The sequence below is a fragment of the Meles meles genome, chromosome 7 (genome assembly GCF_922984935.1).
Source record: "Meles meles chromosome 7, mMelMel3.1 paternal haplotype, whole genome shotgun sequence".
In the NCBI taxonomy this organism is placed as follows: Eukaryota; Metazoa; Chordata; class Mammalia; order Carnivora; family Mustelidae; genus Meles; species Meles meles.
Genome location: NC_060072.1, coordinates 88,821,787 through 88,939,780, shown reverse-complemented (window position 1 = coordinate 88,939,780; position 117,994 = coordinate 88,821,787). Strand labels below are relative to the sequence as shown.

At 44.2% G+C, this 117,994-nt stretch overlaps 1 protein-coding gene across 1 annotated transcript; it reads right to left on the bottom strand.

Moving 5' to 3' along the window:
* Window positions 1-12,639: 12,639 nt before the first annotated feature.
* SLC4A8 (solute carrier family 4 member 8) lies at window positions 12,640-90,812 on the bottom strand. The gene is made up of 25 exons (XM_046012942.1): window positions 90,631-90,812; window positions 77,758-77,839; window positions 67,369-67,515; window positions 66,846-66,981; window positions 65,189-65,349; window positions 62,092-62,280; window positions 61,131-61,222; window positions 59,982-60,139; window positions 58,993-59,080; window positions 57,716-57,862; window positions 56,801-56,901; window positions 49,925-50,099; window positions 49,194-49,327; window positions 48,204-48,449; window positions 43,518-43,623; window positions 42,776-42,937; window positions 39,498-39,611; window positions 36,381-36,542; window positions 35,229-35,480; window positions 31,783-31,851; window positions 29,898-30,071; window positions 26,994-27,131; window positions 22,074-22,165; window positions 19,945-20,040; window positions 12,640-18,004 (listed from the first exon to the last, which is right to left on the bottom strand). The coding sequence occupies exons 1-25, from the start codon at window positions 90,673-90,675 to the stop codon at window positions 17,992-17,994; spliced, it is 3,279 nt and encodes a 1,092-aa protein (XP_045868898.1). The 5' UTR covers window positions 90,676-90,812; the 3' UTR covers window positions 12,640-17,991.
* Between the last annotated feature and the right edge of the window lie 27,182 nt (window positions 90,813-117,994).

Genomic DNA, 117,994 nt, shown 5'->3' with positions numbered 1-117,994 from the left:
ACTACCCCTCGATGCAGTTCGCAGCTCCCAGCTCCCTGATGCCCGGTGCACTGTGTGTCTCGGGGAGAGCAGCAGATAGCACTTGCTCTGCCCCCGAAACCCCTTCCAGATCAAGTTCTCACGTGCCCACCAGCTTAGCCCTCCATGCCAGGCTCACGTCATCCTTGGCCTCTCTCTAACTGGTCCCTTTGCGTCTGTCCTTAGGGAACCCCTCTCTTTTCGGCATATACTTCCCTATATTCTTTTCTGCACTATTATTTTATTAGAATTATTATATAATTTGAATTATTATATAATTATATATTATATAATTAGAATTATTATTTTCTACTTAATGCTTCGGCACTTTCTTCCACGGAAGCCGGGCTTTCCCCAGATACCCTGATTCCCAGCTCAGGTAATCACTGAGCCAGGGACAGTGTGAAGCTAGGGCAGAGATGAGGGGGGACACAGGGATTCAGCAGCGGCTCACAAGGTCCCAGAGTCACATTTTAGTGGGTGAGGAGAGGTGAGGAACTCTAAGACACATGCCAAGGGATGATGGACCAAGGGGGTGACAGGAGGTATTGCAGGCACTTGGGAAACCCAGAGCCACTGTTAGCCTGTAGGGTATCTTTGTGCAAATCTGAAAAAGGTGTTCTTACTCCCGCCCAAACACAGCGGTGTTAGGGCGCAGTTGTGTTCATTAGTGTGGCGAGTGGAGTTCCAACTCGCATTCCCCCTTTCAGTGGGCACCTTCCAGAGCCACAGAGTGGCCCTGGGGAGTCCCAGGGCGGGAGAGGTAGCCCCATTTCTGTTCTCCTCCCCAGGAGAGACCAGCAGACCCTATGAAGAGGGGGCTGGTAAAGTTGTCCACCCCCAGCACCCCATTCCAAGAGGCAGGGCAGACACAGCAGTGGAATTTAAGCTGCCGTTGCTTTCAGAGTCTGGTGGCCCTCAGACCAGTGCCCTGCAAGGGTTCTACCAGGAAAAGAAGACCTTGGGGCCACGTCCCAGAACTAGCAAGAATGAGGAAAGTGTAGGGCTCCAGCCTAATGCTGGGGTCCCATGGCTGCTGGGAGCCAAGAATAAGGGAGCCAGGGGCGCCTGGGTGGCTCAGTAGGTTAAAGCCTCTGCCTTCAGCTCAGGTCATGATCCCAGGGTCATGGGATCGAGCCCGGCGTTGGGCTCTCTGCTCAGCGGGGAGCCTGCTTCCTCCTCTCTCTGCCTGCCTCTCTGCCTAGTTGTGATTTCTCTCTGTCAAATAAATAAAAAAATATTAAAAAAAAAAAGAATAAGGGAGCCAGCTGGCAGATCTCCATGTCATTACTTTTGGTCTCCTCCTTCCCCCGCTCAACCCACCCTCCTTAGGGACCCAAGTCCCACACCCCCAGCTCCTCAGATTCTCTCACTCTACAGCATTTCTGGCTCTCTCGACTCAGCATCGGCTCCGCTCGCACCTGGTCAGTGCTTGTGGATTAAACGCACAGACCTGTTCTCTCTGTGGATGGCATTGCATGATATTTACATACTGCAAAATCCACTATAAATACAGATCACGTACGTCCTGTTGTAGTAGAGTAATTTCAAATGTATTATAAAGCAATAGGGACAGAGATGACCTTAAACTCGTTGAAATGCAGCATCTTCTCTTTCCAGAGAAGGACACTGATACCGAAGTAGGGAAGTGTCTTAGCCAGGGTCATGCAGCTAGTGAGTGACAGAGCTTGGACGGAGAGCTGGGGTGACAGCAAGACGGGGAGTGGAGTCCGAGCCTGGCACGCAGGGAGAAGGCTCACTCAGAAACACAAGAGACGGCGCTGAGTGTGAAATAGTAGAAAATGCATGTTGGTTTCTGCCCCCAGTTCTTGGCACAAAGCTCTTAAAACCTTATTATTTCCAGAACCAGAGAAGCAACTGACACACATCTCCTAGATCCCTTGGAATTCCCCAGGTGATTGGAGCATGTTTTGTTTCTAATGAGGTGACTCTGGTGGGTCGTGGAGGGCTCCTGGATGGGGGTTGGTCACCGGAGACACCGAGCCGTGATTAGAAGCTGGGATCTTTCAGCCCCACCCCCACCCTTTAGAAGGGGGAGCGGGGCTGGAAATGGAGTTAATAATTGATCGTGGCTAAGTGATGAAGCCTCCATAAAAACCCCCAAAGTACAGGTTCATAGGGCTTCCAGGCTGTGAACACATTCACCTCCTGGGAGGGGGGCACACCTCAAATCTGTGGGGATATTAGCTGCACATGGCTAATGGACAGGCTCTTCCAGACCTTACCCTGTACAGCTCTTCATCTGGACGTTCCTTTGTATCCTTCAAAATATCCTTCAAAATAAATTGGCGATAGTAAGTAAACTGCTTTCCTGGTTCTAGGAGCTACTCTAGCAAATTATCAACCTGAAAGAGTGGGTCATAGGAACCTCTGGTTTGTAGCCGAGTTGGACAGAAGTTGTGGGTAACCTGGGGACCCACTACTTGACCAGTAGCATCTAAGGTGTGTGTTGGGAACTGGGGCGGGGGTGGGGGGAGCAGTCCTGTGGGACTAAGCCCTTAACCACTGTGTCTGTGCTAACTCCAGGAATTCAGAATTGTTGTTGTGGAAAACCCACGCATCTAGTGTCGGGAGCATTGTGACTTTGAATAGAAAAACAGAAGAGGGGCGCCTGGGTGGCTCAGTGGATTAAGCCGCTGCCTTCGGCTCAGGTCATGATCTCAGGGTCCTGGGATCGAGCCCCGCATCGGGCTCTCTGCTCTGCGGGGAGCCTGTTTCCTCCTCTCTCTCTGCCTGCCTCTCTGCCTACTTGTGATCTCTCTCTCTGTCAAATAAATAAATAAAATCTTAAAAAAAAAAAAAAAACAGAAGAGTTTTCCCTATTCACCAACATGCTTGGCTTGGTACTGGCCAGAAAGTACCCTCTCTTCTCTGTCATATGAATCTCAAGAGAGAAGGGGGAAGCTGCCCTCCAATAAAATGGTAGGTGGAGTGGGAGGGTGTTCCCTGAAACATAAAGACATCCCTCAGAATCTGGGCACAGATTTTCTAAATTTCAAAATATTTCTTGAGCTTGCCGTTGACCTGCACCTGCACTGTGCTCAAACTGCGGGTAAAACGCTGACTGCTATCAGCTTCTTCCCCCTGGAGAAAAGTCGTGCTTTTTGGTAAAGGTTCTGTTCAAGTCCTGGGGGCTGATGCAGGATCTGGGATACCCCTACTTGTTTTGGAGGAAGTGATCAGGCCGGTGGTATCACTCAGCCAGAGATCCTGCAGTCCTGCCCAGGGAGGCTCAACCATCTCAACTGGACCAAAACCAAGAGGTCCTAAACCATGACAGCAAATGGGCACGCGTGCCCCCTGCTGGGGGCATATCAGTTGGTACACTTGGGGAAAGCAGTTGTATCAAGAGTTAAAAATTGCAAGTGTGCCTTGGGGGGCTCAGTGGATTAAGCCTCTGCCTTCAGCTCAGGTTGTGATCTTGGGGTCCTGGGATCGAGCCCCGTGATTGAGCCCCGCATTGGGCTCTCTGCTCAGCGGGGACTGTCTCTCTCTCTCTGCCTACTTGTGATCTCTCTCTGTCAAATAAACAAATACATAATTTTAAAAATATTTTATTTATTTATTTGACAGAGAGATCACAAGTAGGCAGAGAGAGAGGGGGAGAGCCCAATGCGGGGTTTGATCCCAGGACACGGAGACCACCACTCGAGCCAAAAGCAGAGGCCTAACCCACTGAGCCACCCAGGCGCCCCAAATAAATAAAATCTTAAAAAAAGAAGAGTCTTACAAATCGCTATACCCTTTAAGCTAATAATTTCCTCTGTCAAATCTATTTTAAACAAATAATGTGACATACAGAAAAAATTAAGCAAAAGATGTATGTCACAGCTTTGATATTAGGTAAAAAATTAACAACGTATTTGTCCAGCAGTAGGGAATTGGTTACATAATCATAAACATATCTGTGGTAGGGGATTATCCAGATTATCCAGTCACCAACGATGTATGCAGTGACTTTCTCATGACGTGATAGTGGTAAAAACAAAACAAACAAAAAACAGGTTCAAATTGTACATACAGCATGATTTTAGTAGTATGAAAAGAACTATGTTCAGAAAAGACTGTAAGTAGATATAACAATGTTAGCAATGGTTCCCTTCAGTGGCAGAATTATGGATTTATTGAGTTTTCATCTTTTCGTCCTCCTTCATTTTATTTGTCTTTTCATACTATTGCACTTGGTTGTAGTGAGCAGAATCATCAGATGGCCCCTGGGATTCCTGTCCCCGGTATCCACACTTTTGTACAATCCCCTGTCCTTGAGTGTGGGTAGAAGCCATGAGATTAGGGGCAAGTGATTCTGACCAACAAACCATGGCAAAGGTGAGGGGATGTTGCTCTGTGATTATGTGACATTACACAACGAAGTTTAAGAATTACTCAGATGTATTTAAAGTTGACTAATCAGTTGGCTTTAAGGTAATCATCAGAAGGGAAGTTACTCTGGGTGGGCCTGACCTAATCAGGTGATCCCTTTCAAAGCAGGTCTAGAGGGACGAATGAGCTGCTTTCCTGCAGGCCTTGAAGGTCATGTTGTAAAGTGCCTGTGGAGATGAGTAGCCTCTAGGAGCTGAGGGCCACCATGAACAGCAAGGGACTCGATTCTCCCAACCATTTGAATGATCTTGAAGGAAGAGGATGTTGGGGGAGGAGCTGAGCCTCAGATGAGACAGAAACCTTGACCAACACTCCAGTTACAGCCTGTGGAGGCCCTGAGCCGAGGACCAGATGGCCGTGCCCAGTCTCCTGATCCACGGAAACTGAGTTAGGAAACGTCATTTGGGTCACTAAAGTTGTAGTAACTCGTTACACGGCAATGGTAAGTGAATACATTTATACTCCTATGTGACTTTATCATTTTCTGTACCTTCTAAATATTCGGTGCTAGCGTTGTCAAATGGGGCTTTCTGCAACGATGGAAATGCTATCCTCTGTGTTGTCTAGTGACTTGTTGCTGGCTGCATATGGCTAGGGAGCACCTGAGAAGTGGGCGGTGTGACTGAGGGACTGAATTTTTAAATTTTTAATTTTAATTACGTTTAAATAGCCGCACATGGCTAATGGACAGCATCCTTGACAATAACAGTTCTGTGATTTCCTTTCGTGGTATATTTTTAAGATCTGACCCATGAAACAAACTGCAGGTAAATGTCCACTCTGAAAAGACAGGGTGTGAATTGTACGGACCTGGGCAGGAGGCAGCAAGGACAGCATTAATGTGTCCTAGAGCCCTGAATGTTCTCATCTCTAAAAAAGAAAATAAGAATAATTGCTCACAGGAAGCTTTGAGGATCAAATAAGACGCCATCTACAAAAAGACTGCTGTGAAGAAGGACGCTGGGCCGATCAGTTCCCTCCAGTGCAGGACAAGCCGAGTGGAAGAAGAGCTGCTCTCTGGGGAACTCGAACTCTTTCTGACCCAGATGGCCCAAGCAGAGGAGAAAGGAAGGACAGGCTCTGTTCCTGTCATGGATCCCCAGGGGCTGTTCTTGTGTGCATCTGCTCATTCCAGCCCAGACACACCTGGGCTTCCCACCCTAAGGCACTGGCAGAAATCCTTCTTTCTGGATTCACTCTTCTGGCTGAGTGTAAGGGAATTGGGGCCCCTTCCTAAATGGAATCACGCCACTCCGAGGTAGCTCATGGCCCTGGGAACCTGGAGTCCGGGTAGTAAGAATGCCTTCCTATGAATATGCCCAGCCTCCCTGGGTGGGGGGCAAGCAAGGAACAGAATACAGAGTATAAAAAAGCATGTTTAGTGTTATGAAATAATTTCATATCGGGATAACAAGCGTCAGTTTAAAAGGCTTAAGAAAGGCTCCTCCAGAGGTTGTGGGTGATAGATCAATGAAGCAGAAAGAGAAAGTGCTTCAGAGTCATATCTGACACCTAATAGCTGGGCGATCTTGGGGAAGTTACTAAGCATCTTGGAGCTTCGGTTTCTTTATCTATAAAATAGGAATAACTATCCCTACTATACAGTGCACCCGAAGGTATGTTTCACTTGAAACTGCCTACAGCCCAACAGCATCCATCTACCTCACCCGGCTCTGATTCTCCAGCGAGGCCAAGAGCAGGAGGTAGAGGGGAGGGGAGCTGGAGGCAGGAGAGGGCCCTGCTGGGCTTGCACTGTAAGGGTCCACGGGAGCAGGAACCAAGTGAGACCTGGAGCTGGGGGTTGAAGAGGATGAGGCCCCATGGTGTTCTCAGAGACATGACAGCCCTTGGCATGTTTGCCCCGTGTGAGAGGAGCCATGGGTGGGGAGAATGAGGTTGGCGGTGGGGGGAGGGGTGGTGCTGGAGGAGAAGGGGGTGGGCAGGACGAGACCAGAACCAGGTAACTGGACGTGCTGGACCAGTGTGGTCAGAACAATGCACAGTGATGTGATTTTGAGGGGCGCCTGGGTGGCTCAGTTGCTAAGCATCTGCCTTCAGTTCAGGTCATGATCCCAGTGTCCCGGGATCAAATCCCAGGTTAGGCTCCCTGCTCGGCAGGAAGCCTGCTTCTCCCTCTCCTACTCCCCATGCTTGTGTTCCCTCTCTGGCTGTCTCTCTCTCTCTCTCTCTGCCAAATAAATAAATAAAATCTTGAATAAAAAAATGATGTGGATTTTAGCATGAATGTGTTTTGGGCTCAGAAGGACCTGGGTCAGAAGCCCAGTTCTGCCATCTACAGGCTATGCGTCATCAGGTAAATCACTTAACTTTCTTAACCTCAGTCTCCAGACCTGTAAAAAAGGAATAACAATGGTTTTCTCAAAGAGCTGTTGTGAGAGCTCAATGAACTGTACATTTAAAGGACTTGGCCCAGCGTTTGACATATGCTAAGCACTCAAGGTATCCTTTCTTACGTGAGGGATACTTCGTGAGCCCTGATGACAGCTCTACCCATCCCTGCTCCTGGAGCAACCCCCATGCATGGCCTCTGCTGCCTGCACGACCTTGATATTGGACATCCCTGGTCGGACCAGGGTCAGGAATTGGTAGTAGAGGGCAACGTGTTCCATCCTCTTCTTTGGAGGACGTGGGCTTCCCGGCAGTTGCCACCTTGTAACAAACTCTCTTCTTCTGGCACACTGGAAGAGCCCAGGCAATCAGCCAGCTTTGGGAATCCATCGACAGAGGGTGCCTTGATGCCAGGAGAAAAGGCTCCTTAGCCCAGCTCACGATGGACAGCTCAGCATTGCTTCCTAGAGGGCCCTGGTGGGCCAAGGCCATCAGCACGTCGGGGGGGGGGTGGCCCGGTGCAGCATGGATGGGCACAGCACGTCGGCGGCAGGTGACGGAGGCAGCAGCGGTGGCAGGGTCTCCCTCACCAGTAGGCATGGCACAGAGAGCTGGAACCAGGGCGTGGGATACAGAGGTTAACACTGAGGTCACCATGTTCACAAGCAGACAGAAGTGGATTCTGGGGTCTTTTAAGAGAGTCTGGAGGTCCTATTATAGCAGGTGGGGGGCAGGGGACAGTCAGGAAAGTGTCCTCTTATGTCATTCTGGAACCCGATATTTTTAAACCCAGACCTAAGTAACCTGGGACCCACCTAACCCAAAGATGCAGCGGGGACTCCCAGTGCTGAGGCCCGATCCTCATGCTCGGCCTCAGAAGCAGACAACTGCCTCCCACTCACTCTCTTCCCTGCACCGTTCCCTCCGTGTACTCAACTCCGACATCTGTTCCCCACCCACTCCTTCGTCACCACCCTCCCATCGCTCAGCCTCCTCCCAGGTAACGTCGTCTGTCTGCAGCTCGCGCCCTGTCCCCGTGGCAGCATCGCAGGTCCTCGTGTCCACCCTCCCACACCTGCAGCTCTCCTGCACATGGCCCACCTTGCACCCAGCACTGGGCAGCACCCCCCACCCCTCGCCACAGCTCCTGGGGCAGCGAGTTTCAGTCTTGGACAGCTTTCCCTCTAAGTCCTATCACTGAGCCCAAATCGGCCTCCTTGGAAGAGAGGTTGTCCTGCTCGTGTCCTCTGAAGCTCAGTGAGGCACGTCCTCTTTGTGCCACACGACAGCTTTTCTCTCAGACATGTGACGTTAGAGAGGTGTTCACTCAGCCTGTGTCCCCCTGCCCCAAGTCAGTGACTTTTGTTCCTTCAGTTCATCTCCCTGGTCTGCCCTTCCTCTGTCACCACTGCCCTGGCCCTGGTCCGGAGCCTCAGCGCCTCAGGCCTGGAGCCCTTCCTTGCTGCCGCAGGACGAAGTCCTCCGCACCACAGCACACGTGCATTTCCCTCTTGATAGGAAGCCTATAGGAACCCCTCACTCCTTACCCCGGGTATTTAAGGTCTTCTTGCCTGTGTCTCCAATTTTCCGTACAATTGCTTCCGTACACAAAACCCTTCACTGAAGCAGACCAGCCAAATTCACCGTTTGCCAAACATTCCATCAGTACTCCTGCCTCTGGGATCCGGGCTACACCCTCTTCTCTCCCTCTTCCAATACTGGGCCGTCTTTGGAGGCCCCCCTGGCTTCCGAGGCTCTACAAAGTTGCCTCCCTTGTCCCACAGAACCCACAGTCCTTACCACTGTGCTTTGCATGTTCTGCCTTGTATTCTAGACAGGGCCAGTCGCAGGTCCTCGGAGAACTTTTATTCCCACACAGCCTTCCTAGGACAATGATGAGATAAGTCCAGCTGCCAGTCTCCCCGAGCCTCTTCCCCACGTCTTCCAATGTCCCTCTCAAGGGCATGCTTTGGGCATCTCTGTTTTCTAGCAGCGTCTGAAGAGGGCACGGTCCTCTCCTTGGGACCGGGTACACGGAAACCACAGCTTTGCCTGCGCCAAATGCGGCCAGAGGGCTGCAGGGAACTCCAGCCAGATGATCTGACCACCAGCAGTTGTTTACTCCAGTTCCTGGCAGAGTTGATCAATTCTGACCCTTCACATCTTCACAACGAACCCTGAAAACTTTCCTGGGATTGCCCAGGAGTGGTTACAACTGCCCTTGGTCATTCATTTTAAAAAAACTTGTGTCCCTGGCGACATTGAGGCACTCTTGCTGGAACACTGAGTTCATCTTCTCAACTACTATTTACAAGTGATGTAACTGTCATGTTATCTAATTTCCTATTTCTCGAATGCTTTAATTTTTCAGTAAGCCTGCCCACTTTTCTGTACTCGTGAAGGTGTGTGTTTTAGATGCAGAGCCCATGGACAGGAGCCTTCTGCATCTGGCAGACTGGAAACAGGGCACAAGGCTCAAAATCAGCGCTAGAATCATAGAGCCCGAAGTTACTAGAAAACTTCTGATTTTGCCTGGATAGTCGAGACCTGAGCATTTTCTCTGTATCCACTGCATCTATTAAGGAAATCCGGTCATTATAATTCATTCTGTAAGTTCTGAGGGTGGGGGAGAGGCATTGGAGACTGTGGTAATAATAAAGACACGGCCATTACCCTTAGGGGCTTGGGAACATCCTGGTCACTCTTGCCTCTCTTCTCTGGACCTAGGGAGTTTGCACCCAAACAAGACTGATCAAGCACTTTGATCACTGAGCAAATACCCCCAAACCCCAGATGCAAGGCTCAGGTGGGAGCTGGACTGGAGAACATGGCTTAGGCCAGGAAGCCCAAGTGAAACCTCTTTCTTCCTAGGAGTTAATACCTATAACCACCCCAGACAAAGGTTACAGTGCTGGGACTCCTTTACCTTTGGCCCCAGGACCCCATTCTACTACCAAGCTGCCCAGCCAAGGCCTGGAGGAGCAAGTAGGAAGAGGGCCTACTGCCTCCCCCTGCTTGGGAATTCATTCGGCCCTCCCCACTGGCCCTATGAAGTGGGTGGCACGGTGGCTGCCATTCTGCAGTGAAGAAACTGAGGCACAGATGAAGCAAATTGCCCAAGGTCACACAGCTCTCAAGGCGGAGCTGGGACTTGAACCCAGGCAGGCTTGTTCCTGGTTTAGCTGTGTGGACGCTCCTGCTTGCTAAGAGCCTCAGTCACACTCCCTTAGCCTCCTGCCAGCAGCTCTGTGCCTCCGTCCATCCATGAGGAGCAGACCAGTAAGACCGTGAGCACTGTGCTCAGCTAGGGACGTTTGGGGCAATGGGGAAGAAGGGAGTGGGGCACTAGCTTGCACTTTTTTTCTTGCAAATGTGTGCCTGTGTGTTCTTGTTATGAAACACAACCACAGGGTAAAAGGGGTGAATTTGTGGCCAGGTCTGTAACCTAGGGATCAGCCTTAGTGATGTCCAACATGTCAATTACTGTGTCTCCATGGCCCTTGTCTCCTTCTAAAAGGGACTGACAAGTCACAGTCTCCGCTGAAGGAACACCCTTGACTACCATACCTTTTCGTGCTTGCATTTCACGGCCTTCCGGTTGACCCAGGTGTGGCTCCAGACCAAGAGGCCCCTGATCGATAAGCCGGTCAGGGACCTACAATGTGGCCGGCCAAAGGACCAATCATGTTCTTGATCTTGGGAATCCGATTTTGGAACCAGAGAGGCAGTGAGGGAGAATGAATGTGGAGGTGGCTAATGCTGTGGCAGGTCAGGCACAGAGACCCTAACGTGGCCGAAGGGCTACGGCGTGGCCTTTACACGGTCAAGGCTGAGGAGCAGCCGGCCGGAAGTGGCTCAGACACTGAGGAGCAGAGTCAGGCCATGGGGACGCAGCGTTTCAGTGGGTACTCCACCCTGCCTGTGTGTAAGAACCGTCCGAAGACAATGTAACAGATATTAGTGTCTGCACTTGATCGCAGAGATTCGATTTAGTTGGTGTAGAGTGGAGACCAGGCACCAGCAGGTTCAAAATCTCCCCTGAATGAAGAGACGGGTGGAGAACCACTGACCTTTGGCGAGGTTCCGGCTGCTGCTGCGCCCGGTTCCTACTGCGCTCGGGGCCGCTGGTTCGGCTGCTCCTGCGTCTGCAGCCCACACCTGGGATATTTAATCACTTCTAGCTCCTGCCTTATTCCCTGCTAGCAGAATCCTAGCTCTGTACAAGAATTAGAGCACCAGTACAGTCAGGGAAGATGGACCCACCCCCTGGAACAAAACCTCATTGATCCAAGCCGAACAAGGTCATCCCACCCCTGTTTCCCCATGTTACAGATGGGAAGGTGGCTCAGTTCTCCACTGACATGGCCGGGGTGGGGGTGGGAGGTTCTCTGGGAATAATTTTCCCCTTTAAAAGAGAGAGAAACTGGAGAAATACCCTTCTCTCTTCCTGCATTTGGCTGATGTGATGCCTAGAGCTTCTGGAGCCACCTCGTGACAGCTAGGAGGGGAAAGCCCAGGGAGCTGCAGAGATTGTGACCACCAGAGTCCTGGAGTCCTGATGTGATGATGGCTGCCAAACTTACTGCTCCAGGAACCCCTCCCTCCAGATGCCTTGTTGCTTAACTGTGTGCTCACTGCATGCCAGGTGCCATTCTAAGTACTTTCCACCTATTATTTAATGGTATCCTTCAGAGCCCCAAGGCCAGTCCTCTGGACATAAGAGTGCTCAGTGCTCCCCCACATCAGAACCAGCCTGTGCCCGCATGAACAGCCTTCCTATCCACTACCACCAACTAAATACAACCTAAGCATGTTTTTCTGAGACAAAGCGGCAGTTCATGTCTATGATCAGGATATTTGAAAAAATAGCCCAAAGATAATAAAAGTCCTCAGAGCTAGCGAGTTCTAGGTCTACAGCCCAGCTGGGCCTGCTTCTCCTTTTTTTTTTTTTTTTTAAGATTTTATTTATTTGACAGACAGAGATCACAAGTAGGCAGAGAGGCAGGCAGAGAGAGAGAGAGGAGGAAGCAGGCTCCCCACCAAGCAGAGAGCCCAATGTGGGGCTCGATCCCAGGACCCCGAGATCATGACCTGAGCCGAAGGCAGAGGCTTAACCCACTGAGCCACCCAGGGGCCCCCCTGGTTCTCCTTGATAAAATATTCACACTGCGGTCCATGTTCAGGGTGTTTTTGGGTGATGCCTTTCTAGGAACTCCATGAGGCTTGCTGACTGCCTCTCCCTGTGCCCCTGCCTTCCCCCATTCACTGGCCTCTTCACTCTTACTCCATTCCCTCTCTCTTCCCCTTTTCTCCAACCTTCCAAGAGATGGATTTGGGAAGAAGATAAATAGGCACCCCCCCCAACCCCGCCAAACCCAAGATACTCCTGGCTGAGCAATTTTTAAAATCTAGATTTTTTTTTTTAAGGGAGGAGTAACTTTTTTAAAAGTTTATTTTTAAGTAATCTCTACATCCAGCATGGGGCTTGAACTCATGACCCTGAGATGAAGAGTCACATGCTCTCCCAACTGAGCCAGCCAGGGGCCCCTGAAATTTGGGCTTCTAGGCAGTAGAGAGTCCTTCAGTGTTAGCAATGGCTCTCAATAGTCTGGTTGTATCTCCAAAATGGGCTCTTTTCCTGCTGTCCTGCACCCCCACCCAGACAGACGTCTATGCAGTCCCTCTCTTTGGCAAGGACTGTGCAGTACAGCACACGTGCCCCTCTCAGGGCAAGCGCAGCGGACAGCCCACTCCTCCTCCCAACTGTCTTCATGACTCCTCTTCACTCTTCTTCCACGTTCTGAAACTGAACCGCATCGGCTCGGCCCCTTGGTTCAGGCTCAAAAAATACCACAGGTGTGAACAGTTTACACAGACTTTATTTGTCCCCCTTGAGCACAGGAAGGTCTGGGCAGGCAGAAGCGCCGCAGTCACCTCCCCTGGTTCACAGACGCGGACCGTGAGACTCGGTGGCAAGGGAGAGGGTCCCGTTCCTACCACAGATTGCTATGGGATTCTCACAACACGTTTGTTTTTGGTTCTATTTACACCATGAAGTGTGGAGAGGGTACATTTCTTACACTAAAAATATATATTTGGAATCTCTAAAACAAAAATATCTCTATCTCTACATGAGACCTACTAGAAAGAAGAACATAGAAAACCAGGGAAATGTACCAGCACCTCAAGCTGCCCCCTTCTGTGGGAAGGTGCTCTGCTCTCCACCTGATGCCTTTAGCTTCGGGCAGCCATAGCTCACCAATCACACAGACGGACACAGATCCACGTGAGGGAGGCTTATCATCTTGGAGGATTGAATATGGGAGGAAGGAGTGGGGAGGTGGGTTTTGGCCTCTTTTGCAAAAGGAGTAATTGCACATTTTCAGTTTGGTACTTCTGTCTCCTACATTGTTGTGTGTGTGAGAACCTGCCCGCTGGCATCAGTCGTGAACCTGCTAAGAGAAGCCCAAGATCTGCTGATGTCTGTGGGGCATAGAAGAGTGCCCCGAGGGGCCGGGGGGGTCTGTCTCTCTCAGGAAATATCAATGCCATCAGCTAGAAGAAAAAGTTCTGTGTTCTCCAATGCTGAAAGTGGGTTAGGCTTAAGAAAAATGCTATCTTTTCAGAAGATCAGAAACCATTCCATTCCCTTTGAGCACAGAACGTCCTAAAGGAATTATGCCTGTGGATGAATCACTCTGCTTTCTGACTTTTCCTGTTGAAGAGATCCACATAGCTCCTTTCCCTTTCTCATGCTTCACGCGGGGATATGGTTCCTTCACACCTCTTTTGGTTATGAAAATTAGCCTCCTTTCCAGTAAAGAAGTGTTAACTGAGTCAACTGCCCATTCTCTACGATTAAAGTACGTGAACAAGGGCATCAAATCAAAAGAATCAAAAAGAACAGGTTTGATAGAAAAAGCACTTTGCTTTGCTTTTGGGGTGTCTTTTCCTGTTGACCCTGAAATATGGATGAGCTTGGGGCTTGAGAATCCTTAGTCCCTCACAGCAAGTCAGGAATATCCCCAAAAAGTCCCCTTCCCAAGGAGCCCCAGAACCGTCCAGCCTCCTCACCCCTCTCACCACCTCTGACTGGTGGTGATTTTGAGGACCCCTGACCAAGAACAGTCAGCTCTCTGAGGAGAACGTGAAAGGCCAGGCAGAAAGAAGAAAGACTGCCGGAGGAAGCTGCGTCAGTAAAAGGGGTGGAACTTGGAGGAGGTCTCATTTGGCCTGTCGGGGCCCGCAGGAAGGATTTTTACGTCATGCAGGTCTGACAGCTGCAACCCAAAGAAAGTCAGGAAGGCTGAGAACATTCAATGCAGGGTTCCTGAATGTCCTGCCAGGATGTGGCTTGGAAACCTGAGAAGTCTGAGGAAAATGCAGTGACAAATAGAAAGATTGCTTGAAAGTCCTAGGAGGAGGTGCAAATACTGTTGCAGAAGAAGACATTTACAGAAGCTGATACAGTGGCAGAGAGAACAGAGTGGATGGGACTTCTGATGTCAATTAAAAGGAAAGCCAGGGGTCCCAGGGTCACACCTTCTCCTATGCCTCAGGAAACGGAGAGACTCAGGACATGGACAGTGAAGTCGATAGAGAAGATGCAGGGAGAACTGCTGATTCCTCCACTAAGAAGGAAGTTAAGAGATAATGAGTAAGTCAAAAATTAAGTAAAAGTGGGAATTATTTTCTTTAGATGACCAGAAAGCACAGATTCCTAAAATCGGAGACCTCTTGAAGGTCACAGTTATCATAGCCTGAGATGTCAGCCCTGCCTGAGACTTTTGAGCATTTACCAGATTTTTATCAAACATTTCGAATTAGTTTAAAAGCCAGTTGCATCCCAAACAAAGAGAAAGAGCCACTATTCATGCCATCTTTTGGAATAAATGGTTCCTTACCTCTCTATTCCAAAGGCGAATTTTTATAACTAAGGAAGTGGGGACAGGAGCCGTATGTGTAAAGACCAGATCTCCTGATGGATGATCCCATTATCAGAAGTTGGAAATCACATATCATCACAAAGGGTTAGTCTGGGTTTTATGCAACCAAACAGATTTGGCAAGTTCATGGCATATCGCTGGTCTTCCCCTTCTCTCTGGACCAACCCTTCCCCTCAAAGTCATGAGCTAGAAGTAACCCAACCACCCCACAATGCCCACTCTTATCACTAGAACCAAGATTTCACCTACCATCACTTTCTTAACCCCCTGGCCTCCTTCCCTTCCTACCTTGACACAACCAGCCCGTCAGGGCATTCCTCAATGCATTCCTGAAATCTCCCTTGTTGTACAAAAGGTGGACTGCCCCTCTGACCCACACTACCTGCGTTCTACCCCTAAGTCAGGTTCTTCTTAACATTGAGTTTAAACACCTTTTCCTACAGACTAATCTGCCTATATTTTTCGTCAAGCTCTTCTATCAGAGAACTCTGAGAAACCCTAGTTCGGAGAACAATGGTATTTTTTTTATGTCCGCCCAGCTTAGGTACACAAAACTATTTAATAGCAGCAAGGACATCTATGGACACACTTGCATTTGTCGATGATCATCCATGCACACACACACACACACACACACACACACACACATATTCACCTCCACTCCCAGTTCTCTTCTCCAAACACTGCCGGGCTTGCTTCTGCCATCATGCCACCAGCCATGAGCGAGGAAGCGTTCGGGTAGAACTGGGGTTGAGCATTTGGTGGGAGTTGGGAAAAGAGAGACAAGAAGAGTAGGGAATGGTTTCCACCACTGAGATGCAGCAGAAATGAGGCTGGCTATTGTAATGGCCTTAACGGATTGGCACAGGCTTCCAAAGTAAATAACATTCCTAAGGCGCAGGAACCTGGAGGGTCTGGTTCTGGAAGGACCAGATGTACACACGTGGTCCAGTGATTGGCTGCACACAGTTAACAAAGACAGGTTTTCTGTTCTCGAGAGGCCTAGCTTATATAAGGCATCAGGAGACACCGATCATTAGGAGAGAGATTTTTCTGAGTGATATTGTCACCTAACTTGTTGTATGATAGGCTTTTCCGCACCACATTCCTCACAGCTGTGCTGAGGCTCAGGGAACAGGAGAAGCAGTCACCAACCTGCTTCCACAGGGGTGGCCAGAAATGATAGGAGGGGCAGGTTGGAGGAGGAAAGCAGGAGTGCTCTCAGGGAACAAGGAAGATGAAGAAAGAGGCAAGCTCAAGGAAGCAGCTAAAGAGAGACAGGGCAAGTCAGCAGGAAAGTTATTCCCACTGACAAGTTGCCTTTTGATTTTTCTACATTAGGGAGGTAAATGGGTACAATCATTACATTTCGCCCGAAGTGATAAAATATGAAGCTTTGGCTCGCAGAGATTTTAATGCCCATATAGTTCAAAGATGCGTGCCTGTTCCTGTCTGCACCATAAAGGGAAGCCAAGGCTATCCCTAAAACAGCCTTGTGAGCAGAAATCAGGCAAGCCAGGAACAATACCCACAATTCCAGGGGATGTGGTTTTAATGTTTGAAAGCAGCATGGCGCCCAGCCCACAGGCAGCAGCTGCGTTGTGCATACCTGCCTGTTTACAGCCGGCATCCGTTCTGAGTGGTTGGCGTCCATCCTGTGCCAGCTGTTCAGTAGTCAGACAGTCATCTGCCTATTGAAATAGGCGTGGTTCTGGGGGATGGGGCAATGTTAAAGAAATGCAGGATTCCTTCAATTTCAAAAGACTTCAGAGTAAGACTAGACTACACTGATGTATTTTTAAGAGTCGAAGGAATGCAAAATTCCACAAAGTTTTGTCACCAACTCTTCACCTACCAAAGGAGAGCAACCCGTAGGAACATACCACTGTACAAAGATTTTCCAGGATGGAAAACTGATGTGATCGAATTCCCTGGGTACCGACACGCTGACTTGTTCTGCGCACAAAAGAAAGGAAGACCTCGACGCACTGGAGACCAAACCCTTGATATTCATCACATTAGAGAAGAGAAAAAACTATAAATATAGTTTTCAACTAAATACCAAAATTAATTTCACCACTTACGGTTCATTTCCCAGTGTGGCTTTTTACATCTGAGAGCCAAAACACTTGTCAACCAAAAGAAATTCACAATGATGAAGAAACCACCTGGTTGAAGGTGGTTTGGGTCCATTGAGTTGAGGATGGTTCGCTACTAAGGCAGCTAAGGAGACATTATGTAAGCATTTGGATCTCTCCTGGAGTGGAATCAGAATGTATCCTTAAGAGACAGCAGCAAAGTATGGATGTTTCCACAACATGTCCAATGAAAACACCGTATCTCCCTTTCCACTCACAAACAACTATTATTGAACCTTTCTCAGATGTCTAGAAAGCAGACACTAGGACAAATCTTCAGGCTAGGAAGCCCTTCCTGGTGTCTAAACCAACTCCTTCTGGAACAACTGAAGCTCATTCTCTTAGTCCATCCTCAATGAAACCAAAAGAAGCTGCTTGTCCTGACTTATCATTACTGATCTTCCCCCGAGCTTTCTCCTGAGCTAAACAACTCCAGTGTCCCTCGTGGCCCTGTCATCACCCACGGTTCTTGCCGGTTACACAGGCTGCTGCTAGGAAGCAACACAGACATGTCTGGGGCAGAAGCATCTTCTGGCCGTGGTGGTGGGCCCTGCCGATGCCCAGGTCACTGACCCTCCTAGTGGTGGAAATCCCCGACAGCCTCTGGGGGCTGACCAGCCTCCCCCAGAGGAGGCATCAAATGAAGGCCCAGGACTGCCTCGGAGCCTGCAGATTCTACGGGACTGGAGAGCCTTCCCTTTTCTCTCTGCTCTCCTCTGACTCCCCGGCCCCAACCTTCAGGAAGAGGGAACTCATCGAAGGAATCCTCAGGGGCAGGGTGGATCCATATGGCTCTGCAGGCCAGCAGAGAGTTTCAGAGAAAATGTCTGGAAGATGGGAAGCTGGGTCTTCACGGGTGGCAGTTCTGAAGAGAAAGAGAAAGGAAGAAGAGAAGTACCAGCAGGAGGTGGTCTTCTGCTTCCCCGTTCACATCTGGTGATGGGCTGCTGGTATGGGGACGGCTGGCTGCCCTCCAACGCACAGCACAGGTAACTGAATGCTTCAGCATGGCTTTGACGTGATGGCGGACAGGGCCAGACTTGGTCTTGCTTCTTCTCTGAGAGACTCACCATCTTCTCTGTAACCAGAACTTCCCTGAGGCACCTCACAGCCCAAATCTTCCTTCCCAGCAAAGACTTTTAGTTGAAGAGACTGAATAAAAGTGTTACAATGAGACAAAAAGGGAACACATGATTCATTCCTGCTTTTAACACAATACTTTGAAGATGTCACCACAATTTGGATCTGGCTATATTTTAAGTTCATTTACAAGTAGACTAGTTCTCGACTAAAAATAACCACGTGCGTTATACATTTCGACAGCTGCCTGGATTTTCCTCTGAGGGAAACAAGATTCTATATTTCACTCACATTCAGCACAGATTTATTTTAACCCATTCGATGAAGAAACAGCCTACCACTACCACCCACTGGTGACTTTTCAAAGTACTTCAGCTCCTCCTCAGAACACTCTTTTGAGTGAGGCAGTCAGTCGTTATTATCCCCATTTTAATGCTGAATAAACTGAGTCCCAGAAACAATGGCCTGCCAGTCTATACAAGGAATGAATGGCTAGACCAAGTACCCTAATTCTTAGCCTACTGCTTTTTTTTTCCTTAACTAGAAAAGTTGCCTTTAGTATAGACCTAAGATTTTGCTTTTAGTTTTCTGACTTCTTAAATTAAAGTGGTGTTTGAACTAAATTATTCAAGTAATTTGGGTGCATAGTCTACATCCATGAAGGCAAAGATGCCTCAAGTCCTTCCATTTTCTTCAATAACCTGATGAAAATTGATCTATCTATTGGCAAATGATATACAGAATTTTGTTTCTCAAATAAGAAAACTGTGATAGGGGCACCTGGGTGGCTCAGTGGGTTAAAGCCACTGCCTTCAGCTCAGGTCATGATCCCAGAGTCCTGGGATCGAGCCCCACATCAGACTCTCTGCTATGCAGGGAGCCTGCTCCTCCTCTCTCTCTGCCTGCCTCTCTGCCTACTTGTGATCTCTGTCTGTCAAATAAATAAGTAAAATCTTTAAAAAAAAAAAAAAAAGAAAACTGTGATAATATTTCAAAACCTTTTCTTTGCAATAATTATGGAACGTGTTAAATGTCTGTATCAAGGGGCACCTGGGTGGCTCAGTGGGTTAAAGCCTCTGCCTTCGGCTCAGGTCATGATCCCAGCGTCCTGGGATCGAGCCCCGCATCGGGCTCTCTGCTCAGTGGAGAGCCTGCTTCCCTTCCTCTATCTCTCTGCCTGCCTCTCTGCCTACTTGTGATCTCTGTCAAATAAATAAATAAAATCTTAAAAAAAAAATAAAAACAATATTTTAAAAAAAATGTCTGTATCAATACTATTGACACTCCTTGTACATTTATTTATTTATTTTTTTAATCATTTTTATTTTATTTAATGGCACCCAGGGGGTTCCCACCTGCCCACTGAGGGACACAAGGCACACACACACTCTTTGTATATTTTAGCCATTTTCCAGTTTGCACAGTTCCAGCAACCAGGGAGATTTTGAAATGGGAACTTTTAATGTTTTTTCTTTTCTTTTCTTCTTTCTTTCTTTTTTTTTTTTTTTTTTTGAAAGAGAGAGTACATGAACGAGCTGGGGGACGGGGTAGAGGGAGAGGGAGAGAGAGAATCCTAAACAATCCTAAACAGGTTCTCCCGGCCGTGTGGAGCTGACCTCACCACCCTGAGCTTATAACCTGAGCTGAAATCTAGAGTCGGAAGGTTAGCTTTAACCGACTGAACCACCCAGGAGCCCCTGAAATGGGAACTTTTAGAAAGAGGGTTAAGGTGACTAAATAGATAAAGCAAATTTACATTCCCCAGATAATCCCATCCTGACTTTGGGGCTGTGTAAATGGGCAGCTCCAGACAGCCCATCTGTTCAAATTGTTAGAAAACCTGTTTTCCTTTTCTTAGGCTTCTAGCAAGTCTCATGGGGTTAGCAGCAGTCCCCGAAGTGATATTTTTTAGACAATTCAATTTTGCAACTACAATATATTTCACTGTCAACATGATTGCTATTTTTAAAAGGCAGAAATAAATAAAAATCAGCAATTATAGTCTTCTTTACCTCTTTTCCTTTGTATTGCCAGAGTTCATACTGAGAGCTTTCCAGACTGTGGTTTTCGGCATCTCATCAGATATATTAATCTCAGAGGGGTCACATCTGAAATCAATGCTCAGGACAGTAAATGAAGGACATACAAATACAAGACACATCTCCGTCTGTAACGATCACCAGGCCACCGGATGGGAGAGAGTCAGTCTGAGGGACCTCAGCTGACAGCTCTCGGCAGTGCCAGGAGCCAGGTGGTTGGTTGGAGTGTAGCGAGGTGAGGTGGCCCATGAGGGGCAGCTGAGGATGGGGCTGGGATGCTAAGTGCGGGCAGCTCTACCCCCATAATTGTGCCCCTTCAAAGGCCCCTCTTCGAGTGCTGGTGACAGCTTAGGGAGCTACCACCTACTGAGTGTTCCCCAGTGCTAGGCTCACCATGTGCCAGGCATGGTGCTCATAAGCATTCTTCATATGCCAAATAGTTTCCATTTGTAGTTTACAAAGAATGCTTACAATCTATTATCTTAACTACCAAATCAGAGGTTATTCACATCCTCATTTTGAAAGGGCAGAACCCAAGGCTCCCAGAGCTAAGTGATCACCAAGGTCAGACGTCAGTAAGTAGAGAGTCAAGGTCTTGAATCCAGTCCTTGGTTGGTCTCCTAGCACCCCAGAGGACTGGGAAATTTTCTACCAGCCAGACAGTCTCATTTTAAAAGGCCGGAAAAGGAGGCAGCATCCCAGTAGAAAGAGAACATTGCTCCCACTTTGCAGCCAGAGAATTCAAAGTCTGCGACTACTTCCTTGACAACTTGTAGACAGCTTATTAAGATCCAAAGATTCCATTTCTTTGGGGTTAATCACACACAAAAAGTCAAACTCATAGGAACAGAGGCTGGGGGGGTGGGGGAGAAGGGGAGATGGGGATCAAAGGTTACAAACTTGTAGTCCTAAGATGAATAAGTTCTCAAGATGTATAGACAGCATGACCACAGCTAACAGTAATGTATTGTACACTTTAAGTCTGCTAAGAAAGTAGATCTCAAGTGTTCTCACCACCAAAAAAAGAACAGTAGCTACAGGAGGTAACGAATATGGTATTAGTTTGACTGTAGCCATCATCTCACAATGTGTACCTATATTCAAAACATCACATTGTGCACCTTAAGTATATATTTTTATTTATCAAAATAAATAAATCTAATTTTTTAAAATACCAAAGATGTCCTTCATTTCCCCCTCAGTATAAACCACTACCGATTCAATGATTTGGCAATAATTATCCAGGATCTAGATGATCCAGACCCCTTCTCTCTTCCTTTTCTCCCCCCTCTCAGCCTCTGGGCTTCTTTCAATTTATGTGTACTTCTTCCACAGTGGAAACAAAATGCCGGGACCAAAGCTACAAATGGACCAATTCAGCGTCCTGTGATCTGTGGTGAGCAGTAACTTTGCTGGAGAAGGCGGCCATGATCAGTGGCAGAAGTAAGGAATTTGGGGAACCCAAGTTCAGTTCTCCCTTGGCTCCTAGGACCTCAGATGCCATGAATCAAACTGGAGGGGCTGCCTCGTCCCTTCCCCAAAGTCTGGCCCAAGCATGCGAATTCCACGCCCCCAAGCTGAGGACCCTCTGGAAACAAAGGCCATATCCTAGTCATCTCTGGAAAATGGCAGAGAAAGGAGAGGGAGCGCTGACCTGAAGAATACAAAGACAAGGGCCTGACTCTTAAACTTCCTACTTAACAGCATTGTGACCTTGGGCAAATTACTTAAAACCCTCCAAGCTTCAGTTTCCCTCATTGTACAAACATGGATAATCAGACTTATATCAGAGAGTTATTGTAAACATTAAAGGAGACTACTTAAATCAAGCTTCTAATACCTTCCTAGCACAGAGAAGGCGCTCTGTACACAGGCTGCCTTACCTCCATTCTTGTGATTCCTGGCACCTGGTGCGGTGCCTGGCTCATAGCAGGTGCTCAGGAAACCAGGGAAGGTACAGGTGTTTTCCCAGATTGGAGCCGGAAGGCTGAATGTTAGCTCTTCATGCCAGCAGCTGTGTTTGTGACCACCCCCCACCACAACGCCACATGTTTACAGAATAACCGAAACTAATCTCCCTGGTGTGCGGGGAGTTTTTTTACCTGAAGCTGCTGTTCTTTCCAGGACTACTTAGTAACTTCCTGCTCTCCAAGGGGAACTTGTCTCCCCCCATTTCTAACATTTTCTCAGCCTCCTGCAAGAGAAGACATTATTCTATCTTAGGCCATGTAAAACTGTGAGTCTACACCACCCATATTTGTCTCCCCACAATTTCTACCTAATTCCTTTCACATTTATTTTGAAAGAGTGCACTTATGTTCTTGCATAGATTTGGCTCATCGCCAAAAAAGAGACAACCAGATCTTTGTATCTATGGAATAGTATTTTTTTTTTTAAAGAAAGAAAATGAATTTGAATAAACCTTTAGAGCCAACTACCAATTTACTAGAAATATGGAGGACAGAAGAACATGTTGTTAAATGACATCAAGGGACACAGTAAAATCCAAATGGTGGAAAATCCTACAGGTCACAGACTTAGTTCCTTCAAGAAAAAGAAAAAAAAAGATACAAAGGGAACCCTGAAGAGATTTAAGAAACATATCAACCAGGGTGCCTGGGTGGTTCAGTGGGTTAAAGCCTCTACCTTTGGCTCAGGTCATGATCCCAGAGTCCTGGATCAAGCCCCGCATCAGGCTCTCTCCTGAGCAGAGAGCCTGCTTCCTCCTTTCTCTCTCTGCCTGCCTCTCTGCCTACTTGTGATCTATCAAATAAACAAATAAAAAATCTTAAAAAAAAAAAAAAGAAACATATCAACCATTGTAATATACAGGTCTTACTTGGATCCTGATTCAAACAAACAGATTGTTAAAAATAATAATAATAATAATAAGGCAATCAGGGAAATAAGAATACTGACTATTCTTTCTACTTTTGGATATGTTTGAATATTCCATAGCAAAATGGGTTTTTTTTTGTTTTTGTTTTTAAAGATTTTATTTATTTATTTGACAGAGAAAGACACAGTGAGAGAGGGAACACAAGCAGGGAGAGTGGGAGGAGAAGCAGGCTTCCCACCAAGCAGGGAGCCTGATGCGGGGCTTGATCCCAGGACCCCAGGAGCATGACCTGAGCCGAAGGCAGAAACCTAGCGACTGAGCCACACAGGCACCCCCAAAATGTTTTTTTAAAAAGAAAATCCTATCAAGTTAAAGAAAACAATTACAGAAAAAAAGAGTATGTACAAAGATGTTTAAGGTAGTGTATTAGTAATAAATCCTAAAACAACTATAAATTTTTAAAAAGGAAGAAAGTTTAAATTAATTATGAGAAAATACTATAGAATATTATGCAGTCATTAAAACAATAAATGTGATTTTTTATTATATAGACATACAGAAATTCGAAAGTGTCTTATGAAATCAAGTTGAGGGGGGAAATCAGAAAAAAAATACCTGCCCCTCAAATAAACAATTATTACACTTGTACGAAAACTATGTTAGGGACTTAAAGAGAACATAAAGTAATGAACATAAATATTGGATGCTGATATGAAATTTTGGGGTGAAGTCTTCATTATTTTTCTTTCATTTAGTCTTCAAAATAACTTTATAAAGTAAAAAATGTATTCACAAATACATGTTTACTTCAGAAATTTTGGAAAATAAGGAGTATGTTTACTGCCCATCCCCAAATTAACATCCAAAAGAGATGCTTTGATTCTCCCAAAACTGCTTAATAAACAGCCCAACTACTCATCCAGTTGTTCACTCCAAAAATCTAAGACTCATCCTTGATTCCTCTTTCACCCATGCTCACTCTGCATTAGCAAAACCTGTCAGTTTGCTCTTCAAAGGAAGTCTCCAACCCTCTCCCTTAGCCTCGACCGCCTTCACCTCTTGCCTAAACCATCGCCACAGACTGCTGACTAGTCTCTTGCTACCTCTCTCCCTTCCAGGCTCTCTGGCTTTCTCATGTTCTTTAACCACACCAAGCTCATTCCTGCTTCAAAACCTTGGCGCTTGCTGTGCCCCTAGCCTGGAATGTTCCTACTCCCAGATAGTCTCATGACTTGCCCTCACTTTATCCAGATTTCGGACGAGATGTCTTCTTCCAGTCATCCCTGGATCACCCTAAATAAAGTCCCTCACTCTTTGTGTTCTTCTTCAGACATATCACTACCTAAATTTTATATAAATCAGTAAATAAATGTATGTATGTATATATGTATGTATGTATGTACGTAGATACCCGCATACCTTGGAGACATTACGGGTTTGGTTCCAGATTATCAACAATAAAGCAAGTCAAATGAATTTTTTGGCTTCCCAGTGCATATCAAAGTTCTGTTTATGCTATACTCTAGTCTGTTTAGTGTCTAAAAGAACATTAGATTTAAAAACAATGTACATGCCTTAATTAAAACATTCCTAATTGCTAGAAAATGCTATCACCTGAGCTTTCAATGAATCATAAACTCTAATCACAAATCATCATAACAAATAATAATGAAAAAGCTTGAAATATTGCTAGAGTTGCCAAAGGATGACACAGAGACACAAAGAAAGCCAGTGCCGCTGGGAAAATGGTGCTGACAGATTCACTTGACACAGGGTTGCCACAAATCTTCACTTTGCAAAGAACATAATATTTATGAAGTACCATAAAGGGAAGCACAATAAAATGAGGTATGCTTCTGTGTGCGTCCACACACATGAACATATGTATATATGATTTTTAAATTTTGTTTATAGAGTTTTGGGACACTTGAAAACTTCACATTTTATGTAGTGACTTCTATCAATCTTCTATTTAAAGTTTTCCTCCAATGCTTTTGTGCTTATAATTGTTAAAACTCATTTAATAATAGAAAAAAAGACACATGTGACAGACTTAGAAACCCAGAAATATGCCCAAGCATATATGGTTAACTAATATTTGACAAGGGAGCCAAGACTATTCAGTGGAGAAAGGATAGTCTCAATAAATGTCGCTGGGAAAACTGGATATTCGCAAGCAAAAGAATGAAACTGGAACTCCATCTGACACCATTCATAAAAATCACCTCAAAATGTTATTAGACGTGAATGTAAAACCTGAAACACTAAAACTCTTAGAAGAAAATATAGGGGGAAAGTCCTTTGACATTGTTCTTGGCAATGATTTTGTGGATATGACACCAAATCCACAAGCAACAAAAGCAAAAATAAACAAGTGGGATGGTATAAAACTAAAAAGCTTCTGCACAGCAAAAGAAATGAGAAACAAAACGAAAAGGGAAAATATGGAATGGGAGGAAATATATGTAAACCACATCTCTCGTAAGTAGTTAATATCCAAAATATATAAGGGATCCATATAACTCAATAGAAATCATCATCATCATCATCATCATCATCATCATCATCATCCAATTTTAAAACAGCCATTTTTCCAAAGAAGATATACAAATGGCTGGAAGGTACATGAAAAGGTGTTCAACATCACTAATAATTAGTGAAATTTAAATCAAAACCACAATGAGATAATATCCCACACCTATTGGAGTGGCGATTACCAAAAGGAGAAGAGGTAAGTGCTGACAAGAATGCAGAGAAAGGGGAACCCTGTCGTACTATTGGTGGGAATGCAAATTGGTGCAGCCACTCTGGAAAACAACATGGAGGCCTCAAAAAGTTCAAAAACAGAACTACCGTATGATCCAGCCATTGCACTATACTGGGCATAAATCCAAAGGAAATGAAATTACCATCTCAAAGAGATCTCCACACCCCCGTGCTCACTGCAGCATTAGTTACCATAGCCAAGACACGGAAACAACCTAATCCATCAGAGGATGAATGGACAAAGAAAAGGTAATATATATTGTGTGTTTATATATACACAATTGAATTGAATTGAATTGAGTATCATGTGGCCATAAAAAAGAAGGAAATCTTGCCATTTGCAACAACATGAATGAAACTTGAAGACATTAAGCTAAGAGAAATAAGTCAGACAGACAAAGATAAATACTATATGATCTCACTTATTTGTGGAACCTAAGAAACATCTAAAGTTCTAGAACCGAGAGAACAGATTGGTTGTTGCTGGGGGTGGGGGAAATGGGTGAAGGTGGTCAAAGGATACAAACTTTCAGTTATAAGATAAATAAATTCTGGGGACGTAATGTTCAGCATGATGACTATAGTTAACAATGGTGTATTGTGTACTTGAAAATAGCTGAGAGTAATTTTTAAAATTCTCATCACAAAAAAAATGTGACTATGTGAGATGATGAATTTGTTAACGAATCTTATTGTGATCATTTCACAATATATACAGACAGCGAATCATTATGTCATACACAGTGTTATATAGGTCCATTATATCTCAATAGAGCTGGGAAAAAATAATACAAGATTTTAAAAAATTCAAGATATTAAGGAAAAATGCCATTTAAAATACATTTCAAAGGACACTATTTCAGGCACTAACTGTATTTGGAAACACTTTCCGGCTCATTCATTTCTTGGTCTGGTATTTTCATTTTGTTACACATCCATTCTTGGCACGCATAGACCATTGATTGAGCATCCATTGTATGGACAGCAGATGCCAAGTGCTGAGGGAAATGAGGAAGGACAGAAAGTCCTGTGCAAGTTATCTTTGCATGGTGCCAACCTCGACACCATCTGCAATTAGGTACATAACAAATGATAGGTTTTGTATGGTTGTCAAATTAGGCCTTTTGGGAGAACACGAACCATGAGATCTGATAATAAGAGCAGACTCTATGTTCATATTCTAAGTAGACTGTAGACAAACAAAGGGGGGAAAACCCAATTATTGGGACCAAAAATAAAGGACAGATAGGGACAAGAATCCTTCATCCATTCTCAGCTAAGAACACCTTTGGAGTAATCTTCCCAACTCCTGAATATGACCCTTGGGATTCCTGACATGCTGACTTCTCCTGTGGCCCTTCCTATGTTCTGTAACTTGAGGGTGCCCGAAGTGTACAGTTGGTGCAAGAACCGTGACCTCTTCCTCCTTGGCCTTCTTTTTGGCATCATCCAACTTCTTCTTTTTACTTTCAGGCATGAGATCATCTAACCAGCTCAGCTCTCGTTTAGAGAAACAGAGATCCATCACTTTCCTGACAAAGACCAACGCCAATACCTGAAGAAAAATAAGGAAAGGGAATTAAAGGAGTTCATTTCTTTCCTGGAGTTAAACACCAGGACATTTCAAGGAAAAGCAAATGCATAGTAATCATAATAGTCGCCTATTATGGAGTACCTTCTTTGTATCAGATACTAAGGAGAGGGCTTTCTGTATAGCATTTTATGTAACTATTGTTATAACAGCCCTACAACTTGGAGAGCAACCGATTTAATTCCTTCACTGAAAAGAGACACGGCACATCCTCAGAAGGCCCAGAGTTGCCTTTCCCTGTGGTGGGACCAGCAGGAAGGGCTGCAGGGCAGTCCTGAGGGAAAGAGCTTTTGCCAGAGCCCAGCTATGGCAAGACCAGGCACGCCCAGCCCAAGCACGCCTCACCACGGCAGGAAGGTCTTTGAAGGACCACCAGAATTCCCCCTGATCCTTCGCCTTTACATTTCCCCACAAAATCCTTGCTATATGCCTGCGTCATGAATCGCTAGCATTTTGTGGTTCTGCCCCCTGGACTGGCCTGACACTCTTTTTGTAATTGACAAAACTGAGGTCCAGGGAGAGAAAGTAACTTGCCTAAAATCTGACAGCTAATTTCCTCATCTGTACATAGGATAGGATGCCTCAGCTGCTGCTCCACTTTTTTTTCCCATAAAAGGCCATTTTTGCCAAAGGGGAATTAATAATAACCCAGAATGACCAGCTTGGAGTGACTGGTATTCAGCGGCTATGTCTGGTGGCTGGACAGCAATGAGGGAAATCAGGCTTATGTTTAAACACGCTTCTCCTTCATGTCCACAACTACTCTCTAAATAAATCCAAAATAATAGTGTCCCTTCCAAGGGGTTGTCAGGCATTTGCTGTTAATTTAACCAGTCAACCCCTGAATATAACACCCAAATGCAAAAATCTACATGAACTCTGACAAAACTGAGAGATCTATCAGGAGGTACATGTGTGAGAGAGGAGGGGAGAAGAGCCCCCATCAACCCCCGTTTTCCTCACCCTTGAATATTCTCCCAAAAAGTTCTGAAATAAGCACCAAACATTACCCTCACTGCCTTTTCTCCCTAGAGGTCCACCCTTTGGGTCACTTTCAAACAGCCACATGACACAGGGTGAACCAGAGAGGAGAAGGTAACAGGAGGAGAAGATGAGACTGGGAGGATGTCAGGTGGCAAGAATTTCATCCTCACCCTAGTGGCAGGAAGCAGCTTGTCATCTGCGGTACCACACACAGCTGAGCTTCCCTAGTCCCTTTTCCAAAGTCTCTGCTTCAGTTCAAGAGGAGGTGAGGATGTCCCAGTCACTTCTCAGTGCTGGGCCAACTTCATCCCCTCTCCCAGTGGCTGAAAACAGTGGATTTCCACCACTCCAAGCACTTCTGATTGCAATGAATTCTAAATCGGATCTCTGTTACTCTGAAGTAACACGCAAATTATCGCGAACATGAAGAATGCTCTCCATGTCAGAATCATGAGACACAGATAAGAGAAAGGAAGTTAGGAAGGGAGGGAGGGAGGCAGACTGATAGACTTGAAAGTAAAAGTAAAGAGGCTAAGTCGCCTCACACGTGCACCCACACCTCAAGGTCCGCAAATAAGCTGCTCCTGCAAAAGCCGACCAGAAGACTCACCACTGATAAGGGGTTAATATCTAGAATGATAGAGAACTCCTGAAACTCAACACCAACAACCAAAAACAAACAATCTGATTAAAAAATGGGCAAGGGTTTGAACAGACAGGTCTTAAGATATACAGTCAAGCACATGAAAAGGGGCTCAAGCTCACTAGTCATTAGAGAGATGCAAATCGAAACCACTAGCTTCACACGCTTTAGGATGGCTGATCTCCAGAAAACAACAAACAAAACTAAAAGGCCCAAAGCAGAAAATAAGTGTTGGCAAAGATGTGGACCAATTGGAACCCCATGTACTTATAAGATCGAGCAGCCATTCCTCAAAAAATTCAAAATGGAATCACCATATGATCCAGCAATCCACTTTTAGGTATATACCGCAAAGAACTGAAAGTGGAACATACTTATTTGTACAATTCATGTTTATGGCAGCATTATTCGCAATAGCCAAAAAGTGGGAGCAATCCAAGTGTGTACGAGTGAATGTACAGATAACCAAAAGGTGGTATGTGTGTGTATATATATATATATAAAAAAACACACACAGGAATATTATTCAGCCTTTCATAAGGACATTCTGACACATGTTACAACATAAATGAGCCCCTTGGAGACATTATGCTAATAAGTAAAATAAGCCAGATACAAAAACACAAATACTTCATGGTTCCACTCTCATGAGGCACCTGGAGTAGTCAAATTCATGGAGACCAAAATAGAATAGTGGTTTCCAGGGCTTAGGGGAGGGGCAGTAGGGAGTCATTGTTTAATGGGTATAGAGTTTCAGTTTTGCAAGGTAAAATAGTTCTGGAAATGTATGGTAGCAAGAGTTATACCACAACACAAAGTGTACCCTCACAAAATGGTTAAGATGATAAACTTTCTGTTATGTACATTTCATCACGCTTTTTTTTTTTTTTTTAAGATTTTATTTATTTATTTGACAGAGATCACAAGCAGGCAGATAGAGAGGGGAAAGCAGGCTCCCCACGGAGCAGAGAGCCCGATGCGGGGCTCAATCCCAGGACCCTGAGATCATTACCTGAGCTGAAGGCAGAGGCTTTACCCCGCTGAGCCACCCAGGCACCCCTCATTGCGCTTTTTAAAAATAAACCATAATGCTGGAAACTCACCATCATCGGAAAGACAATGGCAGCTGGAGATGCCTTGATGACCCAGAGCAGGACGAGGCAGGTGAGCTGGATAAGGGTGAAGAGGTGCACCTTGCGCAGGGGCACGTGCCGAAGGTAGATGAAGTCTGGCTGGTGCTTTGCAGGCATCCCGAAGAGCTTCAGACGGTCAAAGAACTGAAAGGAGGGAACTGGCATTTATTTCCAGGAGGTTTCTTTGGGTCAGAAGCCTTGTGAGACCCATTCATGTCTCTTACATCACCTGCTCTAATGAGCAGGCAGTAAGTTACCTACTGTCTCCACTGGACAAAAATGGAAACTGAGTCTCAGAGAAACACAGGTAATTTCCCTAAGGTTGTTATACGACAGAGGCAACATTTAAATCCGTCTTTCTTTTCTTTTCTTTTTTTTTTTAAAGATTTGTTTCTTTATTTGAGGGAGAGAGAGAGAGAGTGAGCACGAGCAGGGGGAGCAACAGGCAGAGGGAGAAAGAGAAGCAGGTTCCCCACCGAGCAGGGAGTCCACTGTGGGGCTGGATCCCAGGACCCCAGGATCATGACCTGAGCTGAAAACAGTCACTTAACTTATTGAACCACCTAGGTGCCCCTCTTTTCTTTTCTTAAGATTTTTTTTTTAAAGTAATCTCTATATCCAACACGGTGCTCGAATTCATAACCCCAAGATCAAGAGTCACATGTTCTATCCACTGAGCCAGCCAGGTGCCCCTAAATCTATCTTTTCTAATTCTAGTTTCAGATTTCTTTCTTCTCTCTCACACTGGCTCCTGAGAGATCTTTCTCGGGGATTGTTGAGAACAAAATAAGCCAGTTCCACCTTTCTGCTTATTATCAAAACCTTATCTCTTGTTCTTTGAAGAGTTTGGAGCTTTTCATTGATTATTTATAGTAAAAAGAGAAAACTTCGTAATATTCTGGATATAAAACATATGACCATCCTTATATTATAAAAAGGAAAACAGGGGCACCTGGGTGGCTCCGTCAGTTAAGTGTCTGCTTTAGGCTCAGGTCATGATCCCAGTGTCCTGGGATCAAACCCCCGAACCAGGATTCCTGCTCAGCAGGAAGTCTGCTTCTCCCTTTCCCTCTGCCTCTCCCCCACTGCTTGTGCTTTCTCTCTCTCATTCCCTCTCTCTCTGAAATAAATAAAATATTAACTAATTAATTAATTTAAAATAAATAAAAAGGAAACCCGAGACCCAGAGGAATTCAATACCTGCCCAAGGTCACATTAAAATTCAGTGGGTAAGAGTGACCCTTGGATATTCATCTGGGTGCCCACATGATCTGTGGCACTCTCCTGATTCTCTGTGTTCAAAGAACTCAGAAGAATGAGTTGACAGATGGGCAAAGGCAGAGCACGACAGGAAGTAGTACCCGCTGACCTGGAGCAGCCCCCACCACAGCCAGTGTCGTCTGCCTTGCTCACACCGTAGCCTGGCGTGACAGCTAGTGTGATCCATGCATGGAAGCCTGCTATCTGCCTGTTACATAGCTAATGAAGGACTGGTACCATGACATCAAGCCAGGCCATCCTGAAAGTCTCTGTCCTCTCATGCTAGCTTGACTGTCCAAATGACTTGCCCAGTGCCCAAAGAAACATGAGCAGACAGTAGGTGACCTACTGTCTCTACTGGACAAAAATGGAAACTAAGTCTCAGAGAAACACAGGTAATTTCCCTAAGGTTAGCATGTGATAGAGGCAACATTTAAATCCAACATTTAAATCCTCAAATAGCTTTAAGTGGCAAGCTTAGGAAAGGGGTTCCCACGAGAACAGGTTCATGCACCCCTGGGAGAGCCCTCCCTCTCTGGTCAGGATGGATGAGCTCGTGGTGCAAAGTCGTTGCCCAGGTCGAACCGTGCAATACCTGAATTCCTTGTAGGGAGGAAACTCCCATGTAGAGGAAAACTCCATAGAGTACTGGCATTGGGATAAACTGAGGACAAAAGGACAGAAAGACCAGAAATTAAATTAGCTATCATAAACTTGTAAATCTCCAAGAAGGAAACTGAGTCCCCCAACCACGGCATAAACACCTCATTAGCTCCTGCTGCCTCTGGCATGATTTAGAAGGAGAAGCAAAATCAGAAGCTGACAATGATCAAATATCCTTTCATTCTGAGATGAAATGACTATACATAAGAGTAATCTGGTCCTAGTTAAATCACAGGCCTCACATTTTACCCTTGTCTGGCTCTTCCTCCTCCATGGGGATGGGCAGACACACACACACACACACACACACACACACACACACACACACACACACACACATCTTTTTACACTAATTACATAATCATCTCAGGGATTTGGTATGTTTTAAAACGGACTAAAAAGTTTCCTTTCTGCTAACCAGAGACTTGAGGGCAGGAATGGGGAGTTATCGGGGAATGATTTGGGGAGAAAAATCAGTATCTTTCTATTGCACTTGAATATGCATACACACCTATCAGATCTCATCTATCAATCCCAGCTATCTTCAGGGCAACTCTATGAGGTAGGGAAATGAGGCCTGCGGAATCAAGGCAAGGGATGTCTTGTAGCTGAAGACTGAACTTGGCTTGCTTTTATTCTGAACCTAAAGAAAATTTCCAAACATAATTCCTCTCAGAACTAGAAAATCCTCATTAGATTTTATGTTGTTTCAACCGTAGAGTGAGCAGACATCTCAGTTTGTTGCTAACCTTGCTTGTAGAACTACTGAATGGTGTCCTGAAAGAAGCCTTCTGAGATAGTTCTAGGAAGACCAGGCAATGCCCACCGCCATGCCTTCGTGGTTAGCTTCCTGGAGGAGCAGCAAACTGTGGGCACCTCCAGACGATGGCTAGACCAGAGGAGGGAGTGGGGCAGGGCTGGGGACAGAGAGTAGAAGTTGGGAGGGGGCGTGAGGAGAGGTGGACTGGGTGGAAAGTAAGGGGCCAGAAGATGGTTCCAAGTCCTCTCCCATTTCTCTCAACTATCGCCCTTAAATAGCACTCACGGAGCAGGCTGGGGTGGCTGAAGAGTCACCAAAAAGAGGGGAAAAGGAGGCAAGGGAGCCTCGTTTCCAGAATGCTCTGGAGTGTTTGGGACTTAGCGATACAGCCAGAGAACTTTCCTTTTCACCCTATTTTTCCAAAAGCAAGTCTTACACCCACAAAACTAAAAAAATTTTTTTCTCACGTTCAAGGCATCTTCTGTCTTTCCAAAAATCCTCTTTAACCCCACATCCCACACCAGCCACTGCCCATTTTCCGTTTAATATAAAAAATTTTAATTTTTCTATATTTTATATATTAATTATTAAATTATTTATTTATTTATTATTGTTGAATTATTTCTATATTATTTATTTATTAAATTATTGATTTGTTGATTAATTAATTTTTATATATTAATTATTATAAATTTTTATAAATTAAATTATAAAAATATAATTAAATTTTCCATTTAATATAAAAAATCTCTTGAAAGAGCTGGCTGCCCGTGCTGTCTTTACTTCTCACCTCCTATTTGCTCCTCACTTCCCTGAAATTCAACTTCAGTCTTATCATTCCACTGAATCTGTTCTTGTTGAGGCATGTTAGGCCTCCATGTTGCCAAATCTAATGGCTTGGTTTAGTCTTTATCATTCTAGACAGACAGATTCTAACCAATCCCTCTTTCTGGAAACATTCCCCTTGCTTGGCTTCCCTGATACCACACCCTCTTGGTTTCCATCCTACCTCTCTGGCAGCTCCTTCTGAGTCTCTGTTGCTATCTCCTCCTCTACCCGACTTCTAAATATTGGAGCTCCTTAGACTCTGCTCCTGCCTCTCGGCCTCTTTCTCTGTTATATCTACACTTCTCCCTGAGTGATTTTATCTACTCCCAGGGCTTTCAACACCACTAAGTGCTGTTGACTCCCACATTTATATTTTTAATCCAGAACCCTCCTCTAGCTTCTTCACGCAGTTGCCTGCTGGGTATCTCACCCAGATCTGACCATAGTCCCACCACCTCTCACAAAAATCACTCCCTCTTTCATGCAGTCTTCTCCATCTTAAATGTCTCTACCCTCCACCCAGATGGTCAAATCAGAAACCTAGCAGGCATTTTGATTTTTCCATTTTTCCACACTCCATCCCACATCTAGTCAACCAACAAGACTTTGGATCTGCTTCCTGCTCAGCAAGGAGTCTGCTTCTTTCTCTCTCTCTCCCTTTCTTCCTCTGCCCCTCCCCACTGTTCATTCTCTCTCTCTCTCTAATAAATTTAAAAAAAATCTTAAAAATAAAAATACTAAATGGATCATGACCCTTGCCTGAAAGTTAACCCTTTAGAGGTAAACTTTACCAGAGTCCATGAGGCCCTGCATGAGCTGCCCCTACCTGCTCTTCACTCTCATTTCACTCAATGCCTTGAGCCACATGGCCCTCATATTTCTTAGAACACATCTCACTCTTTCCCATCTCGGGCCTGGCTAGATTGCTATTCTCACTTCCCCCATGCCACCTCCCTCCATCCATGGCACAGCTGGCTCCATCTCATCTTTTTTTTTTTCTTTTTAAGATTTTATTTGTTTATTTGACAGAGAGATCGCAAGTAGGCAGAGAGGCAGGCAGAGAGGGAGGAAGAAGCAGGATCCCTGCCGAGCAGAGAGCCCAATGCGGGGCTTGATCCCAGGACCCTGAGATCATGACCTGAGCTGAAGGCAGAGGCTTAACCCACTGAGCCACCCAGGTGCCCCTGGCTCCATCTCATCTTAAACACCATCTCCGTAGAAGCCTTCTCGACCACATGAATGAAAACAATACTCCCCTCATTCTCTATAGCACCATGGAACACTATTTCTTTTTATCATTTTCATATTCTATATTTATCATGTTTGTTTTCTTTCTTCCTTTTTTTTGTACACTTCTCTCCCTTCTCCTCTTTTTTTTAAGTGGGCTCCATGCCCAGAGTAGAGCCCAATGAGGGGCCTGAATCCAAGATCCCAAGCTGAGATCAAGAGTTGGAAGCTTAACCAACTGAGCCATCCAAGAACCCCTCTTTTTTTTTAAAGATTTTATTTTTAAGTGATCTCCATACTCACCATGGGGCTTGAAATCACAACCTCGAGATCAAGAGTCTCATGCTCCACTGACAGAGCCAGCTGGGCACCCCTCATGTTTATTTTCTTGACTAACGTCTTTAACTACATCTTATCCATCTTACCTGGCTAGAGTAAGCTCTCCCAGGGCAGGAATTTGTATGTGTATCTCTTTGGCATATCACTGTATTCCCAGGACCTAACAGAATTCCTGACATAAATCAGGCACTAAATATTTATCTAATGTGGGAACGAATGGTTACCTTTAATATGGCCGTCATGAAGACTGAGCAGCCCATCAGCACAAAGATCATAAGGCCTGTCACTCTCTGTTCTCGGATGCCCAAGAACTTGGGTTGTTCTCCAGGAGCAGAGCATTCAGATTCTAGCTTGAGGCTGTTCACATGCGTGATGGACAGGACGGTTGCAGCCACAAACCAAGGCAGGCCCATAATGGAGCAGACACCCAGCATGATGGCCACCATCAGCAGGTCCAGGTGGTAGCCACAGCCTTTCTGTGGGGAAACAGAGTCTCCGTTACCACCCATGGGCTGGTGGTAGTGGGGCATAGAACAGTGAGCTAAGCGTCCCCAGCCCAAAGCATGAAGGGGTGTATAGGTAAGGAAGAAGGTGTCTAGGGATCCCAGATGAGTCTTCCAGACCCTCCTGGTTTGGAGGGAACAGAGAAGAAAAAAACGAAACTTTAGGCTGTCCTATATATGCTATATCCATTTTTTATTCAAGCACACCCCAGATCTCACCCGGAGTCTCATACATTCAAAGACTCATCTCTTCTTGGCAGAGTAACCAGAGACCAAGCCACATCTTGACCATCCTAGTGTCTAGATGATCGACAATAGAGGAGTTGGAGATTAATGGCTTCTTACAAATACCCCCAGATTCTTGACAAATATGGATTTGTCTACTCCACATAACGAGAGAACAGAGATGAAGGCATGGAGCCTTTCACTAGTAAATGTGCTGAAATCAACCCTATATCCTTAGAACCCTTGGGCTCAAGGTTCAGTCTGAAAACCCCAGTAATGCACACCATGGGGGAGACTATCTGACTCCAGGAAACAGCACCTCAAGCCCTGAACTGAACCTCCGAAGGATAAGCCTGTATAGGGACTATAAGGAACTGTGCCCACACCCTTCCCCACAGATTTGCGAAGACAGTGATAGAGTCCAATCTCCCTTCGCATCTTTCCATCATTCTCTACTCTGGTTTCATATCCAAACCAATCTTTGTCACTAGTGGAGGGATTGGAAGGCCCTGAAAACCCTTTATGAGCTCCTTCCATGACTGTTTTTATCCAGGTTCTATAGTTCCTGGTCTAAATGGGCTGATCCTAAAATAAAGAAAAAAAAGTAACAGACTTCTATTTGTCCTTCTAGGTCAGAACTTCTATTACCTTGAGCTTGTGTTCCTTCCTGTTAATGATGACAGCTGTGATCTGTTGGTCCATGAATATTAAGATAGTGCAGAGAAGAGCCGGGATAATTGCAGCTATCACAGTCCACCAGGGATTGGGGCCAATGGGACTAATAATCCACCCTCGATCATCCCTTGTCGGCTGAAGGGGAAAAAAACATAGTTTTATTTTTGTATTTTAACTGTAGTCATTAGGGCAAAGCAGATCAAACTAAATCAGAATATTCACATTATTCTTAAATGAGAATCCTTAAAAAAAAAAAAAAAAAAGGTCATGTGGGGCATCCAGGTGACTCAGTGGGTTAAGCATCTGCCTTCAGCTCAAGTCATGGTTCCAGGGTCCTGGGATCGAACCCCATGTCGGGCTCTCTACTCAGCAGGCAGTCTGCTTCTCCCTCTTCCTCTACCCCTCTCCCCTGCTCGTGTTCTTTGTCTCACTTGCTTTCTCTCTCTCTCAAGTAAATGAATCTTTAAAAAAAAAAAAGTCATAAAATACAGCAACTCCTTAGGAAATCTATGACCTTGTTCCAAATTCCCTTTGAGTCAATCCTCAATTATCAACTTCCTGTGAAATATTCATTAATCCTTCACTTCCTTCTCCTACTCTCCAAACCCACATACAGAGAAAGCAACTTTATCTGAACATTAACCCAAGTAAAATAACAAAATCCATTGTCAAAAAAATTTTTAATACAATTATAATTAAGGCAAATATAAATAATTTTTATTATCTACCTCCAGATTTCAGACTGGCCCCCCAGAAGCCATACAACACATGTCACGGCACAAATATAGGCAAAATAGAGCTCATGGGCTCAGATTGTGTTGGTTGGGCTCAGATTGGGGCCTTCTCCCAACAGCAGTGAAACTGGAGCCCAAGTACTAGAGACTTGAGACTATTGAACTTGAGGGCCTGTTGGGTCTCCAATATCCCTGTAAGACCACTACTGTTCATAAATCTTGTTTGGGTGTTTTTGACATACTTAAACTCTCCTAGATCCTCAAACCCCCTCCAGGGTATTCTGGGGAAGAAAAGTTCCCCTTATCTGGCAAGTAGTAATGGAAGATAAAAGGACAGGGACACAAACTGACCCAGAATTGACCCAAACTCAATGAACAAGGCAAAGACTGAAGGGCGCCTGGGTGGCTCAGTCATTAAGCATCTGCCTTTGGCTCAGGTCATGATCTCAGGGCCATGGGATCGAGCCCCACATCGGGCTCCCTGCTCAGCAGGAGGCCTGCTTCTCCTTCTCTCACTCCCCCTGCTTGTGTTCCCTCTCTTGCTGTGTCTCTGTCAAATAAATAAATAATAATAAAAAAAATCTTCAAAGAAAAAAATGCTACATCCAAAGTAGTTGGGTCCATATGGGTCATGACTGTAGGATTCAAATGTTTATCAATAATGCCACCAAATCCCAAATTATGAATAGGTTAAGTTCTGAAAGTTTATAGAATCCATGTCTCCTTAGTAACAATGTTCTAAGTTAAATTCTCAAGTCAGCATAAAAATTTATTAAACTCTGACTGACATGGGGTGCCTGGGTGGCTTAGTCGATTAAGCATCTGCCTTTGGCTCAGGTCATGATCCTGGGGTCCTGGGATCAAGCCCCATGTCATTGGGCTCCCTGCTCTGCCAGAAGTCTGTTTCTCCCTATCTCCTCTGACCCCCAATCCCTGATCATGCTCTCACTCGCTTGCACTCACTCTCTCTAAAATGAATAAATTTTTTAAAATCTTAAAAAAACAAACAAACAAACAAAAACGAACCTCTGACTGACATTAACACATTAGTAACAGTACTAGCCTTCAGACCAGGTCTTAATCGCTAGGGGCCATGTGGCATAATGGAGAAGAAAAGAAGGAAGAAAATGTCTTCTTTGCTTCCTGAAAGGGAGGCCTGCCAATGAGCAACATTTTCCTTGACATTCTCCCATTTTCCCTTCTCATGTCTCTCCTACCTCCCAGAGGCCTTCTTCCCAGATGTCCCAGAAATTCAGTACCTTCTGATTATCTTAAGCCTACCCATCAGGGAACCTTTCCAAGGACTGCTTAATGTTCTCAAATTGCTTATTTTTACACCAAATCCATTCCTCCTGGAGGGTTGACCTTAGGTAGGTATTAGAGAGGAAGCTGACTGCACTCATTCAAACAAAGGTGAGAATGACATATTCTCGGAGAAATTATATTTTTAAAGAGGCTGGCTTTTTTTTAATCCACAAATTTCTAACTGATGGCATTACAGTGCATTTAACAAAATAAAAAATTTTCAGGCACTATGGAAAAAGATATTTTTACCTAGGTCTATTTCAGGGAGGGAGAGAAAAAGAAAGGGAAGACAAAAGCATGTGGTATAGGGATGTTTGTAAGTCAAGGGGCTGCCTTTATTCCTGTCTTCTTTCTCCTCCCCAGCCTCTCCTGTCTTCTCATTTTATGATTCTTCCCAGGTCACTGAGTACACCAGGGCTTTCCCTCCCTTCAGCTTCCCATCCTCTGTGTTACTCAGTACCCCTAAACAGATCTAGAGTCCCCACATATGATCATTTGTTTGCCTTTTTTGCATGGGCAAAATATTATAGATTATAGGGAGTTATACAAAGAAACACTGAAACAGGGCTGAAGAGCTGTGCCAGTTACTCTGGTAGGAGCGCTACCCTGTGGGCAAGGCCCTCTGGCCCGCTCACCTCTTCCCACGGCACCATCCTTGAGGACAGGTGCCAAGTCCTAATCCAGCTTCTTTATCCCTCCTAGTGCCCTTAGAGAGTTGATGCTCCATGAAAGCACTGTTAACCAGACTTGTTCCAGGGACCCCACATTTCCACAGAATGTGGTATGTATTTAAGTAAACATGTGAATTCCATTGCATTGTTTTAAATCTTAACCTTCCATTCTTTTAACCACTTTTGGGTTCTGTTCTCAGACTTTTGGGGCTTGAACTCAGCTAACCCCGCAGAGTTTGCTCTTTTAAAAGGTAAGGCATGAGGAGCAAAGTTTAGATGGAGGGCACTGCGGAACACAGGATTCAGGTATGGTATGGCCTTGGAGAGTAACTTTTCTGGGAAACCACGTGAGGGCACCAAGTGCCCTGAAAGCTGTTTACCTTGAACACACTGGGAACTTGAAGTTTTGGGGATGGGACTCCAATCAAAAAGTCGATGATCACCATTGTGAAGATAGTGAGGAAGACAGCAAAGTCACTCACCATGGAGCGTACCTGGCGTGAGAAAGGATTGGAAAAGTGTTTTATTAGGTTAAATGCAGTAGAAAAGAATTTAGTATTATACAAGTTTTAAAAGTCCTCGGAAGCATGCTTTCATTTTATAACTGAATTAATATAAGTATATTTCAACAATAGGAATATGTTACCATGCCCAGGCTAACACCTCAAAAGCGTGGATATGATGGGGGAGAAGGAACTCTTCTTCAAGCTCTCATGTCACCGCCCTGACTGGGAAGAGTTCTGTTCGGAGGATTTATGCCCAGGTGGAGACAGTAGTTCTGAGAACTTGGAATAAGATTTTCTACGACCAGTCAAGGTCCATTTGTGCCGGCCAAGAACCTTGGCAGCAGGTTCAACTCCTCTTCTCCCTTACGTCTAACAGTTCATCTACCTGCATGCAAGTCCTATTAGCTCCCCCTTAGAACAGAGCCCGGATCTGAGCACCTGTCTCCACCTCCACTATTCCTATCCAGATCAATGTGACCATTGGCTCTTGTCCCGATAAGTACAGCAGACCCTTAACCTTGTTCTGACCTTCTCGAAAGCGGCCAGGCTGATCATTGAAAACAGAAGTTGGAACAGGTCACTCCTCCACGAAAACCCTGAAATGGTGCCTCATTTCACTGAGGCAAACACCCAAAAGGCCTTGGTCGCTGAGGCCCCCACAGTGCAATCATCATGTCCCTGAGCCCAGCTTCTAGAGCTTCCCTGCTCGCTCGCTCTGCTTTAGTCCCGCAGACCACTGTGTCATTTCTTTTTTTTTTTTTCTTAATTTATTTATTTGACAGACAGAGATTACGAGATTACAAGTAGCCGGAGAGGCAGGCAGAGAGAGAGAGAGGAGGATGCAGGCTTCCACGCTGAGCAGAGAGCCCGATGTGGGGCTCGATCCCAGGACCCTGGGACCATGACCTGAGCTAAAGGCAGAGGCATTAACCCACTGAGCCACCCAGATGCCCCCACTGTGTCATTTCTTACTCAGGCCAGACTCACTCCCAGCTCAGGGGCTCTGTGCTTGCTCATGCCTCCACCTGGAATGATTTTCCTCCGGGTAACCCGTCAGGCAGCTCCCTCACCCCCTTTGTGTTCACGCAGGCATCTCCTGCTCCTGGGGGTCTTCCCCAATGATGCTACTTGACGCTGGTCACCACCCTCTACTCTAGCACCTCCTCTACTCCTTTCCCGCTTCATTTTCTCTATAACACTTCTCACTGCTTTGCGCCCCAGAGGGCTTTATAGTTTAGTGTGGCTGAAATAAAATAAAACGTCTTGGGGTGCCTGGGTGGCTCAGTGGGTTAAAGCCTCTGCTTTGGGCTCAAGTCATGATCCCGGGGTCGTGGGATCAAACCCCGCGTCGGGCTCTCTGCTTGGCCGGGAGCCTGCTTCCCTTCCTCTCTCTCGTCTTATCTCTCTGCCTACTTGTGATCTCTGTCTGTCAAATTAATAAATTAAATTTTTAAAAAATCTGATCTCTAATAAATAAATAAAATAAAATAAAATGTCTCGAAAGTGCCCAGTGCCTGCCTTAATCTGAACTTCCAAGAGAAGTCGAGCAAAATATATCTTTGGTCAAAATATATCTTAACCTGACATTGAAACCTGAACTTTCCAGCTCCCTGCCCCTGGTTGTATTAGTTCTCTTCTGAATGTTACACATATTCTCTGCACCTGTACCTGCCCGCCCCCACAGCGAGCCATCTTGGGTTCATTGGACCAGCCTGGGGTCCAGTGGCCCTTCTTCCCTCTGAACGTCTATGGCCCTGACACCCAACTCTCAATTACTGTTTCATAGGGGCCCGTATGTTTCATATGTTTCCCTTCCCTAGATGATGGCAGAAACCATGTTCTAAACTTCTTTTGGGGCTCCTGGATGGCTCAGTCGGTTGTCTGCTTTGGGCTCAGGTCATGATCCCGGGGTCCTGGGATTGAGCCCCACATCCGGCTCCCTGCTCAGCAGGGAGTCTGCTTCTCCCTCTGCCGTTCCCCCTGCTCCTGCACTATCTCTCTCTCAAATGAATAAAATCTTTAAAAAAAAAATATTTTATATCCCCGCTAGCACTTAACCCAGGTCTGGGCAAATAGGTAGTAGAGAACCGCCACTTACTAACTATTGTCCAAACCAGAAACAGTGACCCGGAACTTATACGATATGTGTTTCCCTTAACTACTATGTGGTCTCCCTGATATCTAAGAATGTGTTTTAATCATGCATGTGTGTACCATAAATATCTAATCAACTAAGATCCCCACCCATGCAGACTTCCTGCTCTGCAAATGCACCTGATTGAACCCTCCCTTACAGAAAAACCACCATTTCTCCTGATCTGAACTCCCTTTCAAAGCAAAAGTGGCCCCTTTTAGCTACTCTACACCCAGCCTCTAATTCTGTGCTACTACAGCTGGTCGCAATCAAACAGTGCCATCCACATCAGCAAAGAGTGTTTGAGCCTTCAAACAGTCACAGTAACCAACTCAGGAGCATTTTGGCTGCTGCAGTCAATGTGACCACTGATTTCACAAGCTGCCACAAGGGCCATCCCTGGGAAGAGACTTTGGGGTCCTTTATGTATCCAAAGTGATCATCCCAATTTATTATAATTAGGAGCCAGCTCTAGCTATTGTAAGCTACATGTCCCAGCATTCTGGAAATGAAACTTAACAGCATTCTGGAAATGAGAGTTACCACCAACGGTTTTTCTTTTTTAAAGTAATCTCTAACCCCAGTGTGGGGCTTGAACTCATGACCCTGAGAGCAAGAGTCTCATGCCTGGGGGGCCTGGATGTCTTAGTTTGTTAGATGTCTGACTCTCGATCTCAGCTGTAGCCTTGATCTCAGGGTTGTGAGTTCAAGCCCTGGGTTGGGCTCCACGCTGAGCTTAGAACCTACTTAATAAAACAAAGAAAGTGTCGCGTGTTCTACTGAATAAGTCAGCAAGGTACCTGTCACCTGGCACTTCTAAACAAAATTTTTAAGTATTAATCCCTCATCCCCCACCACACATTGAGGAAAGGTTGCCAGACACTAAGAGAGGAGAATGCCATAGTATGGCTTATGGGGACGTGTGGGGCTGGCCACCTGCGGCTCCACTCAGCACGCAGAGAATTGACTGTTACATTAGAATTCTAATGCAAAATACGTGCATGAGCATGCTACCTACTCTGGTTGGGAAGTAGCGGCTTGTCTTAAATGTCTTTAAGGTGCTCGAGAGGATGAAGGTGGTGAAGAAGAGAATGCAGGACCAGAAGAGCACGTCGGGAGTATAGGGTCCGTGATGGCCACATGCAGATCCCGTGAACTCACCATGCATCTCCTGGCATTCCTGGAGGGACAAGCGTTCTGGGTGATGAGAGGCAGGCACAAGGTAATCGACAGCTCTGGCTTTCAAAGCCTGCCACTTGCTGTCACCCCACAGAGGCCAGGGATGCGCGGGGGAGCACAGGCCACCAGCCACATCCTCCTGACCTCAGCAGGGCTGTGGTGCTCCCACTTCTAGGGGCCTCCTCCGACAACTCCTTGTCCTTAGGAACTTTTGGAAATGAAACCAGGATGGTCCCAAGCAAGCACGCAGTTCTGGGAGGGCCTGGCGGTTTGTTTCTATTACAGAGCACTTGCATTCTGAATGTTCTTCAAGCCTCACCACACTGGGTGTGCCCCCCGCCCTGCCTGGTGTCATGCCCCATATTTCCTTAGAGCGGGCACCGGGTATGGGGCGTGTGGGAGAGAAGAGAAAGGCAATCTTCTTTTCCCTTTATAGACAACAGAACTTCTGAAGGGGGAAATGGTCAGCAAAAATAGTTTAAATAAAAAAGAACTTTCTTTTTGAAAACACCAGACCTTGCGGAAGGGCTGCCGCACTTCCCCCTGGCAGTCACAGCACCTTAACACAGCTCCAGACTTACACTAACAGTCAGGTTGGCCCAGTGGACTTCTGTCGCCACGATATTGTGGTCCTTCCAGTACTGTAGGGTATGATTGTTGGGATTTTCTGGGAAAGTACACCTGCAGCTAAGGGGAAAAGAAAAAAGATTCCTGAAGAAAGCAGCCAAGTATTCCATTAAATACTTTTAGCCATGCCTGGGCTAACGGTTCTGTCAGAGCCTGCCTTGTTGCCCTTTTGCCCCTTCAGATCCCTGAGATTGGTCCTGGTGCTTGAGGTCCATTCGTGAGCCCAACCACATCTTATTTTCCAGTTAGCCATTACTAAAGACAGACACAAATCAGCATGTGGGTCTTGAATTAAATTGTGCCGACAACCAAGCTCGGCACCTCACATGCTCAGAATGAGCCCTGGTGGTTTCCTGCTTAGTTTCTTCCTCTCAGGCCCTTCCCATGAAATTCAATATACAGAGCAGGGAGGACCTGATACCCCAGTCGGCTCTCAACAGTCTCCTCCAAGCCTGGATATCTCCTGCTCCTTATATCCCATCACATTCTTGTTCTAAAAATCAGAGTCTCAGGATGCCCGGGTGGCAGAGTCGGTTGAGCATCTGCCTTCATCTCAGGTCATGATCCCGGGGTCCTTCTCACTCAGTGGGGAGTCTGCTTCTCCTTCTGCCTGCTGCTCCCCCTGCTTATACTCTTTCTCTGTCAAATAAATAGAATCTTTGACAAAAATAAAAAATAAATAAAAATCAGTCTCCTAGAATTGTGATGCAAGCTCTTCCTGACACTGCTTTATTCCTGAAAATATCCCACCACAGCGGCCTCCACTTCCATCTGACTAGACCAGATCTGCCCACCTACTGGCCACCATTTGTCTCCCAGTCCCAACATGCTTCAGGATACACAATGAACACAGCCATTCCCACCAACTTTGTATCATCTGTAAATTTAATGAGCATGCCTTCTAAGTGTGACAAAAGTAAAATACAAAAAGATCTCAACAGATTATAAGAGGTGGAAACCAACAAAATGAAAAGTAATAGGGAAAGCTATAAAGTTCTATATTTACGTATGAAAAATCAATGGATGGCACAGCTGATTGAACATCAGACTCTTGGCTTCTGCTTAGGTTGTCATCTTGGGGTCATGGATCCGCAATCGGCGCAGAATCTGCTTGGGACACTCTCTCTCCCTCTCCCTTGGCTCCCCCACCCCAATCCGCATACTCTTTCTCTCTCTCTCAAGTAAATAAATAAATCTTTTAAAAAATCAATTCCAAATTTGGAAGCAACAAAGATGTCCTTTAGGAGATGAATAGATGAGCTATACTATACTTAGACAATAGACTATTATTCAGCACTAAAAAGAAACAAACTATCAAGGCATTAAAAGACATAAAAGACCTTTAAGGAGATAAGAGTATGTGAACAAAGCCAGTCTAAAAAACCTATATACTGAATGATTACAACTATATGATATTGTGGAAAAGGCAAAACTATGAAGATGCTGAAAAGACCAGTGGTTTCCCAGGGTCAGATTGTTAGCAAGGGATGAGTAGGCAGAGCACAGAGGATTTTTAAGGCAGTGAAACTATTCTGTATGATACTATAATGGGTGGTATATCATTACAGATTCATCAAAACTCACAGAATGTATATTACCAAGAGTGAACCCTAATGTAAACTATGGTCTTTGGGTGATAACGATGTATCAATGTAAATTCATTGCTTCAACAAACTCACCACTCTGGTATACGGGATGGTGATAGAGGGGAAACTGCACATATGTGGGAGCAGAGGCTAGATGGGAACTCTCTGCACCTTCTGCTCAATTGTGCTATGAACCTAAACTGCTCTTAACAAATCAGTTCAGGGACGCCTGGGGGACTCAGTCAGTGAAGGGTCTGCCTTTGGCTCAGGTCACGATCCTAGGGTCTTTGGATCAAGCCCCAGGTCAGGCTCCCTGCTCAGCAAGGGGTCTGCTTCTCCCTCTCCCTCTGTCCCCTCCCCCTGCTTGTGCTCTTTCTCTCCATTTCTGAAAAATAAATAAATAAAATCTTTTTAAAAAATAAAATAAAATAAAAAATAATTAATTAAAAATTTAAAAATCATTCCACACATACCAACATAAAATCATTTAAAGAGTTGGAGATGGGGCGCCCGGGTGACTCAGTGGGTTAAAGCCTCTGCCATCGGCTCAGGTTGCGATCCCAGGGTCCTGGGATGGAGCCCCACATCAGGCTCTCTGCTCAGCAGGGAGCCTGCTTCCCCCTCTTTCTCTGCCTGACTCTCTGCCTACTTGTGATCTCTGTCAATAAATAAATAAAATCTTAAAAATAATAATAAAGTTCTTGTTAAAAAAAAGAAAAGAGTTGGAGAGTTCTAGCTGCAACAACAGAAGACAAATATGAAAAATACCATCTTGAGCTTTATTAACACAGAATTATAGTATCCAGATCCAAAGTCTACTCAATCCAGGGCTGGGTACTCATGAAGGTAGATCCTTTGTCTGTCATGCCCTATATTTCCAGGGCCTAAAAAAATACTTGGCATGTAGTAGGTGCTCAACAAATTTTGTTAAATGAATATATGATTTTTAAAAAGGTCAAAGAATGAACTTTACCCCAATGCCAATCAGCAATCCACAAGGCTTTAAAGACCATACTCCCTAATTGTTGTTATTTTGTAATTATTAAAATAATTTCATGCTACTGCTTATGTTCCACATAAGCATATGAGTGAAACCATTTAATTGTTTCTCTGCTTGACTTATCTCACTTAGCATAATCCCCCTCTCCAGTTACATCCATGTTGATGCAAATGGTGGGTGTTCACTGTTTCTGATGGCTGAGTAATATTCCATTGTATATATGGACCACATCTTCTGTATCCATTCATTTGTTGAAGGACATCTCAGCTCCTTCTACAGTTTGGTTATTGTGGACATCACTGCTATGAACATTGGGGTGCATGTGCCCTTTCTTTTCACTACATCTGTATCTTTGGGGTAAATACCTGGAGTGCAATTGCTGGGTTGTAGGGTAGCTCTGTTCTTAACATCTTGAGGAACCTCCACACTGTTTTCCAAAGTGGCTGCACCAGCTTACACTCCCACCAACAGTGTAAGAGGATTCCCCTTGCTCTGTATCCTCGCCAACACTTGTTGTTTCCTGTTTTGTTAATTTTTGCCATTCTAACTGGTGTAAGGTGATCTCATTGTGGTTTTGATTTGAATTTCCCTGATGGCTACTGATGTCGAGTATTTTTTCATGTGTCTGTGAGCCATTTGTATGTCTTTTTCGGAGAAGTGTCTATGCCCATTTTTGACTGGGTTATTAGTTTTTTGAGTGTTGAGTTTGAGAAGTTCTTTATAGATCTTGGATATCAGCCTTTTATCTATAATGTCTTTGCAAATATCTTCTCCCTTTCCGCAGGTTGCCTCTTAGCTTTGTTGACTGTTTCCTTTGCTGTGTAGAAGCTTTTTATCTGATGAAATCCCAAACAAGCAATAGCACAAAGGACCATAGGGGAAGGGAGGGAAATCCAAAGGGGGAGAAATCAGAGAGGGAGATGAACCATGAGAGACTGTGGACTCCAAGAAACAATTTGGGGGTTTCAGAGGGGAAGGTGGTGGGAGGAGGGGATAATAGGGTGATAGGTATTGAGGAGAGCTTGTGCTGTGATGAGCACTGGATGTTATACCTGACTAATGAATCACTGAACACTGTATCAAAGACTAATTATGTACTATACAGCAGCTAACTGAACATAAAAAATTTAAAAAGCAAAAAAAAAAATAGTAATTTCAAAATTCTAACAATTTTTTTATGAATTCGGACCTTTAAAAGGTTAATAAATGCATAAGCAAACTCTATGGAAGTGTATCCATAGCTAGGTGGCAGACACCTCCTGGCAGTGTGCTCTCTCTGCTCAGACAGTTTCAGGTTGAAACTGTTTGCTTCACAACCAGACCCACCACATCAGAAAGGTACAGCCAGCAGGGAGTGAACTGGATGGACAGAGCTAAAGGTTGAGGGTCTCTAGTCATAATTTGGAGAATACTATTCCAGGGAAGAAATGTTTTATAGGACTAGACTCTCCTAGATGGTTGAAAACACAGCCAGATACTGTGCTTCTTTTCCAGCTGATCTGAACTGTCTTAAACATGCGAAGAAAACAGTCTCTTGGATTGAAATCTAGGTAAGTAAATAGATTATTAGATCTTTAGGAAACAAAGTAAGAGGCTTGTGGATCTCTAAGGAATTATTATTACATCTCTACTTAATGATTCCGAAGAATAGCCTGTATGTATTTTCAGAAAATCTTGAAAACACGCCCTAAGGACTCACAAATCCTTGTAAAAAGTTCTTCCCAACAACTAACTTGAATTCCTCCCACCCCCTTTTGCAGCCCATTTTTGTCTCATGCCTGAATCAAAAGCCATGCTCTGGAAAACATTTCTCATATGCCCTGAGTTTCCCTCTTTGTCCATCCTCTCCATCATCACTCCTGACTGTTCTCCTCTCTGGCAGATCTTCCAGGCCTCCACATCCCCAGCCCTATTTCCCAGCGAGAGGGCCAAGACACTTCCTTATTCCTTAACACAAGCTACAAGTACTATCTGGTACACTGCATTCAGCCCATAAAGTCAGGTCCCCTGCACAACTGAAAAAAAAAGCAAAGACAAATAGAAACCATACTTACTAATACAGGCTAAGGTGGTCCAGCTGGCTGTGCATGTGGATGGGGTAGGTCTCTGCCAGGTGAATCAGCTTTTCTATGGCTTCATAGATAAAAATAATGCAAATCAGAGAGGCAAACGCTTCTTCTGTGAAGCGGGTAATGTAACAGACAAGGGAACTGGCATCAGTTGCCACAAGGACGATACACAGGAAGGCGGTCCACAGTCCAATACAAGCTCGCAGGGAGAGGTATGAAAGAGCGTAGTCTCTGAAACAAGACCAAGGTTCATCAGAAAGTATGGATGGATGAATTACAAGACAAAGGGTCAGAAATGTGCTTAGTTCATCTCATAGTACCCATTCTGGTATTGCAACCCAGTTTGACCCTAATTCTGACTGTACTTCCTTCCTCAATGCTGCCCAGGGACAGCTGTGACGAAAGATTTGCTCTGCAAGCTGGGCAAGGACATGGGAAGTGGAGAAGGAGGGAATAGCCCTCACCCATTCCTGCCATTTTTGGCCAACATGATTCAGATATTATTCTTGCAGTTAGGAAAAAGGAGCTGGCCCTTGTTCCACATATTCCCACTCCTAATACAAAATGGAGAAAAGATTTTATAGAAAAAGTAGGAAGATAAGGGCACTGCCAAGTCTCGACACATCACTAGCAACCAGAATATGAAGAGGGTGTATTAGGCCAAATTAAAAGTGAACTTGAAATAAAAATAGAGGAATTTGAATTATCTAGGAAAGTTCTTTTTTAAAGATAAAAAGCCAAGACTTCAATAATGGCTGAGGGATGTAAATAAAGCTCTTTAAGACTGGGAGATGCACTATTTTAGGTACAGTACTATCCAGGGGGCAGGACAACAAACCAAATGATATTCGTACTTCTGGTTTTTACAGTCCAGAGTAATATTTGCCTGCTTACCCTCACCTAGGATCCTGGCATTCAATTCTAAGAGCACAATAACACATCGAGTTAGAGTTTTCAGAAAACCAAATGTCTTACTTGCAGAATTTGAACAAAATCTTTTCAAACACAAGCACTGGCCCCGTACTTCCCAGGATGGTGAGAGCCTGTCCCGCAAACAAGGAATAGGCAATCCCAGTCATGGAGGCTCCAAACAAGGATTCAATTGCACTCTGAGGGGGGGAAAAGAAATCATCAGAGTCCATAACCCATCTGTAACCAGTAACGTGGGCTTCTGTACATTCCTGACTTAGATCTCTTGTGTGCCCTGACAAGCCATTTGCTTGTGTTTCATCTTAGCAAGAGTGAAGAGTACACACTAATACTCCTGTAAACGGGTACCACTGTGATGATTCAGGTGCCCAAATCCAACCATGTATGATTCCTTAACTAAGTCCTGTTCTTCAGTGACTCCATTCAGTATACGGAAATATACACAGAAAGCACAATGATACCATTCACACGACGAGCCGTCACTGAGTCACCTCAAATGTCAAATGACACTGATGTATCATTTTCCATCCTTTGAGCACCAGGTAATTCAACTGGGCCATCAACCACTGAAATTGATATTTAAGTGGAAGAGAGTCTATTCTAAAGGGGAAACTGTGTTGCTGCACGGTATGAACTCAGAAAACCACAGTAATTCAGTGGAAAGGATTTAATCTCCTTGGTCCTAGCCCAGGAGCTTTCCCCTTCAGCGGACTTGGCTGGCAACACAGTACTTTAAGTCTTGTTTGGGACCCATAGAAGTGGTTAAAAGTCCTTACTATGCGTCCCTCAGTGGCTTCTCCGAGCAATCCCCCAAAGGTGATGACAGGCGACATGCAGGCACAGTACAGGAACAGAAAAGAGGCCAAACACTGTAAGCTGAGTGCATCCCGGTAGTCGCTCCAGTACCAGGGGGCCTTCCGCTTGATGTCCAACACCAAGCCCCCAAAGAGCCTGTGGAAACATGGCAGACAGACCTCTGACATGGTCCCGCTTCCATAAAAGGATCTGAACAGCACCCATTTGAAAAGCCCTTCAAATGTGTTCTGTACTAAGACATACTTTGGCTTCAATTTGACCCCAAGTACAAGAGATCTCTCGGGGGTCAGCACAGACTCTATCTGCAGCTAAGGGCGTGAGTTTGACTGATTATCCCAAGCCTAAAAAGGATGAGTTTGGGTGTGCATGTTACCCATTCCAAAAAATTAACGTGAAATTAAGTAATAGCTTCAAATTTCAAATCCTGAGCTGCTAGGAAGAAATGTACAAAACCAACTCAAGGTATTAAAGTTGTTAGTTTTAGTATATGTAGTCTATATTAAAAGCCCCATCACATGCACTTTCCTGCTCTGAACAGCTACCCACCTTCCTGTTGAGAAATTAGCATAATAATTCATTCATGCAGTTGACAAGTAATAGCAGATAACTTCGTGCCAGGCCTTATGCCAGGGGCTACAGAGGCAGCAGTGAGCAAGACAACACAGCCCTTCTCTCCAGAACCCACAGTCTAGTGCAGGAGATTGGCAGTGCGGTGAGGGTGCCCCCGCCGACAGCTTAGGACAGGGAGGGACATTTCAGCAGGGACTCAGAGAACAGATCAGGGGTCAGCCAGATGAGGCAGAGGGGCTAGCCCGGGTGCCACCTAGAAGTGAGAGTGCATGGCTGACTGAACTATGGGGAGAGGGGGGTGAGGGGAGAGACTGTGAGGAGCCAATGCCAAGAGGCGAGGATGGAGAAGCTGGAGAAGCTGGAGAAGCCAAGTCACGAAGAGCCTTGTAAATTGTTTTACAGAATTAGAACCTTATGCTAATGGCATGTCACATCACTGAAGGATTGTAAACAGGAGAACAACATAAACATGCATTCTGGAAGGGTCTGTCTGGCAGAGGTATAATGAATGGAATGTGGGGCAAGACTGGAGGTAGTGGATTGGGACGAGGAGAAGTGGACGGATTCAAGGGCTTAATCGGGAAGTAGAATCAACAGAACTCGGTGGCAGGACTTTGGGGACCCTTCTCCACTTCCCAAGGATGAGACAGATCAAGAGCAAGATATCCCACACCAAGGAGGAGTAGCGTTCTCAAACAGAGTCACTTTTTCTGAGAGTGGAGTCCCTGCATCAGAGTGAAAGCTGATAGGTGAGTCACAAAAAGAGTCACTCAGCATTCTAAGGACAAATGGCCTGGTCTCCTCTACAAATCAGTGGCACAGAAAAAAAGGAAGGAGAGCTATTATAAAATAGGATCATAATAACCAAATGCAACCCCTGATTGGATCCTATGTCAAGCAAATAACTCTAAAAAGGTGTTGCTAAGACAATCACGAAAAGCTGAATATGAACTGAGCATTAGACAATTTAAAGAATTAGTGTTAATTGCGTTAGATTTCTTAATGGCATGATAGTTGTTTTTTAAAATGTCCTCATCAAACAAAGATACATACTGAAATAGTTACAGGTAAAATGACATGATACCGGTGATTTGGTTTTAAATAATCTAGAAAACATAAAAATAAAACAATTAAGTGGGGAGAAATAGATGAAACATAATTAGCAAAGTGTTCGTCACTCTTGATGGGCACACAGGGATTCATCGTACCATTCTCTCCTCTGTCTTATGTGGTTGAAATTTTCTATAATAAAAAGGTAAAAACAAAAAATGAGCTATTCTTTCATGAAAGGAGGCTTGGCCAGCTTTCTTTCTCTCTGCCTGAGAGCCTGGAGGAGAACCAGGAGGCCCACGCAGGGGAGAAGGCCCACCCAGCTCTCGCTCTCTCTCCATGTGAATGCCTTCTCTTCCCTAGCCAGGGGCACTGAGGGCACAGGTGGACACAGGGCAGATGCTATTCTGTCTTGCCCGTTTGCTCTTTTCCTCTGGTTTGGCTGGGTGTAGCTAGGATTCACCATTCTTTAATTTACAGCAGTAACATCACAATCTAGGTCTTGGCTTAGGGAAGAGAGGCAAAACTAGGTTTGTTTTTCGTCTATCTGGCAAACCTAGCCTAGGTAAGGAGCTATCTATAGGATCTAACCCAGAGTGTGAGAATTCCACCTCAGGGTTTGGAACCAAGGCTCCAAATTGTAATAAAGTGTCACTCTGTTTTGCTTTGTCCTCTAGGTAAATAAGACCTTCTAGGCAATTGTGACTAGTCTAGGGCTCGATATAAGTGTTTCTGGGTCTTTACCAACACAGAAACTTGGTACCGTATGAATATCACCTCTTAATCATTGACGACCTTCCTCGGAAGGGTATTGCTCTGGGAAAATAATCTCCTTCTGCAATAATAAGCCTCACCCCACTAGTCAACCGGAGATGCTGCCATGACTGCTCAGCCCCCGCTTGGATAAATGAGGCACCTTCAGGGAGGAATGTCTGTGAGTAACAGACAAAGGATTTATGTGAAATGGATTCCTGAGAAGCCAATGGAAAGGGAGGACATCTGTTTGCCTAGCAGTGATTAAAAAGGGAAAGAAGGGGTGCCTGGGTGGCTCAGTTGTTTAAGTGTCTGCCTTTGGCTCACGTCATGGTCTTGGGGTCCTGGGATAGGGCTCTGTGTGGGGCTCTTTGCTCATCAGGGAGTCTGCTTTTCCCTCTCCTCTGCCCCTCACCCCTGCTCATACGCTCTCTCTCTCTCAAATATATAATAAAATCTTTTTTAAAAAATAAATAAGAGGGGGCATGCCTGGGTGGCTCAGTAATTAGGCGTCTCCCTTTAGCTCCGATCATGAACCCTGCGTCCTGGGATTGAGTCCCGCATTGGGCTCCCTGCTCAGCGGGAATTCTGCTTCTCCCTCTCCCACTCCCCATGCCTGTGTTCCCTCCCTCGCTGTGTCTTTCTCTGTCAAATAAATGAAATCTTTAATAAATAAATAATTAAGGGGGTGCCTGGGTGGCTCAGTGGGTTAAAGCCTCTGCCTTCGGCTCAGGTCATGATCCCAGGGTCCTGGGATGGAGTCCCGCATCAGGCTCTCTCCTCAGCGGGAAGCCTGCTTCCTCCTCTCTCTCTGCCTGCCTCTCTGCCTACTTGTGATCTCTATCTGTCAAATAAATAAATAAAAATCTTTTTAAAATAAATAAATAAATAAGGACAGAAAAGACCCGAGACTCTTATTGGCAATATAACTATAAATTAATAATTTCTGAATACTGTTTACAGAGTCAGCCTTATATCTCACTCATGCATGAAATCAGACCATAATCACACATCTACCAAAAGATCAGGCACGGATGCTTCTCTTCATATCTGAGACTTCCTTTCCCTTTCAAAACTACCCTTGATGTTCAAGTTTTGCTGGGATAGGAGGTACACAGGGATATGAATTTAAGCTTGATGCAAGACAGGACTTACCCGTGTAGAGGGTCACTAGGCTCTGGAGCACTGACTTAAGGAGCCCTTCTCTGGAGGGCTTTAGGGACAGGACAGCCATCCTCTGTCTGGTGTGCTTGGAAGAAACCTGTTTGAAGTGTGGGGGGGTGGGGATCATCGAGATAGCAGCTCCTGATTCTTTTTCTTCATTAACCCTTCCCCAAAGTGGCAATACCCCAATAAGGTATATAAATACACCTTGGAAAAGCCCTTTTCAGAATATCCTCCTTGTGGTGAGGCTTCTGGCCTAGGACACTGTAGTCAGACTTTCTTTTCTTTTTTTTTTTTAAGATTTTATTTATTTATTTGACAGATAGAGATCACAAGTAGGCAGAGAGGTAGGCAGAGAGAGAAAGGAAGCAGGCTCCCTGTGAGCAGAGAGCCTGATGTGGGGCTCGATCCCAGGACCCTGAGATCATGACCTGAGCCAAAGGCAGAGGCTTTAACCCACTGAGCCACCCAGGTGCCCCTCATCAGACTTTCCTCGTTACTATGTACGGGAATTCATCAGCATCATTGCCTGCATCAACATCACGGAGGTCCAAAGACACTGTCTTAGCCCTGGCACAGCGGGCCACGTAATACAGAACTCAGACTACTCCTTTCCATCTGTCTCTTTCCCACCTTCTTAGAGTCTACACTCCCCCATGTTCATATACCTCACCATCCAACAAGTAGAACATCCCCAAAGTCTCCAAGTTTTGCCCGAGGCTATACAACATGGTAGGCATAAAGCAGGTTCTCCACCTCAAAGAAACACAACTAATGGTGTGAAGAACTCCAAAACCTAGGCTGCTAATGTATTTTTAGTCTGTGCAGTCCAGACAGGTCCAGAAAGTTCTAGGATGTCCATCTGCGTGGGCGGGTTTATGTTCACTCTTTGAGAGTGATCTCATTACTCTGAGATTGGGAAAGGGGCAAGAGTTGGCACAGAACCATAATCTCTGACACAGGCACTAAGTCACCTTGTAGTAGCCACTACAAGTCTACAATGGGAGAAAGGCCATGTGTCTTGAGGTCTTCTATGAAGGGTTCTAAGGAAAACTTTAGGAGTTCAGGAAGAGAAAATATCTCCCTCCCCAAGCAGACTAGGCTCTGAGCCTAGATAACCTTCCTTTCAGTCTCACCAACTCCATAACTTCCTGACAAGACACAAAGGGAGAACTTTCTCAAACCTTATGTGAATTTGTGAGTAAGGGTACTTTGACGCCATGAGAAAGCATGTGATGATTCTGACTACATGAGATTCTCTTTTGGTATGTCCGGCACCATTGTTGAGAATCTATAATTGTTGAGATCCGATCTAATGCTCTCCTCAACCCCCACGTGGAACTGATGATAAATGACCCCCTCAAAAGGCCTGAGACTCTAGTTTGTTCTCATCTGACACCAAAAGAACCCTGAAATCTCACCCCTGCATGGATATCATTTGGAGGAAATCCTGTTGCCCTCATTTCCACTACCTTCAAACTTTAAATCCTGGGGTATGGACACCATTTATATTCAAAAGATAAATCACAAGTCTGAAATACCATCAAAGCCATTCCTAAGGCTTTTCTCCCCAAAACCACCACCTCTTCCAGAACAGCCTCAATTCTGGAATCTATTCTAAGGACAGATGTTTCCCTTGAACTACCTCTTAATACCAGGCCTCCCACCCAATTCAGACTTCTCCCAACTCTAAAGAAAATGTTTAACTCACTTTTGGAGGTTGCTCCCTCATTTTAGTGACTCCCTTCCATCAAAGGGCTGTTCCTTTCCTCCATGATCCCTCCCCAGAACCCAATTATCTTTCCCCAACCTCAAATACCTTCCTCCAGCCAGGAAACACACTTCCCCTCTGGAAACTGCTAGTTAGGTGCCTCTTCTGCTGCTTCTCAGTCTCCTTTCCCAGCTCTTCCCTGAATTTCCAAGAGTGGAAAAATAGATGACTGTCTACAACTCTAAAAAAAAAAAAACCCTGAGTTTCCACTGCATAGAGTACTGAGGAGAGAAAAATAAGGAAAGCAATTTCAAGCAAAGAGGGAAAAAATAAGGTGAAAGTGAGGAAGTAGAGGATGTAACAAAGTTTTTCTCCGTGATCAGAGTCCTGTCCTGAGAATCTCCACAGACGTGTCCTGCTTAGAAAATTTACAGAGACAGAACTATGGTCTCAACCCTCTCCCACAATCTGGGGGAAACTCCAACCCAAAATATCACCCTCTTGGGGCACCTGGGTGGCTCAGTGGGTTAAAGCCTCTGCCTTCGGCTCACGTGATGATCCCAGAGTCCTAGGATCCAGCCCCGCATCCGGCTCTCTGCTCAGCAGGGAGCCTGCTTCCTCCTCTCTCTCTCTCTCTCTGCCTGTCTCTCTGCCTACTTGTGATCTCTGTCTGTCAAATAAATAAATAAAATCTTAAAAAAAAAAATCATCCTCTTTACCACCTTCCCACCTGACAAATAAAACCAAATCTGGAGACCTGCTTCCCTAACCTTCCATAGAGAACCTTCCCCTTGGGCATCTGTCCATAGAATCCTGGCCTAGAAGAGTAGGTTGACTATTCTGAGACACACACACCTCTCAAGTACTACGGATATTCCTACCCTAAGGGAGTTTCTTAAGTTCAAGTAATTACTCAGTATTTATCTATACTTAGTCCACTCATGCTACAGAACAGGGATCATTCTAAAAGTATTCGTTCATAAGTTCTTCAGATATTGAATGCCTAGTCTGTGCAGGGCATGGTGCTGGGTGCTAGGAATAGAATGGGCACCCCGCACTCCAGCGGCAATCGTTCCAGCGGGAAGACAACAAATTAAGCAATAATAATAAAGTATAAGAAGGGCTGGAACCTGGGGCGGGATGGAGGCGGGGCACAGGGTCCTGGGGAGGGGAGGAGGGTGGCAGACGAGTGAAGACAGAACTCAAAGCTGTGGCACCACATAGTGGGAATACCGAAACTCATCTATAGAGTTTTAGAAGTCTTTCCAAAGGAAGTGACACCTAAGCTGAGACAAAGGACAAGTGGCAGCCAGGAGATGAGGAAGAGGATGAGTGTTCAAATCGGGGAGTAATGTGCGGAAAGGAGGGGAGGGGAGACAGACTGTGGTAAGTAGTTTGAGAAACTTGAATGAATGAATACAATATTTGATATATTTGCGATACTTATTATAGTCAGTGGTTCCATTTGGAAAGGCATTCTCAGGCAGTATACTAGAGAGCGAAGGCTGAAAGCAAAAAGTCCGACTCGTTCCTTTGCACACCTTCAGCCCGCAAAGCAGTACGAGCTGTGAAACGACCACGGACTTACCGTCCGGTGCGCTGAAGTTCCGGCCCGCTGTGGCCCCCATGTGGCTCCGGTTCTATGTGGCAAACACTTCCATTTGGAACTCCAGGCATTTTCCTTTTCTCCTTTTAACAAAGGAACCCCAGATTAGTAAAGTCAGCCATCTATTCTGTCCTTCCTGCTAACAGGGGGCAGTGGTAAGGAGAGAATCCAAAAGCAGCCCCCAAACACCCAAGGGTTTGTCGTTTCCAAATGCACTTATTGATTTGGGGCAGTTTGACTTTGCTGAAAAACAAACAAGTATACAGAATTTCTCCCCCCTCTCTACTAGTACCTGACTCCTAACTCTGCCTTGTCCAGAAACAGAAATATGGAAGCTTTGGGGTCAGCTCTGTCCTAAGTTCCCGTTTCAAATCTCCCTCTGTGTAATCTTACTTTCCCTTAAAACTTTGAAGATAGTTTTATCTATTTGTAAAACTAAGGATAAAAATACAGACTTTGGGATGCTGCCAGCAAGGCTGAGCTAGCATTTGTAAAGCACCAAGCGTAGTGGCTTGTGTGCGGGTGCTCCTTTCCCACTCTAGCCGGGCCACAAGACTGGGCGACTGGCTGCGACTCTGCACCTTGCTCCTTTCATCGCATGGCCTCATCCACAATCTACTCCCAAGAAATGTCCTTCCCTCCCCTCTCTGCCGTTCCACATCAAACCAGCAAAAGCTACTCTAAATTTATCCTTGAGTAGTCCTGACGGGTTGCATCACCTGAGCCGATCTATGGAACCATATGCTTCTTTTTTATAACTGTTCTGTTCATTCTAGGTGTCCCAAAAAGGGCCATGTCTTGATTTATTTAGTATACAGCCACATGGTCATTGCTTTGTCCATGGTGGATACTCTGTGAGTGGTACTGAGCCACCATTGACTAACGTGCATACATTACCTGGGAAGGGACATTTTTGGGTGGCTCGATTCTAATGGAGGGGTCCCACTCCCCTGGAGGCAGCACAGTGACCTGATCCAGGAACTCATCAATCCCCGCCAGGAGATCGTCTCGTTCTTTCGCCTTATATGCCACATCATGAAAAATCTACAGGGAAGAAAAAAACCCTCAGGAAAGTTGAAAATAACTTTACTTAAAACAATCTCCAGTGAATATGGTGAAGGACAGATATATAGCCTCATGATTTTTATCTCTGTCGTAGGGATCTGAAATGTGGAAAACTTTAGCATTTTAAAAAATGCAAAGATAAGGGGTTCCTGGGTGGCCCAATTGTTACACGTCTGGCTTCAGCTCAGGTCATAATCCCAGGGACCTGGGATTCTCCCATTCCTCCTGCTTGTGTTCCCTCTCTAGCTGTGTCTCTCTCTGTCAAACAAATAAAATCTTTACCAAAAAAAAAAAAAAGTAGAGATAAACTGATAGAAAACATAAACCCGAAGATGAGATGGGTCAAGAAGGACTAGCTATGTGTACGTTAGTACAAGAAGAGATAAGACTCTAACATTGTATCGTTGCCATCCCTCCAAAGAATGGAACAGAAGGCAAAAGGCATGGGAAAATTTCCTGATCATAATAGTTGGAAAAACTGGATGGAATTACTAAGGAAGTTCTCTCCATGAAATAAGTTTCCCAGTCAAAGAGAGATAAGAAAACACAAGCCCCACCTCACTCTACCTAAGACATGCCTTAAAAACATTACACTGAAGCTTACATGAGCAGTGCAGGCCTCACTAAGGTATACAGAGGGGATCCAGCACCATGGCAGCCAAAATATCCAGTTTTCTTGGGACATTCACATTACAGTGCCCAAGTTTATACCCCTGACCTTTATGCAAACTGTTCTCGTTTACATAGAATAAGAGTGAGGTTTCTTTATGTAAATAGCCTTTATGTATGGAATTAACCATCCTCTCTAGAAAGTTGTCAGCCTTTGTATCTTTCTCTCTAGGTATCCTAATTGGCAATAATAATTTTCCTAGAAAAGGAATTCTCTGAATCCTTGATTTCTCAAAAAGAGATGACATAGGAAGAAATACCTCCAAGAAGGTTTGGTCGTCCTACCAAAGGCATTCAGAGAAGTGACCTGAACTGTTTCCCTGAAGATAATTACCCAGGATGGTAATGATTTTATCTCCAAAAAATAGCACAGGACTTGGCACAGAGTCAATACTCAGTAAGTGTCTGTAGCATGAATGGGAAGCAGAAGTGGCACATACCTCATCTGTCATGATGGTAGCCATGGATCTGCCGATCTCATGGTACTGCTGACCTTTCCCTACTGGACCCAATAGGATAAACAAAAATCTGGCAACACATACAGAGGATGAAATTATAAATTATGTCAGTAAATATAAAGAAGTGTCATCTTATTCCTCTCTACACAACAAAACATTTCTCTTTCCTATCAAACAGAAATCACTGTCATAACTTCAATAAAACAAGACAGGCTAATGATGGGGCAATAGAAGTTGCCTTGTCCCAAAAGCTCCGCTATGAGCATTGAAAGCTATTTCAATACTCCATTCAATAATATGGTTACCATTCTTAGGGTTTCCATAGACACAATTCCTTGCAATAGAAAAAAATGCTTTTTTCAAAGCATACCATTGTAGTGCAAATTCAAGGTTTTCTGAATCTCATTCATTGCTCTAATAAGAAAATCATGGGGAGAGGAGAGGGATAAGGAAGTTGAAATAATCAAGCCCAATAGAGGGGTCTAAATTGCGTTCTGGACATCTGGGTACTCTGTAATTAATGGGGCTCTGAATCACCTGAGTCACCACTTTCAGAGTGCGTGAATAGCCTTGTGAAGAAATGTGGACATATTTGCAAACCATTACAAATCCTGCCAGAACCATGGTAAAAGACATCAATACCTTTGCTCAGAGACATTTCCCCAGGACACGGCTCTGTGGAACTGGGACACTAAGACTCAGGCTTCCCATCCTAACAAGTGATTAGCCTGTGGTCTGCCCTTTGGATGCTCTTCAGTTCTCCATTCCCAAGCCTGTAGGTACTATATAGTCACAGCCTTAAAACTCTTCAGAGTCCTTCTGCATGGAAGTTAATCAAATATATACCCAGTGAGAGCACTTCTGAATTTTAAATAGCATTCCCCAGTTAATCCTAGTTTTTGGCATTAGCTGCTTTCTTCCACCAGAGCTCACACAAATCTGTACTGGAGTTTTGCGGTCCTTGTCTTTACCTGGTTGGGATGGGCACTTCTGTCAGGCCTGAGAGAAGAACAGCAGGAGACAGCCTCACAAAGGCAACAATGGGGCGGTCCAGAGTATCCACCTCTCCAACCAGGACATTTGAGGCCTCTGCCCCAGTGGGAATTTTTTTCATGAAATGAAGATCCACCTGCAAGTCCAAAAGAACTCTCTGACAACCTAGGAGCATCCCCTCAAACATTACTCACCTTCTCGTACCTGACGTTCATCTGCCATTTTATGATTTAACAAGTGTTTTCTTACACTAGTTCACATAATCCTCATAATAACTCTGTAAAGTGGATAAAACAGGCCTTGTCAGCCCCACTTTTTTATTTTAAAAAATGAAGCAGTTGAGACCCAGAGAGGTGAAGCTGACTTGCCCAATGGAGCTTTGAAGAGAGGGAATTTTAAATCCAGGTGTTCTGATTTGAATCCCGTTACCCCCACGCTTTCTCAAAGACTGTTGTTGAAGCGCTAGGTCACATTTTTTTCCATTTTAAAATACTTGAATGCTTTGTCAGAGATTTCAGCTTTTCTGAATAAAACAGGGAGCCTTACAGGCAGAGGAACGCCATGACACCATGCGTGTTCTAGCTCCTGTCAAGAATAGACCCAGCCGTGCTCGCTTCGGCAGCACATATACTAAAAAAGAATAGACCCAGCCAGCAAGAGGCTGGAGGCGGGGAGATCGAGGCGTACGTCAGCAGCTGCAGGGAGGCACGGAGGCCTCCAACACTCCAGTCACAGTCCCGAAGAAGAGTCCCGACTGCCAAGTAGTTTTAGGAGACAAGAGCAAAAATTATCGTCCCAGCAAAACCCTTGGAGGTAAGAAGGAGCTGCTGAAGAGCAAGTACCCCCAAAAAATGGTGGAAAAATCAGGAAGTCTACATCAGTGAGGATTAACAAGGGCTCCTCTCAGTTCCAGCACGCTGAACCTGGTGGAACAGAGTGGGTCCCGCCCAGGCTGGAGTGAAAGGGAGAAGACCTGAGCAGAGGGGCCTCCTTTCCTGCAGAGGGGGTTCTGGTCTTAGACAAAGACTGAGGAAATACCAAAGCTTACCAGCTTCCAGCAAGAGAACTCTCGGTTCCACTAGGGCTGCACTTAGGCCTCTAAGGCAAGTTCCCATGTCTGTGCTCACCTTGCTTAAATCCACAGGACTGTGTTCACAATTCACTCCATTTTTTACTTCAAGACTTGTCGTGGGAACAGACTGAGGAGACACAGTTTGACCTATTCAGAGGAAACAATTCCCTGAGTGTCTGCACTTTGCCCCTTTGACACACCCCATCCATCACTGGTTGGCTACGGCCATGTCTCTGGCAAAGCCCATATAGAGAAGTCCAGATGACTATGAAGCTAAGACCCACACATACATATCACCTTACCCACTAGTTAGCGGTAAAGGGAGGACAGACGTCTTACTACTTCTGCACCTTCTTCCTGAACATATTTCTGATCTCCTTTCCTTCCTCTAGTAAGGCAGTGATTCTTAACCAGCAGTGCACTTCAGAGGCACCTGCGGAAAACTTTTCAAGTGTGTGGATTCCCAGGCACATCCCTGCACGCTGGGATTCAGTGTATGCAGGGACAGGGAGACATACAGGTTAGGCCCTGCCTGGTCACAGAAAAGGAAACCAATCAGCAGCTGAAGTTCATTGAGTGTTTATAATCCACCATGCACCTGGTTAAGGGATTTACATGGATTATCGCATTGAAGCCTCACAATAAATTTATGGGGTGGATGCTATTATTATCCTTATTCCACAGAGGAGAAAGAGAGACATAAAGAGATTTAGGCGGTTGCCCAAGATCACACACTTTGCAAGTAGTGAAGTCTGATTCTCAAGCCTGGAAGTCTGACTGAAGAACTTACGCTACTGTATTTGGCCTCCCTGATCTAAGACCTATCTGCGGTCTCTCTGAGGCTTGCATCCCTAGGTCCACAAAAGATCAATGTCATCAGTCCCAGCCCCCCATCTTGCCCCTCAGCACGGAAGCATATTAGACAAATACAGCCTGTACCCTCTAGTCACTTAGCATCTCCAACTAGTTCTTAAATGTCTAATTAATGAGGAAACAGTCGCTCCTGATAATCTTACCGTTCTTATCCATCGAATGTGGATCAGACTGCTTCTTGCCAACCTCAGCAAAGGAGCGAACAATGGGAATGAGGTTATTTCTCTTTTTCTCGTTCTGATGGTGATGCTTTTTGAGCAGAGCTTCTCTCACTTTAACCCTCATGCTGTCATTCAGGTCACTGAACAGTTCTTGCTGGTCCAGGATCAGGTCTGGAAAGCAGGCGCTAACATGAACACTCCAGCTGACAGTCCGTGAACTCCAAGAGGCCAGCATCAGGTGGGGTGGGGCGTGAAGGGCACAGAGTAGGGGAAAGCAGTTCCATCGGGTACAACTTATGCTTCAGTGCCCCAAAGAGTTATCTGAGGACAGCAGCTGTGGCAAGTTATACTTGATTCATGCAACAAATCGGTTTTATTAGAAACTATCGAGCACTTAATAGTGCCAGAATGGTACTATGAACTTTCCATTGATAATTCAATCTAATCTGAACAAAAACTCTAGACTTAGGTGACACTGTAACAGTTTGTACAGATCAGGAAACTGAGGCCCAAACATTACAGAATTCCCCAGGATGTCTCATCTAGTAAAGCAGCAGGGCAATTCAAACCCAAGGCTGTCTGACTCAAAAGTCCACATTAATAGCCACTTTGTTCTGTCATTAGCCGAAGTTCCTCTGCAGTCCCTTCCTCCAAGATTTCAACATTGCTCTGATTGTCAAGAGGAGCTATAACCGTAAAACACTCTAAATGACCACTTGAAGGTGGAAGCTACACACATGGTGAAGCTAACTAAGCACTAAACTAAGCACCCCGGCAACTGCCACCAAGCATCAACCTGTAACCTGTCAAGCCCGGCGCAGTCAGAGGGGGAGGGAATCCCCTTACCCGCTATTGAGTGTGTGTTCTAGAGCTAAAGGCCTACATTCTACCCCACTTCTACCACCTTCTGTGTAATCTTGGGTAAGTTCCCCAACCTTTTCATACCCCAATTTCAACATCTATAATACAGAGCCTCAAAGCTTGTTATAGAAAATTAATGCAATGATAAATACAAAATGCTGATTCTCAGCTGATACACGAGCCAGTTTACCTAACCTTATCACTGACACGAATCTATCAGGTCCCTAACGGAAAGAACAAGAGCACTTATACTGCAATCCTACATACCTATCCTCGAGCCTCCCCAAAATTTCAACCTATTTTCAACCCCAACTCCATCCACGATGATCCAAGTACTAGAAACACTAAATAAAGAAAATCTATTTTGAATATTCAAGCTGAGGACCCGTGGTTTTTTTCTCTATCTTTAACCTTTATATTGATGGGTTCACTGCCCCCACATTGTAAACATGCTTCAAGATCCTATATCTTGAAAAAACAAAATTTTTATAAGAAAAAGAATGTTGGGGTACTTGGGTGGCTCAGTGGTTAAAGCCTCTGCCTTCGGCTTAGGTCATGACCTCAGAGTCCTGGGATCCAGCCCCACATTGGACTCTCTGTTTGGCAGGGAGCCTGCTTCCTCCCTCTCTCTCTGACTGCCTCCCTGCCTACTTATGATCTCTGTCTGTCAATAAATAAATAAAATCTTAAAAAAAAAAAAAGAAAGAAAAAGAATGTTCACCCCAGGTCCTCCCTTATTTACCTCTCTCACTCTCTCTCCTATCATTTAAAGTTCTCAAAAGAAAAATTTCTTAGTGCCCTACAATTTGGCTATCTGCTTGAAATTGCTTTTTTTCTTTTAAGTTTTTATTTATTTATTTATTTATTTATTTATATGAGAGAGAGAGAACACTAGAGAGAGAACACAAGCAGGAGGAGCAGCAGGCAGAGGGGAAAGCAGGCTCCCCGCTGAGCAGGGAGCCAGACGCAAGGCTTGATCCCAGGACCCTGAAATCATGACCTGAGTTGAAGGGAGACACTTAACTCACTGAGCCACCCAGGCATCCCTGAAATTGTTTTTGATAAAAATCATCAAAAACAGCAATTTTGCTGTTGCTAAATCCGATGGATGTTTACCTGACCTCTCTGCAGCACTGAACACTGATGAGTTGAAACTCTCTCTCCTCTTAGCTTTTGTAATGGTTTGAATGGTGCCCCCCTCCCAAAGATACATCTATGTACTCATCCCCCAGAACCTGTTCCTGTGATCTTATTTGTAAAAAAGGTCTTTGCATATGTAAGTGAGCTAAGCATCTCAAGATAAGATCATCTTGGATGATACCGACAAACACCCTTACAAGGGAGACAAAAATGAGAAGTCCACCTGAAGACAGAGACAGACTGGAGTTAGGCATTCATGAGAAGGAATAGCTAGAGCCACTAGAAGCTGAAAGAAGCAGGAACAGCTTTCCCCTAGAGCCTTCAGAGGGGACACCAGATCTCATCAGAGCTGATCCCTCCCCTGCTTCCCCACGTGATCCCAGAGAGGCAGAATAACTTAGATACTTGCAGAAAAGTTCAAAGAAGTCTATTTAACCAGTGAAACAGAGCTTAGCTGAGGGAAGAACCCTCACGTGCACCCAGGTGTTTCTCCAATGTCCTTCCAAAACATAGTAGCAATACTCAACTGTGTCAGGAAATCCCATCAGACATCGCCCTTCACACCCTGCTGAAGCCTGGGGGACTTTGGCTCAATTTCTTAGGGTGTCTTCCCTAGTGACCACGTTTAAAAATCTTTCCTTAACACCTTTTTCTCTGCACAATTCCCAGTTGCCCCTTTCTCTAGTTATTACTAAGACATATCTCTGGGGTTGCACTTATTTAAATTGTCCCGTGACTATTTCCCCACTAAGAGGTGAGTTTCTTGAAGGTAGGAATTGTATCTTATCTTTATTCCCCTGTGTTTAGCACACTATCAAGCATAAATAGATAAAAAGTAAACATGTGTTAAATGAACAGGCAGATGGAAGGCTGAACACTTTGTTGTTTGAATCCCATAAGAAGGCTGCGAAATAGGTAGGGTAGTTTCTTAGTTTAAAACCCATCCCCCCTCAACTGAAGATGCTGAGGTCAGGAAGGTTCAGTGATAGACCTGAGTCAACATAGCTCCTTTATTCTTTCCTCCGCACCACATTTAATTTACACAAACATTCCTTTGTTTTTCCGCACCTAACCATACCTGAGATTTCTTCTATGCTATTTGCACGCATATCCAGAAGGACTGTTCCATTAATAAGGCAGCTCCTTAGCTCAAAGAGACTGTGCAGTGAGAGGGTTGCCACATAAGGCTTGCTCCAGCGTTCGCCCCCATCCTCAACATCCTCTTCAAACTTCAGCCACCTGAAAGCATTACAAACAACTGGATGTCAAAGGTAGAAAATGAGGAAGTTCCACGAGAGAATTTTTAATATAAGCCACAATGAGAGACACCTGAATAATCATATTTTGAACATAATCATTTCATCATATGCTCAGGGATCATTGATAAGCGAAAAAACAGATTATAAAACAGCTCAAAGTTGAGTACAGTTTGATCCCATTTCTATTTAAAGAAAATTTAAAAAATGCAAACACATGTATAAGACACCAAATGGTGTCTTCCTCATTATCCTTGAGGTAGTAGATTTATACATAATTTACATCTTCTTTTTGCTTATCTTCTTTTTCTTTTTTTATTAAAGATTTTATTTATTTATTTAACAGAGAGAGACACAGCGAGAGAGGGAACATAAGCAGGGGGAGTGGGAGAGGGAGAAGCAGGCTCTCCGTTGAGCAGGGAGCCCGATGTGGAGCTCAATCCCAGGACTCTGGGATCATGACCTGAGCCGAAGTAGATGCTCAATGACTGAGCCACCCAGGTACCCCTTATCTTTCTTTTCTAATTCATATAAAGAGCACATATTATTTGTGCAATTAAAAAGATCTAATCGATATCATTTGGATAGATTAATAAAACGGTAACATTTTTCTTGTTAAAAAAGCCTCTATGCCTTTATAAGTTGGCAAAGACAGAACAACAAAACTGCCTTTTCACTTGGCATCAGGGTGATTGGCTTGCCTAATCCTCTCCACCCATGGCAAACATCCAAGGATATAGCAAGGATCCAGAAAGAGATGTTCCAGTGAGAGCTAGAGCCACACTTTGCTAGTTACCCACCTTGCCTTCTTCCCTGAAGCTCAGGCATGCTGGCTTTCTATCACCCGTAAAGCTCACTGGTCAATTACTAGAGGAGCCCAGACATGGTCCTAGCTAATCTGAGGGCTCTTCTGGGGTTTGAGCCTCAGGCAAACATGGTCACTCCACAGCTACCCCTGGAAGTCCACCATTAGGCTACCTATAATCCCATGGGTCTCCATGAGGTTGGGCTGTCCCATAGGATATCTCAAAAATTATGAAAACATCCAATAAATCAAAACCCAAATGAATTAAAACACTGTGGTTCACCCTCAGAAAATTCTTCACCTATCCTACATTCACCTATGCTTGGTTGCATGGGTCCGAACCAAGATGGCCCCATCAGGCATCTTCTAAGCCAGACTTATAATAGCAAGATGGTCCATGAGCAACTCTGGGCCCTAAAGAAATGAGAGGACTCCCTAAAGCTTCTGTTTCTGTCACCTATCCCAGGCTCAAGGTCAATGGTATAGGTGTCACCAGAGACATCACAAAGAGGCCAAAATCAAGACTTCCCATAGAAGACTCTGAAATATCAGTCCCCATGTCAGTCATCACTTTTGCCATGAAGAAATAAAAAGCAAGCAGACCTGTCACTTGCTGAAAGGTATACATTTGCCTACCTGAGCAAATCATGACCCACGATAGATTAGGGCCTCACCTAGCTGTCTCCTTCCACTCAGCATCTTCTCCCTCCTTCATGCAGATCTCATCCAGCTCTGTGAACAGCTCATGAGGAACATGCTCTTCATCTTCCTCAGTGCCAAGAATGAACTGAACACGCTGAGATGGTGTGTCTGGAAAATTGACCACAGAGAAAGGTAGGTCAAAAAGATTTTAAAATGCTATTCTATGGAAACAGTTAGTGGGAGGAAAAAACTAAGACCACTTGAAGAAAACCCACAATGAACTGGAAATCTGGTTAATCTGATCAAAAAGAATTTTTAATTTGCTAACAAATGATTTCAGCTTACATGGTAATGGATTTGCGGGGCCAGAACTAAGAGTTTTTCAGGAAGATACTTTCCATTCTTAGAGGCATTTCTTGTTCATGGAAGCAAACTCTGGGAACTCTACTAAAGGGCTAGAGAATCAAAACTGCTTAATGGGCATCACACATTCCCTCAGCCTCACCAAGGTCCCAGCCATGGACCCCTGCCCACCCTCTCTCCTGAGAATGTTACCATGGGCCAGGGCCTCTGGGCCTTCTTCCCCCTGGCTGGCTCCTTTGCCCCGCCCTCGTCTCCGGTGCTTCTGGCCATGTGCTCGGTGATGGCGATGGCTCTGCCGGCCCAGCGGCATCCGAACCCCGACATATAGAGTTCTATGACCTGGAATGAAGCAGAAGGACTTTGTTTTTGTTTTTGTTTTTGAAGTTTTTATTTATTTATTTTTTAGTCATCTCTACACTCAATGTGGGACTTAAACTAAGGATCCCAAAGTCAAGAGTTTCATTTCATGCTCTTCCAACTGAGCCAGCCAGGCACCCCAGAGAACACTTTCAGTAAAAGGAATCGAGCATATTTAAGAGAGGAAAAAATCATAGCTTTCTGTCCAGGTCACAACTCTGTAATGGCAAAACTTCAAAGACTCCAGGACTAAAGACGTAGAGATCATGGAGTTGACGCACTCCTTCCCCCTGCATGGGGCTGCAAACCTCACAGGAGCATTAAGATCAAAGGAAATAATGTGCGTGGACTTGGTTTGCAAACCATAAAGGCCAACAAAGATCCTAGTTGTTGTTACGACAATTTGAGCAATTGAAAAAAAGCAATATGGTCACTGTGCCAAGTCCTGGCAGGGAGGGGGTTGAGAGAAGTGGCTAAATGCTCAGGTCTTGCCTGGGTCCAAAACTTGACCTCACCATTCACTTAACCATGTGACCTTGAACAAGTTAGCTACTCTCTGTGTGTCTTTAATATATAATACCAAAAGCTTATTATTTAAACTCAGAGGGTTTTCTTGAGTAGTACATAAGATAATGTATGTAAAATGCTTAACACGATGCCTGGAATAACTTTTAGCAGCCACTGCATTCTAGGACCAGTTTCTACTACTTTTCCTTCTGCACTGTAGAATACACAATCTAGAATAGTAGTGAAAGACTAGTGACAAATCCTAAGAAGCATGAGTCTGGGGTTAAAGGGAGAGATAGTAAATGTACAAAAAGAGAAGAATGTGGGAAGATAAGTGATCCAAGCACGTTCCTGCCCAATTCCTCCTTTTCTCTTCATTTGTTCCTTCTAGAAGCCTTATTCTGTGCTGCTCAAACTGCCAGGCTTCTCATCGCCTCCACCCGGCTTCCCTAGTCTTGCTGTCAGCCTGAAGCCCAGAATCAGGGGCTGCTACCACCCTGGTGCAGAAAGCCTTAGTCTGCACCCACTACTGCCCAGTTCCTGCTGCTAGTGTCCTAGAACTCAGGCTGACTCTCCACTTCTTCCACCACACATGCACTCCAGTCTTCAGTCACTGTCCTCAAATCCACAACCCTGAGCCACACTTCCTCTCTCTGAGCAGGTGACCTCACTTCATATTTTACTGAGAAGGCTTGGGCAGTCTCATGTGACTTCCCTCCATCTCAGCCTGGCTTGCTTTCCTCCCCCAGCTGCCCCTCTTTGCCAGGCTAATGAGGATGGCTTCCCACGCCTCTGGAGTCCTCTTTCATCAGCTAGCCTCAGTCTCTCCTTTCCATCCATCCCTTCCACAGCTTTTTCCTGATTATAAATCTCTCTTACTTTTTTTTTTTTTAAAGTAAGCTCTAGGCCCAACGTGGGACTCATGACCCTGAGACCAAAGGGTCATGTGCTCTACCAACTGACCCAGCCAGGCGCCCCATGTCTATCTCTTATCTTAAAAAGAAATTTTCCAATATAGTGCTACTCTCTAAGCTTCTACCTGTCCATTCTCCTTCTCCACCAACCACTTTCAAGAACAATCTACCCACCTAGCTTCTGTTCCTCACCATCTCCTTGTTCCATAGCCTCTGCATGTGGCTACTTCCCACTCAAAGTGTTCTCATTAGGGACCACTTAGTCACCAAATCTCTACAATTTTATGTCTCTCAGTTAAACTCCAAAGCCTTTCCTGAGAGCCGACCACATGCCAGGCAGTATCCAAATCCCTTGACTACCTCCTCCCATTGGTAGTCCAGGGTCCCTTAGCTCCTATACCCTTGCCCTCCCTGGCTTATCTGCACACCTCTGACTTGACTTCTCCACTGCTTTCACAGTCCACCAAAGGAAAGCTCCCAGGGTTTTGGTCCTGGCCCCTTTTCCTTTTTTATTGGTATCTACTCTCATGATTTGAAAGTTTACTTCTACAAATGACCCCCAAACATTTATCTATAGTGATTCAACATATCCCAAAGCAAACCCCTCATCCTCCATCTCAGATCAAGCTCATCCCCATTTCTTCAATGTTTCCATTCATGGCATAACCATTCTCTCAACTTTCCAGGCCTGAAACCTCAGACTTACCGTAGATTTCCAGCTCTCCCCATGCCCCTCCAGTGCTACATCCTACAGATTATGGAGGTCAAGTTTTTTCCTCCTTGTACTTTGACAACAGCAGGAGCCTCTTTCCTGCCTCCCACACCAGGTCAGTCCTACAGATGAATCCTCCTGAAGCACCACTCTGATCACAGCTCACGTCTGTGCAGTCAGGACCCTTCATGCTCCAGCATGCCCAGGTCCCAGCCTCCTTTCTAGTTTTTCTTCACTAGGACAAATTGTACATCCAATAGGAAAACAAAGGGAAGGACCTCTAAAAGGACGGAGCTATCAGCTCGAGTGAGACTGAAGTGGAAATTTCACACGTGCTCACACCAATTAAACATTCCAGGGGCAGAGGGAAATCTAGAGATGTATGCCTTTTGCATCCATCCCAGCAATGCTGTCTCCTCCCCACAGCCTCAGGTGCTGCATCCACCATCATCATCTTTCATCTACCTGAACCAACCCCGCTATTCCACAAATGTGCCAGTGCCTTCCAGACACGGACTTGGTTTGATCCCTCAAGATGCATGGCAACGCACCATCCTTCTTGTTTTATGTCTGAGTTCCCTGATCAGAAGTACCACCTTCTACCTCTAACTCCCAAGAGCCCTTGGCTAGCATTCTCTTACGTATTTATTTTATGGCTTGCACTAAAATTAATACCTCCACTATTCATCTGCAAGTTCCTCAAGGTCCCGGGTCAGACTTTCTCCCTCTTGGAATCCCTCACACAAAGCACAGTGTTTTACCTATGGTCATTGTTCCACAAATGTTCAGAAAATGGAACATCTCCTAAGAGCCTCCCTCAGGAACATAACACCTTTAAATCTCCTCAGGAGTCCTCAGTCTGACCTGAGAGCGGGTCTCATTTGAAAGGAACCACAAAAGGAATGTATAACCAAAGTGAACATGTTTAGGGCAGTTGACTCATCAAAGCATGAGAAGACTCAGACAATCCAAGCCAACCTGAGAATGGAAAGCTTAATCCAGGAAGACTTCCTGAATAAGGGGACATTATGGAAAGAGTTGCCAACTCTTCCTGTTTCCATTGCAATGGGTTTTCCTAAGACTCTGCTCAACTTCTCTGGAGCTTCCTCACTAAGTGCTCTCCACTTACAAGTCAGTTAATTAATACAAACTGGAGTGCTGCTCTACGTTCCTTTCTCTACTTCTCTCTCCTTCTCGTTGTCCTCTCCTGCCTTCCAAAGTCCCAAGTGATAATGAAAAATAAAAAGAAAGGATTATATATACCACATCCTCTTTATCCATTCATCTATGGAGGGACACTTCAGTGGCTTCTGTATCTTGGCTATTGTAAATAATGCTGCAATAAACCTGGGGTGCATGCATCTTTTTGAATTAGTGTTTTCATTTTCTTCAGGTAAATACCACTAGTGGAATTATTGGCTCATATGTATTTCTGGATCATACATATTTCATATGTAATTCTATTTAACATTCTGGGGAGAACATCCATACTGGTTTCCAGCGTGGCTGTATCAATTTGCACACCAAAAAATGGAATATTCCTCAGCCATCAAAAAGAATGAAATCTTGCCATTTGCAACAGCATGGGTGGACCTAAAGTATATAATGCTAAGTGAAATAAATTGCGTAGAGAAAGATAAATACCATATAGTTTTACACCTACATGGAATTTAAGAAACAACAAATGAACAAAGAAGAGACCAAAGACAGACAGACACACACACACACGTGCACACATACACAAACTCTTAAATACAGAGAACAAACTAGTGGTTCGCAAAAGGGAGGTAGTGGTATGGGTGAAGTAGATAAAGGGATTTAAGAGTATACTTACCATGATGAGCCCTGAGTACTGTATAGAGTTGTTGTATACCTGAAACTAATATAACACTATATGTTAATTATACCTCAAGGAAAAAAAGGAACAGGATTAGAGGGAAAGCTGATCAGAGATTTATTAGAATGTTGAGAGGCCAAAGGATAAAACATTTAGTATCTGGAGGAATCACACCTCCTATCCTCCTCACCCTGTCTTAGGGCAATCCTATATTGAGTCGTGCACATCTCAGGATATTTCTGACAGGCAGATCTCTAAACATAATATAATCATCTTGCAACTTTATTGAAACAGAAATATAGAGCCAGAAGAAGTCATCTGCTAAGATGTGGGATTCCAAACTTCTGACATTATCAATGAAAACCATAAAGTGTGAAAATGACTAAATTGAATACTGTATTAATAAAAGACCATCTGTTAACTAATAATGTTCCACTATAGTATGTTAATTAGTTCCCTGTAGTACACTACTGAGACCAACCCAGGCTTGAGTCATCTAACTGTGCCAGGTCCTGCCCCAAGGGCTGAGAATACAGTAGTGAACAGCACAAGGTCCCTGTCCTCCAGACATATATTCTAGTTAGGTCCCTGTCCTCCAGACGTATATTCTAATATGAAAACAATAACATACTACTTCAGGTAATGATAATCATTCTGAATAAAAACATGGTAGGGGCACCTGGGTGGCTCGATCATGTAAGTGTCCAACTCTTGATTTCATCTCAAGTCATGATCTCAGGGTCATGAACTCATGATCCCAGGCTCTGCACTGGGCATAGAGTCTGCTTAAGAATCTCTCTCTTTCCCCCACTGTAACCCCATGCCCCACTCGTGTACACACGGCTCTCTCTCTCTTAAAAAAAAAAAATAGTAGGGGACCTGAGTGGCTTAGTCAGTTAAGCGTCTGCCTTCAGCTTAGTCATGATCCTAGGATCCTGGGATCAAGCCCGCATCGGGCTCTCTTCTCTACAGGGAGCCCGCTTCTCCCTCTGCCTCTGCCCCTCCCTCTGCTTGTGCACTCTTGCTCTCTCTCTCAAATAAATAAAATCTTTTAAAAAAGGGTAAAGTGTCTGGGGTAGAAGGTAGGGTGGAGAAGGGAGACTGTAGCTAAGATGACTAGAGGCAACATCTAAGTGATGAAGAGAGGCCATGAGAAGAGCATTCCAGGACAAGGCAAGATCAATGCACAGGCTTTACATTGGGAATGTGCAAGTTCCAAAGCAAAAGGATGGTCAGTAGGGCCAGAGCAAGGTAAAAGAGGAAAGAAGAAAAGGGGGGAAAGGTCAAAAAGACAGGCAGGGGCATATCATGAAGAACGCATGGGCAGTTAAAAGCATAAATTGTTCCCACAGAACCACTTCAGCCAGCCCTTAAAACAAGTGTTGTAAAATCAAGTATGTCTAAGTAGAGCTGAGACTTAGATAAAGAAAAACCTCACCGAGGAGTAACTTTCAGTCCTTCAACAGAGTCATCCCAACCATGAGCTTCCTCTTCCCAAAAAATCCCCCAGGCAGTTATTGGCCAGGTTAAGGCCCCTACTTCTTCTTAAGCACATTCCAAATACTTCCACAGGGATTTTGTTAGTATATTGCTAATATTATGTAACTTTAAGTATTTTCTAAATAGAAATTGAGGGGTAGTGATTAGGTATTAGAACTTGTGTTATTAGATCTCACTTTCTTGGTTAATTTGCTCGCTGTCACCATTAAAGTAAAACAAGGAGGTCAGACCAAATGACTTCTCATGTCTAGCCCAGGTTCTATGTACAAACTTAGGAAAGGCTCAGGCAAGATCTTTCTTTGGAGAAGACACGATGGTTCAATTGTTCCCACTATTCTTTCTTACTGCTGCAAAAAGGGATTATAGCATGGGCTCGGTAAGTGTTTGTTGAGTGAATGATGTATGGTTTTGTCTGATACTAAAATTTCCACTAGGGCATTATCCAATGGGGAAGACATCCTTCACCAAAGCCTTTGGTGGCTTTGTAGGAAGTAAGGTAAAGCTTAAATCCTAGGGAAGGAAGACTCTTTTTCTCTAAGAATTTTTTGGTCCAGTCAGTTCTCCCAAACACTAACCAACCAGAGCGCCTGCCTTTTGAAAATGCTGGAGACAGGCAGAAATGAAAACAAGCCCCAGCAGGGGTCAGAACTAAAAGGACCAAAGTGGCTGTCAGAAAATTAGGCCTCAGTTTCTAAGCTGAGGACTCCAAAGCAGGGACTTGGATTTTCTGAGTGAAATCAGCAGAAACAATGACAAACAAATGGACACCAGGAAATGAATATGGCATCAATAAAATCTAGTCCATTTAACTAGATTTTGGCAATCTGGGACTTCACTAAACTCTTCCTGTGGTCACTTTGCTGCTCTCCACTGGGAGTCTTCTTCCCCCTCATCTACCTACCAACTCACCCAGATTCCGCCTTCTCCCCATCTAATTCCCCATTCTTTCTTTCCAGCCATTGTCAAACCTGCGCTTTGGGATCCATCTGTGTCCAAATACAAGTGTTCATTCAGTAAAACTTATGGGAGAGATGTAATGTTCATGTATATTTTTTAAAATAAGTATATATTCACACAGAGAGAGCGACTGTTAGTGAACTGGGCTGAATCTTCTGGATCAGGACAGAAATCACAGCTGCAGCCTACCTGGCAGATGGAGACTGGGCCTACCAACGTAGAGTGCCTGTCATAAACACTGTTTACCCAGCACACACGCAGAATTCATTAGCACACACTGAAAATTATTCCACCCCCCTGGGCTACAGGTTAAACTCAAAGTCAATAACCAGAGGGGGGAGTCGAACATGCAGAGCAGATGCAAGCCTTTTTTTATAACTTAAAAATAAGATCAAAAGGCTCTTACCTCTGTTAAAAACTTATTAGAAAGCATTAAACCTAGTCTAGGATTTTTAAAGCTAATAGTTAATCAGGAATAATGATCTGCCAAAAAAACCCAGAAAACGCCAGTTCTGTAACAAAAGCAACTGTTCCGTGTCCTTCTGGGAGTGGGAGAGTCCACAAAGCACATCATGGACTGTTGCTCTTTGTGAGCTTATCTTTGGAAATCTGCTCTAATACTTGCTTTGGACTCCTCTCATACATAAAAGGAAGCCACGTCATGGTTTTATGCACCTTCTACTGATGGAATTCACTTAAGCAAAAAGATCCCCATTTACAAAACTCTGTAACAATGTCCAGTTCTGAAAAGGGGGACAGAGTGTGTTATGTGGAGCAGAGGGTACAGAATAAAGGAGAAGGGAGACCCTGAGATCTGCCCACAGCCACAGAACCCTCTGTCATGGTGTACACTTTGAATCAGAATACAATTTACCTCCACCTTCTGTCAAAGTGGGACTGACTTTATTTCACGCCTTCAAGAAATGACATCACCCTAGGGGTAGCCTGAGTCCTACGGCCTGCCTCACAGTGAGTCAGGGTACACCCTCCCAGCATGACCAAGCCTACAGAGAATCCCAACACTCTCTTCTCCTTTCTGGAGCTGCTCTAGAACCACGTCAGGCCTGAGAAGTGGGCACCATTGGGCTTCCCTGTGCTGCCAATTGTGCTTTATTTAAAAAGTGCTCACCTAAGTAAGTTCACTTTTCAAAAAGCTCTATGTGTGAAGGACAAGGCACTGTCCCCTCTAAACAACACTATAGATAGCTTTCCTTTATGGCAAAATGGTGAGTGCATAAAGAATAGATATGTCATCTTGAAAAGATGTTCCAGCTGCCAATTACTCAGCTGACCTCTGTGAACGGAACTCGTCCTCAGGATCCAAGAGAGTCTGCCCGTGTTTATGATCCTACTCTCCAGCAGACAAAAGTATTCATAAGTCGTTACCTCCCTGCTGAGGGCAAAGGTCTAGTGGGCTGGACACCTAAACTGAGAGCAACAGTGAGAGGGTAAAGAGGCACCAGGATTACCAGGGCAGAACGGGGGACAGGGCAACATGATAGATATTCACATGATGTTTATATCATATAAAAATCTTTATGTGGGGCGCCTGGGTGGCTCAGTGGTTTAAGCCACTGCCTTCGGCTCGGGTCATGATCTCAGGGTCCTGGGATCGAGTCCCGCATCCCGCTCTCTGCTCAGCAGGGAGCCTGCTTCCCTCTCACTCTCTGCCTGTCTCTCTGCCTGCTTGTGATCTCTCTCTCTGTCAAATAAATAAATTTTTTAAAAAATCTTAAAAAAAAAAATCTTTATGTGATGGAGCGAGAAGTTGAGGTTGGGTGGTTGATGCCCAGGACTGTCTTCCCTTGCAGGCAGTGTGGTAGAATAGAAAGAGTGGAATTCCATCCCAGTCTCACCTATTAGGCTACATGACCCCAAACAACTTCTCCACATGTAAAATAGTGAGGATACATACCCGCCCACCCGGGCTGCCGGGAAGATGAAAAATGCGAAATGCCTAATCCAATGCTTACGGCACAGGGGGCATTCAACAAATGTTAGCCTCCCGCCTCCACACCCGTTTCTTCTCCACTTTCTCCCTGTTGCCGAAACCCATTACGGGCTCTTCTTCCATCTGGTCAGAATAACTTGGAAAACTTGACCTTGAGATATCCAAACTCCCCTGACCTCCAGAAGCCACCCACATAAGCTCTCATGGTAACAGACCTAGAGGCTGAGTCAGCCTCTACAGCTTTCACTCTCCCCAACCAAAGGACAAGTTTTCTCTGGAGATTATACAACTTTGATGAAAAAAAAAAAAGTCACGGGAACAAGCAGTACAGACAGAACATTTTACATGCAGTCTCAGTCATTACAAAGTTGCTGTATCATAGCCTTCAACATTTCAGGGGATGCAGAGATTTCACAAAGGCTTTGAGCCAAGTGTTAGCTTGGTTAACACTTGTTAGTATAGCTTTTCTTATTAAAGCTATACTGGACATGAGCCTTTCTCTCACATCAGCACTTATCAGGAAACCAGGCCCTATGGAAAAAAGGAAAGCAGAAGGACGCCATCGAGGGTCATGTGGGGACGTAGGGGTGGGACAGGGGAAAAGAGAAGGTTAAGGGAACCTAGACAGAGAAGGTCAATAAAAATGACTCTTCTTTCCCTTCCACTTTAGCTGGGTGTTTTTTTAAATACAACTCTGTGCTATGAGATCTTTTTTTTTTTTTAAAGATTTTTTATTTTATTTATTTGATAGAGAGAGATCACAAGTAGGCAGAGAGGCAGGCAGAGAGAGAGGAGGAAACAGGCTCCCTGCGGAGCAGAGAGCCGGACGTGGGGCTCGATCCCAGGACCCTGAGATCATGACCTGAGCCAAAGGCAGCAGCTTAATCCACTGAGCCACCCAGGCGCCCCTGTGCTATGAGATCTTAAAGAATATGTTACCGGTGTGTAGGTTTTCTCTTGTCTTGTGTAAATGAGAACACCAGGCAGAAATGGGTATAATTAGAATGGGAAGAGCAAATATTAGTGATGGGGCAAACTGAATAATATAACCAAACAACTGAATAATATAACCAAAATGAATATAACCAAACTGAATTTTAAAAGCTATTTGTATTTCATTTTCTTTTAAAATTGTGTACGTATTTACAATTATATTTGAAGGCAGTTGTCAAGAATTGACAAACTGATCAGAATACTTTACATTCTCATGGAATAGATCATTTATTAATATTTATATTGGGCTTCACAGTGCTCAAAGCACTGTCTCACATGCTATTGGATCCTAATAGTAAGGTATTAATACCTCTACTTTTTTTAATTGAATTATAATTAACATCCAGTGCTGTGTTCATTTCAGGTGTACATGATGATTTAACAATTCTAGGAGTTACTCAGTGCTCATGATGGTAAGTGTACTCTCCATCTGTCACCAAACAACATTATGAGGATATTATTGACTCTATTCCTTATGCCGTACTTTTCATCTCCGTGACTTATTTATTTTATAACTGGAAATCTGTACCTCTTAATCCCCTTTATCTATTTCCCCCATTCACCCCACCTCCCTCCACTCTGGCAACCACTAGTTTGTTCTCTGTATTAATATCCCTACTTTTGTTTAACAGATGAGGACATAGAGCCTAAGAGAAACGAAGTGACTTCCCCCCAAGGTCTTACAGCTAGAGTTACAGAAAGAGTTAGAGAACTCAAACACAGGCCTCCTGATGGCAAAGCTCTCCTTCCATACCAGGCTGCCTCTCATTAATTCTACACACACACACACACACACACACACACACACACACACACACATGCAAACACACACACACAAAACCACAGTTCTTACCTTCTAACTCCTCTTTCTCATAGTGAATGTTGAGAATTGTACTAGTCCCACCTTGATCCACCACAGCCTCTTCATCTGGTCTCTGTTGAAATACAAAGAAGTAGCAATAGTAACATGCATATGTTCACTCAAACATTCACTTAAGTCCGACATGTATGTCCGACCCTTTTTTGCAACCCTTAGAGGAGAAAACACAGTGGTTTACATATGTTTTTCATTTGAACCGCCCAGTAACTTTGAGACACAAACATGATAGCCATTCTCTTTCTCATTGTATAAAAGAGCAGCCTGGGAGTCAGAGAAAATGAAGTAATTATTGCTCAAGGGCACAAATGTGGTAAAAGGCAGAAGTGGGACTGCAGTCCTATGGTTGCAGTTCTCATACAAGTGGATAATAGGTCTGCATTTTGTGTTGTCAACCACATCATTTCATTTAGTGTAAATTGGTCTCCTTGACCTCTCTACAGAGTTTGAGCCTCTTGTCCTTGAAATTCTCCATCCTGCTCCTCTGATGAAGTCTCCTCCCTTTCAACCTAAGGCTCAGCTTCTTCCTCTAACCGTAATTCCCAAGCAGGAGCACTCTACCTTTTGTTTCCCTTGCTTGAGTCTTACAATGTCAACAGCAGCCTGAAACTGTTGTCTCAGTATTTGACAAACCATTGGGATGCTGACCACAAGATCCACATGTCTAAAACCAAATTAATCTTTCCAAAACTAGTACCCTGTGCTCATTTACTTACACTCACCCATGGACCACCATTTGAAATTTCAAATGTATTGACTTATCCATTCCACGTATATTGAGTGTCCATTATATGTTTTCAGGGAAGTCGTTTTCTCTCCTTTCTTATCAAGGCCTCCTTTGTACTTTTTCTTGAATCCACTCTCATGTCTCATCCACCCTAGGCCAGACTCCCTAGCCTTTTAGGTCATTCTGGACATGTTTTCAGTTCTGGAACCACGCTTACTTTCTTTTTTGAGTGTTTCTCCCTCCCTGAACTATCAGCCTCTCCCGATCCTCACCACCAGCAGCCAATACTTATTCATCATCCCACAGATCTCAGCCTCAATGCACTTCCTTGAAAGGCATCCCTGACTACCTCTCATCTGAACTAAGCTAGGTGCCCCCTCACAGCACACTGTACTTCTCCTTTGTAATAAAATGTCTCTGCTCAAGGGAGGGACCCTGTGTGTCCTCCTCACCACTGTTTCCCCAGCATCCTACACAGATTTTCACGTAACAGGTACTCAATAATTCTTTGGTAAAATAATATAACTGCACCTACCTTACCAAGACCCTGAATTATTGTTAAAAAAAAAATCTGAACTCATTTTCCTGCCAATCTATTTCTCTTATCAAATCTGCAGCTCCAGCCAAGTTCACTGATCCGATGGGCATTGTGCACATTCACACTTTCATGCCTTTGCTCACATGCCCTGTCATCTAATGTGCCCTATCCCCAACTCTCAACCAAATCCTAAGCATCTTCTAGATCCTGCTCGAATTTCCAGCTTACTGTCCTAATTTTACTCTTTTCCTTTTCAGTTATCATCAGTGTCCCTAAATAAGGCAACCCTGAATGTAAAACAATTTATTTTCCTAATGAGAAGACTCAAAAAACAGGGGCTTTTTTGAAAGATATTATTTTATTTATTTGAGAGACAAAGAGAGAGAGAGAGAGAGACTGAGCACAAGCAGGGGGAGTGGTAGGCAAAGGAAGAGGGAGAAGTAGGCTCCCCACAGAACAGGGAGCCAAATACCAGGTGGGGCTCAATCCCAGGACCCTGGGATCATGACCTGAGCTGAAGGCAGAAATTCAACCAACTGTGCCACCCAGGTATTCCTCAAAAAAGTTTTTGAGGACAACTTGAATAAACCAAATTTTAGGGAAGTAGATGAAAGTCAAATGTGTGAGTGTGTGTGTGTGTATATATGTATGTATGTGTGTGTGTGTGTATATATATATATATATATATGCACTATTTTTTTACTCAAGTGTATTTCTGCTATTTCTTTTTTTTACTCAAGTATAATTAACATACGTGTTAAATCAGTTTCAAGTATACAATATAATGACTCAACACTTCCATACATTACTCAGTTTTCATCAAGGTAAGTGTATTCTTAATTCCCTTTATCTTTTTCACCCATTCCCCCTAGCAACCACCAATTTTTCTCTGTATTTAAGAGTCTGGGGTTTGGGGGTGCCTGGGTGGCTCCATCAGTTAAGCAGCTCCCTGTAGCTCAGGTCATGATCCCAGGACCCCTTATATATGTGCATACATATGTAAAAGAAAAAGTGTTGGAACATAAGCATCTGCTTATCCTTAAAAGCATAGAAAGGAAGAATAAGCCATGAACAATTTTTTTTAATAGTTACCTACAGAGGAGTTAGGGAACTGGATGATGACACAAGGACAGAAAACTAGACTTCTTGGAATATACCTGATTTTATAAATGTCTTACATAATTTTAAAACAAAACTAAAAAGTTTAAAAGCAATTCCCAGAAATGAGAAACAAAATGAAAGCAAAGGTCGAATTGATGGCATAACTATTCCAAGAGAAATCATTCATGTAACTTTAAGATACAATAAATTGACTGAACATCCTTAGTGGCATATACCCTAAAGACAAAAAGAGTTTAAGAAGATCTTAAACTGGGACACCTGGGTGGTTCAGTCATTAAGCATCTGCCTTCAGCTCAGGTCATGATCTCAGGGTCCTGGGATCGAGTCCCATGTTGGGCTCCCTGCTCAGTGAGGAGCCTGCCTCTCCCTCTGCCTTGCCTTCTGCTTGTGTGCATTCTCTCTGTCTCTCTCAAGTAAATAAATAATCTTAAAAAAAAAAAGAAGTCTTAAACAACCTGTTAGTTATCTATCGGTGGTAGTGTTGGTGCTATCACTCTGAGACTGTTGTGCATTGTGAGATAAACAAATGAATGATTATGTAAACTTGTTCTGTCATTCTCAATGTCATTGAGAACTGGCATTCTCAGCAGGGGTAAAAGGAAATACAGTCTTAAGATAGAAGTTAAGTAAAAACCATGGAGTCCTGAATTTGAACCGGATGTATCAACAAGAACATATATTTTTATCTTTAAATGTTTTTAAATTTATAAATTTACATTTTCTACTTCTGTCCACTCAAAAGCCCTAGAAAAAATGAACAGCCAGAACCAATGAGTATCTTTAGCACCTAGATTGTGGTCTCTTAAAATATCGTTTTCTGCTAAAAACCACCCACAGACAACTAGGGTGGTGTCAAAAGGACTCAGGAGTCAACTTAAACAGATCCCTTGCTTTTTAGGACAATTTGAGCATCAATAAGAGTAATAACTACAACAGATGAACTATATCAAATATGTTAAAATCCATGAGTTCACAGTGTCACTCTAAAAATTAACTGGTCACCATTGGAGGATAATGCTAACAAACCAACTCATTATTTTGAAAACCATTAAAAATTTATGTTGGCTTTCCTATATAAATTGTACCACAGAGTGTATCATAGAAGAGATGAAATAAGTTTCTTATTATAGAAAAGAATAAATGAAAAAGGAATGTTAGAATTAGGACATCACCATTTTGCAATCCCTAATGGATTGAATTGATTTTCAACAGCCAGTTACATCACAGAGAGAGACAACCAGACATTGTATGTCTCCTAATGGGAGGCCATATCACCACCCATTAGGTAATCTTAACAAGTAAATTGTCCCAGAATCTGATCAAGCCTCTAAATTCAAATACCAATTTACTGAAAATACAGTGAAACACAGTTCCATGGAAAAACACCAGCATGAGAATACAATCAACAAATCCAGACTGGGAAACTATAGAACAAATCCTCTCCCTCCCCATACCCCTTTTCTAAGATAAATAATTGCAAGAAGAGAAAGACAGAAATGGAGATGGACAAAGAAAGAAGAACGTGAAAAGAGTAGTTTAAAAAAGACAACAAACCAATCTCAATGTGTGGATTTTATTTGAATCCTGATTCAAACGAGCTGAAATAATATTTTCAGGGGTTTTTTTTTAATAATTTTTGAGACACGGGGCACCTGGGTGGCTCAGTGGGTTGGGTCTCTGCCTTCGGCTCGGGTCATGATCTCAGGGTCCTGGGATCGAGCCCTGCATCGGGCTCTCTGCTCAGCGGGGGGCCTTCTTCCCCCCCCCCCACCCCACCCCCGCCTGCCTCTCTGCCTACTTGTGATCTCTGTCAAATAAATAAATAAAATCTTTTTAAAATAAATAAATAATTTTTGAGACAATTGGAAATTTGAATATTGACTAGATCTTTTATCATATTAAAGACATTGCTATTTTTTTCTTTTTTTTTTTTTTTTTTTTTTTTTTTTTTTTTTTTTTTAAAGATTTTATTTATCCGACAGACAGAAATCACAAGTAGGCAGAGGCAGGCACAGAGAGAGGGGGAGGCAGGCTCCCCGCCGAGCAGAGAGCCCGATGCGGGGCTCGATCCCAGGACCCTGGGATCATGACCCGAGTTGAAGGCAGAGGCTTTAACCCACTGAGCCACCCAGGTGCCCCTGCTATTTTTTTCTTTAGGCGATACCATACTCATTTTCTAAAGAACTCTTATCTTTTTTGTATGGAATTATTGGATTGCTATCTTATATACCTGAAACTAATATAGCACTGTATGTTAACAATACTGAAATTAGGGGCGCCTGGGTGGCTCAGTGGGTTAAAGCCTCTGCCTTCGGCTTAGGTCATGATCCCAGGGTCCTGGGATTGAGCCCCACATCAGGCTCTCTGCTCAGCAGGGAGCCTGCTTCCCTTCCTCTCTCTCTGGCTGCCTCTCTGCCTACCTGTGATCTCTGTCTGTCAAATAAATAAATAAAATCTTTAAAAAAAAATACTGAAATTAAAATAAAATTTTAAATTAGAGAAATAATTCTTATCTCTTAGTGTTACACACAGAAATATTTACAGATAAAACTGAAAGATTACAGACATGGAAAATAATATATTAACTTAGAAAGACTACTTTTTCACATTTTGTAATTATTTAAAAGTATTCAAAAACTTCAAATACATCTTTAACATCAATGTAAAGACTCATATAAAGTAAAGGAATAGCTTTTAGACAGAAAGACTTGCCTTTATTTCAGATTTGTTATTTATCCAGCTCATCTTTTAAACCATGGATTTCCTGATGGCAGCACCCACAATTTGTCATCTTTATGCTCTTAGAGCCCGATACAGTAGCTTACCACTGTAAGTACTTTGCACTCTTGTAAATCCCAGAAGGAGAGGTGCTGTGCCTATGTTCACCACTATGTCCACCTAACAGCTAGTATAATGTCCATTATGTGGTAAGTATCCAAAAATTGTGATGAATAAATATTTATTAGGGTTCTGAACTCTTTTATCATATGGTCATCATATTTTCCAATAAAACTTCATATATACGTACATTTGTGAATACTTTTTCATGCTGACTTCGCCACAGGTTTATAATATCCAAAGGATAGGATCAATTAGTTACATTGCTTAGCACTGTCCACAGATACCTGGCACAGCATAGAACACAGCAGGAATCTGGAGGAAGCGGGCAGGGGGAGGGTGGAATTGTTGATTTTATGATTCTAAGAACTATAAAAACAAAATATGGAGAGCAAGGTCAAACATCTGAAATATTCAGGTTGAAAAATCGACTTGTTTCCTTAATTTAAATTAGTTAACCACAGCCCAAATTCATTGAATAATCGTTCATCCACTTCCTTTGTCTTGCCAAAGAAAACAGAGCCACAGTCAAACCCCACTAGCCAAAGCATTTGAAATGTCAGGCTTGAAAGTGAATGTGCAAGCTTTGTTTGGATCCCTGTTCAAACAAACCAACTATTTAAAAAATTATAAGGCACCCACATCAACTTAAACAACTAAATGGATATTTATTATATTAAGGAGTTATTGTTAATTTTTAAATAATAATAATAATAATATTATGATTTGGTAGTTACGTCATTTTAAAAAGTCCTTAATCTTTAGTGATATATACTGAAGTTTTTACTGATGATATGATGTCTGGGATTTGGAGAATAGGCAGGGACATAATGAAACAAAATAGATATGTGTTCACTGTTGAAGCCAGGTCACGGGTGCATGACGAGTCAATTTAACAAGTCTATTTTGTTATCTGCTTGAAATGTTCCATAAATTTTAGGTATATACAAACCTTGTTTAAAATCATAAAAAAAAAAAGAAAAGAATAGCAAGTCTCATTGGTCTGTGCTTGCTACTGAGTCCTCACCAGCTGGCTGTTATTTCCTCTGATACCATCATTATTTCTGGCAGAGAGGACTTCTTATCCATAGATTTCTAGGGTTCCCATGAAGGGCCTTCAGGATTATGTGTGAATACGCATTTTTCTTGAGAGGGTCCATAACTTTCATCAGATTCTCAGGGAAGTTGTGACTCAGAAAAGACTGGAATCATGAAAACCACACTGTATAATTTTAAGAGAAAAGGGAAAGAAAGGAGGGAAGGAAAGAAGAGTGAACTAGAGAAAAGGTGGTGTTTCTAAGTCTCCTCTTTTCTGTACTTCCTCCCAGCTCACTGACAATGACCCACTATGTAAATGTGAATTGATTTGGGTGCCTACCTCAAGGACTAGAGAAGATAAAAAGAACTAAGGAGGTTAAATACACATTAAGACACTGAAATTGCAAGGCACATCTTGTAATGAGTCTTGAAAAATGAATGAATTATACCTGAGTAGCAGACCAGATTCTGACTTACAGTTAATGGACAAATGAAAAGGCAGGGGCAGGGCTGAGCCTTACATAATGGCTCCAGCTCCTGGAAGCAGCCCCAAAGCCTGCAGGGGAGGGGCAAGGCGGCAGACAATGGGGCCCACATTGAGCCCTCTCCCTGACTCATGCCCCCTATAGCACCACTCTGGACCTGTGGAGTGGTAGACCAGTTAAACTCAACTCCCTCTCCTTTCCTGCAGTTCGTCTCAAACTTTTCACCTCCAAAGACCCCTTTTATCTTTTTTTCTAAGGATCCAATGTTTTTAGAGATTGTGAATAACACCCTTCCACCCCTCCTCTCTCCCATCCTTACCCACAACAAAAAAGAGTCAATAAAACAACAAATATAGAAGTGATTTTCAGGGTTTCTAATCAGCAAACCCTTGATACAATGAGTATCAGGTACAAATATTTACTGAGTACTTCCTATATACCTAGCATTGTGCCTTACATACATTACCCAAATTAATCCCTGCAGCAGTCTTAAAACAAAGCTAAGTATGGTTTCACAAGAGCTAAGTGGGATAGGAGGAACTCAAATTCAAGACTTTCTCTATTCTTATTAACATTGTATGCTAATATTGCCAAAAGCAAACAACCCAGTCATTTCAGAGAGCTCAGGTCACCTAATCAGGGCATTAATCCACAGCTCAAGATCCACATTATTACCATCTTAAATCCTTAGTGTGCCAGACCCTGGTACTTGACACTTGTACTCTGCCCTTTTAGTGAACGGACTTCCAAGAGTTCTCCATCTCATTCACTTCCATCTTCCTCTTCAGCCAGCAAAGTCTCTCAATTCTGGCCCCTTGTACACCCTTGTCAGTGAATCTGGCCCACAGATGCCATTTGTCTAATGCCCTCTATTTAATGTCCTCACTGAATTCAGACTGCTTTAGTGAGGAAAAAAAAAAGTTCCACAAGGACTTGTACAGCTGTTCCAGCCCTCCTCTCTGTGGCCGTGAACTTCTGAACACCCAGGAGCTTCCTGTTTCAACTCTTCAGCAGCGTGAGGGGAACTCCAGCAGCTACCTCCAGTAGCTCTGGCTTCTTTCTCAATGATTCTTTTCTTGAATCTCACCTACAGTCACTCCTGTTCAGTATTCAGATTACTAATTAGTTCGTACATGGTGGTAGGCAGAATAACGCCGCCTCCCCCAAGTAAGATTGCAGATGGAAGTAAGGTTCCTAATCAGCTGAACTTAAAATGAGATTATCCTGGATTATCTGGTGGGTTCAACGTAATCACAAGGATCCCTAAAAAGTGGAAGAGTGGGGTGGAAGACTAGAGTCCAAGAAAGAGTTGTGATGACGAAAGTAGGGTTGGAGACATGCTACGCTGCTAGCTTTGAGTGGAGGGAGGGAACTAGGCACCAAGGAATGCAGGTAGCCTTTGGAAGCTGCAGAAGTCAAGGAAGCAGTTTCTTTCTTAGAGCCTCCAGAAAAAAACACAGCCCTGTCAGGACTTTGATACAGCTCAGTGAGAGCTGTGTTGGACTTGCAAAGTACAGAACTATAAGATAATCAATTTGTGTTGTTTTAAGCCACCAAATGTGTGGTCATTTGCTATGGCAGCAACAGAAACTAATACACACATTATGGTTCCCTAACTACCAAGACCAGAGTAAACTTATTCCTACTTAGAGGAAACAACCAACCTCTCCGTTATCTAAGATTTGTTGCTGTTACCTAGCAGCAGATCTAGAATAAACATGGTTGCTTTCTGTGTTCTGATTAGTACTATGGCAGTCTTGACTAAGAGCCCTGTCTACCCTGCCAAGGCAAACCTGAGCCATGGCAATTATCTACAGATTTTGAAGGAATTAATTTGCAACCTGAATCATCCCTCAATTTGCAGACTACTTCAATTTCTCTGCTTGGCAGGACAGCCTGCACTGCTCCTACTGAAGCTCCCCAGTAGAGCTGGGAAAACCAGGGACAGAGGATGCTCACACTTTCCCCCGCTCCCACATAGGAAAAGAACACCTAGTGGATGTCGGGAGAGTGTGAAGGGATATGGATTATACGCTGCAATGTGGTGAAAGGAGAAATTCGGTAACATCCAGCCAATGTTAACTGGGATCTGACGCATGCCTGTCATTAGGTGCTAGCATTCAGGTCTCCCTCAGGAAGTCTTGGTTTGGATGAGTTTTTCCAGGTCCACAGAAGATATGGAATGTGATTGTCTTCTCATCAGTCCTTCTCATCAGTCATCCTTCCCAATTATCACCCATTTCCCAGGGCTTGATATTCTGAAGATTTCTGCAGAATTTTCCATTCCGAGCAGGACTGATTCACATAAAAGCCTTGGTAATTACCCAAACTCACTTGCTCGCCTCTCTGTCACTTATTCTGAAAGAGCTGATCAGGAGAACTTTGAAGACACAAGATGTCCTCAGTTCCAGTCCAAACTAGAGGCTCTCCCTAAAGCTTTCTGCTCTTCCTCCTCCCTTACTACCCAACCCCTGTAAGAGCTCATTGACTCAAAATACCAGTAACCACCTCCAGAGATCTCATTAAAATTCCATAATGCAGACCTTCATTAAGTCATCCTACATTACAAAAAAAAAAAAAAAAAGTCATCCTAAACTATAGCCTCCTAGCTGGCCTCCCTCGGTCCAGTCTCTTCCCAATCCAACACATCCTTTGTATACCTTGCCATGTATCTTCCCAAACACTTATTAAGTGCTCACTCCAAGCCAGGCACTGGTGTAGGTTTCAAAGACACAAGCTACCGTAATACAGAGTGATTAAAAGCACGTACTTTGGAGACAGTAATAGCACTTGGCGGGCATTGTGAGCAGAAAAGACCAAATGATGAATTTTGATAGTGATATAGAAACAGACCTTGAAAGCTAAATGGAATATTCCAGGTGAAGAGGAGGGGAAAGATTTCACAGCAGGAACACCCAAGCAAAGGCACAGCAGCAAGGGAGAGATTTGTGTAATCAAGCAACGGACACCTGATGCTCTGTGCTAATCCTGACAAGACCAGGAGCTCCTTGAGGAGAAGCACATTGGCTTTGGATATAGGAAAGTCATTCATTCACTCATGCAACTAAATACCTATTTTATACCAGAAACTGTGCTGTATAATAAGATTTCCTCCTGGTCATTGTCCCTATGAAGCTTCCATTCAAAAAGATAATATAGAAATCAAACAAGAACACTTCAGATGAGTTATAAGTGTTATTAAGAACATAAAATAGGATCATATGAAAGAGAGTGACTGTGGATGGAGGTCAGGGAAAGGCACTCTAAGGAGGTAGCATGTGAGTTGAGTCACAAAAAAGCCTGGGTAGAATCATATCCTACACAGAGAAAAGGACAGGAACGAAGGTCCTAAAGCATGAAGGAGCTTGCCATATCAAAGAAACAGAAAGAAAGCCAGTACAGGGGTCCATGGTGAGAGAACGAAGGAGAGGCAGTCAGTGCTGAGCACACTGAAGCTTGGTAAGCCATGATGAGTTTGGATCTTATTCGAAAATGCACCGGGAAGCCACTGAAGGGTCTCAAGATAGGGTCAGGCATGATTTGTATTTTTAAAAGCTGTCTCTGGCTGCCATGTGGAAAGTGGACTGTAGAAGGGCGAGAGAGAGAGAGAGCAGAGGGAAGTGTAGGAGGATAGTGCAGTAGTCCAAACCAAAGAAACAGCCTAGACTTATGACATTTTGATGTGATGCCTAGAATCTCTGTTTACACCAAGTTACACAATCTCCTCGCTCTGCAACGTCCATCCCCTTGCCCCCCTCCGCACACACACACCACACACACACACAGAGCCTAACTAGGACATAGGAGCCTTCATTGGTAATTTTCAGTCCGTTGACTGTGTGTCCTCCAGGTCATCCCTATTTCCTTTCCTCCCCCTACCCTCATTTCTCTTCCTCCCTGTATCTCAAGTGCCCATTTGCCCATCACCTGACTCAGGTTTCATGAGGTCCTACTGTTTCTGCTCTATTCCTTTTCCTCTCCTCACCCCACCATTCAAGAAAGTTACATGAACTAGATATAAAGGAGATAATTATTTTCTATTCTACCCCAGATACTTCAGTATCCAGAAGTACTCAGGAAGTATCAATTTCACAGAGCACTAACAGAAGCTTATGGGTTATTATGATCTTGACAATATAAACAGTACACATTCTGTACACTCGTTCCAGCCTATTCTATTCCCCCCACTGCAGCCAGAGAAATCTTTCAGTAGGAAAATCTGATCATGATCTCATTGGTGCTTGCTCTCTCATCCACCCTCCCTCTCTCTCACACACTTGTGCTCTCTCTCGCACTCTCTCTCTCCCTCTCCTTCCCCTCCCTGCTTAAACCCCTTCAGTGGCTTCCCCTTGCCTCAAATAAATTCCAACTTTCTTGGGATGGGCCATAATGGCCCTCTGTGTTACGACCCCCAGTGTATTTCACACCACTCCCCCCATTGCTCTCTATGTCTCCAGCCACACTGGCCTCCTTTCAGGTCCTCTAACTAGATGTGCCTCCTTTCTGCTATTCTGCTATTCTCTTTGTCTCCAAGGTTCTTTGATCTCCCTCTTCTCTCAGTTGACACTTTCTCTTTAGATCTTTAATTTTCTTCCTTAGCAAACTCTTCTCTCATCTAAGACCAAGGCTGGAACCACTCAGAGCACTGCCCATCTTTCTTTTGAAACACTTATCACAGTTCATAATAATTCATTTACTTATGGGATTATTTGCTTACAAATGGTTATTTCTCCCCACACCACCCCCAAAACAGGAAGCTCCAGGGGGGCCAGGACATTGCCTATTTTTGCTCATCAGTGTATCCCCAACATACATTGAGTACACTTAGTAGGCCTTAGGAGGATCAGATATAGAAAGATTTTCCAAAAGCTTAGCTAGCATTCTTTTTTTTTTTTTTTTTTTTTTTGATGGAGCAAGCAAACAAGAAATCCTGGATCATCTAGTGGCAAACTATTACCAGGAAGAAGAGAGAGTCAGTGTCTGATGCCCATTTTACTACAAACTCAGACTGTTTCCCCTGCCTCCTTACAGAAACCATCACTGACATCAACATGGTATTTCTTTCCAAGACCTATCATCTTTCCCATCATCCTCTCCACACCCCTCCACTTCAGACTTGAACCACCCTCCCTTCAATCTCTCTTTCCAGAGCAGTAACTAGACCACCTGACTGCACAGGAAAGGGGGGAGTGAGAATTCATTGAGCTACCACTCACTTACTGGTTGTCACTCACTAAAGCCTTTCACAAATAACACCTCCTTTAGTCCTCAAAGCAATCCTGTGAGGTAAGCTAAGCAGGTATTACCCATTCTATTTTACTAGACAGAGAAACTGAGGTTCAAGAGGCAAGTGACTTACTCAAGGTCACAAAGCCAGTGCAAAGCAGATGTAGGATTTAAGCCTATAGTCTCTGACAGCTAGTCCAATGTTTTCCCTGACATTTGCCACCCCAGCAGATGAGTTATCACTTACTTAAATCTGGTTTCCTCATTCCCTTTATTAAACACCTGTTCCTGACCTCTCAACACTTCCCCAGTCCATTTCCCCTTCCATTCCCAGAAGTTGCCAGCTGTCTGCTCAATGGGATGGAGAAAGTCATCAAGCTGGCCACACTGACGGGGTCTGGTCCCAGCCTCCAGTCTTTCCAGCTCTTTCTCTGAGCCACGGAGAAAGCAGAAGTCTCCAGAAATAAAAACACAAAGAGGAGACCTGCCCCACCAGAGCAAGGTCCTTGGCCACCATTCCTCCCACCCCCCACCCCCCATTCCAACAAGACGCCGCGATGCCAGAAGCCAGCCTCCCTCCCAAGAGGGAGTACCCGAGGAGAACAGAGGTCACCGCCCGCCGCCGTCCGGGCTCCCCCGGCCGGCCGCGCGAGGGATGCGGCAGTGATCCGCCGGCTCCCGGGTTCGGCCCAAGGTCACCCTCTCGCGGCCCCGGCCCGATCCCCAGCCGCCCGGAGCGCCCCCTGGTGTCCCGGGCGGGCCTCCCCTCGCCCTCAGGGAGTGGCCTGCGGAGCCCGGCTCGGGGGCAGAGGCAGGAGGGTGGGCAGAGGATGAGGAGGCTGAGCCCCGGGGAGGGGCGGGAGGCGGGGCCCTACCTGATAGCTGAGGACGCCGTCCGGCTCGTTACTGCCGGCCGGCATGGCGGAACCCAGCTAGTTCTGGCGCGAGGGCTCCAGGCCGACCGTCAGCAGCCTGCGTGCTCCGGTCCGCTCTGAGCCGATGGCCCGAGCGGCGACCCCTACCCCGGAGCCAACGGTCAACCATCAACCGCCGCCGCCTCCATTGCCATCGGCCCGCGAGGCCTCACCGCAGCCAATCAGCGTGCGGCCTATGCGGCCAATCAGCGCGCGGAGCACGGGAGGACGCTGTCCGGCGGTACCCCGGGCTACCGAGAGGCGGAGGAGGAGGAGGGAGCCTGGGGAGGCTACCGCTCCGGGCCCGGTTGCCTTGGAAACCGCCTCCCTCCCTTCAGGGGCCTCTGGGCTTAAAGGTCCTTCCAACTGCTTGCTAGAAATTGAAAATCTCGTGCTTCTATTTGCGGCTGCACCTGACCCTTGAAAACGGAGAAAGCGTCGGTTTTGTCTAATTCTGGTGTTATTACTTAGGTAATGGTTTTCAGATTCTGAGGAAAAGGCCCTTGGGATTGAAGAAGGAAGTACCAGAGGATGAGAGGGGAGGGCCTTCTAAAATTACTTGTTAATCTCTGAACTAGTGGCCAGATGAACGTGCATTGAAGAGAAGCGGGCAGGCAGTGATCAGACCCCCTCCACAGACTCACTACGACTTCGTCTTCTCCCTGGGTCTTAGGTTGGCAGAGGAAAGCACAGAGTTGAGCCCAGGCTGATTGTTGAAATAATTCCACAAAAGCGCTTCCAACTTTTCCGAGAAATGACGGAAGGCAAATTATTATTTAACAACAGTACTACTGATTTGAGGCAAGGTTAGACAATCATGAGTAATACATTCAGTTTGATTTGGGCTTCAAAGCAAAAGAGAGGTTGGCCATAATCCAACCAATCCTCTGTCCCCAAGACGAGGCAAGGGGCCTTTTGCCTTTCATGCACCATCACATCAGACTATAGGTGAGTCTGAATTATTAGAGGGGCCAAAAACAGTCCAAATGATTCTTTGCCTCAAAAGAAACTACATTTGGAGAACATAGTTGGATATATGTTAAATTCATACGTCCATACATACCACAACTTGCATTGGCCCTGAAATTTGACAAAAAGTTGTGCTTTAGTGTCCCTGGGGCAGAACCATATTTCTGATCTAACGCCTCTGGTCCTGTTTCTGAGCCTTAGCATTCTTTGCCACTATCTCTGTTTATCTCTTGGCTAACCCTTGAATCCTTGAATTTGGAATTCACCGCCCCCCATTTTCGCCCATCAAAAACCATCCTTCAAAGTCAAACTTAAAGGCTATCTCTTCCAAGAAACCTTTCTTTATCCCACTCTCCCCAACAGCTCTTAGAGATATCATCTCTCCCTTCTCTCAAGCCTCACAGTGCTTCATACCTTTCTTATATTAGTTACCATGCTGTGGTTATTCAAGTACTTTAATTATATGTTGACTTAAACTTATTATAATGTTGTTAAGTGTTTCGAAGACAATTTTTTTAATGTCCTTGTGTACTCCACAGAACCTCAAAGAATTCTGGGCATATAGAAAGTAGTTAACATATGTATGTGCTTTGATTTTTTTAATTTTTTTTTTTTAGATTTTATTTACTTATTTGACAGAGAGACACAGGGAGAGAGGGAACACAAGCAGGGGCAGTGGGAGAGGGAGAAGCAGGCTTCCTACCAAGAAGGGAGACTGATATGGGGCTCAAGCCTAGGACCCGGGGGGTCATGACCTGAGCAGAAGGTAGATGCTTAACAACTGAGCCACCCAGGTGCCCCTAAATGTGTTTTTAATTCCATCAAAAACATAATCAACACCTACTATATGCAGGCCCAAATGTCACTGAAGATGTGGGCAAATTTAAAACATAATACAAATCTCCAAAGGGCTTATGTTCTAATCAGAGAAACAGAAGACATGTGAATATGATGACAAGATAATAAAACATAGAATAAGAACCCTATGAGTCATGTAGACAACAAAGATTATAACTCAGAAGAGAAAATAATTTTTATGACTTTGGACACTTCAGGACCGTGACACAGAGGACATGGGTTAAACCTAAATCTGAAAATAATTGAGCCAAGGTAAGGAGAACAAGCATTTCAACTACCAGGGAAAAACTTAATAATAGGAATGGGGGTGCCTGGCTGATGCAGTCAGTTGAACATCCAGCTCTTGGTTTCAGCTCAGGTCATGAGCTCATGGTCCTGGGATCAAGCCTGATGTCCAGCTTCATGCTCAGCAGGGAGTCTGCTTGAAGATTCTCTCCCTCTGCCCTTCCCCCAACTCGTGTGTGTGCACGCGCATGCAAGTACTCTCTCTCTCTCTCTCAAATAAATCTTTTTAAAAAATGGGCACCAGGGTGACCATCTGCCTTCAGCTCAGGTTGTGATCCCAGGGTCCTGGAATCAAGGCCTGTGTCAGGCTCCCTGCTTAGCATCTGCTTCTCCCTCTTCTCCCTCTCCTCTCACCTCGTGCTCACTCATGCTCTCTGTCATTATCTTTGTCTCTCTCTCTCTTTAAATAACTAAAATCTTTTAAAAATAAAATATTTAAATAATAATAATAGGAATACACACGGCCCATTCAGAATAGTCATGATTTGAGTCAAAGCAAAAAGTTATAGAGAAGACCAGTAGTGAAGTACACATTATGGTTTAAAAAAAAACAAACACGAAAAAATAAATAAATAAATAAATAAATAAAATAAAAATAAAAAAACAAACACGGACACCTGGGTGACTCAGTTTCTTAAGGTTAAGCGTCCAACTCTTGATTTTGGCTCAGGTCATGATCTCAGGGTTGTGATACAGAGCCTCCCCCCACCGCCATTGGCTCCAAGCTGAGCCTAGAGCCTGCTGAGGATTCTCTTTTCCCCCCACCCTCCCACCCACTCAGGTGCACGCTGTCACTCTCTCTAAAAAACAAAAACAAAAAAAAACACCAATGGCCACATCCTGGAAAAACAGCTAATTAATTCAGATTTTACTTTTCTCATATGATAGAAAGACAATGCTGAACGTTTTGGAGAACACTTCCATGTACCAGGACCCGAGCTTTATTGTGTAAATGCATTGTGTTATGTAATAGTTATAATACCTCCATTATTTCTCCATTTCACCGGTAAGAAAACAGGGGTTTAGGAAAGTTTAGCATCCTAATGTCAGGCAGTCATGCAGCTGGGCTTTGGTAATTTATCAATTCAAAATACATTTACCGAGAACCAATGTATTCAGGTTGCATGTTGGGGAAAGAACAGTAAAACAGGGTCTTGCCCTCTTGAGTCTTACTGGCTAGTGGGGAGATAGTAAACAAGTAAACAATTACAGATTATGTTGGCTGCTAGGAAGTCAGTAGCAAGGTCATGGGATAGAGGTTAATTGGCATGGGTGGGGTGAGCTCCTTTAGATGGGGTGACCTGGGAGAGCTCTTCTGAGGAGGTGAGTCGAGGCTGAGTCTGTCTGACTCTAGAGTTCTTGGCCACTATTGCAATGCTGCCAGAATCTGCCACTGGGGCAAGGTGGGATACAGGGAGGAAAGCTGGGCAGAGGGTTCAGAAAGAATAACTCTGGCAACATGGTAATTCAGGAGAGGCCAAGAGTGATGTTCAAAGAGAAGGTGTGCCCCTAATTCCCTATTCCCTAATTCCCTATCTATTCCAGAAAGATAGCTCCTAGCCATGGGAGTGGGCATGAGTGGGCAGAGGAGGGAGTGGGCTAAGGAGATAAAGAATTCCGGGGAGATCGGGTGGGTCTATTTTCCACCACTTCAAATGTAGAGAAAGTCAGAACTTCCAGCCCTTTACTCCAAAGTCGAGAGCCCCATCTTCTGGTCTATTGTGCAAATTACAAAAGGAATTAGGCCACAGAACCGGCCTCTGAGGCTGCCTGAGGCAGCCATTGGAGGTGCAGCAGAAGACAGGCTCTCCCCTCGCAGCATGGTCTTGGTCTCTCCTTCACAAAGAAGGCTGGCTTACTTGGCTCCATGCTCCAGCCTCTGATGCTCTCTAGATGGCTTGGAAACTTGAAAATATGCAGCTCTCAATCTAGTCAGCAAGCAGGCCCTGGGAGAGCTGGAAGGAGGATACCCAGCTGAGGACACTGCCTCATAATGATTATTCTTCTAAAGAAAGCAGAAAAAACAGACAGTGGAATAGAATGCAGAGCCTCTTGATGCCTGTACAGGATGCTTGGCCCAGAAGGCATAAAATGCACAGGAAAATGCAAAGTACCCATAGAAACAGACACCGCACTCGCGTGCACACGTCAACAGACAGGCAAGGAGGCATGCTACGTGGGTGACCCCAATCCTTGTAACAACTTTATGAGGTAGGTTCCATCAACCCATCCCAAATAAGAGATGTAACTTGCCCTTGTCACACAGTCGGCACAGTTAATAAATGACCACTCTGATTCCAGGGGACGCATGCTTAACCACTCACTGCCTCCCATGGGTCTGTCTGGGGCTTTCATCCTTCCCTAAATTTTATAAGCTCCGTCCTGTCCTCATGGCTTCCAAATGTGGCTATCCTTCCAGATTTTGTCTCCAGATCTTTCTCTAATACCAGTGGTTCTTAAACTTTGGGGGAAGAGTGTCTGTCTTGAACCCACTGGGGACACGATAAAAATCAACTCTCTTTTCAGATAAGTACGCAAAGCCCCAAATTTTGCATTGAATTGTAAGGGAGTGTTCACAGCCTTCTCAGGGAAGCACCAGGCACCTTACATATATTATCCTTAAATATTGGCTAAAAAACATTGAAATTCTTTTATTCAGCAACAAGAAGGCGAAAACACAAGAAACTCAAAATGTCTGAGCAAATGTTCTCATATAATTGCAACCAATCTTTTCATCAAAAGCATCTCAATTTCTCCATTTTACCATATCCCTTGCTCCATTTAAACTGTCAAAAGAGCCGCCAGAACAGAGATTCTAGTCTTTCCTTGCTATTAAGTAGCTCCCAATTCCCAGCTGCATCGTATACCTGATTTTGTTCTCCCCCACCCTTCCTCTTAATTACACATCTAAGCCCAAGGAAAGGTTAGAGGAAAAGGCTTCAGGATCTGAAGGAAGACTTAATTAGGGCTTGTTGGTGCTGCCGTCTGGGAGCATTTCCTATGAAGGGAGGGGGAGAGCCAAGATTCTTTGTCAAGCTAACAAGGTTGTGCAGGTGCATGATTTGCCCTCAGCCCTTTGCCAAGTGACAGCATATCCAAAGAGAATACCACATGCAATTTCTCTGGGCACAGCAGGCTGAAACACTACACATCACAGGGAAGAACAACAATGCGTCACAAAAGCCGACTCCTGACTGGGAAAATCACTCCCCCTCCATTCGTCCTCATCAACATCACCCACGGAAATTCCCTAGACCGTACTCATCCACACCTTGTTCCAGACTAAGGAAGGCTGTAGTAGATGGAACCCACATACGATGGCAAGAACCCACATTGTGTCTTCTCCGGAATCACAAGGAAGGTATTTGGACAGAGGCAGAGGTAAGGGGAAGGACCTCCAGAGGAAACAGAACACTAGAGAAAATCAGCCCTTTGAGGAAAGAAGCCTTCAGACTTCCAGATCCAGGAGGGCAATCATTCAGGAATTTGGGAGAAGTGGGTGTTAACCAAGAACCATTTGCCAAGCCCTTGGTATCAAATCCAAACACATTTGTATTAATTAAATACACCTATCTTATCCGTTTCTAACCAAACCTAGTCCTGCCCCGAGATCAGGTGGTTTCATTCCACATCTTATCTGCTTGGGGATAAGACCTCTTGAGTTTGTTAAGCGATGTATGGAAATCTTTCCTTCACTTTTAGCTGTTATGCCTGGGATATTCTTAAGGGGGCAGCACATTCAACACCTCACATTCATATAATCCATATCCCCTTAACTTTTTTTTTATCACTTTATCTCATTTCCCTTCAACGGATCTGTAAATGTACACAGAACATTTGTTAGACGAGGAAGCTGAACTGTGGCTGGAACAGGGACTTGCCCAGGCCAGTTAATAGCAGAGCCGGGTCAAGAACTACTAATACTTTCCACTTCATGGTGTGGCTTCCTAGAAACACAATTCCACTCAGCCACTTCCTACATAAAACTGAATTGATTTCAATTGAAAATGTGCCTCTCCTTTAGAATTGACATGAACTCCCCATAGCAAAAGCCCAGAGTTCCTCCTTTGTTACCCTTTCCCCTCAAGATGACAGTTTCATATAATTTCCACTTTGGAAATCTTGTAAATAATACCCACTCATTAGTTTACTGAACAAACTCTCGTGAACTTCTGAAAATAACTCTTACTGCTTCTTATCTCTAGAAGCACGTTATGTGGCATAGATATAAATTCGATCCAAGCTACTCTTACTCCCGGGGAAACATCCCTTGAGGTCTTTCATTTCGCAGTTAACAAAAAAGAAACCCATTCAGACATTTGGGCTGGCGCAAAAGGGAACAGACATAGAATTTGAATGTATTTCCCTGGTTTATATTTTTACCTCTAATCTTTTGCCAAATTGAAAAGGCCAGCCTCCTCTCTGGTCTTTAGTTATAAAACATAAGAGAATATTTGCTAGATTTACCAAGAATAACCAGAGCTATGAGATGGGCAGCCAATGAATAGCAGAAAAAAGAGTCCAACCTTAAAACAGATATAGAAACAATCAGCTTTGTTTGGGATAGGCAAAATGAGCTAAGGTTGGGGCCCCTGGATGGCTCGGTTGGTTGAGCAGCTGCTTTGCACTTGGGTTGTGGTCTTGGGGTCCTGAGCAGGCTTCCTGCTCAGCAGGGAGTCTGCTTCTCCCTCTCCCTTTATCCCTCCCCCCGACTCCCCCACCTCGTGCTTTCTCTCTCTCTTTCTCTCAAATGAATACAATCTTTTTAAAAAAGAATTGTCAGAAGTGACTTAAAAGACCATAGACCAGTTTTCTAGCCAGTACAATCCTTCTTCACAACATTTCAGAGAAAGGGCCATCCAGTTTCCCTGGATACTTCCAGTGACAGGGAATTCACCACTGAACGAGGCCACCTGTCCCGTTCCAGATTCAGTTTGCCTCCTTGAAACATCCATTTTTTTATTCCAGGTGTTCACTTCTGCAGTTCAAAGGGAAATCTGCTTACTTTCCCCCACGACACCCCTTCAAATACTTGCAGTTTGTGGTATCTTCCCTTGTTCTTGTCTTCCTTAAAGGGCAGGAGCAGGATGGGATTACTGTCTCCAGCAACCTATTTGCATCCCTCTAATTTTAGACTACTAGGAGAACTTCCAGCAATGAAATACAGAATTTAAAGAGACTTCCACCATGGTTAATGTTTGTATGCAGTAAGGTTTGTGGGTTATGTAGGAGATGATTCTTAGTCTTAGAAGATGCGTGGTTCAGTGTTTGGGGTAGAATATCATGGTGTCTACAGATTACTTTTAAATGATAAATCAGTATAGGCATAGAAACAGATATGTCTAGGTAGAGAGGAATAAAGTAAATATGGTAAGACGTTAACAGTAGTGGAATCTAGTGGAGGCTTTACAGATGTTCATTGTCCTTGTTTTTCATATTCTCTTTGTATTTGAAATTTTTCATAATTAGAAGTTGGGAAGTAATTATATAATTGTGGAATCATATGTTGTACACCTGAAACTAATATATCCACTATACTTCAGTTTTTAAAAATATTAAAATCACACTGTTCTCTCTCTCTTTTTTTAAGATTTTATTTTTAAGTCATTTCTACATCCAACCTGGGGCTCAAACCCACAACCCTTAGATCAAGAGAACAGTCGCATGCTTCCCTGAGACAGCTGGGTGCCCCCAACACACTATTATCTCTTACAACAAAACAAAACTTTTTCCTAAAAAAAAAAAAGAGGGAGAAAGAGAGAAATAGAGAAGCAAAAAAGGTGGAGGAGACCTCCATCAGGGTGCCCGGGTGGCTCAGTCGGTTAAACATCTGCATTCTGCTCAGGTCATGATCCCAGGGTCCTGGGATCAAGCCCCACATCCAGCTCCCTGCTCAGTGGGGAGTCTGCTTCTCCCTCTTCCTCTACTGCTCCCCCACCCCCCCCAGCTTGTGCTCTGTCGCTGTCACTCTCTCTCAAATAAATAAATAAATAAAATATTAAATCGAAAAGAAAAAAAGACCTCTATCAAACAGGCAAATTCCCAGGCCAGTAGACACTACTTTAGGACATTTCTGCCCTGAGCTGGTCAAATGCCAAAAGTACAGATTGGCCCCAAAATATAAGAAACATGCCTAAAAGAAGATGACTCAGTTTTAAAGAAAAAGGAAGGGCAAAAGCATGCCACATAAGTGAAAAAAAGCAAGGGGTGAGAGGAAGAGGAAGGAATAAAGGAAGGAGAGAATAAAGGAAGGAAGAAAAGCAAGAAAGCATGATCTTACCTTCTGGTAATACAGATTTCAAGGCAAAAATTACCGGCACTTCATAACAGTAAAGATTCAAGCCCTTGAAAAGATATATTTTTTGTTTTCAAAATACAGAGTTCAATATATATTGATTAGATCAATCATATCAATTGTATTACTCAAGTGTTTATCCTTATGTTTTATCTTGTTCTGTCACAAACTGAGAGGAGTAAAAGAAACTCTTATAATAATACATGTGTTGATTCTTGTATTTCCAGAGAACTTCGTTGTTATGTAATTTGGTTGCACAGGTATTCGTTAGATCCCCAGAGTAAAGTACATCTCTCTCTCTCTCTCTCTCAAAATGAATAAATAAGGGGCGCCTGGGTGGCTCAGTCATTAGGCATCTGTCTTCAGCTCAGGTCATGATCCCAGGGTCCTGGGATGGAGCCGCGCATTGGGCTCCCTGCTCGGTGGGAAGCCTGCTTCTCCCTCTCCCACTCCCCCTCTTGTGTTCCCTCTCTGTGTCTCTCTCTGTCATATAAATAAATAAATAGGAATAAATAAAATATAAAATAAATATAAATAAATTTTTTAAAAGTCCCTCTCTCCATCTGCCTCTGCCCCTCACTTTCCCTCTCTAAATAATAATATAAAAAACTGAAACTACAAAAGCTTAGAATCAAAAATATTTTATTGATTTAAACAATAACACATATAAATGTGAAAATGAAAATAAACAAATTACACATCCCACTCAAAAAGTTAAAAAAGGTGGGGGCACCTAGGTGGCTGAGTCAGTTAAGCATCTGCCTTCAGCTCAGGTCATGATCCTGGAGTCCTAGGGATTAAACTGAGCGACCAGCTTCCTGCTCAACAGGGAGTCTGCTTCTCCCTCTGCTCCTTCCCCACCCCCAGACTTGTGTTCTCTTTCTGTCTCTCAAATTAACAGAAAAACTAAATACTTCCTAAAAGATAAAAAAATAGAAGCTATTAGATGAGAAAACAGAAAAACAATACAGCTTATAAATATATTCAAGAACTTTTCAAACTATATCACAAAGCTATAGCAATCAAAACAGTATGGTGCTGGCACAAAAACAGATACATAGACCAATGCAACAGAATCAAGAACCCGGAAACAGGGGTGCCTGTGTGGCTCAGTGTGTTAAAACCTCTGTCTTCTGCTTGGGTCATGATCCCAGAGTCCTGGGATCGGGCCCCACATAGGGCTCTCTGCTCAGCAGGGAGCCTGCTTCCTCCTCTCTCTCTCTCTCTCTCTCTGCCTGCTTCTCTGTGATCTCTGTCTGTCAAATAAATAAATAAAATCTTAAAAAAAAAAAGAACCCAGAAATAAACTCATGAATACTTAGTCAACTAATGTTTGATAAGAAAGCCTAGAAGAGGGAGCCTGCTTCCTCCTCTCTCTCTCTCTCTGCCTGCTTCTCTGTGATCTCTGTCTGTCAAATAAATAAATAAAATATTGAAAAAAAAAGAAAGAAAGCCTAGAATAGGGGCATGTGAGTGGTTCAGTTGGTTGAGCAACCAACTTTTAATTTCGGCTCAGGGCATGATCTTGGGGTCATGGGATCAAGCCCCACATTGGGTTCCACCCTCAGCACGGAGTCTACTTCTCTCTCTCCCTCTCCTTCTACCCCTCCCCCTGCTCATGCACATGTGCTCTTTCCCTAATAAATAAATGCAATTGGGAAAACTGGATGTTCACATGCAAAAGAATGAAAGTGAACCGTCTACACCACTGACAAAAATTAACTCCAAATGGATTAGATTTAAATGTAAGATCTAAAACTGTAAAACTCCTAGAAGAAAACATAGGGGAAAGTTCCCTGACATTGGTCTTTAGCAATGAATATTTTCTATATGACACCAAAAGCACAAGCAACAAAAGCAAGAATAAACAGATGGGACTATGTCAAACAAAAAAAGCCTCTCTGTACAGCAAAATAAATTATCAAAATGAAAAGACAACCAATGGGAGAAAAATTTCCCCCAAAAAACTAAAAATATAGTTTATGGGAAAAAACTAAAAATAGAGTTTATGGGAATGGGAGAAAATATTTGCAAACCACGTATCTGGTAAGGGGTTAATATCCAAAATGTATTATAAGGAACTTATACAATTTAGTAACAAAAATAATAATTTCACACATGTTAGAATGGCTATTATCAAAAAGACAAAAAATAAGTGCTAGTGAGGATGGGAAGAAAAGGGGACCCTTGTGTACCTTCCGTGGGAATATAAATTGGTATGGCCACTATGGAAGAAAATATGGCAGTTCCTCAAAATATTAAAAATATAAGTGCCATATAATCCTGCAATCCCATTTCTGGATATATACCTAATGGAAATGAAATCACTATCTCCAAGAAATATCTGAATCCCCATGTTTATTGTAGAATTATTCACAATAGCCAAGACATAGAAACAACCTAAGTATCCATAGACAGATGAATGGATAAAGAATATGTAATGTGGGAGCACCTGGGTGGCTCAGTGGGTTAAGCCTCTGCTTTCAGCTCAGGTCATGATCCCAGGGTCCTGGGATCGAGCCTGGCATTGGGCTCTCTGCTCAGCAGGGAGCCTGCTTCCTCCTCTCTGCCTGCCTCTCTGCCTACTTGTGATCTCTGTCTGTCAAATAAATAAAACCTTAAAAAAAAAGAATATGTAATGGGCACACACAGAGAAGCATATTATTTATAATATTATTAAATATTTATTATATTATATTTATTAAATAATAAATATATAAATATTTATTCTATTATATTGTATATTATATTATATTGTATCTTATATATTATATATTATATTATTTTATTTTATTACATAATAAATATTATTTAGGAATATTATTTAGAACGTTATTGTTTATAAAAAATAATATTTATTATATAAAAAAGAAAGAAATCCTGCCATTTGTAACAACATGGATGGCCCATGAAGGTATTACACTGAGTGAAATAAATCAGACAGAAAAAGAAAAATACTGTATAGTATCACTTATATGTGGAATCTAAAAAAGCCAAACTCATAGAAACAGAGTAGAATGGTGGTTGCCAACGGCTGGGGGTGAGGAAAATGGGGAGATGTTAGTCAAAGTGTACAAACTTCCAGTCATAAAATAAATAAGTTCTGGGGATCTAATGTACACCATGGTGACTATAGTTTAACAATACTGTATTACATATTATATACTTGAAAATTATTCTACCTCTGAAACCAGTAATACATTATATGTTAATTAATTGAATTTAAATTTAAAAAAAGAAAAAAGTTATGTGAAGTGACGGATACACTTGTTAACTAACCTTATTATGGTAAGCATTTTGAAATACACATGTATCAAACCATCACATCCTATACCTTAAACTTGCAAAAAGGTATATGTCAATTATATCTCAAAAAAGCTGGGAAAAATAGATTCAAAACTAATTCTTTAGGGAAAAGAAAAGATAAACCATCAGCTAACAAATCATAGCAGGCGGGAAGGGCAGGTAAAGAGAAAAAGCATAAATGCAAGAAATAGTAAATGAGGATATGTAAATAACAATATCTCTTTGATACAAAGGAAATTTGCTCAACTCCATGTAAGTAACTGAAACGTTCAATTAAATGGCAAATGCTCTACAAAAAGAAAGATTAGTTAGGAAGAGGGTGATTGGGTTACGGACATTGGAGAAGGTATGTGCTATGGTGAGTGCTGTGAAGCGTGTAAACCTGGTGACTCACAGACCTGTACCCCTGGGGCTAATAATACATTCTGTGTTAATTTAAAAAAAATTTTTTTAAAGAAAGGTTATTAGAAGAAACAGAAAAACCAAACCAAGGAGGACAGTGGGGAGAGGGAGGGACAAGAAGATTTAACTAACTAACTAAACCAAGATTTAACTAGAAAGATAAATGAATTCAAGCCCAGATCCAATCATAGGTGACTCTAACCAGAACAATTAAAGCCACATTATTTTTAGCAGGATAACACTACAAGTATTCCAATGATCACAACCACCTCTACTATTTAATGGGTAAGAAGGGATTAGCCAATGGATGTTGATAATAGAAAAAAATAAAATATACAAAAATCAGAAGAGACTTATAAATGTAAACCTGGAAAAGGCTACAAGAATCAACTAAAAACTATTACAAAGAATAAGACAATTCAGAAAAGTGGCAGGGCACAAGATTATTATACAAAAATCAATACTTTCCTATAACACAAAGCTTAACTGATTGGATCATAGAACAAGAGATTTCTGTTACAGTAATAAGCAAAGAGATAAAAGGTCTTAGCAAACAAGTAACATGCAAGAACTATATGAAAAAAAAAATCAACTAAGGCTCAGTGGCACAAAAGCCTAGAGTAAATCAAAAGACACACCCTGTGTTTGGTAGGACAAACTCTATTTTATTAAAGATGTTAATTCTCCGTTTATTCATCTATAAATCTGAGGACAATAAAATTACCCTCTGTGTTCATTTATTTGAAGGGCAAGCAAAAATATTCAGGGAAACTCAGAAAAAAAACAAAAACAAAAAACCTGGTGACTGGTTAGATTCCTTCCTCACTCCTTACCTGTTCCGGGAAGGAATATGGTCCAGAATGAGCTTTACACTGGGAGCCTCTTTCACTGAGGAGCAGCTGAGAAAGGGCCTTGCAATGGCTCCCTTGACAGAAACCCAAGTCTACCCCCTCCCTCCAGACCCACCCAACTTGTCTGGCTCTGGCAGGCCCAGCTCCCTATGCAGCCCACACCTTCCCACGGACACAATCCTGGGCAGCCTTGGGTCTCTAAGCAGAGATGGAAACTCCGAGTTCCTGAGCAGCCACTCCCCAAGGGACACTTCAGAGCCCTGGGGGCTCCAGTCCTTACCATCTGAGAGCTCTGCCACATGTTTGAGAGCTTCTGTGAGGGGTTTCATTGTGCCCTCCATGCCCTCCCCCAAATATGTTGAAGTCCTAACCCCCAGTAGCTCAGAATGTGACTTTATTTGAACAGAGTCATTGCAGGTGTGATTACTTAAGATGACGTAGTATTATAATAGAGTGGGTCCCTGAGCCAATATGACTGTTGTCCTGAGAAGACAGTCATATTGAAGACACAGACAGAAACAAAGAGGCGGCCATGTGAAGACAGACAATTGGACTGTCCTATCTACAGTCCTAGGAGCCACCAAAATTGCTGGCAAGCCACCAGAAGCCAGGAAGAGCCAAGGAAGTGTTCCCCTACACAGATTTTCAAGGGAGCGTGGCCCTGAAGATCTCTCCAGGGCTATGTGACAATGCATTTCTGTTTGAAGGCGCCTCGTTCATGGTGTTTTGTCATTGCAGCCCTTGGAAACTAACACAGATGTCTATGGTCGGAATCTGTGTCCTGCACACGAATGGGACAGGAAACCGAGCGCCTGGGAGAAAAACAAGGGGTTTTCCGCAGAGGATTCTCACCAGTTCAGCTTGGAGTATGCTTTCCCAAGCAAGGAGCCCAGGCTGGAGGGACATACCCTCAGAGCCCGGCACCGCCCCAGTGGCCCCAGTACCTTTTTCCTTTCAAATGCCTCCAGTTCTCCCAGCTTCTGCCTAAGGGCTGGCTGGTCTGGGCTCCCAGTCCTGTGGGGCCACAAGTCTGCGAAGCCAGCCCCACAAGGGCTCTGTGCTTCCTCAACACTCCTGATGACAGGGGTCCTGGAGACGGGGTGGAGCCTCCCGGGACCACAGACCAGACTTCTGGATTGGATTTCACTGCACACAGGGCCCTGAGCACAAAATCCTGAGGGCCAGCTGGGCACATTATTTGTACTCCAAATTGTGAGGGCCACCTGGGTCACACTTACACCCCTCACTCTCCCTGCATCTCTCCCACTCACCAACCTGGCAAACTTCTCCTCATTCTTCACCAACCAGGTCATGTCGCCTTCTCCACCAGCAGGTGAAGTTAAGGGCTCCCTCCTTTGTGCCCCCCCAGCCCCCCAGAACTCCGACATATGTTCCTCTGTGACTGTTGTAATTCTGTAATGTTGTATATACTCCAGGGTAAAAGGCAAGAGGAATAAAACCAAGAATCAAGTCCGACGAGGCTCTGTCCTGCAGAAAGGCGTACACAAAGAAAGGGACTGGCTAACAAACCTGGTGGGGAAGGACCACTTGGACAAATAGGGGAGAAAAGCCCCAGGATCAAGACACTAAGGACAAGGAAGAAACGTTTTTTAAGGAGAAAGAGGCCAATGGGATCACTGCAGCAGATGCTGCCGAGGCCACAGGACGGCCCTGTGGTCTCTGTGGCTTGCCTCACTCTCTTTCTTAGACACTGTAAAGAAATCACAACAGAACATAAAAAAAAAAAAAATGGTTCAGTAGATAGGGACTTCTGTCTTCCATCCCTTCCATGGAGGGGGACCACGTCTTCCATCTCAACCTCCCTAGCACATGGCACTGTGCTCCGTACTGACAACACTCTCTGCCTTCTACCGTGCTTTCAAATGCGCTAAGCTTTCCAACTGCAGGTAGAAGTTTAGAACGTTCTTGCTGGTTCCAGGACGAAATCTCTCTCCTGAGGTCATTTTACTTGTAGCTGGTGATCTCCCTCATTAAATGAGGAGTTCCCTGGGAGAAACGCTTGCCCTTTGCCTTCCTCTGGCCCTAACCCCCTTTAACAATGAACTTGCCCTCCGTAAATGCAACCGTAGCAGCTGCCCCCGCCACAGTTCCTACTTTCAAGGAAGCATGCTGATAACCCCATTATTTCTCTCTGGTGCTTTCTGGCCCGTGTCTCCCGGGAACCAGGCCACCCAATTTGTTGAATGCCACGTGACTGGCTGCATCCACAGCACATTTTATGGTCTTAACTTAATTTATTATAGACATCGTGACATGAGTCTGTTTTTCAGAAAAACAGGTCACCTCTTAACGTTACTTATTTAGCCATCGGCCCTCTCCTCATGGACAAGGGTAGAAACGTTTTATGTCTCTTTCCTGGTAATCGATAATATTTCCTCCTGGAATAAGAATCAAAAACCTTAATAATGTTCATAGCTTTTGACCCAGCAAGCTCCACTTCTAGAAGGTTACCCTAGGAAAATGGCCAGAGCTGTGAACGAAGGGGGTTTTCAGCAGCACTACTGACATGGGACAGTGGAAGCCCTACAGGGGAATTCGGGTGTAACCCTTCCAAAGCAAACAGAGGGACATGTTCGGCCACAGAACATCAATGGGCCTGGGCCCAAGGTTGCCACGAAGTGAAGAAATGGTGATGTCCCCAGCTGAGCCGGTGCTAACAGGGACTGGGGTGCAGCATGCCCTGAGAGGCTTGGAGATAGACCAGACAGTTGACTAGGCTCTTGCCTCTCTAGGCTTGGGGTCGTCTCCCAAGCGCAAGTCCACCAGTTCCCCTGGTTTCCCATGTATCTCTAAGCCCTACCAGGGAGATGGCCTCGTTCAAGGGCATCTCATAGGATAAAGTCTAGAAGGACAGGTGATCCATCCCTCCCAACCCAATATGTCCTCACCTCCCCCACTATGAGTCACCACTCAGCTCCCCTTCTGTGCTCCCTAAACATCCAAATACACCATTTTCTTTTCTTTTTTTTTTTTTTAGGATTTTTATTTGTTTATTTGACAGAGAGAGAGATCACAAGTAGGCAGAGAGGCAGGCAGAGGGAGAGGAGGGGAAGCAGGCTCCCTGCTGAGCAGAGAGCCCGATGCGGGGCTCGATCCCAGGACCCTGAGATCATGACCTGAGCTGAAGGCAGAGGCTTAACCCACTGAGCCACCCAGGCGCCCCCAAATACACCATTTTCTAAGTTTTTCTTGGGGGTTTCTCTCTGCCTTCTCCCTGCCAGTCCCGGTTTTCAGTGACCACAGACAGCCCTTTTACTTGCTCCCACTCACAATAGGTTAATTCAGTGCACATACTATCTGTTGGTCAGATTCTTTGGGTTGCAAGTAACAAAAACACACGCAGAAAATTTCAACCAAAGGGGTGCCTGGGTGGCTCAGTGGGTTAAACCTCTGCTTTCAGCTCAGGTCATGATCTCAGGTCCTGGGATCGAGCCCTGCATCGGGCTCTCTGCTTAGCAGAGAGGCTGCTTCCCCGCCCCACCCTGCTTGCCTCTCTACCTACTTGTGATCTCTGTCAAATAAGTAAATAAAATCTTTAAAAAAAAAAAAAAGTCAACCAAAATAAGAAGAAAAGGAAGGAGGAAGGCAGGAAGGAAGAGAGCAAAAAGAAAAAGTTACAAAAGGGAGACATCCAGAATTAATGACTTCAGGCACAGCAGGATCCAGGAGTCCAAGATACATCACTGGAGTCCTCTTGCTCTTTACCTTTATTCTCTCCTTTCTCAGTGGTGGCTTACACTCAGGCTGACTCTCCTTCCTCGTGCTATGGCCAAGCTAGCCATTAGCAGCTCTCAACTGACATCCCTTTCCCAGCTAATGATTCCATACTAGTCCTGCGGGTGGGAGATAGAAGTGTGGGCAGGGGGAAGGGTCCTTTTTTTCCCCCATGCTAGTTCTAGGAAATATCTCAGAGAAGGCTCTGAGGAGTCCGGCTTGGGTAGGGTGACTAATCCTGAACTGCCTGTGGCCGAAGGATCACAGGTGCACTCTTGGAGCTGGGGAGTTCATTGGGCCTCATCTGAACTTCATGGATGAAGAACCAAAAGAAGGTAGTCCCCTGACGTTCTGCTAGATAAAGAAGGTGGTTCTTTACACTTGACCGTCCCCATCCCTGTGTGTCCTCGTGCATAGTTAAGCTCCCCAGTCTCTCCAACATCTGGTTGGGAGTCAACTTCCAGAGACTGACAATGTTAAACTCAGCAGACAGCCCCAGGTTCCAAAGCTGTCCTCAGGTTCCAGGCAGCTCCCGACATCAGCTTTGGGTCTGCTCTTAGAGAAACGGCAACAGTGGCTAAGCAGCGAGAGTCCTGACTTTCGTTCATAAGTCAGACTTCACCCTGAGTCAAGTCCTTCTCCCTTATCTACCGGAAGGCCTGTGGCAGGCCCTGGGCAGAAAGGGGGACTCCCAGGCCCTGCAGCTGTGGCTGGCATGCGTCATCGTGTAGCCTGTGTCCTGACCCGGGTCTGCATCTGCCCAGAGGAAGGGGGCCCTTTGGACGATTTTGACAGCTTTCAAGAATTCCTCAGGCTTCTGACTGGCTAACAGCCTCCACATGTGGCACAGGGACAGATAAGGGGCGCTTGCCGCAAGGCTGACACAGGAAGAATTTCAAGGCTTGGACTTAGACCCGAGTGGCATGGACTGGGTATCAGCATGATTGCTTTATGAGATCTTTGCTGTTCCTGGGTGTGATGTGGCTGGGGTAGCAAGGTAATGAATCCACAGTCCTATGCTGCTCTGGTCTGGACACCTTGCTCCCGGGCAACAGCCAATGCCTCCAGACTCTGGAGTGGGGCGTTTCTCTGTGAACTGACGCCCAAGGCTGCGGGGAGTTGCAGTCACCGCCCACCCCGCCACATCCCGACACCCGGCTTGTGCCTATGTCTCATTTCCATCCTGGGCCCAGCCTTCAGCAGCTTTAGGAGTAAACCAAAATGAAAGAATTTTGAACTGGATCCAAGTGGTGGTTCTTGCCCATCCTCAAACCCAGACCAGACTTTGTGGTTCAGTCAAGTTCATGGAGCTGCAAGGCTCCTGCCCAAGCTCTGAAAGTGAGTCAATAAAACTTTCAGGTGGAGTTACAGGCTCAAACCAAGAAAGCTGCACGTGGGCTCCACTCACCCTTCTACTCAGGCTTGTAGAATGCTTTAGTAGAGTTCGGTGGCTCTCCTTGGTGGCAGACAGGCATGGCCTTAGGGGCCTCTGTTGTTGCTGTTGAACCTGGAGTGTCTGTCCTCTCTGAGCAAGTTAGTGATCTATATACGTAATCTCATCTATATTTCCCAGCTCACCCCCATCATCTCTGAGGTGAAGCAGGGTGCCTGCTTTATAGAATTGCCGGCTACCGAAGGACCTCGTGCAATCACTCTCGGAGTCTGTCCTTTGACTGGAGGGAGTTCTATGAGGGCCTCTGCGCCCCATATACTGAGATGTCACTCTTCACAGCAGAGTCGTGGGGTGACCCAAGCAAAGTGACTTGGCTCCTCTAGACCATTCCCTGGACTCGAATTCCCTGCTTCCAAGGGCAAGAAGTGCATGAGCTCTAGCTGTAGGACCTATCCCTCTGCAAGGTCTCAGAGAAGCTGCTCATGGGGGCAGCAGGCCACAGTTCCCATTCAGACATGGCTTTCTGGGTCACTTCTAAGGTTCTTTGACTCCCCAGGTAGGATTGTTTCCCCTGTTGCGTTCTGAGTTAGGTAGAAAATTCTAGTTCTGGTAGACTCAAAGCAAAATCTTAAAGCCCTTAGAGGGCTTTAAGATGTACGCTGGTGCCCCCTGTTTTCCCCTGATCCAGTCAGTCCACTGAGCTCTGTCCCATTAAGAGACGCCAGCGTGGGGTGGACCTCATGAGAAGTAGAAGCTCTAGCTCAGCACTGTCCCCAGGTTCTATTGTCCTTCTGCCTCCATCCTGTCACTGTGTGGGCTTTATATTCTCAGAGAGGCTTCTGAGGGGCTTATTCTTGAATCTGGTTTTTGTTTTATTTTGTTTTGAAGGACTGAGATCTTTCTCAGAGGTCCCCAGCAGACACTCTTCTTTGCCCATCCCTGGCAAGAAGAATGGGATCACCATGTTGAGCTTCGATTAATCGCCCAGGGACCAATAAATGCCAAGGGGTAAGTGCCCCTGACCACTCCAGGCTTATGAGATGTTATGATTTATAAAAAATATATATTTGGTCTTCACCCATGGTTCCTGGCTCACAGCTCCCCAAACCCTTGCCATTTCTGGAAGTGTGGAGAGCTTAAAGGTGTCTCTTGTGTTATGTTAATACAGTGACTTTTGGACCGCACCTAAAAATGGGGGCTGGTTGCCAGGGGAGCCAACCATGTGATCAGGAGGGTTAGAACCTTCAGTCCTACCTTATGACCTCCAGGGAGCACGGGATGGACCAGAGATTAAATCATTTCGTCAAGGGTTGGTGATTTTCAATGAATCATACGTATGTAATGAAGCCTACATAGGAACTCAAAAGGACAAGGTTCAGAGAGTTCCACGTTGCCAAACACATGATTTGGGGAGAGGGGCATACCTGGAAAGGACTTGGAAGCTCCACATCTCTTCCCACATACACTTCCCTATGCATCTCTTCCTTCTGGCTATTCCTAAATTAGATCCTTTTATCATAAACCAGTAGTCTAGTAAGCAAAATGATTTTCTGTGAGCTGTTCTAGCAAATTATTTGAATCCAAAAAGGGGGTCTTGGGAACCTCTGACTTATAACCAGTCTATCAGAAACATAGGTAACCAGATGGGCTGGCAACTGGCATTTGAATTGGAGGCAGGGGCTTCACATATGCACACATATATGCAAGCATGTCAGAAGTGGGTCCAGAACTTAATTTACCTTGAACTTTAGAACATGAGTGTTCCTCAGAGTATTGAATGCCAGGACAGGACAGCACATGACAGAGCCCATCAGGGTCCTAAAACTCCATCCCCAGCTTCCTACAGAGGTGATGCTTCTATTCTTGAGATGTCCTTGTTTTGCACCTGGTAAGCCTGGAGTAGTTTTCATACACTTCCAAGAACAGCTGAACCCCAAGATATTTTAAGTCTTGATAATTCATGAGTGGAGCCAGTATCTTTTCGAAGTTCAAGTTCACCCTTTGTTGTGGCAAAAAAAACCTGTCATTTCTTACTGTAATATGGTAGAATGGGGAGATCTCAAGGCACCACTTCGGGTCTGCCTTCTCCTGGGAAGGAGTTCATTCCTGTTCCTCTAAGCTTCTGGTAACATCATTAGGTCATGAAAATGAACTAGATAATCCACATCCCACACTGCCTTTACCATGGAGTGGTTAAAGGGATCAGGGGTCCCCGAGATGTTCTGAAGCATTCCTTCAAGTTGTTAAGACACCACGGACAAGCAAGAATATGTTTTTTCTTTCCCTCACTAAGTATAGATTTTTCTTGGTACCGTGCCTCATCAAATACCAACTCCCTGCTGGAAGTAGGTCCCACCTCTGAGAAAACCTATGCACCTCCCTACTGTGTCCAACTGTTCTACCCACTACTTCTGGGGAGTTTCTAGAGCCCATATTGCTAATCAGTAGTTCTTCAAAGAGCTTCTGTAAATCTCTAATTTTTAACAATAAAAGCTATTTTAACCTGCTTTCAGCAAATATGAGCCACAGTCCTTTTATAGAGAGAGAAAACATTACTCTGGTTTTGGGCTTCCTTTTCAGTCTCTCCTCCTGATCTCTGGGTGGTTAGAAATCACCAGAATCAAAGCCCTCTGGATTCATCTGCTGGTACAGGTAGAACAAACCCAGGCGAGAGCAGAAGGGCGGTGCTTGGCTCCGTGTGGTCTCTGTCCCCTCTACCCACCACATCTGGGAAGGAAGGACCACTTCATACCTACACACTGCCTTTGGAGGGTGCTACATTTTGTAAAGGCTGGATTTAAAAATCAGACATCTGGTAGCTGGAAAAGCCAGGATTCAACCTAGGTCTCGCTCCAAAACTATTTTCACTTTGCCACAATTATATGTTGTTGATATGTCTGTCCATATAGAAAACCCAAGAGAATCAATTAAAAACCTATCAGAGGGGCACCTGGGTGGCTCAGTGGGTTAAGCCTCTGCCTTCAGCCCAGGTCATGATCTCAGAGTCCTGGAATCAGCCCCACATCAGGCTCTCTGCTCAGTAGGGAACCTGCTTCCCCCTCCCTCTCAGCCTGCCTCTCTGCCTACTTGTGATCTCTGTCAAGTAAATAAATAAAATCCTTAAAATGAAAAAATCTATCAGAGCCACAAAGGCAGCTCAGTAAGTTGACTGCTTTTAAAATAACTTTAACCATTTCAGACAATATAATGAAATAATTTGCTACTTAAGGTACCCACTAAAATCAGGGTGACTCCTACTCTGGGTTATGTTTCTAGAAAGAAGCAAAATAAACCAGTAACAGGGATGCCTGGGTGGCTCAGTCGGCTCAGGTTATGATTCCAGCGTTCTGGGATTGAGCCCAGCATCCAGCTCCTTGTTCAGCGGGAAGCCTGCTTCTCCTCTGCCTGCCGCTCCCCCTGCTCGTGCTTTCTCTCTCTGACAAATAAATAAATAAATAAATAAAATCTTTAAGAGAGAGAGAGAGAGAAGAAAAGAAACCAGTAACGGTGGCTGGCCCTGGGGAGGAAAAAAACTAAGTGACCTGAAATGGGAGTAGGAGGAAGACTTACACCTCACTAGTCAACATTTGATTGTTTTGCCTATGTACATGTTATCTATTGAAAATCAAAATTCAGTGGGATTAATAAGCAGTGAGGCAAAAAGTTCAGGATATCAAGGCACCTGGTTGGCTTCGTCCAAGGAGCATGCAACTCTGAATCTCAGGGTCCTAGATTCGAGCCCCACCTTAGGTGTAGAGATTACTAAAAAAAAATAAAATAAATATAAAAAAATTTTTTAGAAAGTTCCAGATATTAACAGGACATGAAACATCAAGACATTAGAACAACTCTCAATCATTTTCAACATTAATTAATTAATTAATTTCAACAAATTAATTGAGTGTTAAACAACACTCAAATGCTATCGGGTAGCATTTCAACTCTTAATGAAATTCACTGTTTTTTCAAATATCTAAGAAGATAGAAACCTCTTCTATTTTTTAGGGATAGATTAACAAAGGTTTCACTGTTACCTGGAGGATAGTTTGCTCTGGAGGATAGTTTATTACTCATGTTACTACTTTACTCTGGGTAAAATGACTGTCAGGTTACAATTACCTGTCTTACCCCTATTACCTCTGTATTACAAGGTTCAAGGTGCATATATCTTTTTTTTTTTTAAGAAAAGCTGTTAAACAATAAGATAATATTAATTTGGGGGCAGAAAGAATTCTCGCAGTAAAGACTTAAAAGCATTTAGATGCTTTATTCTTTCCAATTATTAAAGTTCTCTCTTGCAAAAGATACACATAGATCCCGGACATCCCGAGTGCTTTTAAAGAGAAGAGTCCGTAGTCACAGTTTGCTAATCCTACATGATTTTCCAAGGAAGGAAAAACTATTCATTGTAACATAGAAGGTGGCTTCTGTCATACAGAAGGAAACTGACCAAGCGTCCCCTGGAATAGATAACATGTACATCAGCAACTAAAATATAAAAGACCAAGAAATCATTTTAAGAACTGTGCAGACTGGGGTGGGAAAACACCAGAAAAAAAAAAAAAATCTGAGTGTCATAAAATAGGGCCTTGAATAAATGGAGGGACTTGCAGAAAGTAATGGCAAAGACCTCAGACCCTGGCATCACAGGCACCTGCTGAGCTTATGAACTGCTCACTTGTAAAAATGAGGGGGTTCCTAGTACCCTCTACAGCAAAGAACAGAGAGGGGACAGAGAGGGGACACTGTTACCTGTGATGTAGTCTGTGGTGTGCTAGGCTTCACAGAGGCTAAAGATGCCAGCATTTTCTGCAATAAATGGAGCAGAAACCTGAACAAGTTGGGCCTAAACCTAGAACAAGCTGTATTTTCTTCCCTTTTTTTTTTTAACATCTTATTTATTTATTTGACAGAGATTACAAGTAGGCAGAGAGGCAGACACAAAGAGAGGAGGAAGCAGGCTCCCCGCTGAGCAGAAAGCCCGATGCGGGGCTTGATCCCAGGACCCCGAGATCATGACCTGAGCAGAAGGCAGAGGCTTAACCCACTGAGCCACCCAGGTGCCCCAAGCTGTATTTTCTAGCAGCTTCTTCATACTTGCCCAATGTCCACAGTCTCACCTCATGCATGGCTGACATATTAGTCAGGTTCTCTAGAGAAACAGAACAAGACATACAAAAAGAGAGAGATAAATTTATTTCAAGGAATAGGCTCATGTAACTGAGGGGGCAGGCAAGTCAGAAACCCATAGGGCGGGCCAGCAGACTGGAAACTCAGGCAAGGTTTCTGGAGGCAGAGCTGATTCTTCCCAGGAAAACCTAGGCTTTGCATTTACAGTCTTCAACTGATTGGATGAAACCCACTCATATCAGAGAGGAGAATCTGCTTTACTTAATAGATGTTAATGACATCCACAAATACCTTCACGGCAACATCTAGACTAGTGTTTGACTGAACAATTGGGCACCACAGCCTGGTTGGGTTCACACAGAAAGTAATCATCACAGCCCCTTCCCAATACAAGTGGGTCGCCTGGACCCACCCCTCAGCCATCACCTCATTCAAATTATGACATCATCAATTTAAGATACATCCTGGTTTACGGGCATCTGGGTGGCTCAGTTGGTTAAGCATCTGATTCTTGATTTCGGCTCAGGTCATAATTTCAGGATCGGGAGATCAAGCCCTACATCGGGCTTGCGTTTGGTTGGGAGTCTGCTTGAGATTATCTCCCTCTCCTTCCGACCCTCGCTGCCCAGCTCTCAATCTCTCTCTCTTAAAAAAAAGTACATCCCGATCTCAGAAATGTTAAAAAGTGAAAAAAAGTGCATCTCAGAATTGATAAAAAATACATATGTGCATGTGAATTATATATACATAGAAAAAACCAGAACATACTACATTTAGGTATCCTAATTATGAATAGCTTATGTTTTGCCTTTGTGATTTTTCTGTGTTTTCTAAATTTTGTATGTTGGACATACGACATTTGAATAATTAGAGAAAACAATACATACTATATTACCCACCCCTACAACCCTTCTAACCCTTCTCTCTCGTATGCCCTGCTCCACTGTCATGGGTTCTTTGCCCAGCCCCCAGTCTCAGGCCATGCTGAGCGAATGGGAGCCTGAGGGAAAAGGAAACTGGCTTTGGTGTAAGCAAACTTATCAGTGATGTTTTCAAAATCTAATGCCTTGCTAATTCCACTTCCCCCTGAGAGACTGTCATTTTTTTTTTTAGATTTTATTTATTTATTTGATAGAGAGAGATCACAAGTAGGCAGAGAGAGAGGGAAGAAGCAGGCTCCCTGCCGAGCAGAGATCCCAGGACCCGGAGATCATGACCTAGCCGAAGGCAGAGGCTTTAACCCACTAGCCACCAAGGCAGAGGCTTTAACCCACTGAGCCACCCAGGCACCCCGAGAGACTGTCATGTTTGACAATTTCTTTTGACCAGGGGATCATCTCAAATAAATTTTAATTAACTTCCACTGAAGTGAGATCATAGTAAATTCTCTTTTGGTATAAATTAAATATTCAAACTGAAAATTATGTGAGTTTTAATACACTACTTCTCAATTTCTCAATGATTTTAATGTTCTAGAAAAATTAACACTGAAAAATATAATTTAAAATGTGTATGGGACATGTGCACCTTTTCCTTCTGCCTCGTGAGCAAAGAGTCTCTTAGGATCTGGATAGTGAAAAGAAGCCTGGGCAGACACTATCTCCACAGCCATGGGCAGCATTTTATAGCAAGATATACACAGGTCTTTGGCTTTATTTGATAAAGTTTTATATGGAAGAGAGAAGATAGGGTATCTTTTCTTTAAGAGCTTTCTTTAAGAGCTTATCAAGAATTTGGTTGGGAGTGGGAAGAAGGGGTTGTTAAAGGATAAACTGAAATTTTCTGCAATATTAAGCTGGTGCTTTGGGGCTTCTGGGTGGCTCAGTCACTGGGTGTCTGCCTTCGGCTCAGGTCATGATCCCGGGGTCGTGGGATCAAGCCCCACACTGGGCTCCCTGCTGGGCAGGAACCCTGCTTCTCTGTCTCCTACTCCCCCTACATGTGTTCCCTCTCTTGCTGTGTCTCTCTCTGTCAAATAAATAAACAAAATCTTTTTTTAAAAATCTGGTGCTTAATAAGAATAAATAATTATTTTAAAATTTCTAAAGTTTCAAAAAAAACAATTGTTGATATTTTGTCCAAGACACATTTTTTTGCATTACTTTGGGTATATTAAAATATTACACTAAATATTACTTGATTACTGAGATTTTCAGTGTCCCCTTCAACTCTGCACCTAAGGCTAATACCTCACTCACTTTACCCTAATCCTGGATCTTTTTACATTTTTTTCCTGTCTCACTAACAAAGTTCATTTTTTATAAAACTGTTTTGGAAAATGGTTTGTGTACATGTGTACATTTATCAGCCTCCCTTCCCATACTGTGGGTGTCCTGAACAGAGAGATGGGTTTATTTACCATTGTATCTCTGTGTCCTACCCCATACGGATGCTGGCATGTGGGTGAGCTTCCCCGTCGTTTTGCTAATGGTAGAACAAGAAGAAGGAAAACAGCTAATGATAATGGCTAACATTCTAATATTGACTGAGTGCTTATTGTGTGCCAGACATTGGGTTAAACATTTTACTTATTTAATCTAACAGCTCAGTAATAAAAATAATATTTATACCCATTTTACAGGTAGGGAAATTGAGGCACACCAAGGTGAGTGAATTGTAATGCATGAGGTAGATTATGGCAGAACTTGGGTCAGCTCTGCTTGGGTTCCTAAAACATTTTTTGCCTTGAGGGTTTCTCTTTGGGGGCTGAGAGAAATGCGATGAGAAGGAGGAAGGGGAAATGTGGGTAAAGAAAAGAAACAGATGTCATAGGAGAACCAAATTATCGCACTTTCACATCAGTTATCTGCTCATACTTTACAACAACACTAGGCATCATTAACCTCACTTTCCAGATAAGAAAGGGGACAGAGAGAAGCTAAGGAAAGCATTCAGTTCCTTGGGCTAGCTTAGCCACCTGCGGGTGGTGGAGTGGGGCGGCATGATAGCTAGGGTGGGCGGGCTATCGGGCAGGCCAGCTGTATCCCCACAACCACCTGCCTGGAAAACTCACGGCAGCTTCCTCTATAAACTTTGTCTACTGAGCGGAGGCAGCATCTCCGCCTAATGGGCAAGTCTCCCTCCTTCTGCCCCATCTAGAGTTGGGCGTCCCCTCCTCTGGGACTACATGTGGCAGGAAGAGACTTGATAAGGACCAAAGCTGATGTCAATAGCCTTACAGAGCGGCCCTTGTCTCACGTGCTTCAACCGATCTGTTCCCCGCCACGTTTCCTGCCTTATGGGGAAACCCCCTAAAGCACACTGATGTAAAAAGCGAGACTCAGAACACCGAGACACAAAATCTAAAACAACCAAGAAATAAAAATAAGACTTTGAGAAAACACTGAAATGCACAGGACTTCTCGAGGAGAAAGGAATTCAGGCATGTTCTGCAGAAGAACTTAATGATGGGAAAGGTTTTGGTCATACATATGCACAGATGATTTCTGGAGAGGACTAAATGTTTAGGGAGGGAGAAATTGTCTCTTCCTTTTTACAGTGCTTGAAAAAAATTTTGACCACATGCCTATATAACTTCTTCAATTCAAGAAAACTATTATTAAGTGGCTTGCCACCAGTGACATGCTGAGGTCACAGTCACCATTGTGCAGAGGCTGACCTCCAGACCTTCCTGGAGTGGAGGGCAGGGAGCCCAAACAGTCCTTCCAGCTAGCAGACAGCTCGGTGTATGACACATCAGGGGCGGGTCACACATCCTGCAGTCTATATGCACCTCCAAATTAGGCAGCTAATTATTCTAAGGACTCAAAGTCATGCTTAAAATTTGAGTCAGCTGAAGTGAAATGAGATGAGTAATTTGCTTCCGGAACATGGAGCACACAACCCAGACAGATGCAGCTTCCTTGAGAAGCTGGACACCACCCTCTCGGGAACCCCAGGCTAAGGTTGGTGGTCATGACTCTGCCATGTGAGTCCAGCCTCCCCTATCACCCTCAGGTCAAGATGGGTCCTGACTAAGGCTCAAGGGTCCGGTGGGGATCACACAACCCCAAGGGTCCTAGAGGCAAGTTGAAGGAAGGGCAGACCATACAGGAGTATCTAGCCCCCAGGAAGCGAAAACAGGTGCAGCAGCCACAATCT

What these genes read in the sequence shown, in the direction of transcription:
- SLC4A8 (XM_046012942.1), bottom strand. Translation starts at nt 90,675, where the DNA reads ATGCCGGCCGGCAGTAACGAGCCGGACGGCGTCCTCAGCTATCAG. An exon ending in ACGGCGTCCTCAGCTATCAG is followed by an intron (nt 77,840 to 90,630) that starts GTAGGGCCCCGC and finishes GTATTTCAACAG; the next exon opens with AGACCAGATGAAGAGGCTGT. An exon ending in GAAGTGCCCATCCCAACCAG is followed by an intron (nt 59,081 to 59,981) that starts GTAAAGACAAGG and finishes ATGTGTTGCCAG; the next exon opens with ATTTTTGTTTATCCTATTGG.